Source organism: the organism of the source record quoted next, unplaced genomic scaffold (assembly GCF_019419815.1).
Source record: "Pyrus x bretschneideri cultivar Hongxiangsu unplaced genomic scaffold, Pyrus_bretschneideri_v1 Contig36, whole genome shotgun sequence".
In the NCBI taxonomy this organism is placed as follows: domain Eukaryota; kingdom Viridiplantae; phylum Streptophyta; class Magnoliopsida; order Rosales; family Rosaceae; genus Pyrus; species Pyrus x bretschneideri.
The window spans coordinates 3,613,931-3,758,109 of NW_025999679.1; the positions used below are offsets into that span (position 1 = coordinate 3,613,931).

Genomic DNA, 144,179 nt, shown 5'->3' on the forward strand with positions numbered 1-144,179 from the left:
AATTTTTTCTTTTATGATTGCATGTGAAGTCATACATTATAACCATAACCAAGCATATACCAAGAGTAAATCAAACTTTTCTCCATGTTTATAACTCTTTTTAACAGTCATGCAATTTAGAAACCAAATCCTTATCATAGTGTTGGAAGGTGACCTACGACACAAACACACAAAAACAACTTTAAATAAACTTTTTTTTTGGGTTTTTCAAGACAATTTTTCAAATTTTTATGGGATTTTCGAATTTTTAAGTCAAAACACACTAAAACAGTTTAAAAACATTTTTTTAAAACAGCAAGGAACAACACTTGAAGTTATGGGTGATAAAATTCAACGAATTTGCATCAACGAATTTGCATCAACATACTTAGTTACCCCCCCACACTTAAATCAAACATTGTCCTCAATGTTTTAAGAATAGATTCACACAAAGCATAAGTAAATACACAAAAAGCACTTAAACATACTAAACATGGAAGAATGTAATTAACAAAGAGAAGAGTTTAAGGACGCAAATCTGGTTATGGAGTGTAAATTCCCTCTTCTCCTTGGTGATTGCATTGAGGCTTTGATCTTTGTGATTCCACAGGCTTACTCTTGAACTGGTTTCCGCCCATCGATGATTTTCCTTTGTGCTACTCTTGAACTGGGCAGCAGGATTCAATTGGTCTTCCCCGAAGGTCTGAGCTTACTCCTTTGGTCTGTTTCTTTGTTCAATCTTTCCAATTCGTATTGAAAAGGGTTGGAGGATAACTCAGCCTGCGTTTGTCTCCACATGCTTCAATGTATCATTTTCACTTGCCTTGCTTGCTCCCCTTGCAGAAGTGTGTCAACCGTTGAAGATGACTACTCGAGAGCAACTCTAGGTAAGCAATCAGGAATGGATTCCAGGCAGTCGGTTCCAGAACAGAAGACTGACTCCAAGTGCCTCTGATTGCTTTCGTTTACTTTGCCATGCGAGTAATAACAAGGGCAAAGGAAAAGATAGGGAAAGAGCATGATATGAGATACTTTTGCTTTAGACCTTGATGATATGAGATACCTTTGCTTTTGAAGAAACGGCGAATGAAGCAGCACATGTATTTGTTGTGGTTGTCTCCACATGCTTCGATCGACCGTTTCCTTCTGCCTCATTTGTACTCCAGGTTTCTGGTATTTTCTTTGGGGGAGAAAAAATTGAGTATTTCAAGAGGCTTCGCTGGGAGTGCGCCCTCAGAGGTGAGAAAGAGTTGGGCATTTTCTTCAAGTTTGCCTTGCCATAAGAGACGAAGGTCGACATATATAGAGATAGTGGTGCCTCTTCGATTTCTGAACGACGCCCCTTCGATTTCTGAGCAGGCGCCCCTTCGATTTCTGAACGACGCCCCTTCGCTTTCTGAATGACACGTGGTAGTGCAGATGCGGCTCCTTTTGACAAAGCTGCACGCGTTTTCTGAAAAGCAGAGAAAGCGTCGCCGAACTTTGCGCTTGTCGGCTAAAGAGGTGTAGTTGCGATGATGGCCTCCACGTGCGTCTTCTGAAAAGCCGAGAAAGCAACGCCTAAATTACGCCGGAAATTCCGGCTTCTTGAATTGGTGGACGCGTCGCCTTGGCTTTTTATAGAGCTATCGATCACCACAACAAACACACTCTGAAGATTTCCCATTCTTGAAAATCGACTCCGACCCTTTGAAATTTAACTCCATCCCTTCTCTTTGAACACTTTTGAAAAATGGCAAACTCATCGAACCTTAGCTTGGAATTGAGCCTTAGCAGTGATACGGGCGCGCCGCGTCAAGGTAACGTATGGCGCCCTTCTTTCTTTTCTTCTAACGGTCCTCTCACAGGTGAAGACTCCGTGATGCAGGACGCCACAGCAGCTACAATAGTAGCTAGGAACCTCCTCACTCCAAAAGATAGTAGGCTGCTGTCAGGACGGTCCGATGAGTTGGCCGTTCAAGAATCCCTCGCACTTAGTGTTCAGTGTGCGAGTTCTGTGTCCAACATGGGCCAACGCCTGCTTGCCCGCTCCCGTCAGGTGGAATCATTGATGGCAGAGGTGGAAAGTCTCAAGCAAGAGATCAAGCAGCTGAAGTATGAGAATAGAAGTTTGCATGTGCTTGCAAACAACTATTCAATAGGCATGAAGAGGAAGCTTGATGAGCTGCAAGAATCCAATGTTCGAATGCAAAGTGACCGTCAAAGTGACCGTCAAAGGCTTTCGGCTTACTTCCAGCGGCACATTTTTCCTGGCTCGTCCAGCGTTTGGCCAAGTATTGGGGCCTGGAATGCTCCCGCTCCGATGCCTTCCGCTCCGATGCCTTCCGCTCCGATGCCTTCCGCTCCGAGAGTTTTGCCCAGTAGTGGGGCTTCAAGTAAACGCCCTTTGTGAAGGCTCCATCTTTCTTTGTTTAGCAGTGCCTATCAATAAACAAAACATTTTCTTAATGTTACAATCATAGACTCACACAATTAATAAACAAACAAACAATAACGACTAAACAACCTAACAAGGCAGAAACGAAATATCAACAAAGAGAAGAGTTTTTTAGGAATCTGGAATTGGAGTGCTTTCTAAGTCTTCCTTTGTTGAATGCATGGGTTGCCTCCCAAGTAGCGCTTTCTTTTACGTCTTGCAGCCGGACGGTACCTCCGTTTAAGCTTGACTAGGTTCCACGGCATGGAGGGGTACCTCCTCCACGACATGCTCCTCAAACGTCTCGTAATAGAGCTTCAATCGATGCCCATTCACTTTGAATTCTTGCTGCGTCCTTGAACTTTTGATTTGTACTGCACCATAAGGTAAAACGTTAGTAACAACAAACGGGCTAATCCATTTAGAACGCAACTTACCAGGAAACAAACGTAGGCGAGAGTTGAAAAGTAACACTTTCTGCCCAACTGTGAAGGTCTTGGTTCGAATCATGTTATCATGGAATGCTTTGGTCTTGGCTTTGTACACCCGGGCATTCTCATAGGCTTCATTCCGAATCTCCTCAAGTTCATTCAATTGGAGCTTCCTATGAACTCCCGCTGCATCTATGTCCATGTTGAAAGTCTTCACGGCCCAATGTGCCTTGTGCTCTAACTCTACGGGCAAATGACATGGCTTACCATAGACGAGCCGAAAAGGTGACATCCTAATGGGTGTTTTGTATGCCGTACGATATGCCCACAGTGCATCATCTAAACGTAAGCTCCAATCCCTCCTTGTTGGTCCAACGGTCTTCTCCAAAATTTGTTTGATTTCTCGGTTAGACACCTCGGCTTGGCCATTTGTTTGAGGATGGTAAGGTGTGGAGACCTTATGGTTGACATGGTACTTTCTTAGCAACGCCTCAATGGTCCGATTGCAAAAGTGAGACCCTCCATCACTTATGATTACTCTCGGCATTCCAAACCTAGCAAATATGTTAGTTTTCACGAAATCTGCAACCACCTTAGAATCGTTAGTACGGGTGGCTTTTGCTTCCACCCATTTAGAAACATAATCAACGGCTAGCAAGATATACGTGAAACCATAAGATGGAGGGAAAGGGCCCATGAAATCAATGCCCCAAACATCAAAAATTTCAACATTAAAGACAGGGGTTTGCGGCATTTGGTCCTTGGTACCTATGTTACCCATTCGTTGGCAACGATCACAAGACATATAAAAGGTTCTAGCATCCTTAAATATAGTCGGCCAATAAAAACCACACTCTAGAACCTTGAGGGCAGTGCGTTGTGTGCCAAAATGACCACCACATGCATATGTGTGACAAAAGCTTAGAATTGAGTGAAATTCAGAATCATGCACACATCTACGTACAATTTGATCTGAGCAATACTTCCACAAATAAGGGTCATCCCAAACATAGAAACGTGCATCATTTTTAAGCTTATCACGTTGGTGCTTGTTTAGTTCATTTGGAAATTGTTTAGCCACCAAGTAATTCACTAAATCTGCATACCATGGTTCACTTACCTCAATGGATAGCAGCTGCTCATCGGGGAAAGTTTCAGGGATAGGTACGGCATGTTCATGCTCCTCGTGGATCATTCGGCTTAAATGGTCAGCCACTACATTCTCGCTTCCTTTCTTATCCCGGATTTCAATATCAAATTCTTGAAGAAGAAGAATCCAACGGATAAGCCTCGGCTTTGCTTCCTTTTTCGTGAGCAAGTACCTTAAAGCTGCATGATCAGAATAAACGATTACTTTAGTACCAATTAAATATGAACGGAATTTATCTAAAGCAAAAACCACAGCTAGAAGTTCTTTTTCTGTCGTGGAGTAGTTCAATTGGGCATCATTGAGAGTCCGAGAGGCATAGTATATGACATGCGGCCGCTTGTCTCTTCTTTGTCCTAGAACAGCTCCTAATGCATAGTCGGATGCATCGCACATGAGCTCGAACGGAAGGCTCCAATCTGGAGGTACAATAATGGGGGCCGAGACTAGCTTCTCCTTGAGTTGGTTAAATGCCGAATTACACTCTTCATCAAACTTGAATGGCACATCTTTTTGAAGCAATCGGCAAAGAGGGTTGGACATCTTGGAGAAGTCCTTGATAAAACGCCTATAGAACCCTGCATGGCCAAGAAACGAACGTACCTCTCTAACCGAAGTAGGAGAGGGTAAGTGACGTACAAGGTCTATTTTCGATTTATCTACTTCAATTCCTTTTTCTGAAACAATATGTCCTAAAACTATACCTTGTTTCACCATAAAGTGACATTTCTCCCAATTCAAGACAAGGTTAGTTTCAACACATCGTTTCAAAATTAAGGTCAGATTATCCAAGCAATTATCAAATGAACTCCCAAATACACTGAAATCATCCATGAAAACCTCAATGATCTTTTCAACAAAATCGGAAAATATACTTACCATACACCTTTGGAAAGTGGCCGGTGCGTTGCATAAGCCAAATGGCATGCGACGATACGCAAATGTTCCAAAGGGACATGTGAATGTGGTCTTCTCTTGATCATCCGGGGCTATCACAATTTGGTTATATCCAGAGTATCCATCAAGAAAACAGTAAAAAGCATGACCGGCTAACCTTTCGAGCATCTGGTCGATGAATGGCAAAGGAAAGTGATCTTTCCTAGTCATGGCATTTAGCTTCCGGTAATCGATACATACTCGCCATCCAGTCTGAATGCGTGTAGGCACGAGCTCATTCTCATCATTCTTGATAACAGTTACTCCGGACTTCTTGGGAACGACTTGAACTGGAGAGACCCAACGGCTATCGGAGATAGGGTAGATCACTCCGCAATCCAAAAGCTTGATTATTTCCTTCTTCACCACTTCCATCATCGGAGGGTTGAGACGGCGTTGAGCCTCTCGGGATGGCTTAGTCCCCTCCTCAAGAAGTATACGGTGCATGCATGTGGTAGGGCTTATTCCTTTAATGTCGGCCAAAGTCCACCCTATGGCCGTTTTGTGCTCTAGCAGCACCCTCACAAGCTTCTCCTCCTCCATTGCCGTGAGACTTGATGAAATGATGACGGGCAATGTTTCGCCTTCTCCCAAAAACACATACTTCAAATGGTCCGGCAACGGCTTAAGTTCAAGCGATGGTGCCTGAACAACAGAAGGTAGCATCTTAGTGGAAACTGAATTTGAAAGTGAGAGTGGAACCTTACCATATTGTGGTGGCAATGACTCAAGGGCTGCCACAACCTCAATTATTTCTTCACTAGAACCTATTGCAAAGAATTCCTCCTCCTTGTCGTGGCCTTGCATTGGCCTTATTCTATTTATGCATCTATGGATTTGGGTGAATTAAAACAAGATGGTGTAATTATACAATTGGCCGATAGATCTAATGCCTATCCAAAGGGCGTATTGGAAGATGTCTTAGTGCAGGTGAATGATTTGATCTTCCCGGCGGATTTCTACGTCCTAAACATGGAGGATTCAGCCCATTCTACATCATGCTCCTATCACCAACGCTCTTAGCTAAGACCAAACCAGGTTCCTGCATTAAATGTATGCCAAACTCAGCAAGTCAGGCATTTAATGTTGACTTTCCCTTCCCAGCTTGCACAGACAACCAACGCACGAAAGCCGTGAGGCGTGCTACCAAAATTAGCACATGCGGAAGGCCGTCCTGGGTAAGGCGCATCTTGGGAAGAAGCAAACTGCAGGTCTCAACAGTGCAGCTATCTTACAGCAAAAGGGGAATAATATGAGGCCTAGGGAGAAAAAAGGGGAAAACCAAGCCATAAAGGGAGATTCCCTTTAAACATAGAGAAAAACCCTTCATTTACATAAAGATGAGAGGTAATACAAAATTGAGGAGGGGGTTAGGACATGCAGAAAAGAATATAGAGAGAGATAAGTGAGAACGCATAGGAGAGAACAATTCAAGAAATAAGCCCAGATAGTTCCATTTAGTCCAGAAGCATACTTCAAGCCTCAAGCATCACCATTCATGCAACCTTATTAATCCCCACAACCTTCCAGTAAAATCTTAGTCATTGTAAGCCTTGCTGCTACCTTAGGAAACCCAGATTATCTACCAGAAAACACCATGCAGCTATGCCAACTATTTCTTAATATGCTAAACTAATGAACTTCTAGCTTCACACCACGTTTCTCTGGATCAAGTCATTATTTGCCTAAATCATGCTATCTTCGAGCCGTTGATCCAATTAGGATATTTCCTAAGACAAGCTAACTCTTTCGAGATATTCCGGGACTTGGTATGAAAATAAACCAAGGGAGACAAGAAGATCTTCTCAAAGCCCAAGTCCATCTCGACCTTAAAGTCCCCCAACAGTGTCATTCAAATCTTCTTTATATATAGAGTGGGAAGGCCCTTTTGGGGTTATACGCTTCACCCAAACATCAAAAATGTCCCCCAAACAAAAAGTTCAAAAGCAGCCCAAAATAATGCATCAAATAATGCAGGGGTATTTTCATCATGTAAACAATATTTTTAAATGTTTAATTTTTTTCTGTGTAGTGCTTTTTTCTTTATAATTAGTACGCTAGCAATAATGTGATTCAATTAGTTGTTTATTAAATATTATGTCTCCATTTTTAAACACATTCAAAACATCTTAAGAGGGTGCTCGTATCATATCCCGGCCCAGGCCCCTACCATATCCCTGGCATGACTCCACCGTAGCACGATATTGTCCGATTTGGGCCCCTATCACACCCTCACGGTTTTGTTTCTGGGAACTCATATGAGAACTTCCTAGTGGGTCACCCATCCTGGGATTGCTCTTGCGCAAACAAGCTTAACTTCGGAGTTCCGATAGAACCAGAAGCCAGTGAGCTCCCAAAAGGCCTCGTGCTAGGTAGAGATGGGAATATACATATAAGGCTTATAGGATCCACTTTCTTGGGCGATGTGGGATGTTACAATCTGCCCCCCTTAGGGGCTCGACGTCCTCGTCGGCACACTTCCGGTCAGGGATTGGCTCTGATACCAAATTGTCACATCCCGGCTCGAGCCCCCACCATATCTCGGGTTCGACTCCATCGTAGCACGATATTATCTGCTTTGGGCCCCTACCACACCCTCACGGTTTTATTTCTGGGAGCTCACATGAGAAATTCCTAGTAGGTCACCCATCTTGGGATTGCTTTCGCGCAAACTCGCTTAACTTCGGAGTTCTGATGGAACCCGAAACCAGTGAGCTCCCAAAAGGCCTCATGCTAGGTAGAGATGGGAATATACATATAAGGCTTATAGGATCCATTCCCCTGGGCAATGTGGGATGTTACAGCTGATTATAAAAATGGTATTTTGCACGCGCATAATACTGTGATTCGATTAGTTGTCAAATGATTTTTTTTTTTTTTTTTTTTTTTTAACAAACGATATTATCTACACTAAAGGGGAAGGGGTGTGCTTAGCCTTACAATGCGCTAGCACTAATGTGATTCAATCAGATGTTTATTAAATATTATTTTCTATATTTTTAAACATGTTCAAAATATCTTAAGAGGCATGTAGTGCCGGTTATAAAAAATGTCTTTTGCACGCGCATAATAATGTGATTCAATTAGTTGTCAAATGATTTTTTTTTTTTTTTTTTTAACAAACGATATTATCTATACTAAGGGGGATGTGTGGGTTTAACCTCATAATGGGCTAGCAATAATGTGATTCAATTATGCTAGCTGGAACCATTGAAATATAATCTTATTGCGAGTTTACCAGACTTACTAAAAAAAAGAAAAAAAAAAGAAGAAGAAAGAATTCTATACAACTTTGAGTTGTGGGAACGTGAACGTTGAAACACTTTTAGCAGCTAAATTGGTGCACCTGGGGATAGTACGGTATCGTGATTGAGTTATGAGTTAGACAATTTAGGCATATTCGCACAAGAGGAACAAAATGATATTTGGGTATCCTCGAGAACTTCTCACTAGTTGTTGAGATGACGATAAGTTATTGGTGTTACGGGCTGCAGATTTAAATGTTAATGGTCTAATTGTTAGGTTCACTAAGCAAGTGGGCAAAACCGCTCATTTTCAAGAACATTTACTAGTCAGTTATGGTTCGGACTCATTAGCAGAATTCGTGACACGACAAATGTTTGGCGAGGTCCATTTTTGTATTGAGCTTTGATCTGTGTCGTGCAAATATTTTTCTTACTACATTGTTTTATTTATACAGGTATTACACTATTATATAGTAAGAATGGGTGAGCTTGGAGACATGAAAGATGAATAATTATATCCAATCGCGACGGAATGACATTTTTTTTATGCAGCTGTTATAACTCGATTTCTTCTTGCGTATGCATTTACATACATATTTTCTCCCTATTTTCGAGTATTTTTGTAGCAAGTTATTTTAAGTTTCAGGGACGAAATTTTCTTAAGGGGGTAGATTGTGACAACCCGTCCCTAATTTTACGTTTTTACTAATTTTAAAAGTGTGAATTTACGAAAATGCCCTAGAGGCAAGGACTTTGACTTCCGTTGACCAACGGTTTGAAAGAGGTGGGACTTATTGTTTTAGCTTATCCTTGTAGTACTCGTTGGTATGAACGCATAGGCAAAAGTCGTTTGTGAGTTCGGATTATAACGGTATAGTTACGAACGTTTGAAGTTGGTTATTTAAAGTTAGTTAATTGGTTAAGGAGGACCAATTAGATAAAAGGTTAAAGAAAAAAAAGGCAGAAGCCCAATCAGAAACCAGGAAAGAAGAAGAAGGAAAAAAAAAAAAAAAACAGGGAAGTAGCCTTCCCGTCGACCCACACCCACCGCGAGCTCCCATTTTCCAAGGCCGATTCTGGCCAACTCCGTTGGAGATTTTCAACGCCATCACCACCATCTTGAAGCTCTCATTCCACTCTACAAAACCCACCCAAGAACCACCTTGATAAACCACCACATGTGGTGGGGTGAAGCCACAAAATCTGATGCATCAAAACCACATCCAATCACTCTTTTCAAAATTTCGGCTAATCGGCAAAGCAACGGCCGATGCCACAACTTGGACTTTGCAGCCCATCATCCTAGGAGAAAATCCCAACCAACCTTGACCCCGTTGGACCACCGTAGACGACGAATCGATGCCGGGAAGCTTTAAGCACCCGCCGACTTTGTGGGAAATTAACCATCTTCTGTCCACTTTTGGACTTCATGGCAGGTATGAAAGTTGTTCATCTCTTTGAGATCTTTATTTCTGTGAAATTTGAGAATTTTTAGAAATAGTGGAATTTTGTGGCGAACCGTGGCGGCCGGCCACCGCGCGCAGCGGCGCGTGGGCGGAGTCTCCACCTGACCTTCCTAGGCTAATTTTGAAACCCTGATTTATTTAACATCCGTTTAGTGAAATTATAATGTTTAATATAGTTTCATAGTTGACCACCTAGTTGGCCATTAAGGGTCCTTGCATGAATTGACGATCCAACCATTGGATCGTCACCAAATTTTATTATGGTATGTAATATTTGAGGATATTAGAAACTTATGGATTGGAAATCTGACTTACGGATCTTCCCATATTGGATTTGTAAGTTCGTAAAATAAAACGTTGACCGCCACTTGAATCAACCATTGGTAGAGATCCAACCGTTGGATCATAATGAAACTTTAGCATTATGTTCTAGAAGTATAATGTGGATCTTTAAAAGTTTCGGATCGGAAATCCAAGATGCGGATCTTCCGGATTGAGTTATGTAGGGTCGTGGACCCTACCGTTGATCTTTGACCGAAGGTTGACTTTTGGTCAATGGATCTCAAATCATTCTAGAACGTCCTTGGGATGTGTTTTATGTAAATAACGGGTTCTATGGATAAGAGTTCTGAGATGTGACTGAATAATTGGTCTAGGTGAGGACCGTTCATGACGTCTCAATATTCATACTGGGGAGTTGTAGCGCGGACCTAAGGTGAGTGGGTCTTTTCCCTTTTATCATATATATATATATATATATATATATATATATGATTGACATCTCCACAAACATTTATAAATCGAATATTTTATATAATTTCTGTGAATGTTTAGAAGTACATGCGTGAATTACGAATGGCTTGATCCTTATTAAGGGTGCGTAGGTAGTCTAACGTGACGTTAGATGCAGCCATACAAGAAGTGAGATTAAATAATTGAGACAATAGCTTTGTTTGGGGAATTGAACAATGTGAGGGACATTGGTGTAAAATGTGAGATTTAACCTTATGTGTTGGTGGTTAAATGTTGGTTATAAATCAATGTGTGAAAAATCAAGAAATTAAAGTAAGGAAACGTAAGTAATGATAGTTAATTAAACTAGTGTCTAGTTGGGCTTGTCACCGATGATTATTCCCAAAAATAAATAGTTCAGGAGTAGGGCATTACAGCTTATGCATTTTATGCTATAATATATATATATATATATATATATATATATATATATATATATGTATGTATATAATTGAAAATGCTATGACATGGTTGAGTATTAGATTGCATTATGGTATATCCATATGTATATTACTTGCACATAATTATTGTGAATGCTTTGAAGTGCAAAGGTGAACGCAAGACACCCAGGTAAGTTCAGGTGAGTTTATGGCATTAGTTGAATCGATGGAGTTATGGTATGACTACATTTATGTGTTAGGCAACTTTGACATTGTCGTAATGGTTGCCCATGAGTTATACATGTTATATTGAGATGCATTGAGAGCTCATAAACATGCACCCCAGTGTTAGTGTTCCCGCCCGTGGCCAGGGCACAGTCATTCACGTGATGTTCACCTCCCACACCTTATGCTCACCTTGGACTCAATGTAGATGCACAGGCTTGTCGTACAAACCATTATAGGTGGTTCCGACTCGTAGGTAACTCGCGATTATTCGCACAGTCTTCACGTGATCATAGCACTTGAGCATACTTATTTACACCCAGTCCTGTCGTACAGACCACTAGAGGTGGTTCCGACTCGTGTGCAGGGATGTTTGATAAGTTATAGATTAAGTCGCACAAATCACTATAGGCGACTCCTGACTTGTATGCTAGCATTGATTGATGAGATATGGATAAGTCGTACAGGTCACTATAGGTGACTCTCGACTTATATGCTAGCAAGGATTGATGAGATATCGATAAGACGTACATGTCACTATAGGTGACTCCTGACTTATATCCTAGCATTGATTGATGAGATATGGATAAGTCGTACAGGTCATTATAGGTGACTCCCAACTTATATGCTAACATGTTGATGAGCTATTGATTCAGTCGTATAGGTCACGTGAGGTGACTCCGGCTAGCATGTTGATGAGTTATTAGTTTAGCCGTTCAGGCCACAATAGGTGGATCTGGCTAACATACCATTTCATATTGATTTATTTCACCTGGGTTACTTATTCTTGTTAAGATATTTGACACAGCATAACTGTGAGACGGTTATTTTGGTTAAACTTTAGAGTTATAGTCGTGCCTGTTATTTTCTGGGAAATTATACAGGTGTTATGGCGAGGGGTTATTGCCTTTGGTAATTGAAATTGGTTTGAAAAGTTTTGTTTCACTCACTCATATTTTCTATTTTTCCAACCCTCCAGGTTCTTGCAGTAGAGTTCCATATCGATAAGGATTCGTGGCACTTTTCAGTACAGATGTCTTCTTATGATGGTATAATCATTATTTTACCTTACTGTACTATACCTATGCTTTATATCACGCATGAAATGGGTCCAGACCCGCTCACCGCGCACTCGTGTACTTAGGCACTTTAGATTTTAATTTATTCACATTTTATACATTATCACACAGGTGTCGGCCAGCACGGCTCGATTCGGGATCCTAGTGGACATTCCGGGTTAGGGTGTGTCATTAAGAGACACGTATCGCTGGTGATAAAAAAAGCCTTTCACACGCACACGATAATGTGATTCAATCAGTTATTTATTAAATATTATTTTCTCTATTTTAAACACTTAAGAGGCATGTAGTGCCAGTTATAAAAAATGTCTTTTCGCACGCGCATAATAATGTGATTCATTTAGTTGTCAAATTATCATTTTTTTTTTAACAAATGATGTTATCTACACTAAAGGGAGGGGGTGGGCTTAGCTTCATAATGAACTAGCAATAATATGATTCAGTTAGTTGTTTATTAAAAATTATTTTATCTATTTTTAATGTAAATTCAATAGAATGTAGATGGAAATTAAAAGACCGATTTTATTATATAGATTCATTTGTTTTGATTGGTTTATGAGAAGTTTCTTCTATCATGGTCTAACATTATTCATTTAGTCCAAATATTTGACTTTCTTTTTGTCATAAAAAAAATATTGAATCAATTCACGCATATAAATACATTTAAAATGTGTAAGTAGCGTGTAGCATGCTGTGATTGAAAAAAAAGAAGCCTTTTGCATGCGCTCACGCGCGTGCATGAAGGCTAATACCATATTAATCCATAGTTAAGCCAATACACAATGTTATCAAACTAAACCTCATTTCTTCTTCTAGCAATTGTCATCGATTGATAATTTGCAAAATTCTTGAAATTTCAAAACCAACAATTGATAATTTGCTTCACATGTAAACAAAAACCCATCCACAACAAAGCAGCCCATCACAATTTTGGTGCCCAGATGGACCTCTGTGGCCAACACCATTTGAATGTCAGCCTCATTCTGAAAGAGATGACGCGATGCTGCGCGCGGTCGTAGCCATCGTAAAGCTGACCCATTGGTCGGTAGTAATTCAATTTTGGGATTTAGGCAGTGGGTGGGGCTAGTCAGTGTAAAGAGATTTGACGGCGAGGTTGTCAAGCAGGATGAGGCCGTGAACAGACTAAAGCATACAAGGGAAAAGCCTTAGTAGTTCGCTACATTTTGGAAGGCCTAGCTAAGACCCTCTAACGAGGTCTTTAGTTAGATGCGAATCCCATTTAATTCCACTAAAATTAGTCCATGTGATTGCCAAATACAGGACTACACTAATTTTTAGTGCAATTCAATCAAGTGAAGGCTAATGAGGTCAAACAAACACGCTTTTAATGCACTCACTGGTATTAGATTAAAGGTACAAAGCTAGCATGTGTACTATTTGATTGCTATTAGATTAAAGGTACAAAGCTAGCATGTGTACTATTTGATTGTGGCAAAGGGCAGACTAAAATGTCTTTAGCTTTTTCGAACGCACTGGGAATTAGTTCTATTCTTTGAAATGTCGGAAACCTAGGCTTCCCCCAAAAAAGAAGAAGCAAAATGGAAGCGGTGCAGTCATGCACATCAAAACACAAAAAGCAAATGTCATTTGGTTAAATCTTAATTGTTCACTCTTGAAAAATAATAATACGCAGCAGATAATTACCATGCAAAATGGTTGCATAAAGAGTGTGTGAACAAGTGTGTTTGAATCCAATTAGGGTGTCGAGATGGGCTCGATGAATAATACTTGCGTCTCATCCTTGGTATGGATTTTCTCTATACACATCACCTAATAAAAAAACTGTTCATCTCCTAAATCTTCATTTGAAATTGAAGATCCCCTTTATCGGAAAAAAAAATCAACCAAATAGAAATTAATTAGTCATTGAAGGAAAGATAAGAGAAAATCGGTTACGGTGGTTTGGACATGTGAAACGAAGGCCTACAGATGCTACCGTTAGAAGATGCGATTACGCGATAGAGGTTCAGGGGGATAGAGGAAGACTAAGGAAGACTTTGGAAGAAACTCTAAGAAAAGACTTGGAGTACTTGGATCTAACGGAAGACGTGGCAGAGAACCGAGCGCAATGACATTCTAGGATTTAGACAGTCGACCACACTTAGGGCTGGTTTGGTATTGCTGTGCTTTGAAAAAAAAGCTGCTTCTGCTGGGCTGTAAGAATAAGCAGCTGTGAAATAAAGCAGCCGAGTGTTTGGTAAACTTTTTTGTAAAAGTGCTTTTGAAAAAAAAAAAAAAAAAACAGTATTATAGTGTTTGGTAAACTTTTATGTAAAATAGATGTGAAAAAAAGCTGGTTTTTCAAAGCTGGGTTTTGCAACTTCTTGTTTTTGGCTTTTTTTTCACCCAAAACTGTGAAAAAAAGCTGAAGCTGAATGTTTACCAAACACAAAAATAGCTCCCAACTTTTTTTTATACCAGCTTTTTTCAGAATTACCACAGTACCAAACCAAGCCTAGTAAGAAAATGCTTTGTTGTTGTTGTATTGATATGTATAAACTAAATTGCTACCAAAACTGTTTATTCATTTGATGGATATGGATGAATAAACTACCACCAATTTCTTCTCTTACTCACTATTACACCATGAATTTCATCTGATGAATTAATTATACTAACCCCTTGCAGATTTGGTCCATCTTTCAAACTTAAGACCCCCACTCAAACACTTGGAGGAGGAGCAGCAGCAAACAACATTCCCCAAAAATTCAAAAATGGGACACTTTGGGTGTGGTCCCTGACTATCAATATTCTTTTACTGAAACCTTGTTAGTTTTCAATTTTTTATCGAAGTCCCTGAAATTAATGTGATAAATGTATTTCTATATAGGTTACTATATTTTTTAACTTAAAAATTGAAATTTATAGTTGTTTATATTAATGAGATTTTAAATAAATAAAACTATAATTTGTGGGATTAAAAATATTAAAATATAAATTATACTCTCCAATATATTTTGTGTGTGTATATATCTCCAATATGTATGTATATAAATATGCCTCATTCATCAAAATTAACAAAAAAATTATTGTACGAAAATATGGGTACATACTTCAAAATCACACAAAAAATAATAGATATTAGGTGACACACTCTGACCGAGATCAGGGCATGCTGGCCGTCACGTGGAAGTGACGTAACCATGTGCACAGTGCGGAAGCTAATAAATAATAATAAAAGTACGAATAAATAAAAACCCAGCTATACACAAAGTAATAACACACATGTGCAAGCGTAAGTGTGAAAAAAAAAGTTCAGAGCACGAAAGACCTAGTGCAGTCCGGAAGAAACAACACTAAATAAACACACCCAAGGGTGGTCCTACACTAGTGATAATCTGTCAGATAAGTCGGGAAAATCCTCTGGGGAGCCACCAAAAGCGCTAGCCAAACTAGAACCTGGAGGGGCGCAAAACAGAAAGCGTGAGTGGGCAAAAACAAAGCTTTTCAAAAACCATTTCATAAACAAAGTTCTAACCCCTCGCCGTAAAACCTGTATACTTCCCAGAAAAATAGAATATATACATATATATAATAACCATGCTCGGAAATATGCCATGCCAAATGCCTCAAATTAAAATGCATGTACTCAGGTAATGCCAATCCATGTCATATAATCTGTCAATCGGAGTCACCTAACATGACCTGTACGGCTGAAACTAGAGCTCAAATCTCCATCTCACTAACTATACCTGCACACGAGTCAGAACCACCTAAAGTGGTCTGTACGACAGGACTGGGTGTATAATAAGCACGCTCAAGTGCTACGATCACGTGAAGACTGGGCAAATAATCGCGGGTCACCTACGAGTCGGAACCACCTAAAGTGGTCTGTACGACAGGAATGTGCACCTAACTTGGATCCAAGATGAGCGTGTGGTGCGGGAGGTGAACATCACGTGAAGGACTGTGCCCAACTCTGGGCGGGAGCACTAACACCGGGGGTGCAGGTTATGAGCTCTCTATGCATCTCAAATCACTACTAAACATAAACATAAACCATAACTCACCTGGCACTTACCTATGCGTCCGCAGCACCAACACAAATATATATATATATATATATATATATATGCAACTAATAATGCATAATTAAATGGGTAAACATAATGCATGGCATATAAACGTATAAACGTTTCATTTCACTTTCTGGGAAAAACATAAGTATATAGGTATATACGAAAAACCAAAAGCCCACTCACTGGTATATAGAAGGGTCGTAACCCTCTTGCCTTGAGTGACCGCGCTCGTCCTCGGGATAGGTCTCACCTATACGTGAAACAACTATAAAAACGTAAATTTTAAAGCACATAACCAACAATACGAAATAACTTCTCATATAATGCTCAAATGGGGTGTATGAATACACTAACGTGATCTACTCAACCTCACGAACATCCCCATATTTTTAAAATAATTTTCCGACGCCGCACGCGCCCCCACGTGCCGGCCAAAGCACGGCCACACGCGCCGCCCATGCGCAGGCACGTGCCTGGCACACTGACGGCGTCAGTTAACGCCGTCAGGAATATTTCGTTAATTCTAACGGATTCTGTTAACGCCGTTAGGAATATTCCGTCCAAACTGACAGAATATTTTCAAAGCTTGATATCTTCTTCGTTTTATTTCATAAAATTGGTACCAAAATGAAGCTTACAACAAGAGGAACAAATCCATACCACTTTCAAGCACTAAAACCACCAGAATCTCACCGGAAAAACACCACCAACTCCGGCCAAACCTGCAACTCACGATCCCGACGTCCAAAACCTTCAAACGAACCACCCCGAGCCTCTTAAGAACCTCACCAAGCTTTGTACAAGCTTGAAATTCTCAAAAACACAAGAATTAATGTGTGCATGAACAGTGACCAAAATTGAGGATCTCGAGTTCGACTTGAAAATGAAGGTATCCTTACCTAAAATGGGTATGGTTGAACTCCTAAGGACCTCACGAGCACAAATATGTAGTTTGTTTCCTCGATCCGTGACGATTTCAAGGGTTTGTGGTGTTCTCCATACGAAAAGGATAGGAAAGGAAGAGAGAGAGTCTCGGGACAGGGCAGAGAGAGAGGAAATGAGTGTGGGTGTGTGTGTGGTCCAAAATCAACTAACCAAAGCCCAAAAATGACCACACAACAAAACAAACATACTAGGGGCAAAACCATCATTTCACCCCTACGGTACGAAAAGTCCGGGACGGGCTGTCACAACCTACCCACCTTAATAAAATTTCGTGAGTTATAGTGAATAGTTTAGTACAAATGACATTAGAGATTATTGTGGGAGAATGATCCCCTTTTATAGAAGAGAGTTTCTAGTTTTGTTCTGACATTAACACGTGTCGTGTTGTGATTGGCCTCTGATATCGACACGTGTCACGCTGTGATTGGCTTCTGATACCGACATGTGTCGTGTTGTGATTGGCCTCCCGGTTGGAGGAAAAGTCTTGTGGGTCCTTGACGGTATGTTGTTGACCGGTGCTTAGTAGTTTCGGGATTGGTCAAGTATGGTGCAAATAGTGCTCCCCTAAGTTCCCGAGTGAGGGAAGCTCCTTGGTTGGGGACTTGCAAGATCCAAGCCATTGAGTAATCACGAAACTTCCAAGTACCGAAGTGTGGTGTCGCCTTCACTTGCTTTCTCTGTCCTGTAAGTAGATCTGCCGAATGAGGTGACAGGCAAGGTAAGCAATCAGGGTTCCAAGCAATCAGTCTCAGATCGGTAAGTTGATCTTGGGTTCCGGTTGATTGTACTCATTTTCCCTGTCTCTCATTCAGCAACAAGGATAAAGAGAATAAACAGGGAGAAGAGATGATATGAGGTATTCTTGTTTTTGGAGAAGATGGATGAATTAGCATGTGTTTTGTTGTACTTGACTTTCCACAGGTGTATTCTTGAACTGGGCTAGAGGGTTTTCTGGTTTCCTCCAAAGGAACGAGCCGACTCCAGAATTTGAGGGTCAAAACAAGTCCGTCAAACCTGGAGTATGTTCGATCCTGATGATATGGGATATTTTTGCTGTTTGACAAAGTAGTAGATGTGGTATGGCGAAGCTTTGTTCTTTGACGACGGTGTTGGCAAATGGTTGTTGAGGCTTCTCGATCTCTTCAATTAGAGTAATGATGCTGAGCCTGGATTTTTTATTTTGTTGAAGTTTGCACGTTGAAACTTCGTGGGTGGACCCTGTAGGTTGAAGTAGTGCTCCCTTAATTTCTTGAGTGAGGAAAACTTCTTGGTTGGGGACTTGAAAAATCCAAGGCATTGAGTAGTCGCGAAATTTCTGAGTACCAAGGTATAATGGTATATGGTAGAAGTCCCCTAAGTCTCCGATCGAGAGAGTTGACGAGGGAGGTGTCTTGCTAGTAGGCAATTTTCCAAACAAAACTTCACCATTTTCCTTTCTAAGTGGTTGCCCAAAATTCCTCCTTCATATATATTTGGTATGAAAGTTGTTAGGCCCAAAGAAGGGGAGGCCCAGGCTCATTTTTTTTTTTTTTTTTTTTTTTTTTTTTTTTTTTTAATGGGTGAAGCTTTGTAGGTGAAGCTTTTGTGTTGAAGCTTTTGTGTTGAAGCTTTTGTATTGAAGCTTTGTGGGTGAAGATTTGGTGTTGAAGGTTTGGTGTTGAAAATTGTAGGTGAATCTTTGTAGGTGAAGCTTTTGTGTTGAGGCTTTGTTGGCGAAGCTTTTGTGTTGAGGCTTTGTTGGCGAAGCTTTTGTGTTGAGGCTTTGTTGGCGAAGCTTTTGTGTTGAGGCTTTGTAGGTGAAGCTTTTGTGTTGAAGCTTTGTAGGTGAAGCTTTTGTGTTGAAGCTTTTGTATTGAAGCTTTGTCGGGCACCATAACTTGATTTTGCTTCACACTATCTTGATCAAGAGTGTGTGAAGCTTTTGAGAATTGTAGTTGCTCTCCATTAATGAAGCTTTGTAGGTGAAGCTTTTATGTTGAGGCTTTGTAGGTGAAGCTTTTGTGTTGAAGCTTTTTAGGTGAAGCTTTTGTGTTGAAGCTTTTTAGGTGAAGCTCTTGTGTTGAAACTTTGTAGGTGAAGCTTTTGTGTTAAAGCTTTGTTGGGCACCATAAATTGATTTTGCTTCACACTATCTTGATCAAGAGTGTGTGAGGCTTTTGACATTTGTTGTTGCCCTCCATTTGTTGAAGCTCTTGTGGTGAAGCTTTTGTCTTGAATCATTGTAGGTGAAGCTCTTGTGTTGAAACTTTGTAGGTGAAGCTTTTGTGTTGACGCTTTGTTGGGCACCATAAATTGATTTTGCTTCACACTATCTTGATCAAGAGTGTGTGAAGCTTTTGAGAATTGTTGTTGCCCTTCACTTGTTGAAGCTTTTGTTGGCACCATAAATTGATTTTGCTTCACACTATCTTGATCAAGAGTGTGTGAAGCTTTTGAGAATTGTAGTTGCTCTCCATTGATGAAGCTTTGTTGTTAAAACTTTGTTTGATGTTGAAACTTTGTAGGTGAAGCTTTTGTGTTGAAGCTTTGTAGGTGAAGCTTTGAGGTTGAAGCTTTGTTGGGCACCATGAATTGATTTTGCTTCACATTATCTTGATCAAGAGTATGTGAAGCTTTTGAGAATTGTTGTTGCCCTTCACTTGTTGAAGCTTTTGTTGGCACCATAAATTGATTTTGCTTCACACTATCTTGATCAAGAGTGTGTGAAGCTTTTGAGAATTGTTGTTGCCCTTCACTTGTTGAAGCTTTTATTGGCACCATAAATTGATTTTGCTTCACACTATCTTGATCAAGAGTGTGTGAAGCTTTTGAGAACTGTTGTTGCCCTTCACTTGTTGAAGTTGTTGAATTTCCCAATTTCTTTTGTTTTTTTTTTTTTTTTTGGGGAAAATTAGAAATTTGAAAATGTGGAGAGACAACATATACAAATTTTGTGGAAGACAGATAACATATACAAATTTTGCTTCCGCACTGTTGGGTTAGAGATTGTGATGCAAGCCACACCTTGTAGTAGTCAGAGGTTTGGATGAACCATATAAATTGAATTTGCTTCGAACAGTCTTGATCAAGAGTGTGTGAAACTTTCTAGCTGTAGTGTTTGCATTGTTACAGAGGAGAAATGTCTGAAGCAGATGTAAGAGGGCTGAAGAGCTTGATCTTCGTATACCATGCACTGAAGCCGTTGTTGGCTTGCAATAAGACTTTGTTGGTGACTATAACTCTTGTTAGGCATAAGTGCTCCCCTAGTTGAGTTGTAAAGCTTGAGGGTTTTTTATTATTTATGAATGCTAGGAATTCACATGTACAAGTTGTACCACTCGTCTTCTGGTTGGTGGAAGGAATGGTGAGTTGCTTTCATCACTTGGTTAGTGGTACGAATGTGAGTTCCTTTATCACCTTTCATCATATTTCATCACCTGGTTGGTGGCACGAAGATGAGTTCTTTCTTCACCTGGTTGGTAGCATGAGTGGCAAGTTGCCAAATGATGTTAGAATACGGGTTGTACATTTCATCACCTGGTTGATGGCATGAAGATGAGTTCCTTCTTCACTTGGTTGGTGGCATGAGTGGCAAGTTGCCAAATGATGTTAGAGTACGGGTTGTACATTTCATCACCTGGTTGGTGGCACGAAGATGAGTTCCTTCTTCACTTGGTTGGTGGCATGAGTGGCAAGTTGCCAAATGATGTTAGAGTACGGGTTGTACATTTCAACACCTGGTTGGTGGCACGAAGATGAGTTCATTCTTCACTTGGTTGGTGGCATGAGTGGCAAGTTGCCGAATGATATTAGAGTACGGGTTGTACATTTTATCACCTGGTTGGTGGCATGAAGGAGAGTATAGGTTATACATTTTATCATCTCGTTGGTGGCATGAATATGAGTTCTTTCTTCACATTTCGTCACTTGGTTGGTGAGAATAAGGGCAAGGTGTCTAGGCACATTGTAGCAAGTGTCAAATGACACAAAGTATGTTGAACCCTTTCGAAGCACAGTTGGCTTATGTATGGATGTGTTGGAATGTATGATGTTTATGTATGAATGTGTTGGAATGTATGATGTTTATGTTGATTTATATGAGTGATGCTTATGAATGTTTTGCTATGCATAAAGGGATCCATGCTTTCGATATGTGAATGTTGGTTGTAACACTTAGTATCACATACTTTGTGTCAAAGTACGCATGTTGAAGCTCTGAGTTGGAATATAGGGGTAGGTCAGCGTAGACCAAGTGTTCTAGTGCTAGGAATGCAAAAGACTAAGAAGAAGTTGTCTGAATTCCCTCTTCTTTAAACATTTGCCGAATGGCTTGTGTGACAAAAGATCTCAAGTAGTTGAGAGTCAAAACATTTGTAATATGTATGCCTTCTTATAATAGCATTTCCTTCCGTACCCAGTCATCCACTTTGAAAAAGTGAGGCTTGGCCTCATAGTCACCCCTGCTTGTCTTGATATGAACTTTTATCCCTTTTGTTGTAATAGGCTTGCTGAGAGTAAAAATTCTTCATTTTACCAAAAGACAAATAGGTTTGGTGACTTAGCGAGTAACTAAATGAGGCAGGAGATGATGCAATGGGTGTCTGAATGGCCAAGATCTCCTCACTTGGTAGAACTTGACTTCCACTTCCCACTTGTTGATAAGGGTTAACCATATGGGGGTTCCCTTGGTATGTCCTTGCTTCAGCGGAGGCGTGGTTGTAAGCCTGTGCCATCACCTTAGAGTAAGTCTTCCAAGTGTTAGCATTGATCATGTACTTGAAGAAATAGTTGCGTAGGCCTGCCGTGAAGGTTTTAAGGATGGTCTTGTCATCTGCCTCAGCGCAGCGAGAATACTCATGGCTGAAGCGGCTAGCATACTTTCGTAGTGACTCGTCCGGCTTCTGGCGAATAGTGTACAAATCATCTGCGGAATGTAAGCGATCTGTCTAGAAGATGTGTTGAGAAACAAACAATTTCCTCAGTTCCTCAAATGAGTCTACTGTCTTAGGTGGAAGACGGCAATACCAATTCAGAGCTCCGCTAGAGAGGGTAGAGGGGAAAAAAAGACATTGTTCTTCGTCAGTGTGTATCCGGTATGCCATGGTGGACTCAAGGAGGTTAAGGTGTTCAATCGAGTCCTCCCTTCCAGTGTACAGTGGTAAGCCAAGCTTCTGCTTTGTCTTTGCTTGGAGGGGGTGTCAAGGATTCTCCTTATAAGAGGGCCAGGCCTAGGTTGGTTCCAGTCAGGTATTTCGGTCTGACGTTCGGCTTTCAACATGTTTACTTCCTCAATGAGTTGCAGGACAAGGGGGTCTTGAGTGGAGTCAAGTACTGTTGGATCATTCTTCCGTAAGTCTCCATCTCCTCTTAGAAGTAGAAAAGCTTGATCAAGGGCATGAGATTTTTCTTTGGACTCACCGTATTGACTCCCAGAGCGAGCCTATCGAAACGCGCCCGAGTCCCCCGTACCTTCATATTCCTCTAGGACATGTCGCTCATTCCCTAGATTGGTAGTTGGCTTAAGGCATGGGAGAAGACCGAATCTTTTAGAAACCCTTGGGTCATTGACCTTCGAGCTTATGTGGATGGGGTTCCCTCGACGTTGCCTCAGGAAGTCCCGACAATCACGATAAACGACTTTTGATCCTTCTACTTCTTCTGCAAGAATGTGCCTTTCTCTACTTCTCCTGTTTCGGGTCGAAGCAGCTGGGTCAAGAGAGGTCTCATGTTGATCAACACCTTGATGACTAATTCGCTTCCCATTAGGGATATCCATGTTGAAGGCAGGTGATCCCTCGTGTTGGGAGGCACCCAGGTGGTGGTTGACTTCCCCAGGGGCGATGAGTTCGTGTGTTTGAGTATGCCTAGCTTCATGGAGCATCCCAAAGAACTTCTCATACTGCTCTTGGAGGATCTCATTCTTTATTGCTATCTTGTTGTTCTGAGCCTCTAGCTCATCGACTTTAGCCTGAAGAGCAAACTTTTTTCGTTCATTCTTTCATTGCTTCGCACTAAGTGCGAGGAGGGTGTCGTTCTGCGTGCTGTGGCTCTCTTCACTCCCCATGTTGGAAATGGGTGCCTGGTAGAAAGAAAGTGTACGAATGGTGGAAACCAGCTTAATAAAGCTGGAGAGAGTAGGAATAAGTGTGATTCCCACAGATGGCGCCAAATGTTGATGCACAAAATCGGCGAGGACTTTGGTACAACAGAAAGTGTCAAGTTTGTGACATTCGCTAGGTTGCTCTAGTCATTAGTGTGGATAAGTATGTAAGTGAATAGAGACAGGGAAGCAAACAACACAAGATGTACGTGGTTCACCCAGATTGGCTACATCCACAGAGTAGAGTAGTTCTCATTAGTTGTGAAAGGTTTGCACAAATACATAGGTTCAAGCTCTCTTTTAGTGAGTTCTAGTGAATAGTTTAGTACAAATGACATTAGGGATTATTGTGGGAGAATGATCCCCTTTTATAGAAGAGAGTTTCTAGCTTTGTTCTGACATTGACACGTGTCGTGTTGTGATTGGCCTCTGATATCGACACATGTCGCGCTGTGTTTGGCTTCTGATACCGACATGTGTCGTGTTGTGATTGGCCTCCTGGTTGGAGGAAAAGTCTTATGGGTCATTGACGGTATGTTGTTAACCGGTGCTTAGTAGTTTCGGGATTGGTCAAGTATGGTACAAACACGGTCAATATACTCAGGAGGCATAAACCTTCTCCTGAACAGCTCTCTGAATACATCCCAATCAGTCCTCTCTTTTGGGGATAAATGACGAACCTCCTGCTCCCACCAGGATGCAGAATCCTTACCCAAAAAACACGATGTCGTCTCAACCCAACAGAGAGATTCCCCTGATTATGCAGAACACGAAAGGTCTTCTCAATATGTTCTAGCCACCGCTCCGCTCCCTCAAAGCCCTCGTGGCCCTCAAATTTATCCAACTTCAGATTGTACATAGTCTCCAGATGAGTCCTTTGGGGAGGGCGGAGCACCGACTGAATAGCTGTAGCGATAGTTTCCCCCAGCTGAGCTACATCGGGGAAACTAGGCTCAGCAGAGTGACGTGGTTCCCGACGAGGTGGCATAATTCTAACAGAAGACACCAAAACCATTAGAATACTCACAAAAGTACAAGACTGCCAAACCTAGGCTCTGATACCAAACTAACACACCCCAACCGAGATCAGGGCATGTTGGCCGTCACGTGAAAGTGACGTAACCATGTGCACAATGCGGAAGCTAATAAATAATAATAAAAGTACGAATAAATAAAAACCCAGCTATACACAAAGTAATAACATACATGTGCAAGCGTAAGTGTGAAAAACAAAGTTCAGAGCATGAAAGACCTAGTGCAGTCCGGGAGAAACAACACTAAATAAACACACCCAATGGTGGTCCTACACTGGTGATAATCTGTCAGATAAGCCGGGAAAATCCTCTGGGGAGCCACCAAAAGCGCTAGCCAAACTAGAACCTGGAGGGGCGCAAAACAGAAAGCGTGAGTGGGCAAAAACAAAGCTTTTCAAAAACCATTTCATAAACAAAGTTCTAATCCCTCGCCGTAAAACCTGTATACTTCCCAGAAAAATAGAATATATACATATATATAATAACCATGCTCAGAAATATGTCATGCCAAATGCTTCGAATTAAAATGCAAGTACTCAGGTAATGCCAATCCATGCCATATAATCTGTCAACTGGAGTCACCTAACATGACCTGTACGGCTGAAACTAGAACTCAAATCTCCATCTCACTAACTATACTTGCACATGAGTCGGAACCACCTAAAGTGGTCTGTACGACAGGACTGGGTGTATAATAAGTAGCTTAAGTGCTACGATCACGTGAAGATTGAGCGAATAATCGCGGGTCACCTACGAGTCGGAACCTGTTGAGTTAATTCCTTCCTAATGCTAGAATATGTTTAGTATAATGGCACAAGTAAGGGTGTCGAATCCACAGGGACTAATTGATCCTATATAATCACTTGTTTTGCAAGAACTATATGAAATGAATAAAACTAATCAAATTAGGCAGATTTGTTATTGTAACTTGAAAACACTAGAAAATGAAGTAAACACAATTAAATGAATCAACAACTAATAAAATGGGATAGCACCAATGGAGATGAAGCTAGGGATTCGGTTTCACCATTGCTTAAACCAAGTCCATGTTTGTTAAGTTAGTTTATACTCAGCTATCTACCTATTTCTTGAGTTTGCTTCACTTAGATATGATCAACCATATGATGTGTGGATTTGATCACATGTCCTTAATCATGAGCCTAGTTGTGATGTGCAACTTTGGTTCCTAATCAAGAAGGTGTTACGAACAAGAAACTTTCATAAAACCAAAGGTAACACTTGGCAGGTTGTTTGCAAAGTATTCCCTTCATCCATTCACATATCTACCAAGAATATGCATGATGTGTGCTCTAATCTTGGCTAAACAACCTGTGGTTAATTTAAATGGTGATCAAACATTAAAATCAACCCACAAAGTCACAATTAAATCAGAGAATGAAACAAGAAATAGATGGACAAACTGAGCATTCTAACTTAATTACATGGCAAACTTTGCAAGGCTACATCGAATCCCTAGAGGGAGATTAGTTACACTTCATGTTTACAAAAGGTATTGACATAAAAAATATAAAACATGAGTGAACATAGAATTAATAAGAAGAAACCCTTGAAGCAAAACTGATGTCGAAATCCCTTAAGAGTGCCTTCGTGGTGGTTCTCCAAGTGTGATGAAAATGAAGGTAGATTGGCTATGGTTGAATGGTTTTTGCACTTGGGAGAACAAATGGTCAGAGATGGAGTGAAATGGAGTGGTTATGCGTGTGAATCATGGAATGATCGAAAAACGCCTTGTTGTGTGAAATGTGCATGGTTTTATAGAAGGGAAATGTCACTGCCATCATTAAGAATTGAGCTGGAATTGCACATGTGAGATAGGAGTGCATAAATGAGCTGGAATGAATGGGTTTCTGAGGTGGTGGACGCACGGCATGGGCAATGTCCAAGCATGTGGCTATTTTAATTGAATCATGCATGTGTATTGGCTGCAAAGATGAATTGGACAACCTGGAATTGGTTGTACAAATCTGGAAAGGGGAAGAAATCACACGGCATGGACAAAAGGGGCGCTGGAATGGCATGGAATGATGGGATGAGTGGTTTTCTGGAATAATGGGTGCATGGCAAAAGGGAAATGTGCAAGCATGGGGTTTATTTAATTGAGATGCATGTGGATTTCTGCAAAGATGAAGTGGAGAAAGGTAATGGAATGCACGGTCAGATTGTGAATCATGCATGTGAATGCATGTTTTGGTATTAGAAGTGCATAATCTGACTTGGAATCACATGGGAGTGCACGGCCAGGTTGGGATCATGCATGTGACTGCATGTTTTGGTGTTGGAACCACATAATCTGACTTCAATGTTTTTGCCTTGTTTAGAATCACCCAATATGGCCGAATTGCACCACTTAACACTTCCACATCATTTCCTGAAATTCCAGCAGTCAAAAGTTTCCTAGGTTCTTCATTTGGACTTCAATTTAACTCCCTAGAATCCTCTCCACGCTTGGAATAATGCTCAGCTACCAAAAGGAATGGTTTTTACTTCATTTGCCTTCCCTTTGATCCAAATACACACTTGACTGCACACTAACACCAAATAATGTAAAATGCAACTAGTTCAATCAAAAACATCACAAAGACGCCAAATAAGGAATATATAAATGCATGCAAAATGAGACTTATCAGAACCACCTAAAGTGATCTGTACGACAGGACTGTGCACCTAACTTGGATCCAAGATGAGCGTGTGGTGCGGGAGGTGAACATCACGTGAAGGACTGTGCCCAACTTTGGGCGGGAGCACTAACACCGGGGGTGCAAGTTATGAGCTCTCTATGCATCTCAAATCACTACTGAACATAAACATAAACCATAACTCACTTGACATTTACCTGTGCGTCCGCAGCACCAACACACACACACAGATATATATATATATATATATATATATATATATATATATATATATATATACGTATATGCAACTAATAATGCATAATTAAATGGGTAAACATAATGCATGGCATATAAACGTATAAACGTTTCATTTCACTTTCTGGGAAAAACATAAGTATATAGGTATATACGGAAAACCAAAAGCCCACTCACTAGTATGTAGAAGGGTCGTAACCCCCTTGCCTCGAGTGACCGCGCTTGTCCTCGGGATAGGTATCACCTATATGCGAAACAACTATAAAAACATAAATTTTAAAGCACTAACCAACAATACGAAATAACTTCTCATACAATGCTCAAGTGGGGTGTATGAATACACCAACGTGATCTACTCAACCACACGAACATCCCCATATTTTTAAAATAATTTTCCGACGCCGCACGCGCCCCCACGCACCGGCCAAGGCACGGCCACACGCGCCGCCCACGCGCAAGCATGTGCCTGGCACACTGACGGCGTTAGTTAACGCCGTCAGGAATATTCCATTAACTCTGATGGATTCCGTTAACGTCGTTAGGAATATTCCGTCCAAACTGACGGAATATTCCGTCATCTTCTCCGGCCAAACTCCGGTGTCGTCGCCGGCACTGGAAAACCGGGAAATTTTCAAAGCTTGATATGTTCTTCGTTTTTCAACCAAATTTCAAAAAATTGGTACCAAAATGAAGCTTACAACAAGAGGAACAAATCCATAACACTTTCAAGCACTAAAACCACCGGAATCTCGCTAGGAAAACACCACCCACTCCGGCCAAACCTGCAACTCACGATCCCGATGTCCAAAACCTTCAAACGAACCACCCCGAGCCTCCTAACAACCTCACCAAGCTTCCTACAAACTTGAAATTCCCAAAAACACAAGGATTAACGTGTGCACGAACAGTGACCAAAATCCGGGATCTCGAGTTCGACGTGAAAACGAAGGTATCCTTACCTGAAATGGGTATGGTTGAACTTCTAAGGACCTCACGAGCACAAATATGTAGTTTGTTTCCTCGATCCGTGACGATTTCAAGGGTTTGTGGTGTTGTCGGTACGAAAAGGATAGGAAAGGGAGAGAGAGAGTCTTGGGACACGGCAGAGAGAGAGAGGAAATGAGTGTGGGTGTGTGTGTGGTCCAAAATCAACTAACCAATGCTCAAAAATGACCACACAACGAAACAAACATACTAGGGGCAAAACCGTCATTTCATCCCTACGGTACGAAAAGTCCGGAACGGGCTGTCACATTAGGCTTAATAACATTAGTAAATTTCTTCAATTAAACTTGACATGGATACATTCTCAAATCAAGAAAAAAAAATGTACCCATATAAGTTTAAAAATGGATTAGGAAAAAAATTGAATAGATTATATATATATATATATATATATATATATATAAATAAAATTTAAGAATGTGTACATTATAAGATTAAAAAATTGAAAACCTTTTTATAAAATTAAGGGGTACAAACTTATCTAATTTATTTTTTTTTTATCTTGGAAATGTTTTGAATTGAAAATTAGTTAGTAGTTTAATAAAGAAGTAAGTATTAAAGTCTTAAATCAATTATTAATTTTTATTTTAAAAATTACGTAACTTAAATGTAAATTTATTATTGCATTAAGAAACTTTGATGAAAAACTGAAAAATAATAACATTTTAACTAGGGACGGATACCAATTGTTTCTTCAAAAATTCCCCCAAACAATGATAATCTTCTCTCCAATCTTCCATACCAGACTAATTCGATGCTTTTGTTCTTCTTCTTGCCGAAGCAGTCTTACGGAACCCCTACCCCTTCAAACTCTACTCAAAAGCGGCTTCACTCCCACGCTCAAATCCATCGTCCAATTCCTTCTCTTCCTCTCTCGAACGCGCCGGTTCAACACCCTCCTCCACTTCTTCTCCCGAATGGAGTCCAATCAAATCAAAGGCAACTCCCAGGCGCACTCCATCGTGACCTGGGCTCTCCTAGATCTGCAGAAATATGAAGAAGCAGAGCATTTTATGAGGACACAGATGACCGAAGCTTCGAAGTTGCGGCGGAATCGGATGATTGACTCTCTGATTCAAGGCCTGTGTATCAACCGGAAAGACCCCGAGAAGGCTTTGTGACCCACGGTATTTTTCCTTCTTCTTTCACGTTTTGCTCGTTAATTCATTCGTTTAGCAATGAGGGAGATATGAGCAAGGCAATTGAGGTGCTGGAGTTGATGACTGATGAGAAAGTTAAGTACCCTTTTGATAATTTTGTTTCTAGTTCAGTGATTTCCGGGTTTTGTAAGATTGGGAAGCCGGAAATCGCAGTCAAATTTCTTTAGAATGCGGTGGATTCTGGAGCTTTGGAGCCTAATATTGTGACTTATACAGCACTAGTTGCTGCTCTTTGTAAAAGGGTGGAGTTAATGAGGTTTGTGATTTGGTTTGTAGGATTGAGAAGCAAGGTTTGGCATTGGATGTTGTTTTGTTTAGTTGTTGGATTTGTGGTTATATTTCGGACGGGGTTCTGATGGAGGTTTTCCTGAGTCTGCATGTGAAGTGTATTTGGTTATGAGGAGGAAAGGGTCAGTTATCACAAGCAAAACTTACTACACAATTTTAAAAGGTCTAATTGGTGGTGGGAAAGATTCACTAACTCAGTCTTTCTCGAACATCTCTCTGAAAGAATATGGCCTAGAAGAACCCAAGGTAAGCAGGATTCTGGCTTACGACATATGTCTGAAGGGCGTTGATGATGCTCTCCGATTTCTAGACAAAATGAAGGACAAGCCTGCAACCGTCACTTTGCCTGTTACTCTTTTTAACACACTTATAAAGAATGGTAGAGTTTTGGATGCATATAAACTTGTCATGGTGGCTGGAGATGGTCTATCTATTCTAGATGCATTTGATTATTCACTTATAGTTGATAGTCTTTGTAAAGTAGGATATATCAATGAGGCATTAGATCTGTGTAGTTTTGCTAAAAATAAATGGGTGACCCTTGATATCATCATTTATAATTCAGTTATAAATAGATTATGCCGCCAAGGCCACCTTGTTAAAGCATTTCGGCTATTTGATTCATTAGAGAGAATTAATTTGGTACCCACGGAAATCACTTATGCTACATCGATTGATGCCTTACGTATAGAGGGGTTTCTTCTGGATGCCAAGCAGTTTTTTGAGAGGATGGTTCTCAAGGGCTTTAAACCAAATATACATGCATACAACTCGATTATTGATGGTTATTGCAAAATTGGAGATATGAATGATGCCTTGAAGGTTCTTTATGATTTGGACTTAAAATCCCTCCAGCCTGATGAATTCACTGTTAGCATTGTAATCAATGGCTTTTGTCTAAAGGGTGATATGGAAGGGGCAATCAAATTCTTTGTCGAGCTTAAAGGAAAAGGTACATTACATGATTTTTTGGGTTTCTTGTATTTACTAAGAGGTCTATGCGCCAAGGGAAGGATGGAAGAAGCTCGAACCATCTTGAGAGAAATGCTTCACTCCCAATCTGTTGTTGAGCTAATAAACAGAGTTGATGTTGAGGTTGAGACAGATTCTTTAGAAGGTTTTCTTGTTTCTTTGTGTGAACAAGGCCGTATCGAAAAAGCACTTACTGTCCGTAATGAAATTGGGTGCATGTTTTTCCCTGTTAGAGATTCACCCCATACTCACCAACAATCTCATAAACTAGACAAGCCTTGTGACAGGGAGGCTTCTGGTACAGTTGTTTCAACTTCTGTAACCTACACTGATGCAGAGTTGGATAGTCAGCTTTCTGAAATGAAGAAAGTAGAGAAGGTGGCTGAAAATTATGATGGCATGGAGAGAAGGTCTCAGTTTAATGACTTTGACTATTGCTATAAACAAATTGCTATACTCTGTTCAAGTGGGGAGATACAAAAGGCTAGCCAGTTAGCAAAGGGGATGGTTCCCAATTTTGGCAGGGCCACTTGGTATAATTGAAAAATCTGGCTAAAATGGTGTTGTAACTTCCTTCCCCTTCAATAAGGGACCAATGAAAGCAGTTACAGGTATATCTTCTCATTCTTTGAAAGTTTTTCTACCCTTTCAAATTAGTAATTGTTAATTGCGTGTGTGGTATGTAAGTGTGCTCTCGTTATTTATTTGTTTGTGTTATGCCATTTGATTTTTAAGCTTGGAAAGACATATGTATTGTTTATCTGCAATCTTTGTGTGCATATATTCAATTGATGATATAAGTGATATGAGGTCGCGTTTGGTACGCGGGATGGGACGGAACAGAGTGGGACGAAGCATTCCGTCCCACGTTTGGTGCGCCTAAAATGAGTGGAACGCGTTGTTCCAGGGAACAAGTTTTGGATGATTTTTTGTTCCACCTCCCCCCCTGGAACGGGTTGTTCCACGTCCGTGGGACAGAAATTTCTATTATTTTAAGACAAAAATGCCCCTTGTCTTTTTCAAAATTTACAACATCAAAATCAAATAACAAACCCTAAAAACTATCTTCTCTTCTTCTCAGCCGTTCCTCTTCACCTCTGCATCCCTCTCCCCTTCGCAACCTTCCTGCTCATCTTCTTCTGTGTAGCCTCGCAACCTTCCTCCTCGTCCCCTTCGCAACCTTCCTCCTCGTCCTCTTCCGTGTAGCAGCTCTGCGAACTTGGTGGTCCTCAGGTCTCTCTCTCTCTCTCTCTCTCTCTCTCCTCTGTATTTTTGGGTAACTTGAATGTTTGAATTGGTGATCACAAAATCAAGATTTGTTTGTCAGTTACAATATTAATAAGTGCCTGATTTCATTTGTAAACTATTTCTGTTTACAATAAATCCAAGTTGTTTGATGGGAAATCTGGTAACAGGCTGAAAGTGATAGCCTTTCTGCTTTTAGCCAAGAGTACATGATTTCTTATGCCATTGTATTCATCGGATTAATCCGGAGAAGAGTACATGGCCTTCCTACACGCCGACACGGCTTGGACATGGGGCAGGGGCCTTTTGTAAAATATTTTGGGAGTAGTTTTGGAAATATTGAATGTAAAATATTTTGGGAGTAGTTTAAGTTATGCATATTTCATTTTCTTTGTTTAAGTTCTAAATGTTTAAACCCTAAAACGTTTACGATGCATGATCATTAAACTTATATATTTTTCAACATTTGTCATGTGCTCTTATGTGGTTTGCCTTGTTCCTGCAATGGGGAATATTTAGAGGGGTGTCTTTCTAAACAAGGCCAATTCTAATGTTTGTAGAACCTGAACTCCCTGAACAACAACCCACAATTGAAAGGACCAAAATTAGGGACTAAAAATTGAATTGGGGTGTGGGTTTTGCAATTTGCACAATAAAATTTGATGGGTTTGTGGTGAAAATTCAAATGGAGGTGTAGAAAACGGGAAAAATTACAAATTTTAAAGGGGTTTGCATGTGAAACACAACATATACCTATTAAAATTTGGACCAAGAAAAACAAATAATGGGTGTTCAAATTTGAACAACTTATAAAAAAAAAATAAAAAAAAAAATAAAAAAGTCTTGTCCCGTTCCGCCCATAAAATTGTACCAAACAACAGACGGAACATGGGTATTTTAGTCATTTTAATCTTTTGGTTCCGTTCCGTCCATGTGCTACCAAACGCAGGACGGAACAACAGTCTTGTTCCGTCCTGCGCGTACCAAACATAACACAGAACATCCGTCCCGTCCCGTCCCGTCCCGTCTGCGTACCAAACGCTACCTGAGTGACATTATTTATCCGCTTTTTCCTGATGGTATCTGAAGACTTTTGGACTTCCAGATAAGCTATCTTTGTCAACATATTGATGGAAAGTTTAAAATTTAACAACATATTCATGGTTCATTATCTTTGTTCTGACACTGTTATGATTTGCTGTTAATAATTGTTTTTTTGCTTATGTTAATCGCTGCATTTATGTGAACGCATATTTATATGTACTGACGTTCTTACATATATGTATACAGAGACTATGCCCTAAGTATAAGTTTTGGCTGCAACAGAATACTGTCAAACTAAACAGTATCAGCTGGTGGAACTTAAAACCGATGGTTGTTTTGAAAAGGTTTTGTGCCATATAAACTTTTTCGTTGCTTTGGCATCATGAAGATGAAAGGTAACCCTCTATATTGTTTCAATTCTTTCTTTGTTTATTTGTTTCTTTTGTCTATTAGTATTTATTGCTTAGTTACAGAAACCTGCTGCACAGTGTGGCGTTCAACCTTAAGTCGCCCTTGCTGCCGTCAAAGTATATGATGGAAAAACTGGATGGTTATTTGTGCCCCAGGTAATTCACCAGCTCAGATGCATGAGTAACAGGTTAAACTCTCACCGGTTTTTATTTTTTATTTTTAACGTGTGCTATTTTTTCATTGCCTCCCCAAATATTTGGGCTACCTAGTCTAGGATTGAGACTTTGTTGATGATACTCTGTCTTCAAAGTAAGTTTTAAATTTTATATGCATTTCCCTACTCGCTTCGTACTTAAAACTGGGGCGTGATGATTATTTTGCTTTGTTCGCCTCTTTTCTTTCTGTCTGTATCTGCAAAAGACCCATTTTCTTTTTCTTCTTTTTCTTTTCTCTTGAATTGTCATTGTTTTTTCTTGAACCTCTTGCAGATTCCTCTGCTATAAGTATTTTTCGTTTCCATAATTATAGAGGAGAGCTGCAGCGTGACACCAGATTATCAAACATTTCTCTCTTGTAAGCAAGCTTAACTGCAGAGTCCTAATAGATTATTGTGTATGATAACACCTAAATCATGTTCTTTCTTTTCTTTCGGTGCTTTAAATTCTCTTAATTTTACGGTATTGATTGATGAGCTAACAATTTCTCTTTAATCTTAGCCAAGGGACTTGCCACAACCCGGTGATACTAGTTCGATTTAGTATTATCCGAACTTGTATGAAATCCAGTGTTACTCAACAAATGAGGTCTGGTGAAACATGTTGTCAACCTGCTTTATAACAGAAGAGAAAGTTCCATTAAAGCAGCCTTAAGAAAACGGTGTTTGTAGAACGATGCACGTTGTCAATCAGGTTCAGGGATGCAGATATTGATTTGTTTCATCACCTCCGGATGATTTGGGCTTGGTTAACATTTGGTTTGAAAGAAGACACGCAAATTACGATTTCTTTGCTGCAAACGCAGAAATGTAGAGTTTCTTCATTTTCTTCACCTAATATCTCACAATCAAACAGTTAGTAGAACTTGTTCGACAGAAATAAGATGTTTCATCGGTGCTTCAAATTCCCAAAATGGTCCTTATCTGGTCTGGAGGATGCCTTGCCAGTGATTTGGGATCTGAGTAGCCATTTTTGGGATCCATAATTGCTTCATATGTAATGTCATATGCTTCGGCCAATGATTTAGCCACTTGGATACAAGCCACATCTTTTAAGGATCACATCGACTTCATTTTCTACAAGGGCTTGCATGTGTTTAGCTATCATCCCGAGGCACTTCACGTATTCCTCTGCAACCTCATGCCCAAGCAATGGTTGTTGTATGGCACACAAGCAATTGATGAGGAATATCTTCGAGGATGTTTCACTTGACTGCACCAATCCATTGAATAGGTATTAGGACGAAAGAAATGAAGAAGATTATGCATAAGAATCACACGAACATCTTCGAAACTAGCTTGAAATTTATAAGAATAAGGGGCACATCTTTGGACTTTTGCTGAACCAAACATTGGTGTTTGGCAGGGGTGGGAGAGGATCTTGTTTGTCTTTGGCAAAGATTGATTTGGGATTAATCATAATTTGGCACCAGGAATAGATGCACACAAGTTGATGAGAAGTACAACAAAATGTAACAGCAAGCCATGCCGCTGAAGATAATCTGAAATCAGACGCTCGGAAAGTAATGAGAAAAGAAACCTGAGATGACGGGGCAGAATTGCTGTTGGACAATAGTGCATCAACTGGTGATTTAAGAAATTGACCTAAGTCAGAACTCATCCTATTTTTTCTTGAAGAGTAGCCAACTCCCTTGGACTTGTGGGCCTCTGCAGCTTGCTCACATATTTGCAATGGTAGGAGTAAGGAATTTAAATTGCTTACAGGAGTGGTTCTACTAATATAGAGAGCATTTGTTTGTGGGATCACACGAACTCAAAGCAATAGGCACAAAAGCACTCAAGGTGAAGTTCTCCGTAAGTTTGTTCTTAATCAATGGGAATGCGACAGTTTTGAAGCTTCGAGCATGCCTGAAAAACTAATGTCAATGTTGCTTTGACCATCATGAAACCATATTATGTCCATCAATGCCATATATGTAATGGATGTCCAGCACAACGCACCTTAATAATTGGATCAAGTAAAGCAGATATGACTGGACCAAAAGAAGGATTTTTGCCTAAAGTTGGAAGCATCATGCTGTTATGGGTCTCAACTATTTCAAGCAAAAGTGAGACTTCTTCCCTTACTGCTGGTGGAGGGGAGAGTTCAACAGAAACAAGGGGAGGATACCTCAAAAGCTTTTCCCCTCGGGTTTTCAGAATATCAAAGAAAGTTTTCTGAGCAGCATCCTTTAGTGTCCACAGTGTATCAGATAATGCTGTTTCTCTCCCAATAAATTCCGATACCTGCAAGTAGACAGACAGCCATATATTAGGAGACAAAGAAAAGAACGCCAAACATGTGGGACAACTTATTCCATTGATGGATAGGAAAAGGGATCACTTACAGTGTGGCTGTAAAACTCCAGGGTATTACTTAGTTTGTACGAAATTATAAGGCTGTCTTTCGAGAATCACTCTCAGGGCTCTTGGAGAACTGGTTTCTAGTTGGACTAGCATCTCCCGCGGCATCTGGATAAAGCCTGCAACAGGAACAAGAAGAAGAAGGATGAATTATATTCACAAATGGAAGTGCAACACAACCAATAGGTCTTTGTTTTCACATCTGATGTAACCAACCTAGCATGTCCCCGAGAGTTAGTATCACCTTTTATGTTTCCATGATCCAGAAAATAAAAAATTCAGATGTGAGAGAGTAGAGAGTGCCTGATGCTGTGTTCTCAAGAGCAATTTACAATTGGCATGATGAATTTCTTGAACATGTGAAAGCGCCTTGAAGAAGTTGTCATTCAGTTCTTCATCCCTCAATGCACTTCTCACAAACCCAAATCAACAAATCAATCCACTGATTCGAATCTCAACACAAACCAACACCAAAAGCCCAAATCAAAAACTAAATCGATTGATTCGAACCTCAACCAGAAAACCCTAATCAATCAATTCATTGAAATCTCACAACTTATAAACGCATATGGTTTGATGGGTACCTCTTGATTAGAGAGCTGGTACTCGCGTAGGAAGCAAGAGACGATCTGCATGAGCCCTTCGGTGGTGGCGGTGCAGCTGCTGAGAGCGACAGCGATCTTGTCGCAGCTAGTGGCCAAGGCCTCTTGGGCAGCCAGGGAGGCCTTCAGGAACTTGAGGTTGGTGGCGAGGCCTCGCTTCTCGATGGTGGATCGGAGGTTCCGCCGCGACTGAGGGGTATTTTCGGAATAGAAAGATGAAAGGGTGTTGAGTGAGGCCAGCACATCGGGCGAGTCGGTGCGACACTCCAAGACCTTTTTCAGCTTCCGGGAAAGTCCCGGCGCCAGCTTCGCTCGTGTCAGATTAGCTAGTTGTTGAGACAATAGTTTATTAAGGTGATGATTCCGAGAGAATGATCATTCACATTGGGATTGAGACCAATACAAGAATTACATAACGTACCAACGTATTAACACATACCCAAATTAAAATTACACAATGTTTGATACATATGTGAGTCACTCGATGAAGGGTATGCTGTGGAACTTTTGCTGTTGAAAAAATTGATGCAAGTTGAAAGGTTGTAAACTTCAAATTAAAAATTAGTAAAAGAAAAGCTTAATCTATGGATACTTGATTTAAAATTTTGAAATTTGAAACCTCTATATCAGAATATGTTTTGAACTTAAAAATCTCTCACTTATTGCTAAAAATGCATATCACTAAACCGCAGTTCCAATTGCGTTATACTATTTACAACAGTATAGACTATACATTACACACTTGTTCAAAATACATGAGCTTAATATCAGATAATATCATAGGCATATATTATTGCATATTCTTTAGCTCCAAAAGCCTAGACCATCTCTTATCAACAGAAACAGTGCTTTTTCCACCAATATCTGCAAATCACAAATTGTGGGGAATTAATTACTTTCCTTGCTCAAAATAATAGCTAATTTTTTCTTGTCACACAACACTTACACTGCACAGTGGGATATGATTTCTCACACAGCTCTGAACAAGTATCCTGCAAAGTACAATTTCACCCCGTCGTTAATCAATCATTAAGGGTCTTCCTTTCGTGCTTTATGTCCGTATTATGATCGAAACTATTTCATTACTGGTTCATACTTTAATGGAGGTTGCAAGCCGTATCGTGTCCTGTATGAGTGAATCAAGTTCTGCTTCATTTCCAGGCTTCACGTAGATAACCTGTTGCAGCATGCAGCTGTGTGAACACACTATCATGGGGGGCTGAGAGAGAGAGAGAGAGAGAGAGAGAGAGAGAGAGAGAAGGAGAGCAAGAGATACAGAGAGTTTAGGGACTTAATGATGGATCGTCGCCACCGATTTCAGGAAGTTGAACCGTGTGTTCGTCCCTGCTTGATGACAGAACCCACACGTTGAATTGTGTGTCAATCTGTTTAGACACAACATAACCAGATGAGTGCTGCAAAATTTGCGTCTCGTTTATTTCCATAAAGTACGATGTTAATATGTTTACCAACGCATAATTTGCTGAATAAATTTAGGATCTCTAGCATTATTATTGTTGTGTTGTCTGGAATTTATATATGATTGAAGTAACGACTAAGATTTCATGCTTCTGCTAAGAAAATAAATACCTTTCTGCAGTAGGTAGAAGAGCAGTTGCTACATTTTCTGTTGAATGATGTTAATATCTTTCCATCAACAGAGAAGCCAAAGCTAGCATGCTGCAGGTAGTCATAAGCAGAAGGGAATTAACACTGGTGCTTAATCGAAAAAACTGTCTCGTTAAGGACGATTATCTAATTTGCTATTCGAAAAAAATGGGAGCGACCTTGTGGACGCAGAGATTAACCGAAATTTGGGCGTCATGTGTATTTTCATCTTCGATCAAATCATCCAAACGCAGGTCTTGGAGGGAGAGAATGTAATCACAGCTCCAATTCCCATGCCATTTCCCATCTGCTGTTGATAATCTGATCACGCTCCGTGGGCTACTACTCCTGCTCTTCTTTTTGTTACCCTGAAGCACAAGTGGCAGCTCAACTATATTTATAATGCTATGGAGTAGTTATGCCTAGAACAATGTTCGGTTTGATAGACTTACGTAATCAGACTATGAATCTATATTGCGTATGCATACAAAAAACCACACATCCATATAACAATTGATGTGATCGATGGTACGCGGACTTATAGTTCGACCCCTTAAGCATCTTACTATACACAACATAAATGAAGAAAGCAAAAAAGCATGAGAGAAATCTGTGTTGTTTGAGGTTGGTACCAGAGAGAGAGATTTCCTTTTAGAAGAAGCTCTGATTGTGAAAGCACGAGACACCGAATCGGAGAATTTGGGGTTTGCCGGAGTTACAGAGAGAAGCTTAATATGCCTTGCTGATACCAGATGACCAGCTTCTGCCATCTCTCTTGGACTATAGGTCTTGTCCGGAAGGAGGAGAAATGTCGGACATGAGTTCTTGTTCGGAACCTTATCATCATATAAAGCGGTGGTACTTGGAAGTTTGGGAGACACTCAAAACATGGGCTAAAATTACAATGCTGCCCTCTTATGAAACGTTGTTTTGTTTAGGAAGCAAATTGTATCAATAGTCCAACAATTTAAATTAATTAGAGTAATGGTCCATCAACTAAAATTTTATGATTATTGATTCTTTAAGTCATCAAAACATATAGTTATGATTAGGGGTGGTCAAATAGGTTCTGTACCCACAGATCAGTGCGGGAAGGGGCGGGTACAAAATTTCAAAACACAAAACAGAACGGGACGGGACGGGACATGTAACCAAAATTAGTGGGGCGGGGCAGGTTCAAAAATAGGAAGGAACGGGCCCCTGACCCGGCCTGTTTCTAGCTTTCTAGCTTTAGAAAATGGAAGTGGGTTTAATGTATGTCAAATCCCTCCACCTTTTATTGCCATATTTTCATCTCACAGACTGACTCAGTTTCCCGTTCTCCATTCATTCACGACTCAAGCTCGAGTTGAGTCCTCGACAGTAGCCGTCCTTCAACAACCACCATCAGACTCCATAGCCCTCGACAACCACTATCAGAGTCCTTGACAGTAGCCATCTTAGACTCCACAACCCTCGATTCCGTCTTCATCTCCCTTTTTCTGGCAAAATGTCAGTGGCGGTAACCTTCAACAACCACCACCATCATCATCTCTCCGAATTGAGACCACCATCGTCATCTCATCTCCTTTCAAATTAAGGTAATATAATTTCTAAACTCTTAATTTTAACTCTCTGGTTAATTTTCTGGATTTAGGGATTTATGGTTATTTGCAATCTTTGATTCTCTCTGATCAATTTTTATATTTGAGAGTTAGGGTTTTCTACAATCTCTCAGTCTGTTAAGCAGTTCTTCATACCCTAAACACAATCCATAAATTTTCCTTCATGGAAATTAAGAATTAGGAAGTTAGGGATTTAGGGTTCAAATGTTCATTACTGTACCTACCGGGTATTCCATAATGTTTGAAATTTGAATTGGGAATTAATGTATTGTTCAAACTTGCAGGCTTGTTGTATAGCATTGAATGGGAATTTATTTATTGTCCAAATCTACAAATGTACAACAGCTTGACATATTTGACATGTCTCACTTCTTAATTCTTTAATCTTTGGGGGTTTTGTGTTGCTAAGGAAATTTCTGATGCTATTTCAATTTTGACATCATTGCTAAGGAAAATACTTTTGTGCTGTAAATTTATTTGAGGATAATTTGATGATTGTTCTTTTCGTGATGATAGTTCTGTACTAGTCTCCCTAAATACAACTCCTCAGTATGTCAGAGGAATCTAAAGAACTATTGTCAGGTAATGCAAAGTTGAGTGCTGCTCTTTGTTGCGTGTATTTTCTTTGATGGATTGCTTTATTTGAATCTTGATATAATCAGGCATTTCATAGTAGTCCAGCATTTGAACTTACCAGCTCCGATGACTTTGTTTGGTTTTTTTTAACTCCCTTTCGAGCAGCCCTACATTGAATTGGCGCACTGCTATGTCAACGAAAAAATTGTGCATTTGGAGGCAATGGTTGATAGACACAAGAAAAAGTATGACAATGTGAGTTCTTATTATGTGTTCATCCTGTTGTTTTTCCTTTATTCGTATGTCGTATCCATGGTGTCAAAGGAAAAGTGGATGCAACATGATTTCTCTGTAACCTACGATTCTCTGACTTGAATTCTTCAACCTTCTTAATTTGGCTTTGGAATTTTGTTTTTCTCCAGGACAACAATCTTGTTGGACAGTTGGACTGGTGAGACAGATATTATCTTCCCAGTATAATCGAAACATTCAGAGACTGACTTAGACATACTCGACTCTTTCCCTTCAAGATTTTCAGCAACCTGGCCCTCTTCATTTAATTTATAATATATATATATATAACAAAAAAAAAAAAAAAAAAACCAAGGACCCATGGACTCGGCCCGAATCGGCCCGTTTCAACCGGGTTCGGTAAAGTTCGATTCCTATATAAGAATCTGCTATCCCCGGCCCGCACCGGCCCGTACCCACCCCTAGTTGTGGTCATTTTCGTTAAGTCTGTTAGAACTTTCATCAAATGAGTCACGTGGGCTGAATCAAATGGTAAGTATGAAAAATCAAATGAAAAAAATTATAGCAATGATTACTTAATTTTAACCCAAATGAAGAATTGGTCTCGAAACTTTAACCCAATTGTAACAATTATTCCACTCTAACCCATTTTGACAAAATTGTAATGGAATTGATGAAGCGGAATGGCTGCACTTTTTTTGAGTTAGAACACCGAATGCCCATCTTCATTTGCCTCGATAACATTGGGGCTTCGAAACCCTGGAACAGGTGGAATCATCTGGTTAGAACCCTAAGGTACACACACTCTCTCTCTCTGCCTTAAACCCTAATATTTTGCGTACTCCCAAAAGTTCGAAGATCTCGTTTGTCGACCACATCGGCAGGGCAGGCGGGACTAATCTCTTAACTAGGCTTTGCTACAAAATTTTATGAATGTTTTTCTTAATGATACAATTCTTGTTTATTTTATTTTCTGGTGCTTGAATCCTATCATGGTTTGAGGGCTCTCATTCAATTAATACTAATTTTTTTGAGATTCAGAAGTTATTATTCCGAATTGAAGTTTCCTTCGAAAATCGAGAATTACTTTAAATTTTGATTTAAGTTTTTATCAATTGAAGAATGCCACAAAGATGGGGTTTTCGGAATTGTGTTGATCAATTTGGCTGACTTAATTTCTGTAAGACTGTTTGTGTTCCCATCGTTTTCGGGTTCATCTTAGAAAGTTTTTCTAGTCGGCAGCAATTCGGGTTTTCTGTATTTAGTAGTAAAACAGCTCAGTACTTACTAAAGTGGTCATGCGTATTTATAAATGCTTCTGACCATTCGTACGAGTTTTCCTGAAATTTGTAATGTGCAGGTTGTAGTTAGCACAAGGCTGTTTTAATGCCCGTTAATTAGTCGATTCATACTTAAGGTACCGTTTGGTACGTGGGACGGATGTAACAGAGTGGGACAAGGCGTTCCGTCCCACGTTTGGTGCACCTTGTTCCACAGGACGAGTTTTGGGTGAATTTTCGTTTCACCTCATCCCCCTGGAACGACTCGTTCCACATCCGTGGAACACAAAATTATAACCTCTCCGTCTCCTTCTTCTTCCTCCTTGTTTCCATCCGAGGGCATCTTTGCTCCCGCTCCGTTCCGTTCCATCCTGTCCCGTCCCGTCCCATTCCGTTCCGTCCCGTCCCGTCTGCATACCAAACGATACCTGTGTTCCCTTTTTTTTTTCTCGACAGAAAATGATAGGGTCCATTTTGCCCTTACCAGCTCCTCCTTCTGATGGAGACCTTGGGCCTCGTCCGGAATCCCAAGTGACTGAACTCAATCAGGATGAGAAGCAATTGGACGAGGAGTTGAGCAAAGCCAACTCTACATCAGTTGCGACGCATACCAAGGCTATTGGTATCATACATCCTCCTTCAGACATTAGAAACATTGTTGACAAAACTGCCCAATTTGTGGCAAATAATGGACCGGAATTTGGGAAAAGGATTATGGCTAATAATACTGGAAATGCAAAGTTCAGTTTCTTGATTTCGACAGATCCCTACCATGCATACTATCAGCATCGGTTGTCTGAATTCCGTGCCCAGAATTAGTCTTCTGGACAGCAACCATATACACAGCCTGCGGATTCTGCTTCACCTGAGTCTGCTCCACCAGGTCCAGCTGTAGATGGTGAAGCAGGAGCCCCAAAGCCTGATTTCTCAGCCCAGTTTAGACCGGTCCGCAAAGTGCTTGAACCACCACAAGCTTAGGAGTTTACTGTTCGTCTTCCTGAAGGTATTACTGGGGAAGAGTTGGATATTATTAAGCTCACAGCCCAGTTTGCAGCTCGAAACGGGAAAACATTTTTGCAAGGATTGACAAGCAGGGAAATGAAAACCACCAGTTCCATTTTCTGAAGCCTATGCATAGTATGTTCACGTTTTTCACTTCTCTGGCTGATGCGTATTCTAAGGTGATGATGCCTCCGGAGAATTGGCCAGATAAGCTTAAGAAAAGTGTTGCTGACATGACAACTGTGCTCGAGAGGTGTGTCCATCGATTAGGGTGGGAGCGTTCACAAGAGCAAGCAAGACAGAAGGCTGAAGATGAGATTGGGCAGGAAAGGATACAAATGGCTATGATTGATTGGCATGATTTTGTTGTGGTTGAAACAATAGACTTTGCAGATGATGAGGATGAGGATTTACCTCCTCCGATGACCCTTGAGGAGGTTATAAGGAGAAGCAAGAACGCAGATATGGAAGAAGACGTTGAGCCTGGTAAGGTGGTGGAAATGGAAATGGATGAAGAAGAGATGCAGCTTGTTGAAGAGGGCTTGAGGACATCTAGACTTGAAGAGAATGATGATGAAAAGAAGAATGAGAATGTGGTGATAGAGGACCCAGAACCACTAATAAGAATTGTGAAGAACTGGAAGAGACCCGAGGACAGGATCCCTGCCGAAAGAGACCCAACAAAGTATGTCATTTCCCCAATCACTGGAGAGCTTATCCCGATCAACGAGATGTCTGAACACATGAGGATTTCTCTCATTGATCCAAAATACAAAGAGCAAAAGGAAAGGATGTTTGCTAAGATTCGGGAGACTACTCTTGCTCAAGATGATGAAATCTCAAGAAACATTGTGGGCCTTGCACGAACCTGTCCTGATATTTTTGGTACCACAGAGGAAGAAGTTTCTAATGCAGTCAAGGCTGAGATTGAGAAAAAGAAAGATGAGCAACCAAAGCAGGTCATTTGGGATGGTCACACTGGAAGTATTGGCCGTACAGCAAATCAAGCAATGTCGCAGAATATCAATGGAGAGGACCAAAATGATGGTCTCAACAATGATGCTAGGAACCTTCCTGGTCCTGCAGCTCCTCCTCCAAGACCTGGTGTGCCTTCAATTCGTCCTCTTCCTCCACCACCTGGTCTTGCCTTGAATACCTCGTCCTCCAAACACAGTCCAGTATTCTGCTCCACCTAGCGGCAGTCTCCCTGCTCCTCCACCAAGGCCCCCAGTTGTCCAATATCAATCAATTCGACCTCCTGGACCTCCAATGCCCATGAGTTCTGGACAGCAGTCCCCTATGCTCAATTGACCACGTCCTATGCCTCCATCCATGTCTATGAATGCACCTGGTAGTTCTGTACCACCTCCACCTGGTTCTCAGTTTACACCAATGCAAGTTTCCCGACCGTATATGCCTCTTCCCGTTCCTCCACCTACAATGCAAATGATGCCAGCCCCACCTTTGCCTCAGGGAGTGTCTCCACCACCACCTGAAGAAGCTCCTCCACCGCTTCCAGAAGAACCTGAGCCAAAGTGGCAGAAGCTTGACGATTCTATGCTTATTTCAGAAGATCAGTTTCTGGCACAGCATCCGGTATGGATTTTTTCGATATCCTTGTCTTTCTACCATAAATTCTTTAGTAAGTGCAATGCTATTGTATAATGGATTGTTGGTAGCCTGACAGAAACTATTCTTTTCTTTTCTTTTTTATCTTTTTGGTTACAGGGACCTGTTCGCATCACAGTATCTGTGCCCAATGTGGATGAAGGTAATCTAAGGGGACAACTTTTGGAGATCATGGTGCAGTCTTTGTCAGAAACTGTTGGCAGTTCGAAAGAGAAAATTTCTGGGGAGATCCAGCTTCCAGCAAACAAACAGAAGTTGAGTGGAAAACCTGGTTTTTTCAAGGACAACATGTCACTTGCATTTTACAATGTTGGAGCAGGAGAAATGCTTACTCTTTCATTAAGGGAGCGTGGTGGAGGAAAGAGATGAACATATTATGTGACCCAGGCGATTAAGGTTCTTGTTGGAATTTTCTTGTTACCATGAGAATCTGCAAGTTATCATGTGGGGCACTTTTATTCTACTTTCTTTGATGTTATATGGGAGATTATATGTTCGTCATGTGTTGATAGGATGATTTTGCCTAACATATTGTTGTTGTCTTTAAAGTTTAAACTGATTGCTAATGTTGTTTCTACTACAAATTTGGTGCTTTGGCGAGTGTCTCTCAAGGACAATGGGAAGTCGATCAGCTTCTTTCCTTAACCAGAGCAAGTTATTTAATAAAATATCTAATTACTGCTCCTTTTTGCAATTCAGTTTTTTCCCTGGAAAATATGTGCTCATTGTCTTATTATGGTTTCGAGTCTTTGATATCTTTAGAAGCATGCTTGGTGTTAGAAGACCTTTGTTTATCTTGAGTTATTTTCAGTGTTCACTTTTTCAATTATTTTGATGAAAGATTTTGCTGTTGGTGAATGTTGGTATTTCGGGTCTTGTTATCTAGTATGTAGTATCATTTTGTTGGTTTAAACTATACTGTGCATTTAACAAAGGGCGTATAAACTTTTGTTATTTTACGTTCTGCAATCCTTGAACAGCCAATAGCAAGCAGCGGCTGGTAGAGTTGGTGTTGTCTGATGATGGTTGTTAACTAAAGGAGAGAGGCTTAGAGGTACGTGTTGGGCATAAATCTCTTGTGCAAATCGTTCTCTTATAGCTCATAGCTCCCAGTATAAATTTAATTGGAGTGTAACTGTACAACGCATGAGAATGTGATAATCCCTACTTGTTATGTTGTTAGTGTGGAATGCGGATGCAAGATGGTATCATGGTGAGTGAGTTTGACCACTGGCGGATTTGGTTTTATTTTGGCAACGAAGAGATGATTACAAGTTTATTACAAATGTACAACGTGCTATAAAAAGGAAGAGCATGTGTAAATTACAACAATTGAGATACAAACTTATCACGTTTGAATCACCTCTTTGATAAGGGAAATGATTTATACTATATGGCACGTATTGCATGTGATGCTGTACTCGTATCATTTAAATTGTTTTCTTAATAGAGATAGGGTTTACCTATACAAGTAGGTTGCGCCTCTATTAGAAAGGTGGTGTGCAGAATATGATTAGAGTAGCATTTTTGTATGGTATAAGAGGATGATTACAATCAAAAGGAAAAAAGTTCGGAATCGATCTTAAGAAGATGCAACTGGTAGATAGGCCTTTGTTTTCATCTCATTACTTTATGGATTCAAACTCTCTCCCTTTCTTTTAGTGTAGATCTATAAACCATGAATACGGGAGTTCCATAGAGATTTGGCAACGTAAAAATTCTCAATGAATCCCGATTTGTGAGTCGCATGGATTCACTAATTAAATAAATATTAAAAATATATTACATTTAAGTAGTGAATAGGCCATTTGTTGGGGGACTTTTAGGTCGAGGTGGACTTGGGCTTTGAGAATGTCCTCGTCTTCCTTGCACTGGCTTGTAATGCCTATGGCTAGACGCTTTCTTTCCATAGGTGCATTATGGCCGTAGAATCACCAAAGTGTCTTACTGCCATTGATGGGTCCTTCACTACTGAGGATCGTCTTCGACGAGGCAGGCCGTCGCCTCCTCTTGGTTCTTAGAGCAAGGCCTTCAAGGATGAAGAACCCTCCTTAGATTCAATGCCTCCTATTGATCCTAGACATATTTCTTGATGTTGCATCGAAAATGGGTTGCTTCTCGTCGTGTCGATCCACTTCGAGTTTTCCTGTGGTGAGGCTATTGGCTGGGTGGATTGGGTAAAGACTGAGCTCAGCTTTGCAAAGCAGTGCGCGACCTTGACAAGGGCCAAGGTTTTGGACACTGTCTTCATGACCAAGAAACAAGTTGCTCGCCTCAAGCTTGAGTTTCTTCGCCACATGGTTAGGCGGTGGAGTACAGAGACCCACACCCTTGTTTGTGCTTGGGGAGAATTCAACCCTACTCTAGAGGATGTCGCTAATATTATGCATCTTCCAATTGTGGCTAACGTGGAACCCTTCCGTTACGTCATTCCTTCGGCAAGCACTGACATTTTTGATGTTTTGAAGAAAGGTGCTCCTACATCTCCGCGCAAGGCTTTTTGCTTCAACGGATGGATCAAACACTTTTGGCATAATAAACAAGAGTCGAACTGCAGGTTCAAAGCCATGTTGTGCTTATGGCTAGGTCGCTTCATCTTCTATGATAGCAAAGATACCTTTAGTCGCCAAGTGATTCCTTGGGCCATAGCAATCGTACGTGGCCAAGTGGTTCTGTTGGCTTCGTGTTCCTCAGGCTCCTCTACCACGAATTGGACCAGCTTCACACCTTGGAGGAGCAGTCACAGGTAGTGCCCTATTGAAAAGTTTTGTATGTGCTACCTTTCTTCAAATTTTTTTTGTGGGAGTGTATTAAGGGTTTGAAGATAACTTTTTACCCCTCTAGCGCAATGAAAAGCCGTTACATTATTGACTCTGCCTCTTATTTACCTAAGAAGCTCCCACTGGCTTGTCAATGGTTTGGGAAGATTCTTGCAAAGAAGTAGGACTTCCTAGAGCTTTTGGATGATGTGAACAATTTTATTTTTTGTTCAGATGTGTCAGTCCTCGAAGGTTTTTCCTCCGTGATGTTCTTTCATCGATGTTGCATGTGAAGATGATCAAAGTGTGACGTCAATTCCTCTTTCCGATAATCTAGATTTTCCTTCGCTCATCGAAAAATCATTAACTGTGTTAGCTCCCTCAGTCCCTTTCAAAGGGGAAGATAATGAGGAAATGAGTGCAGTTTACTCTCTCTTCAGGGTGCGACGACAATTGGGTTTTGATTAAGGTATGCCAATAACTTTCCCTATTGAAGCTAAGACCTCTTTCAACAATCTGTTTTAAAGTTCTGTGTGTGAGCCTTCGCCATATTTTCGTCCTTTCTAGTACATTACCAATCGAACCTGAGTAAGTGGCATCTCTAAAGGCTATGCTGCTTACTGGTTGAAGAGTTTCTCTGCCATTGCCTGATGTGAAAATTATCTTGACACACAAATTAAACCCTATTTGTGACAATTGTAGTATATATGCAAGTAGGGATCGTTCTAACCGGGGATTAACTAGGATGCTAATCTACTTTAAGTTGACTTAAAAACACTTAACTAGACCTATATGATTCAAAACAAATTAAAAAGACTCAAAACAACACAAAACAAGCAAATAGACTCAAACTAGACTCCAAAGGGTGATTTGGACGAAATTTAACTAACTTAGACTCAAAACACTAATTTGGACAGATTCAAACACTTTTCTAACTAATCTAACACACTTAATAAAAGGGGGAATTGACTTGGACGAAATTAATTAAATTGGACAGATTGTAAACTAAACAGATTAGGCACTAAATTAGGTGAATTGAATGGGAAAAAGGCTAGTTAGAGGGTCTTTCTCCACACATGCACATATGTAACACAAATTGATTTCCAGATTTTATCCCTTTAAACCATGAATGACAATGCCCCAAATTAATTGTGAAAAACACTAATTAACTTTCAGATTTTCCTAGTTTCATTGAATTGGATGGAATACGCATCGACAATCAAATTATTCTTATCAAATTCCCTACATGAACTGCATAATAGAGATAAAATCAAAGATCATTAAGCTTTTTGAAAACCCTAAGCATTGACTAGGCATTCGTAACTATGAATTGCATAATACTCTTGCCTAGAAATTACTTAATACAATCATGACTAGTGATTTTTACTATTTGTGAATATAAGTTCATAACGATTAGGTGAAATTCCCTTATATCCTAGCATCAAATTCATGCATGAAAACTAAGTATGCATCCTTAATCAACACACAAGAACAAGTTCTCAATAAATCAATTAAGTAAATCACATTCACAATTCAAGAAACAAAATCTGGAGGAAATCAATTCATCTAAAACATATGTCCATGGCTTTGAATTCACCTCTAACTAAGAAAAACTTAGTTACACATGTTCATAACAATTGAAAAGCAAATTAAAATAAACATGGAAACGAAACGAGGGAAGAAAAAACTCCCAAAGTCTCCAATGGATGCAGATTCCTTGCGGCACAAGGGTCTCCTTCTCCTATGGAAGCCATGACACACCTTCTTCTCCCTAGGATTTGCGGCACAAGGTTGTATTTTCTGAATGGATGGTGTGTGTGTGAATGAATGAACGAATTGAATGATGAATGGCTGCCTAGGGTGTGTATGGGGGTGCGGCAACTTAAGGTCCCTTTATATAGTACTCGGCCAAAACCCTAGCAATCAGAATTTAGGGTTAAACCTAGCAGAAATAAGTGATTAGGGCCCCTAGGGTTGCGGCAAAGGTTGGGAACTTAAGTCCTAGCCCAATTGGTTTCAGATATGGACTAATACAATCCAAATCCAAGAGGAAAATGGGTAAATTAAGTCAAAATCCAATCAGAAAAAGGTTTAGGAATTTCGTCCAAAATTGGGCCTTCTAGAAACTAAGTGTTTTGTGGCTGATTTTGGGTGTACTAGAAGGCATAAAAGGGGGAAAGGTGTGGCACCCTTTTAGGGTCAGATAAGGCTTCTAGAAATTAGGTTTTTAGGTCCACTTGTAGCTAGGATTAAGGTGGAACAAGATTAGGTTAGGATAAGATAGGATAAGGTTTGGATAAGATAAGGTTGTTAGGATAAGTTTCCATATTTCTTGCTCTTTCCTTATCTTCTTTGTCTTGAACTTTCCTTTTCTGATTTGTAGCATGTTTCTAACCTCTTTTGACTCCAAATTCATCCATCCACCTTGCTCCATATACAAGCTATCCATAATAAGCCCAAAACTGCTCTAAAAGGCTCAAAATTGCCTTTTGTTGCCAACTTTGTCATTAGGACCTACAAACAAACGAAAATAGCTTAAAACACTATAATAAGTAGTAATTAGCTCACTAAATGTAAGGAAATAACATAACTAAGTAGCATAAATATGCTCCTATCATTGCCAAGTTTCATGGTGACAAACAATCGCGGTTGTCTCCCAATGTTGTCAACCATCCCTGACTAGTGCTAGAGCCCACATCGGCTGCTTCCGGTTTGAAGCGTTGGTACCACAATTGAGGAAAGCAATGCTTTCGGTGATTCTTCCCAGAGCACGAAGAAGAGTAGAGCTGTCTAGTGTCGATGAAGGGAAATCTACAAGTGGAGGGAATAAGGCGGCTTCAGGTATATTTTCTTAGCTTGACTTATCTTGTTAACTTTCCTCTTGCATGCTTTTCCTAAGTGCTTCACATGTTGTGCCTAAGTGATAGGAGCATATTTATGCGACTCAGTTAGCTTGTTTTCTTACATTTATGTTGTTAGTTCCTAGTTATTTTAGTATTTTAAGCTATTTTCGTGTGTTTGTAGGTTCAATTGGCTAAAGTGGCAAGAAAGTGCAATTTGGAGCAATTTGGAGCAATTTTGGGCTTGGAATGGTTAGCACATGCCTGAAGTAAGGTGGATGGATGAAATTGAAGACCAAAGGAGGCTAGGAATCTGCTAAAGAGATGTAAGAAATTAATTCAAGATTTGGAAGAAAAGGAATCAGCTACAAAGAAGGAAACATGAGTCAAACTTCCTTATTTTGACTTAGTCAATCCTAATCTTTTCCTACTTATGTTCCAGCTATCAAAGGGGTTCCTAATCAATTTATGACACTCAAATATATGTTCTAGAAGCCTAAATCCCATTCTCAAACTCAATGCCGCATCTCCCTTTCCTTTCCCTTTCCTTGCCGTGCAAGGGAGCACCTTTCCCTTTCCTATTTCCTATTTTCTGTCCTTGCCACACCCTTCTTCCCTTTTCTCTTGGGATTCTGACTTTAATTACCCTTTTTCCTTGAGGATTTGGGGTCTAAATCTTTCCTAAAACATTTAATTAAAGCCATGATCCTTTCCCTAAAATATTCACATTCTGCCGCACCCATTCACACATCATCACATACACAATTCTAAAGCAATCATCCACTCTCTCCACACACACAGCCGCACCAACCATTCAACCATCCTACATGCACAATTCCGCACCTTACCATTGATCCATTCTTGACCATAATACACCATAACCCAAATTCAGCCATTCCACACCTTTGTGCCGCAGCCTAGCAAGGAAGAAAGAGAGGAGGAGCAGTCTTGGACGTTTTTGCCATTCAAGTTGGATTGTTGGAATGTTTTTAGGTGTAATATATCATTTGTTTTCAATGTTTAATTTAAATTCTCTTTGTTTTGCTGTGAACATGAGAGGCTAAACTTGTTTTAGCTAGAGGAGACTTCGAAACCATGATTATATTTGCAATATGAATTGATTAATTCCAGTTATGATTTCATAAATTATGAATGCAATTTACTTAACTATTTGATTAAGAACTTATTCTTGTATGTTGATTAAGGAGGCCTACTTAGTTTGCATGCATGAATTTGGTGCTAGAATATAAGGGAGTTTCACATAATCGTTACAAACTTATATTCACAAGTAGTGAAGGTTATTGGTCACAATCGTGTTAAGTTAAATTCTTGGCATGAGTATCATGATGTCATAGTTACGAATGCCTTGTCAATGCTTATGATTTTCACAAAGCTTAATGATCTTTGCTTGTGTCTCTATTATGCAGTTCATGAAGGGAACTTGGGAAGAATAATTTGGTTGCCGATGCGTTGTCCGTCTAATTCAATAACTTAAGGAAAATCTAAGGGTTAATTAGTGATGTCACGGTTAATCTGAGGTGTTGAGATTCATGGTTTATTGAAAAAGCAACTGGATATCAATTTGTATGCAAGTGTGTTATGTGTGGAAAAGGACCCTCTAGCTAGCTTATCACCCATCCATTCACCCAATTTCGAGCCAAACTTTGTTTAAGTCTTTAAGTTACTTGTTTTTACTTTAAATTCGTCAAAAACCCAATCCCCTTACTTTGTTGTGTCAAATTAGTTAGAATCTGTCCTAATTTGTGTTTTTAAGTGTTTGAGTCAAAGTTAAGTTAAAATTCATCCAAATGACCCTTTAGAGTCTAGTTTGAGTCTATTTGATTGTTTTGTGCTATTCCAAGTCTTTTTAGTTTGTTTTGAGTTTTTTGAGTCTAGTTAAGTGTTTTTAAGCCTAGTTTAGTGTTTTTAAGTCAGTTTCAAGTAGATTAGCAATCCCTCATAATCCCCGGCCTAGAACGATCCCTACTTACATCTTTACTACAATTGTCAATAAGAGGGTTTAATTTGAGTGCAATCTTTTATCACATCACTCAGATGACGCAGTGAAACACTTCAAGCCTCAGGTGGTGAAGGACGGTCCACCTAGTAGCAAGCTTGACTCTTCCCCTGCTCTGAAGAAATCGAAGAGTGAAGGTTTCGCAGCGAAGCCAAAGACTGGTAAAAGACCTTGTTCCCTTGCTTCTTGCTCATCTTGCTTTGTGGCTTGATGCTAATTATAAGTTTTTTACAACAAAGGCTCTTACCAAAGAAGTAGTTCCTACTGGCCCTACTTGTAGGACTAAGAGTGCCAAAGTGCCTGCTTCTTTTGGCACTCCCAAGCCTCATGAGTTCTTCGATATCACTGAAGCAAGTGAGGAAAAACGGAGTGCTGGGGAAGCTGACGACGATGAGGCAGCTGGAGGAGGCTTGGCCATTGAGGAAAGTATCAATACAAGTGCCAAGTCTGACCTTGGAAGCGGAGAACATCTTCAGGCTTCCCTAGGGAAGGACACAGAAGGTGAAGAGATTGGCAAGGAGCCAAACGGCAAGGATGATAGTAAAGTAACAAAGGATGTTGATCTTGATGAAGTTGATGGATTTTTGAATGATGACGTTTAAGCGGAAATAGAAGGTATAGAGGTACATTTCTTCGTTGATGCTTGCCCTTGCGTGAATTTACTACTGTTTACCTTCTCCTTGAGTATTTGAATCTTGTTTAGACTTGCATGTGCATGTAAGAAGTAGCTAATTTCGCCTAGCATATTTTCTTCGTGTTTTTTCATGTGTATGTATAAGCATGTTGGTTTGTTGGAATTCCATATTAGATAGCTTCCGTGGGCTGTGCTACTTTGTGCCTCTACTTGTTGATCCGTTTCCTTACTTGTGCATATTTTCTCGTTTTCCCTCGTAGGTGAATACTGATGTTGTAGGGCCTAGAGTAGGTGTTGAAGCCCTCGGGAAGCTCAAGCATAATATCGCTAATGAAGATAGGGTATTAAATTTGATCGAGGAACTGATTCCTTCGAGCGAAGCTTTCTCTTCCTGGGTTGACTTCAGGGGAGTAAAGCTCTGTTCCATACTAGCTGAGGTGTTGGGCAAGTTCTTTGAGCGTGCCGGTGATGAAGATGTGAGCCTGATAGGTTTATCTTCATGCGTGGAATGATTTTTGAGGAACTGGGGACCTTGCTTTATGGCATGAAACATACTTCCCCATTGGAAATCATAGAGCACATGCTGCTATGTTGGCAAGACATGATTAGCGATGTGGTAGCTTTGGGTGTGCCAGTGGGTTCCTTAGTCGAGAAACTGGGAGAGTTGCGTGATACCATGTTTGGGCTTTGGCTTGAGAAGGATAAAGGCGTTCTGGGTTAATTTGTTAAAGTTAGCAAATTGACGTGTGCTCTTGAATTACAGCATAAGGAATTAGAGGTTGAGAAGCTCAAGTTGAAGAAGTTAGTATGCGGGAGCTCTATGGAAATAGTAACTTGTTTTCAACTTGCGGTAGATTAATTGCATGCTGATACCTCTAGCAGTTCCTCAGAAAGGTGGCGTTATGAGCTTAATTCCTCACCTTCCCACAAATGTGCACTTTGCACGACTGTTTGCATTTTTCTAACCATCGGCTTCTTTTCTTGGCAGAGCATGAACCTTGAGATGTTGAAGTAGCAGACCATGAAGAAAGTTGTTTTCCTCACTCCACTTTCACTTTTAGTTGTACTTTCCATTTGGACAGCTAGCTTATTGTTTTTCAAACAATGGCAATAAGACTGCTTTGCTTTGCGTTTTGGTTATTTGCCTTTGACTTTGGCTGTTGACATTGAATTTAGCATGATGCTTGTGATGTATTTAATTTTGTAATGACATTGGCTTTCTTTTACTTTGAGTGCATGAGAATTTGTCGGATAAAATTCTATTTAGAGTTTCTAAGACATAGGTTTGAGCTTTTGCCCACTTTCCTAAGGGCAATAGGTAATCCTGCCACTTGGCCTTTTATCAACGAGCTTCCCCGAGGAAGATGAAAAAATGTTGCAGCCTCTATAAGGAAGTAGAGCAAGTTAGGAAAGTTTGGCTTGCTTAACATTGATAGGCTTAGCATTGATTAGCATTGATTTGCATCGGTACGCTTAGCATTGACTTGCATCAGTAGGCTTAGCATAACATTGATTTGCATTGATAGGCTTCGCATAACATTGATTTGCATTGATAGGCTTTGGCATATTGCATAAGTATAGCTTTTGGACAAGCTTTAGTTGCGTGACTCAAGGGTTTTGCATGGCGTGTTGGCTTGGCATGTTGCATGATCATTGAACATTGAGCAACTTGCATGGCATTGATAGGCTTGGCATGTTGCATAAGTATAACTTTAGCATGATTTTCCCTTTAGGGCAACTTGCTTGGCATGGGCTTTCCTTATAACCTTGGCATGATTATGTTATAACTTATTCAGAAGAAACCCTTCTAGTTACCCTTGCCAATGTAAAGAAACGAATGTACCAAAGATTTTGATAAAGTGCTCATTCATTTCATTAAAATTTGGGGTACATTAATCGCTGCATAGCTTGACTGTGCATGGCTTGACTGTACGGTTGTAGGCTTTGGTAACTTGTTGGTGGTATAGGGTTACTTTCCTAATTGCTTTTGCCCTATTTTCCTCAAGTAACTCAAGGTCTTTCCATCACCAGCTTATGTATGCTGCAGCATCCCATTCCACGTCATTGAATGCTAAAACCCTTGCCATGGGCATCATCATTTCCACAGGGGAAATAGCTTCGGACCCATACACCAAGAAGTAAGGAGAAAAGCCCGTAGCGTTCCTTGCAGATGTGCGATGAGCCTATAGGACATCTGGAAGATGAGTGCCCCAGCCTCCAGTGTAATTGTGTACCATCTTGCTTAGGATTCTTAGCAGTGTCTTGTTTATGGCTTCAACTTGACTATTTCCCTGAGGATAGTATGACTTAGAGTAGCGGTGCTTGATCCCGTAAGCATAAAGTGTGGCACTTACTTGTTAGTTCACAAAAGGTGTGCTGTTGTCGCTCACTATCTTGTAAGGTATCCCAAATCAGCAAACAATGCATTCCCTGATGAAATTGGATACTGTTGCTCCTGTTGCTTTCCTGAGAGGGATTGCTTCTACGCACTTCGTGACTCAGTGGCTACTAGGATCCATATGTGGCCTTCGGAAGCTGGATTGATTGTTCTTATCAAATCAAGCCCCCAAGTATGGAATAGCCATGAAGTGCGCATGTCTTGCAGGAACGTTGGAGGCTTATGGGTTAAGTTTCCATGAACTTGGCATGCATGGCATCACTTGAGCATGTTGTGCATGTCTTCCCTCATATCCTAGGCTTAGTAGCTGCTTGTGCAATTTCTTTCGTCCTTGGTGCTCACCGCATTCTCCAGCATGTACTTCTTGCATGACTTATGAGGACTCGGATAGCCCAAGGCATCTCAATGGTTCCCCATTGAATCCATTCCAGTATAGAGTTGCCACATCCATGAAATACGTCTTTGTTGTCCCTTTCAACTTGCGTGCATCCCTGACATTGTTTGGCAGTGTTCCATCAATAAAAAAGATCAGGTATGGGGACCTCCAATAATCAGTGATGGAAATTGCAAATGCCTCTTCTGGGGAAAGTGTTCTATTGCATTTTGGATAGTCGGCTTGGATGCATGTAGCTTGTTGCTTAATCTCTGGCTAGTAGTACCTCTTTCTTTGTAGTCAGCGGTAGAGACTCACAACTTCATTGACTTCACATGTAGTCTCATGGGTCTCCTGCAACTGTTGTTGTGCTTCTTTTTGTCTGAGGGATCGGGTTAGCTGATAGGAGCATATTTATGCTAGCTAGTTATGTTGTTTCCTTGCATTTAGTTAGTTAATTACTACTTATTATAGTCTTTTAAGCTATTTTCGTATGTTTGTAGGTCCTAATGGCAAAAGGAGCAAGAAATTGCATTTTGGAGCCATTTGGAGCAGTTTTGGGCATGGATTGGATAGCTTAACTATGGAGCAAAATGGATGGACGAAATTGAAGACAAGAGAGGCTAGGAAATGCTACAAATCTGGAGAAAGAAGTTCAAATACAAAGAAGATAAGGAAAGAGCAAGAAATAAGGAACATTATCCAACCTTATTTATTCTATCCTAACCAACCTTATCCTATCCTATCTTATCTTATCCAAATCAGTTTGTGCCTTAATTCTAGCTATTTAGAAGGGATTAGATATACAATTAAACACATAACTCAGATTCTAGAAGCCTAATCCTTTATGTGCCGCATGTATGCCATTCCTTGAAGGTTTAGGAGTTGTAATCCCTCTCCTACAAAGTGTCGCACCCCTTAGCCTAAGTTCTTCTAGAAATCTGCCCTTTATCCCTTCTAGAAGTCTAATTTCTGCCACAAAATACCTAGTTTCTAGAAGCCCTAAGTTCTGGCAAAAATTCCCTATCCCTTTCCCATTTGGTTTTAAATTCGTCAAAAACAATCCCCCTTTCATTTAGTCTTGTTATTTGAGTCAAAATTTGTTTTCTTTTAGTCTTTAGAGTCAAGTTAAGTTTTATTTTCACCAAAATCACTTGTGTTGGTCTAGAATTGAGTCTTTTTGAGTGTTTGTTGCTATTTTAAATGTTTTAAGTTAGTTTTGAGTCTATAGAGTCTAGTTTAGTGTTTTTGACTCTTAATTGTGTTGATTAGCATCCTTAGTTAATCCCTGGTCTAGAATGATCCCTACTTGCATATATACTACAATTGTCATAAATAGGGTTTAATTTGTGTGTCAAGTTAATTTTCACATCATTAGCATTCTTTCAGATAGGCGCTTGTACAATGTCTTAATAACATTGATGTACTTTTTAAGGCATTTGACGCTGGGTTCTCCGCTTGGCTTGGAAAATTCCCTTCTAACAGTTTCCCTCCAGGTCGTCACCTTCTAAAGGTTCTTCTGGGAATGGTGCGTTAATGGCTGGGGCCTTTCTTCTAATTACAGCAATGTTGGGTTACTCTTCGACTAAGGTAAGCTTGAAGCTTGTCATGAGTTTCTCAGCTATAGTGTGGTATAATGACAAGGTTACTTCCTTCACCTCGAAGCTTCCTTGGACCTGGCTCAGGACCAAATTCGAGTCCCCTACGATTCTTATCTTCCTTGCGACCATTTCCATGGCTGTGGAAAGGCCTATGATGAAAGCCTCACTCAGCTACGTTGTTTGTGCATGGAAAGCTTAGCTTAAAGGCTAGGGCGGTAGCATGGCCTTATAGATTAATGAGTACAATGCCAGTTTCTCATCCCATGGTTGTGGAATAACCATCGAAATGCATGACCCATGGCTTATCTTCCACAGTGGCGACAACTATCTCTGGCAGCACACCTGGGACTTCCTTGGAAATGGTGGCCTCTTATTCTTCGGGGAATAATGCTATCATGTTTATCACAGCTTGGCCTTTGATAGCCTAAGGCATTACATATATAATATCAAATTCAGAGAGTTGGAGCAATCAATGAGTGAAACGGCTAGACAACATAGGTATAGTGAGCAAGTACCTTACCGGGTCAGACTTTACCATAAGGTGCAATTTGTGGGCTAGGAAATAATGGTATAGTTATTGTGATGTGTAGACATGAGCTAGGTAGAGGCGTTCCATCTTCTTATAGCGGGTTTTGGTGCCTTTTTGTTGTCTGCGGACCAATCTACTTCTTCCCTAGTTAAACTGCCTTGGGCAAGTAGGGCTCCTACTACAGTGCTTGTTGTGGCTAGGTAGAGCTTGAGCGGAATGTCTGGGATTGGTGCCTTCATGGTAGCAAGGATGGTAACTAGCTGATGGACTGGTTGATAAGCTTCACTTCATTCCTTAGTCCACATGAATTCCTTCCCTTTCCTAAGCATTTGGGCGAAGGCTCCTGTTACTACTGCTAATCTTAGGATGAAGCACCGAATGTAGGACAGCTTCCCCTTCAAGCTTTTAAACTCCTTTGCATTTGTTGAGGGGCATGAGAGTTTCGATGGTGCACACCTTGTCCAGATCTACATTGATGCCGCGTTGATGCAGTAGGAAGCTCAGGAACTTGCCTGAGGAAACACCGAAGGTGCATTTTTTGGGGTTCATCTTCAACCCATATATTTGGCATCTTCCCAGCACTTTCCTTAGCACTTCATAGTGTTCTTCCCTAGTCTTGGATTTCACGACAAGATCATCCCCATAGTCTTCCACTTAATTCCTCATCATGTCATGAAAGACTGCCGTCATTGCTCGTTGATAGGTGGCACCAGCGTTGTTGAGTCCAAATGGCATGACGGTGTAGTAAAAGTTTCCAAACGATGCGCTGAAAGTCGTCTTCTTAAGAGATCACTTCCGGTGCTGTTCACTTTTAATGAAAAACCACATTTATACATTTCCCTGGTACTATTCATTATACCTTTAAAAAAGGCTTTTCATTAAAAGGGGAGTTTTTTTTGGATTTTTCGTTAGTTTTCCTAAAAATTAACCCTTAATTTCAAAAATGTCAATTTTTATAAAAACTTTCAAATACATCCAAATTTTCACTTAAATAGACATAAATACCTCAAATTAAAAATTAAATAAATTAAAGGTTTTTTAGCTACCATCGCCTCAAGCTTCGATCCAACTCACCTTTGCTTCTACACTCCACCACCACAACCCTATCCCCTTCGACCCCCTCATCATCGACATTGAGCGCTGTCATGGTTATCACAAGTTGGAGTAGCAGAATTTCAATTATGCCTACTAATATCATTTTTAGTTTTAAATATAAGAATAGTTTTTAAAGTTAATCCACATGTCGTTATATGATTGTATTTGTGAGACCCACGTGGCGCCACATTATCACATTAATAGAGCAATTGACATATTTTTCATGAAAAAACTATAATGATCACGATGGACAAATTCAAAGAAAGACCAAACTGATTCACGATAGACAAATTCAAGAACACTATTATTGATTATCATTAATTATTAAGGACCAAATTAAGAAGTTATGTCAATATCACGAATCATTTTGGCTAAAAAACCTTTAATTTATTTGATTGTTAAATTTGAGAGTATTTGTTTGTATTTAGCTGAAATTTTGGATATATTTGAAAGATTTTATAAAAAATGACATTTTTAAAATTAAAGGTTAATTTTTTGCAATATTTAATAAATACTCCCCCGAGGGTTTAACCTCCCCATCCACCCACCCACAAAAACCCAAAAACGATGACTTGGCTTCACACAATCCCTTCACTTGGCAGCCTTGAGACGTGTTGCCCGTCATCTAGGAGAAATTTTTAATTGTGACGGAAATATAAATGGTATACCACCACATGTTTTTATGTAAATGATGAGAAATTTTATTTTTTAAGTTTAACATTAATATCTCACCGTTTAAACAGTGAGACATGATCAACACTGGAAAAATCTCTCGTCATCCGGGTAGCCCCAAACAAAACCTCGACGATATACGGAGTGGCGGGAACGATCAGATTGCTTACAGGTAAGTCAATTGCTTGCTTTTACTCGCTTTGGAGTATTTCGAAACGAAAATGTGTAACTTTTTTCCGTTGTATTGTATAAATCTGTGGATTGAATGGCTATATTTCCAGGGAATGGTGTTTGTTTGCTGAATTGATGTGTTTGGTGCAGGAAATTATGCTCTTGTAATAACTTCGCGGACGGAAGTTGGGACTTATCTCAGCTTCCCTGTTTATCGAGTGACCTCGATGAGGTTTCTGTCCTGCAACGATGGTATGAAGAATTCAACTGCTCAGGAGGTAAGGGTTTTGATTCTTTTCATTCGTTAGCGAGTTTGAGAGTGACTTGGGATGTTTTAATTTTGTGATGTGTTTGTGCAGAAAAAGGATGAGACGTACTTCATGGCTCTGTTGAAAACAGTCCAATCAAATCCGGGGCTGTACTTCTCGTACAAGACTGATATAACACTAAAGTAAATTCTTATGTCTATTTATGTATCTATTCGGTAAAGTGTTGTATTTGTTTATTTAATCATATATAATTGATCATTTCTACCAGCTTTCAAAGAAGATGTAAGTTAGTGGAAGGATGGATGGCCAAAACCAATATGGAAGCAGGTTAGTTGGAAATTTGGAATATTGGGTTTATCGGGACCTGATTAGTTCTTAAAAGTGATTCATGTTATATACATCAGGTGCATATAAGCATATATATTGTCCACGCGTTTAGTTTACTAGGCATCCTCAACTCTTTCCAATTCAGAGGGTTAATGGGGAAAGAAAGGAAAACCGCCCTAAGGATTTGCCAACTTCTGTGTTTTTGTGCACTATACTTATCTTTTGTTCTCAAGGTGAAAGTTTCAGCTCAATAAAGATGCCTTCTCAGTTCATATCCTTGAAAACATGCCATCCTTTGTGCAATTTTTTGGTTGTCAAGAGATTCTCCCTTCCCCTTTATCCAAAGAATTTTTTTGTCAGCACTAGAAGATGAGAAAGCATGAGTATCGAGTCAACTGACACACCATATCATATGGATGTTTATCAGTTTTTTCTCTTAATGCCATTTTAGCTCCTATCAAATGTTTACTTTACACATTATGATCTATGACTAGTAATTGCTTGGTAGTTTTTAACATTATTTGTGTTTTCAGGCTGACCCTCGATTTGTTTGGAACAGAAATCATTTGTGTTTTCAGGCTGATCCTCGATTTGTTTGGAACAGAAATCTTTTGGACGAACTTATCAAGTATAAGGTTAGACTTTCCATCTTTGAGGTCATAATTAGTTAAACAATTTAAAGTATTTTCTCGCTTACCGCCACTTAATGTATATCTTTAAGGAAGAACAGCATTTCCAAAAGTCGTCAGTTCTTCGCGCACAAATTTTATTGCTAATGCTCATTAATTTTCTCATGGCAGCTTGATGGGTTCATTATTCCTCTAGTACAAGGAAATATCCTGAATTTACTGATTTCTTATGTGTATGTCCCTCTCTCTCTCTCTCCCTCTCTCTCTAAGATTGAGACTCAGAGTTAGGTGAGTAATATGTTATGGTGTTCCGTGACCTACATTTAAGCTTCCAGACTGCACAGCTAAAGCTAAAGGCTTATCTGCCACACTTACGATGGTCTCAAAGAGGTGTACCCGGCGTCTTGGCACAATCTTATAGAGATGATTGATTCTTGTAGTCACTTTTGTGTCCGTATCTGCATGTTTTGAAGGACTTAAACATGAAACACTGTAATGTGGTCGTAGGGACAAGAATGTGGAGAAGAGGAGCCAACCTTGATGGAGATGTTGCTAATTTTTTTGAAACTGAGCAGTTGGTGGAGATTGAAGGTTTCCAGCCCTCATTATTGCAGGTAATTCTCATATGAAGGTTCAGAAAAGAAATGTGTGCTAAGGTATTATTGTATCGGAGTATTTTTAGTTACTATTATATTTCTTTGCCTAAATAGGACATTAGCTTATATCATGGTGTCATTGTACATGTGATCAACTAAGTTGGCCGAGGATTAAACATTTGAGAAAAGTATATTCTGTTGAGAATGAATCCCATATTGATGGGAGGAGGGACCTTGCATGAGCTTATAAGTAAATTGGGCTAATCCCCATATTGCAAATTGGTTTTATGGTGGAACCTCAACTTTCTTCACATTCTGCGCTCCTTGTTGATATGAGAAATATCATAATTGTAGAACTTTGTCATTCTTTTCTGAGGTTTATGGACTGCCCCTCACATAGATGAAACTTTTGTACAGTTTAGCAAGGATAGATTGGTTTTTGCCAACTTTTATACATTTAGAGAACTTTTTCAATACTATACTTTCTAAATATGCAGGCGCTGTTTCACTATTAACCCTTAAGACTGATAATAGATTGGAAGTTTTGTCATAAATTAATTCAAGAAGATTTATTTATCTATTCCTTTTTTCTGTATAAAAACCTTCCATAATACTTTTGATATGTTTTTCAGATTCGAGGTTCAATTCTGCTTCTTTGGTAGCAAATTGTTGACTTGAGCTATAAACCACAACTTAGGATTATTACTCATGAGCAGAGAGTAATTTGTCGCCAGAGATGCAAATCCATCCCTTTTTACTCTTTTCTGGCTTCATGGTACAGTTCTTGTTAGAGTAGTTTCTGAATTTTCCCAATCTACTTACAGTCAAATGTTGTGGAGCACCATTTTTTTGATCTTTCCCAAAGATATGGAGAGACAATGGCAATAGACCTAACTGATAAAGTAAGGGTTTCTTCTCTTTTTAACGTTTTACTTTGAATTTAACAATCCTTGAACACTGGTTCACCTTTACGTTAAGCTGAAAATTTTGCAATTTTTTTCCTTCAAATTGTGTTTGTACGACATGCTCACCTTTTTGTGGCTCTGGGATTCACTAAATAAGCAATGGTGTGTATAACTCGTCCCAGCTGATTGCTTGTGCTACACAAGTTTTACTTTTTTTTTAATTGTATGCAAAGTATATGTTGTTTCATATATTTCCAGTTGTTATAAGCTTTCCATTTATTGTTATTTGTAGCATGGTGATGAAGGTCAACTAAGCACGGCATTTTCTGCTGAAATGCAAAATCTACCAAACATGAGGTGACAATTTGCTTACTTATGTATGCAACTATGTTGGCTCCCAACTGAATCATTTTCCCACTTCAAGTGGATTCCTTTTTTGTTTTCGAGGTTGCTTAAAATGAAGTCAGTTCTATTGGTTGGCATTGGGAACAATGTCAGAAATGAGATTTTGTTCTCAACTTACTAGTGTTTTTGTAGCAGATACGTTTCATTTGACTTTCAACATGTATGTGGTAACTCAAACTTTGAAAACCTAAAGGTTCTATACGAGCGGATCTCAGAGCCATTTGAAAAGCAAGTGTAATGAAAGCGTAATATCTGATTGAATTAAGTATGCCAAAATCCAGGTATGCTGGCAATATGTAATACTGTTTTTAATCAAAACTGTTCCAGCTGAGCAGATACTTCCTTGTAGATGCGAAGGGCAATATACTTGAGGAGCAGGACTGCATTGATTGCCATTGCAGGAGTAAACTGAGATTTGACATTCAATTGTTTACTGGTTCTTTATTTTGTAGAGTTGCTTGGCCCAGAAGTCTCTAGATGCACAGTTGCAGAGGACTGGAGTGCTGGATTCTTCTGAAAGCATTTCTATGTTTGCTGAAGACTACCAAACATTTAGAGCATGTATGGAATTATTCATGTCATGTATCCTATCTTTCATAAATGATCAAACGATGTCTATAATAAGTTGTTATACTTATTCTCAATTCCGGGTCTTTGGTGTGGGCGGAGCAAGGTGACGAGATAAGCCTCGACTACGCAGGGACATATGCCCTTAAAGGGGACCTGGTTAGGTAAATTCAACTGTATAGTATGACTTGAATCATGGACTATACACACACACACACACACACACACACACATATAATGTAATTATGTATATATGTCCTTTTTTTTCGAATCATATTCTGGATCCATATTACCGCAGATAAGGGAAGCAGACATTTGGAGGAATAATTAAAGATGGGATGAGTGCTCTTTCAAGATATTTTTTGAATAACTTTCAGGATGGCATTCGGCAGGTAAACTGCCTCTCTTTGGCAAATAGAGTATTCCTCATCTGCATGAAAGCAAGTGACTTCCATGTATATATACTTGCTTGAAATAAGTTTCAAATTTGTTCAGGATGCTATGGATCTTATCAGTGGCCGCTGTACAGTTAGAAGGGATATTTCACCATCGCGGGCTGAATCTTTTTCTGTACAATGAATGTTTCAAAGAAATTGAAGTGCCTGAAGTCCTTGTCTGGTTTCATATATCCCTTTGTTATCAGTTGTACAGATCCTGGGTAGGATAATAAAATCTTGGTCCATCTTCTCGGAACCTTGATATTTTAGTTTATGATCGTTTGGGGAGTACCCTTATGGTTCAATTGCATCTCATGAAAGTAAATTTAGTAAGAAATCATGCCTACTTTAGCAAATACGAGCGATATTTAATGGATATGCCTTTAGTAACGAAAGGAGAAGTAAAATTCAATTCTAGCAAACTTGATGTTTGATTGGCCAGCTTGGCATGTAATCATCATTAGTTGGCCGCGAATGTAGGTAACTTGTGCCGCTTTTAAAATGCCTTCACTGAATCTATGGTCAAGTTTTAAGTGAGAACAAACATTGCAGTATCTACCAGTGGCATCAAAAAAGGTATTACTATTATTTGGTTTTGCCTGAAATCTTAGCACATGGAACTTTGTTCTCAGGTGCGAGTTCTATTCAATATTCACTAAGACCTGAGAAATTTCGAATCCAACTTGCAGCGGGTCGAAATGCCCAACAGTATATGTCTTCTGTTCTTTGTGCTGGAGTGACTGCTGGAGTAGCGGCAGCGGTTAAAGCTAACGGAAGGTAATTCTGTTTGAGACCTCGCTTGTGCAGACTAGTGTAACATTATTCTGAACTCGTTCATTCAAACCGTAGAGTTACTGTGTTGCAAGCCTTGTAATTTCGTAGCTAATATTTACAAGCGACTTGTGGTTAAAATGGTAAACTTGTTTTACTGTTTCCGGTTGCAGCCGACAAATTACTTGGTACATTTGGCCACGAGTTCAAATGGCAGTGCAATCGGACATGGTACACTACTTTAGAGATTGTGTGAGATCGCTAATTCAGGGGGCCACGTTGTTTTGATAATCTTTGCAATCCAAATAAAAAGAAATCGCTCTGAATTACTTGGGTGTGTTTTGATAATCTTTGCTTTGAATTTACTCCAAATATTCTAAACATGATTTCAACCGGACGAAACACTTACAATGCCCTTTTGCTGGAATGGGATTGATTACAAACATACATAGACATCCCTCTTATAGAGATTTCACAAAGACTAACACAAAACATAGGTGTTCAAAAGTCTTACCACAAAATATAAAACACAAAACATAGGTGTTCAAAAGTCTCTGCACATCCGCACTTTCACACATATTTTTAGACTTTTGTATACACACACATAGCTTTCGGCCATTACAGAAGGCTGTCACTCTCTGCTTTCGGCCAGTACAGAAACATTGACAGCTATCAAAGTAAAAGATAAGTATAGCTTTTGAAAAACAAGGCAGCTATAGACAAAACATGCTAGCTGAAAAGTGGTCGTGTAGCCAACTATTCCACCAATTTCGGCCACTTTAGTTTGATTTGAACTTCCAACAGTTCCAACAGATTCCTTAATTTCTGTTGACTAACTACTAAGTTGGTCTATCTTAATTTCTGTGGCCATCCAATCTCAAGTGTATTTTCTTACATGTGATAGGATTTCTTCTCTTTTGTGCTTCTGTGCAAATTAAACTTTGGTTTTCTGGTTTTCCATTTGTCTTTGAACAATGATGGAGCATTCACGTACTATTCGTAATTTGGTTTTGTTGAAATTCCTGCATGGCTTCTTTCTCTTAGTCTTATGCATGATGAGCACATGTCCGGAATCTACAGCATTTCCCAGCTCTACCTTGCTTGGAAACGAATCTGATCGCTTGGCTTTGCTAGACTTCAAGAAAAGAGTAACTGAAGATCCCCTCAGTGTCATGAGCTCGTGGAATCATTCCATCCACTTCTGCAGCTGGGTAGGCATTACATGCCACCGTGCCACCCAAAGAGTCTTGATTCTGGACCTGCAAGATAAACAATTGGTAGGCTCCATTCCACCTTCCATTGGGAATCTTACTCGTCTAATTGAAATAAGCTTGGGAATCAACAAGTTTCATGGTGAAATTCCTCAAGAATTGGGTCGACTGCGGACCTTGGAAAGTCTCAACCTGTCTTTCAATTCTTTAGGCGGGAAACTTCCGACTAATATGTCCCACTGTACACAACTCAGATTTTTGGATCTTTTATCCAATAAGATTATTGGGTCAATTCCACGCCAACTCAGTTCATGGTTGAGTTTGACTGTTCTACAACTTGGAAAAAATAATCTCAGTGGAACCATCCCAGGTTGGATAGGAAATTTTTCTTCTTTGAGGAGTCTTAGACTTGGCGGCAACAATTTTCAAGGAAGCATACCAAATGAGCTCGGGCATATAACAACCTTGGAATTATTCATAGTTGGGCACAATAATTTGTCTGGTATGCTCCCTTCTTCAATTTATAATATTTCTTCCATATACCTAGTCAGTGTTTTTATGAACCATTTCCATGGAGAGCTACCACCAAATCTCGGCATCTTGCTTCCTAATCTCGTAGAAATTTACTGTGATGGAAACAATTTCACAGGAAATATTCCTGTATCATTGTCAAATGCTTCTAGACTTCAATTGATTGATTTTTCTTGTAATGACTTCACGGGGACAATCCCTGGAGAAAGTCTCGGAAGCTTGCGAAGCTTACTTGTGCTAAACCTTAATCAACTGGGAAATGGAAAACTTGGTGATATGAGTTTTCTCCATTTCTTGACTAATTGTACTAGTCTTCGATATCTGAGTCTTAGCTTTAATCGTTTTGGGGGAGAAATCCCGAGATCCATAGCCAACCTTTCGACCCAACTACAAACTCTTTATCTAGGGGGTAATTTGTTACATGGAAGCCTCCCAAACGGCATTGGAAATCTTATAAACCTTGCCGATCTAGCTATGACTAATAACTATTTGGCGGGTGTTGTCCCCGAAGAAATTGGGAAGCTCAAGAAGATGCAGAGAATAGTTTTGAGTGCTAACAAATTTTCCGGGCCAATTCCATCTTCCCTGGGTAATATGACTTCATTGATAGAGCTCCACATGGACGGAAACAGTTTTGAGGGAAGTATACCTCCAAGTCTTGGAAACTGCCAAAAGCTGTTAAAACTTTTACTTAATAATAACAATCTAACGGGCAGCATACCTAAAAAGCTTATGGAGCTTTCAACCCTTTCAGGTCGTTTAGACCTGTCTGGAAATTATTTGACTGGTTCATTGCCAAGTGAAGTGGGTGATTTGGTGCATCTCACAGTGCTAAATGTATCAAACAACAAGTTATCAGGGGAAATCCCCAGCACCATCGGCCGTTGTAGCAGTTTGGGGGGCTTGTACTTGGACGACAACAAATTTGAAGGAACAATTCCTCAGTCTCTTAAAGATTTAAAGGGCTTGGAAGAACTTGACATTTCAAGTAATAACTTATCTGGGCAGATTCCTGAATTCATAGGCAAGCTTGGAGCACTTCAGTATCTCAATCTTTCGCATAATGATTTTGAAGGCGAGTTGCCCAAAGAAGGAATTTTTTCAAATGTCAACGGTGTCTCAGTTCTTGGAAATCATAGGCTCTGTGGTGGTATCCCAGAATTACATCAACCTACATGCCCCAAAAATAAACACCATTCATCTCGAGGACTACTTTCCCCAAAAGTAGTCATCCCTATATCTTGTGCACTTGCATTCATAATTGCTCTATCATGCTTCTTTGGTGCTCGTTCAATGCTGAAAAGGTCAAGAGATGGACTTGTAACTTCACATTCTTATAAGGATTGGAAATTAGGTGTTTCCTTCTCACAACTTGTTGAATCGACTAACGGTTTCTCTGTGGATAATTTGATTGGTTCCGGAAGTTTTGCTTCTATTTATAAAGGGGTAATTCCTAGCGATGGAACGGTAGTTGCTGTTAAGGTATTAAACCTTCAACAACAAGGAGCGTCTAAGAGTTTCAATGATGAATGCAAAGCTTTAAGAAGTGTCAGGCACCGAAATCTTGTCAAGATCATAACTGCATGCTCAAGCATTGATAATCATGGTAGAGACTTCAAAAGTCTAGTCTTCAAGTTCATGTCAAATGGAAGTCTTGACTCGTGGTTGCATCCTAGAGATGAGGAGCAATCTCCAAGTAAGAGATTGAATTTTATGCAAAGATTGAACATAGCCATTGATGTTGCTTCTGTGTTAGATTATCTCCACAACCATTGTGAAACGTCCATTGTTCATTGTGATCTAAAGCCGAGCAATGTACTTCTTGATGAAGACATGGTAGCCCATGTTGGGGACTTTGGTTTAGCAAGGTTCCTCTTGGAAGCATCAACTGATCATTCCCTCAGTCAAACAATGTCATCACAACTAAAGGGTTCTGTAGGTTACATTCCTCCAGGTATGAGATTCCATCATTCTAATTTCATTTTTCAATTCTTATTAACTTATTACTAAAAACCAACTAATTAAATCCTATTTATTAAAGATATACTATTGACTCTTTTTCCTGGAAACAAGTAACATTAATCTGAAATAAGATATCAATTTTAATAGTCAATTGCATGTGACATCTTATTGTCTATATGTATGTCACTGCAGAGTACGGCATGGGAGGCCAAGTTTCCATACTGGGAGATGTTTATAGCTACGGGATACTCTTGCTAGAAATGTTCACAGGAAAAACACCTACTGATGACATGTTCATTGAAGGTCTAAGCATTTACAAATTTGCAGCCATGGCTTTGCCTGACCATGTCATGGACGTTGTTGACCCTTCATTGCTCCTCGACCTCGAAGCTGATGGTAGTGTTAACGATGATAGATACGAAAGGACTGCGCTGCCCAAACGTAACAATCGTAGAGTGGTGAAAGCAAAAAAGGTAGAGGAATGCTTGTTTGCTGTGATGCAGATAGGACTGTCCTGCTGTGCAGTATCACCAAGAGAGCGTATGCTTTTGAATATGGTTGTCGGAAAAATGAGTGCAATTAGAGACTCGTACCTCAAAGTTCAAGAAGGCTAAAAAAGGACAAAGATATGCTGCTTGTGGTTTTTCTTTTCTTGTTTTTCTTTACTTTTCCTGCCGTCGCTTTGAACCTTGCCTCTTTTATGTCAACTGTTGTTTTAAACAAACAAAGTTTTCATTTGTATGACTTGAAGCTTTCAAATTCTTATTTGTGTGGAGCTATTTGTGGAAGAACTTTGCAGTCAATCGACTGGGAAATGGAAAACTTGGTGATTTGAGTTTTCTCAATTTCTTGACTAGTTGTACTAGTCTTCAATGTCTGGGTCTTAGCTATAATCGTTTTGGAGGAGAAATCCCAAGATCCATAGCCAACCTTTCGACCCAACTACAAATTCTTACTTTAGGGGGAAATATGTTACATGGAAGCTTCCCAAACGACATCGGAAATCTGATAAACCTCATTGCTCTAGAGATGGCTCGGAACTATTTGGCGGGTGTTGTCCCTGAAGAAATTGGGAAGCTCGAGAAGATAGGGAAACTGTATTTGTATGATAACAAATTTCTGGCCCAATTCCATCTTCCCTGGGTAATATGACTTCATTGATAGAGCTCTACATGCATAGAAACAATTTTGAGGGAAGTATACCTCCAAGTCTCGGAGACTGTCCAAACCTGCTACTACTTACACTTTATACTAACAATTTAACGGGCAGCATTCCTCAAAAGCTTATGGAGCTTTCAACCCTTTCAATTGGTTTGGACCTGTCTGAAAATTATTTGACTGGTTCACTGCCAAGTAATGTGGGTGATCTGGTGCATCTCACACTGCTAAATGTATCAAAAAACAAGTTATCAGGTGAAATCCCCAACATCATCGGCATGTGTGCTAGTTTGGGGGGCTTGTACTTGGACGACAACAAATTTGAAGGAACACTTCCTCAGTCTCTTAAAGATTTAAAGGGCTTGGAAGAATTTGACATTTCAAGCAATAACTTATCGGGGCATATTCGTAAATTCTTAGGCAAGCTTGGAGCACTTAAGTATCTCAATCTTTCTTATAATGATTTTGAAGGCGAGTTGCCTAAAGAAGGAATTTTTTCAAATGTTAGTGGTGTCTCAATTCTTGGAAATCATAGGCTCTGTGGTGGCATCCCACAATTACATCTACCTGCATGCCCCAAAAACAAACACCATACATCTCGAGGACTACTTTCCCCAAAAGTAGTCATCCCTATATCTTGTGCACTTGCATTCATAATTGCTCTATCATGCTTCTTCGGTGCTCGTTCAATGCTGAAAAAGTCAAGAGATGGACTTGTAACTTCACATTCTTATAAGGATTGGAAATTAGGTGTTTCCTTCTCACAACTTGTTGAATCGACTAACGGTTTCTCTATGGATAATTTGATTGGTTCCAGAAGTTTTGCTTCTATTTATAAAGGGGTAATTCCTAGCGATGGAAGGGTAGTTGCTGTTAAGTTATTAAACCTTCAACAACAAGGAGCGTCTAAGAGTTTCAATGATGAATGCAAAGCTTTAAGAAGTGTCAGGCACCGAAATCTTGTCAAGATCATAACTGCATGCTCGAGCATTGATAATCATGGTAGAGACTTCAAAAGTCTAGTCTTCAAGTTCATGCCAAATGGAAGTCTTGACTCGTGGTTGCATCTTAGAGATGAGGAGCAATCTCCAAGTAAGAGATTGAATTTTATGCAAAGATTGAACATAGCCATTGATGTTGCTTTTGCATTAGATTATCTCCATAACCATTGTGAAACGTCCATTGTTCATTGTGATCTAAAGCCGAGCAATGTACTTCTTGATGAAGACATGGTAGCCCATGTTGGGGACTTTGGTTTAGCAAGGTTCCTCTTGTAAGCATCAAATGATCCTTGTTTCAGTCAAACAATGTCATTGCAACTCAAGGGTTATGTAGGTTACATACCTCCAGGTATGAGTTTCCATCATTCTAATTTATATTTTCGGTTCTTAATTATTAACTTACTACTAAAAACCAATTAATTAAATTCTATTTATTAAAGATATACTATTGACTCTTTTTCCTGGAAACAAGTAACATTAATTTGAAATAAGATATCAATTTTAATAGTCAATTGCATGTGACATCTTATTGTCTATATGTATGTCATGGCAGAGTACGTCATGGGAGGCCAAGTTTCCATACAGGGAGATGTTTACAGCTACGGGATACTTTTGCTAGAAATGTTCACAGGCAAAACACCTACTGATGACATGTTCATCGAAGGTTTAAGCATTTACAAATTCGTAGCCATGGCTTTGCCTGACCATGTCATGGACGTTGTTGACCCTTCATTGCTCCTCGACTTTGAAGCTGATGGTAGTGTTAACGATGACAGATACGAAAGGACTACGCTGCCCAGACGTAACAATCGCGGAATGGTGAAAGCAAAAAAGGTAGAGGAATGCTTGTTTGCTGTGATGCAGATAGGACTTTCCTGCTGTGTAGTATCACCAAGGAAGCGGATGCTTCTGAATATGGTTGTTGGAAAAATGAGTGCAATTAGAGACTCGTACCTCAAAGTTCAAGAAGGCTAAAGAATGGCAAAGATATCTGCTTGTGGTTTTTCTTTTCTTATTTTTCTGTACCTTTCCTACCATCGTTTTGAACCTTGCCTCTTTTATGTTAGCGGTTGTTTTATAGGGACGAAGTTTTCATTTGTATGACTTGAAGCTTTCAAATTCTTATTTGTGTGGAGCTATTTGTAATTGTCTTGGTTATGTCTATCCTGTTTAGAATAAACTCAATGCTGAAGCAGTTTATAACATTTTAGTCTCATATTTCTTCCCAGATGGTTGCATGTGCTACACAAGTTTTGTTGGATTTTTTTTTGTTTTGGTAGCATGTGGGTTATGGTTGTGACGAAGGATGAAAGATTGTTTTAAGGCACGTATAAATATGTTGCCATTCATAATTTATTTGCCCCGACATACAATGTGCAAAAGGGATATGCAAATAAGCCTTGTGGATACAGTTAAGCCCGACGTTATGCCTATTGTTTATCCAAGTTTTGCACACTTCTAAAACAAAGTCCAAACACTCAAGGAGATAGATCAGAATAGTCAAGATTTAACTAGAAATTGATACTGCATATTTAGTTTTTAGGCTTTCATTATGTCAAATAATAGAATATAAAGATAATTCTCACTTTTTTTTTTCTTCTCTCTAGCCTTGATATCGCTTACATTAATTTCTATATTGTGTCGTGTTCTTTCTAAAACATTTGATTGAGTTGATTTATAGGCAAATAAATAAGATAGCATGCCTCAAAATATGTTTTCCGCAGATAAATTTATTTTATTATAACAGGTCGTCCCCCTTTACAACATAAAATTGGTAAATAAGAAAAACAAATTTTGTTATATGAATTTTTTTAAACAAATAATATTATCAATAGAGAAGTGGATCAAGTATTTAACGATAATGTGGTTGAAATTCGTTTTTATCGTGAGTCAAAACCTCTCCCAATCACTCCGATCCCCTGTTACAGTAGCATCCCTTCATCCGAGTCCTCTCCAGCTATCTTCAGTAAGCTTTGCTCTTTTCGCATATGTAGAAAACTACTGCTGTATTTTGATTATTTCCATCTAAAATTCAAATTTCTAGCCGAATGCGCATTGATTACTTGTTTTAGGGTTCCTGTTTTGTTCAATTTATTAGTTGTTTCATCAATTTACACAGCATGTGTAATTCCCACAATTTGTTTTCTGAGATGGGAATTAGGCAAACATCGGAAGCACCCAGAAGTTGACAGAGTAATAGAAATTAAAAAATTTGGATTTTTTAGGTTTTTTTTTGGTATTGGAGTTATGGGGCAATGAACTGCTTTGCATTGATGAATTGGTGTGACAAAAGTAAACCACTTTTATTACTTTTGTGCATAGTTGCAAAAACAGATCATGTTTCGCTTAGCTTCTGGAAATCATTTTGTTTTGTTCGTCATCGAGACTTAGCCAATATTCTAATCAGGTAATTTTCTTAGGAAACTTGCTTGTTGCTGCTTGTATGTTTGACTGTTGTACTTTCTCGTTCGATACGTTTCCAACCTACTCTCATTCCGTGGCTAGTCTAGTTAAGGAATTAATGACTTCCATAATTCTCACTCGTAATCTCTGTATGTGGCATGCATCTATGGATGTTTGAACTCCTCGGTGTTCTTGGAGCTTTGTTATCCAATTTCATATCTGATTTAAGATTCAGTAGATGAACTTGGCATTTCCTTTTTATCTTCTACTGAAGAGGACTCCATGCTAAAGATTGCTCAGTAAGTCGACGCTATACTCTTAGAAATCTTTCAAAATCTCAATTGAGTACGCCCCGCTTAATGATTTTGGCTACATAGTGTGTCCTACCCTTTACTCTCAAGTCCGATCCCTTCCCCCGAGATTAGGGTAGTCAAAAGAAAGGACCCCATTACTATGCGATGCAAAACTTATGGTCTACAAAATGAACACCTTTGTTAGATGATCGAGCCATTCAGATTTCGATCAAGCTCTATGGAATGTGAAGAGTCTTATAAGTGTGAATTTACAAAAATATTATTCACATCTCTTCTTAAGAACATAGATCATTTGCGTGAGCGAGATTATTGGAAAACATATATTTCAATATGTACGTATGTGTATAATACGTTTTTAGTACATTAGAGTTGTTAAATGTATATTTCAACGAATCATTCTGACGTGTACAACAAACAAAAGCACACAAATTTACGAACGAGAATAAATAATTAACAAATAGTTTTATTGTCGGTCATCGCACAATTTCAAACCTCATTGGATTTCCCACTTCATGCATAAAAGAATTGAGACTTGTTGAGTTATATACATCCCTCTCTCTCTCTCTTTCATGGCGTCGAACTGCACACGCGTCTCCGTCTGAGCCTCACCTTCTCTGTTTTCCCCTCTCTCTCTCTGAAAAAAAACAAAATGCATGAAGCTTGCTGTCGAAGTATCCTCACTCATTAGCATTACTTGCCCACAAAGCAAATCAAAAACCAAAATCCCAAAAGAAATCCCCCACCTTTCGAATCCCACCTCCTATTTAATCCCACCCATCTCTCTGTTTTTCGTCGCCATTAAAACCCCAGAAAGCTTTACTGTTTTTGTTTTGGTTATGACAAACGGTTCTCAAAGTGGCAATGCGTCAAACACATTCGAGGCATTCTACGAGGGCTGGCTGGTCCGGCAAGGACACTTCCTCGATGAGCTCTTACTGAGATTGCTTCAAATTAGGTATACTTCCTACGAAAGGAGCCTGCTTTGGATCGCCGGGTACAAACAGAGTATCGTATTTCAGCTTGTGACCGAGTCGGTGTCCGATTTGAGCGACCAGCTGCAGGTCAGGATGGCCCGGCTAAGGGAGGCGACCCGAGTCGAGGAGCGCGCGCTCAACGACAAGCGCGCCAAGATTCACGAGAGCGTGGCGGCACCGCCGTTCATGGATGCGGTGAGGCAGTACAGGAGGGCCGGCCACGGGGAGATCGTGGAGGACGACGTGGTGATCAAGTCGCTTAAGTCGGCATTGGAGAGCGTGGTGGAGAATGCCAACTTGCTGAGGATGATGATGGCGACGAAGCTGGTGGATTTGCTGAGCTCGGGGCAGGCAGTGAAATTTTGGCTAATAATTTTGATTATGGATGGTAATGGTAATTTTGAGATGTGCATTATGTTATATTTAATATGATTGCACTTTGCAATGGAGCTTGGATGATGAAAATGTTTTTTAATATAATTGATATAAAGGAAAGTTTTGAACTTGGGACACAGTAAATTTAAATTTGGAACGCAATGAATAGGAAATGATTATGTAATTTGCTTTAGTTACAGAGAAAAATGACACTTTATAAGTTTCGATTAGACACCAAAAATATTACTAAAAGGTATGATTTTTGGAATGTATGGTCAACAGAACGAGACACGGCAGAACTAAGAAAGGTATGATGTTTAGAATGTATGGTCAACACAATGAGACTTGACCAAACTTCTACTTGTACTTTTCTCCTGCTTGGAGTCCAATTAGATCAAATTTTAATCGCTTAAGGAAAGGTTACCAGATGATCAAGAGAACGAAACTTGCTTAGACACTTTTAGTCAAACGTTTCTCCCACTCGGAGGCCAATTAGACCAACTCCAAGCACTTAAGAGCAACTTTTTATCTCATGGACGACAGTTGTTGATTAAAAATGTCTTCGAAACTCATGGGAGTCTGCTAGGTTCCTACACTAAAGGAGTCGATAGCAAACGTTACCTAACCCTTTACCGACAACGGTAGGACAGAGGAATAGGTATACAAGTTAATAAGACACAGCAAATTTAAAATCAATCCTATCATTGCCTTCAAGTCCTAGCTTGAAAATTGCACCCATTTAGTATTTTGAATGTATAAGCAATAGGATAACTAAATGCATCAGGATGTCATTTTTTTCTACCTTCCCCATGCGAGCATGACCAGGAGTCATTTTACCCGCCTTATACAGCTTGCAGAGGCGCCAACCTATAAGAACCATAGCTTGAACATTACCAAGCATACGGACAAGTTTCTCTTGGTTGATCTGGAAAGCTGCAAGAGGGGCTCCAAATTGTTTCCTCTCCTTCAGATACCTTTCAAATCCTTATAATTTAGACTTAATACAGAGGAACTTGAATTATGGTAAATGGAAGATGAGAGAGAGAGAGAGAGAGAGAGAGAGAGAGAGAGCGCTGCTTAGGCATGTTTTTATACCTGTGACATATATCATAGACCCCCATACATAAACCAATAGGTTGCCAGGCGACCATGACACGCGAAACAGCAAGAACCTGTATTCAGTAGTTTAAAGCAACATCAAATCAATAAATACTCATGAAGACAGCATTATACGTGTCACTCTCACATGTGTGAGAAATGAGAGACCATAGCACATCTGTTTTATATTAGGGCAACATAATGAAAAACTTTTGCTCCATGCTCCGTAGAAAGAAGATTCAGAGTTATAACTTTGGGATAATGTCGTTATAACTTTGGGATAACGTCATCACAGTATCAAGCCTTATCTCTCAAAAGGGGAATAAAGAGCTATTACAAAGACCAATATGAATCTCTAGTCAAGCTTAAACATGTCTTGTTTATTAAACATAAGCTCGAATAAGAAGTAGAATTTATGTCTAAATTACTCTAAAGGGAGAAGATTAAACAAATTGCAATAATGCAGCTCTGCAGCTTACCTTGTTAGTATCCTAAAAAAGAATTAACACCAGGTAGCCTTTCCTCATCTGGAACAAATACTTTATTTAAGAGAATATCTCCATTTTGAACAATGCGTAAACCAATTTTATTTTCTATTTTTGTAGCTGTCAGTCCAGGGGCATTCTTCTTTACTATAAATCTGAAATAGAAGGAGAAAAAAAGCATTCAACATGAGAGTGCTGCTACGATAAACCATCATGCTAAATTTTGGATGCATCTAGGCATCTAAACACCAAAGCAATTTGGAGTCAAGGAGAAGCATAATCAGAAAGAAATAATCGTAAATTCTGCATAACTTTGAAGCTTGACAAACAAGTTCCGAACACATATTGAGAGGTTGTTCGCATGTTTATGTTTTTACATACCCATTAATCTGATTTGTTGTTGTATTCCTAGCAAAAATAATCAAGACATTGGCAAATGTACTATTTCCTATCCATCCCTTTTGGCCTTCAAGTACCCAACCTCCTTCCACCTGACGATCCCAACAACACAAGAATACATGATATAGCATGATCGGAGCCATGACACCCAAAAACCAAAAGAGCATGATAATACCATTTAACAGAAATAAAGAAGCAAATGAGAAGGTTGAAATCCTTGACCTTTGTTGCTGTCGCTCTCAAGGCACTTGCATCACTTCCATAGTCAGGCTCAGTCAAACCCTTTAACATGCAGATAAACAGATCTGAGTATCTTGACATTAGCATAAAAAGATATTAGATACGAATATCATAAAAGAGCATCTTACCCAGCAGGCGACAGTCTTAAATTCAGCCAAAGAAAGTAGATATTTCTGCTTTTGAGCCTCCGACCCACATAATGCTATTCTTCACAGTCCAGAAATGTTAGACTAGTTATAAGCCTTGACGTGTCAACAACATCATTTTTCAGTGAAGGTTTGGTTATTTATAAAACAAAAGGTCAAAAATAAAATTATCCAAATTCTAACCAATAGTAAGCATTGCTGCTGAGGAATGAACCAAGAAGAAAGTAGAACAGCTTGCATCAACTCTTGCAATTTCAGCTGTAGCAAAAGCATTTGCCGTAAGAGAAAGACCAGGACACCCATAACCCTGATAGAAAGAAGGCCACAAGCGAAATTACCAACCCATCCAACAAATTATCGAATGCAAGACTTAAAAATAACTTATTAAGTTATGTATTAAGCACCTTGATTGTCCCACCAGCAATGCGCAATGCACCAAGCTTTGGAATAATTTGAAATGGAAACTCTGCCTTCTCACAATACTGAAAAACCAAGTTCGCAGATCAATCTCATTGTTTACGAATGTATATTAAATAATTAAATATTGACTGTTTTAGCCTTAATATGAAATGCAGAAATGGTTAGAGTAAAAAGGATACCTCTGCCATAATTGGAGCCACGTCTTTCTCCATACACTCTCTTACTCTCAACCTAATAGCCTGCTCCTCAGGTGTCAATAGATCATCAATCTGGTAGTAATTCGAAGCTGTAAATTTTTAAGGCCAAGAGATAAGAATATGAAAGTTAATTACTGAAGTTGCCCGTTTCTTCAAATTACAAATCAAAATCACAACAACTAAAGAGGTGCACGAGCAATGTACTAAATATTCACAAGGAAACAAAGTAAACAAACCAGAATGCAAAAAGTGAGACAAGATGAATACGCAAATCCGAAAATTTCGACTCAATAGTCTGGATTCACATAAGTTACATAACAAGAGGAAATCCTGAACTGTTTTACAAAAGACAATTTCTCCATAGACACACATACAAGTTTATCTATACGATATCTATTATATAATGATGGTCAATGTTCTTACTGCAGGGAGGAAAAGTAGAAGCCGGCGTTGCTTGCGGAAAAGCAACTGAAACATCCAATGCAGGGGAATTGAAGTAATTCGTCATCTCATTATTCTTAACATTTTTGCCAGACATCTTGATTTGATTGTATTCGCTGAAGCCATCCATAAACATGCCTTGCCCTGAGGTTGAATCGATCATGATGTCCATGTTGGGCAATGGGAACTCATCTTTTGGGCATGTTGCATTAAGATCTCGGTAGTCGATGTATATCTAGATTTGGACAATGTTTTTCTTCTTTACTAGGACGATATTGGCTAGCCAAATGGGGTGTTTGATATGCTTGATAATTTTTGCAGCAATGAGTTTCTCTACCTCGACTTTAATTTTAGCCTATATTTATGGGTGGAAATTCCTCTTTTACTACACAACAGGCTTGATCTCAGGCTACGTATTTAGCGTGTTGCATACTAAATTTGGATCAAGGCCTGGCATCTCTTCATAGCTCTAGGCAAAGTCGTCCTTTAACTCTTTTAGCAGGTTGACTAGTTTTTTCTTTTCCTTAACAGTTAAGTAAACACTAATAGAAATCAATTTTTTCACAGAGGGATCATCGCTTCAAGTTTTTTACCATAGACACTAATAGAAATCAATTTTTTTCACAGAGGGATCATCACTTCAAGTTTCTTACCTCTTCAAGTTTTTCCGCTACTGCAGTAGATCCATCATGCATGCATTTTGGCGCATGCATGATTTTCTGTAGGGATTCATCCTTAGCAACAGGTGCATGCTTGTCTTTAGTTTCTTTGGGAATTTCACTTGTTTGGTGTGCAACACCTCCATACTTGGGGCTTTACCACACAATGTGGTCAGGCCCCCTAACCCGTCATAAGCGGTAGACGATGCGGCTGTCGAGAATCATGACCTTGGAGCATTGAGGTGGAGTGTTGGCAAGAACATTGGCTTCTGGTTGTATATGTTTTCCTTTGCTATGAATTCTTGGTCACTAAGATCTCTAACTTCTTCCCAAAGAGGTAAAGGTATCCCTGAGGCATGTGATATGCCACTTCCGATACTTGAGAAATCATTTTAGAACTCGACATCAAAATAGTGAACTTCATTTAGGTTGAATGACATCTGGTTTCTTGGGATGCGAATAGGCCTTAGACCAATCCTTCCTTTGACACACTGGTGGTAGGTGGAGACTGCGAGTTTATGCTAGTTTATCCATGGCCTTTCGAGTAAAGGGTGGTAAGCCACGTTGATGTCCATCACATAAAACTTAGTAAATGACCTGATAGGGCCGATCTTCAAGTCGATCTTGATATATCCAATAGTTTCCTCGCTGCTATTCCTAAACCAATTGATAGAGATTTGAGACCTTACCACCTTTGATGTTGGGATGCCTACTTCAGTGAGCACTGCCAAGGGCAGACTGTTGACGGAGGAACCAATGTCAACCAAAGCTTGCCTAATGAAGACGTCATTGATTTGTCCTTCTAGGTACAATGGCCTTCGATGGTTAGGGAAAGCTACTTCTATGTCTTCATCAGTGAAGATGATGGCATTGTTGTTCTCAAGGAAGGCCTTTTGTGGTTAAGCAGTATAACATTAAGGGCCATAGTCCTCGGAAACATGCATGTCAGCTTCAGCAGCAGCAGTCTTTTCTTCCAAGCCGTATTCAAGCTGGTCGAAGAGGGATTTGAACTTTAGGTTTTCCTGGAGGACTTGCGCTGCAGTAGGCCCTTGCCTTTGGGAAAGGTAACGCTTAACCGCGTCAGCTTCCATGTCGGGAAGGCTATACAAAGTCAAAACCATCATTTCCTGTTTGAACACTTGCCCTTTTAAGGCTTCCTTATTGTATTCTTCTAGCATATTCATAGTGAAGACTTCATCACTTAGGCTTGGGGCAAAATCCATGAGATTTGCATCTTTATCTCCCCATGCTTCAGCTTGAGGCCGCGGATTATCATAGCTCTGTGGCTAGGAGTATTTGCACCAGTAAACCTTCTCCATGTTCCCATAAGGTTCCCAAATGGCTTTAGATGGCTTGGGGTCGTTGATCCACTGGCGATAATCATTATCATCTTTGGAGCATGTGATGATAACTGCCATCTCTTTCCCTCTGCGCTTCGGCAGAGGGTTAGTGTCTATGGCTTACATCTTGCATGATAGCTCTAGTGTTCCTTCATGGACTTTTGCATGGAGAATTTTTCGCAAAGTTTGGCATACAATAGATGGATGTCCCACATCCTGATGGTAGCGACAGTATATGGGATTATTTCTATCTTCCCTGGAAGGGGTTTTGTACAGCCGAGCAACTTGATGGCCCCATTTACGAGCATAGTATTAATAATGGCATGGAATTCTTCATCGTTGCATGCTAGTGGATGATAGGTTTTCCTATGGCTTTTATTTCCTTCATTTTTTGTGGGTTGTAGTTAGATCTGTCATCCACGGTTAGGGCATGATGAGCTTCTTTCTTGTTAGTTTTCTAGGATCTCCCCGAGGAAGGCTTAACTGACAAGCTGGTTTTCTTTACTGCTTCTAGGAGCCTCGAGAACTGGCTAATACTGATGTTCTCCAAATACGCCCTGTAGTTAGCTACAATGTTGCCGATACAGATTTCCACAAGAGCTTTCTCATCCTTCTCGTCATAGCAGTCAAAGGCGAGGTTTCGGAAACGTTAGACAAAAGTCATTAAATCTTCCCCGTGCCTTTGGCACTTATTGTTGAGCTGAGTTATTATGACCCTTTCCTCATGCTAGAAGTACTTTTTACAAAACTTGCCTGCCAGCTCTTCCAAGGTCCGGATGGAACCTGGTACGAGGGTGGTGTACCAAGTATAGGCACAATTAGTTAGGATTTTCGAGAACTCCTTGAGATGTAGGTTGTAGTTGCCTGCATGAGGACCCAAAACGTCAATGAAACGACTTATATGTTCCTTAGGGTTACCCTTCCTCCTGTCAAAGCGAACAAGGATGGGGGTCTTACATCCGTTAGGATATGGCATATGGAGAACGCTGGTTGGATATGGTTGCTCAGGAACATATTTCCAGTTCTTTGAGCTCCTGTGCATCTCATTTTCGAGCATGGCTACGATGTCTTCCTAAGTGACAAAAGATGGTGTTTTCTCAGGGCCCTTGCCAATAGTAACATCTGACTCTTCCTGAGAAGCCTTTTCCTTAGGCGTGCAGTCCTTGTCACTGACATTTTCACTTGGCTTTGGGATTGAGTTTTTCAACTCTTTCACGGACGCAACAATTTCTTTTTGGGCTTCACCCAAGTCATGAATGGCCACGATGATGTCTGACATGTTATATTCGTCCATGTTTTCTTAGCTTTCCTGGCATTGGCCTTCACGTTGAGACTTGTCAAGTAGAGAAGCAGCTTCGCTTGCGTATGAAGCGTTGTCACTCATGGCAGTGTTCCTTCTAGATCTTGGAGCCATTGAATGAAGACTGCGACTTGTTTTCAGCAGAGTCGCTAATTTATGTTAGGGGACTTTTAGGTCGGGGTGGACTTAGGCTTTGAGAATGTCCTATTGTCTCTCTTGGCGTAGGTTCCTAACAAGTCATGGGATATCTCGAAAGAAATACGTTGTCTTAGGAAATACCCTGGTAACATCAACGGCTTAGAGATAGCATGAAAGATCAACATAATGACTTGTTCAAGTGAAGAGTTGTGTGGAAGCTAGAAAATTATCAGTTTACCTGAGAGAGAAGGTTTGCATGGTTGCATGGCATTCTTAGCTGCATGATTTGGGCTTTTCTAGGGTGATAGTAAGGCTGTTAATGGTTGAGATGTTTGATGGAAGGCTGTAAGAATTACTAATGTTGCATGGAAGGTGATGCTTGAGGCTTGGAGTATACTTCTGGACTAAATGGAACTTTATGGGCTTTTTTCTGGGTGGTTCTTTCTCATCACTTTTTCTCTATCTCTCCATCTGTGTTTTTCCCCTGAATCCCTCTAATGGCTTCTCCCCCTCCTTATGTAAGTGAAGAGTTCTTCTTTAAGCTTCAAGGGAACATCTCTTTGTGGCTTGGTCTTCTCTTCCTTTCTCCCTAACTTTCCTACTATTCCCATTTTGTTGTAAACTAGCTGCATTGTTGAGACATGTAGATCGCTTCTTCCCGAGACGCAGTTTCCCCAGGGCGGTCTTCTGCAGGTGCTAATTCTGGTAGTGCGCCGCGTGGCTTTTGCATGTTGACTGTCTGTGCAGGTTGGGAAGGGAAAGTCAGCATTAAATGCTTGACTTGTCGGGCTTAACATGCATTTAATGCAAGAATCTAGTTTGATCCTAACTAAGGAAAGGGATAAACTGGGCTAGTTCTCTCTCATTGTTGCCCACGTGAAATGAAAAGGGTATGGGCTTGGATCTTTAAGCTCCTAAGCAGCCCAAAGTCTTCCATGACCCCGATTTCACATAGGCCCGATAACCTTCCATAACCATTCACACGACAATCCACTTGGCAAACCCCGAATATGTGACTTAGGCTTAGCATGAACTGTGGCAAAGGAAGCATGGCGTGATGAATAGGCTTGAGCATGACGTGAATATTCGGCTTAATCATCATGACATGGCATGTTTGTAAATATATTCCTCGTCCATCCCATGCCTTGGCATGTGCTTGGGCTTGAATGTAGGCTTTGCATAACAATTGGGCCTTGAGACTTGGTTGGATTGGTGTGTGACATTTTTGGGCCCCACCATTCAACCGCTCACCGTTGATAATCCTTACGCATTTAAAAATTAAGAAAGTTCACATAGGCCTGCCTAGACTCGTGCATAGCCCGCCTATGCACCCGTCTACATTGCGACACTTGCTTAGACAAAAAATAGAAAACTTCCATTTATTTTGTTCAATAAACAGTACGAGACTTGTTGGATACTTCATTATATGCTTATTCCCCATGTTTTCAATATTTTCTACTAATTTATAATTTATATATCATTTTATTTTGCAATTTAAGTATTCCAATTATGTTTTTTTTTAGGATAAGTAGACATTATATGTTACATAATAAATTTAGTGAAAACTGAAAAAAAAAAAAAAAAAAAAAAAACTATCTAGGCTAGGCTTTGCTTGCTGCCCGACTAGACGCCTAGCACAGACATATCTTACATTACTTTTGGGGCTAATGTCAAGTGATTTGGTTCTCTTTCAAATTATACATATATAATATTAGATTTTGGGCTTGTTTAGTTGGATCACATAATGAAACCCATATGCACAAGCTGCAATAATATAGCATTAGAGAGACTAATCAATCTTCACCTACATCTCATATTTATAACAAACACATCATGACATATCAATGTAACTGTTAATTACTTTCTTTGTTTTCCTGATTATTATTAGATCATGCACAATGAACCCCAATTAATCATCAAGAAGTTGACAATAAATCCTCTGGAAATAAACCTGGCTTGCAGCAAGATCATAGGCAACATTGTAATGCTGTTGCGCCATAATTCCAACAACGTTCAAGTCACTTCCCTTAGGAGACACTTGCGCACTACCATGCAAAACTCACCCTCCCCATAATCTGGAAAAGTGCTCTATATGTCTAACCCACTTGCAAAGTTCAACACAACATCTGGAATTCTTGTAGCACAAACCTGAAGGAACACTGAGCTCTTCCACCTTTTCCAATCTTCCATCAAACAACTTTTGCACTTCATCTCTAAGGACATTGTATGCACTTGTGGCTAAGAAGCTTACTGTTGTTCCAGGATCGATGACTGTTCCACCCGAGCCTGATTCTGTTCTCTTGAAGATTTTCGGATCGATTTCAAGCCGCTTTTCGTTGATGCTGACGCTCTCTCGGGTTAGATAGTAAAGATTATTGTAGACTTCAAGTGGAGTTGAAGTGCCTTCTATCTTTGCACCATCGCCTAAGACTAATTGGTTATGAGGGTAGTTAGGATCCCTTATCTACCGATGCAATAAGAGAATTTTGACCCCATGTGGTTTGCCAAAGATATGTTTGAAGGACCTAGACCAAGTATTCCATGTTAGAATTCCCTCCTCATGACATTACATGCCCATCTTTAATGCGTAGCTGTCTAAGAAGCAAAATCCTTGGACAAAGAAAGGTCTTTCTAGTTTCAAGAACTGAGTAAGTGTAAAGCAGCCCAATATTGATTGCTATGGCTATCCCCTTGCATAGTTTTTTAGAAGGGAGTTGAATATGAATATTTATATGTTTTTAGCCTGTAGCACACTCAACATTCCACTAGGCTGCCCGTTGTAACCATCACTGTCATGGGCACAACCAAAAACAACATTTAAACGGTGCTAATGCTTTCATCGGACGTCTCAAGGGTGAAAGTAGGGTCCCAATAAGTTCAGCTACTTTGGTTCTATCAAGGTATGCGTAAGAGAGTTTGCAATTGTTTAAGGGGTCACATTTGTCACTAGGGGAAATTGTGCAATATGGGGATGAGCACGATAATGTGTGTATGTTGCGGACTTAGAAGGGTAAAAAATCGGACTTGTTTGTTCAAAGCACTTGGTGCAAGGAAGGCATTGAACCCACAAGAGGTTGCACCCTGTGTCTATGGTTAAGAGCTATGGAACTGGTGGCTCACCGATTGAGAAATTCGCCATAAATTGTGCTCCGCTGTCTTCTGCAACAAGACCAGCACGGATGTCATTGTCACTGAAAAAACCAGCCTTTGCTCCCAAGCATGCTAAGTGTGCCCTGAAGCGTTTCAATGTTCTTATATCATTGTCTTTGATGGTTGCATTAGGATTGTAGTACAGAGAGAAAGCCGAATCATGGTGAATGAGTTATGTGGCAAAACCCCTTGGTGTTTGGACGGGATAGAATTACAGTTAAAATCTGAAGACAAAAAAGATGAAACTTCCTCCGAATCTTTAAATGCATCATCCCAACAAATAGTAAAGCCTAACAATCAAAGCATCAGATGGGCCGACTACCAGGATCCACAAGACCCAATTGCATAAAGCCATGTGAATCAACAAGTCAAGCCATGTAAACGCAGTCAGTCACTATGTCAGTCACCAGGAGAAGAATTTAGTCATCATTTCAAGACACCATGTGAAGCATTCAAACATTATTCACATTCAGACATTATCCACACAGGAAAAGTAAGAAATCAATCAGTCAGCAGGAATCACTTAGCACTTTCTACAATAAAAGTAACAATTATTCTGACAAGTTTACTATTCATGAACAATAAAAGCAAGTCATCTTCCATTATGTGCTTCAACAGTAAAGAACTCAATAATTCAAGTCTCATTTTCCAAGTATATAAGAGGAAGACTCCGAAGACAAAGAAAGCAAGTTAATTTTCACACCTTTCCTTAGTTCAAATTTTCTTTAAAGTTCACATTGTATTCAAAGAAATCAAATATTGTGAACACTTTTAGAAAGAGAAGAAGGATGCATATGAGCGCCATCATCCAATTCTTTCAGTAAAGTTTATCAGTCAATTGTAAGTTTTCAAAAGTCAACAATAAATGATATTTTCAGTAATTATATTGCATCTTTAATTTAAATTCATTATTTTCATCATAAGATACAGCTTTACTTAGCAATCTCAGTCATTCTAGAATTGAAGTATTTCTTTCTTATCTTATTCACAAAACAAAAACTGAGTCGGATTTCTATACATTTATGTTATCAATCTATTCTAGTTAATCTTATCTCATCCCTCATCTAATAAACAAATCCATTATCAGATCAATTGTCATCTGGTATTTCCGCGTCATTTGGTATCAGAGCCAAGTAATTAGTACTTGATTAAGTCATTTATAGTTAATCCATTGCCAGATCAATTATAATTCTTGGTAATTGAGTAAGTATTTCCGCATCATTTTCAGTCAAGATTTGATTGAAGTCAATTCAACAAAAAAAATACTTCTTTTAATTTTTATGGCCAAATATAAAGTTCCATGGATTTTAAAATGGGGGTTCGAAGTAGACAATGAAGAAGTTCAGAGTCAAATCGGTCAAATGGTGGGATAAATTCAACCAGCAAGGAATCATTAAACAGGTTCTCAGTGAATTTCCCATTGAACCATAGCCAGTTATCGAAGCATAGTCATTATCAGATATCTCTCCATTCTCCTCACTCAAAGAAAAGTCAAAGTCTTCGAAGTCATCAAAATCAAAGCACAAAGTTGCAGAAATTGAAGACCTTGGACAAAAACTTCTCGCTTAAGCAGAACAGTCACAGTCACATGTAGTCTAGTTACAATTACAATTAAAATCTGAAGATGAAGAAGATGAAAAGTTCTCCGAATCATCAGATGCATCATCACAGTAACCAGTAAAAACAAATAGTCAAAGTACCAGGTGGGCTGACTACTAGGATACACAAGACCCATATGCATAATGTCATGTGAATCAACATGTCAAGCCATGTGAGCATGGTCAGTCACCATGTAAAGCATGTGAAGCATTCATACATTATTTGCATTCAGACAATATTCACACAGTAAAAGCAAGGAATCAATCAGTCAACAGGAATCACTCAGCATGTTCTACAGTAAAAGCAATAATTATTTTGACAAGTTCACTATTTATCAATAGTAAAAGCAAGTCATCTTCCATCCTGTGCTTCAACAATAAAGAACTCAATCATTCAAGTCTCATTTTCCAAGTCTATAAGAGGAAGACTCCGAAGACAAAGAAAACAAGTTAATTTTCACACTTTTTCTGAGTTCAAATTTTCTTTGATTTCACATTGTATTCAAAGGAACCAGATATTGTAAACATTTTTAGAAAGTGAAGAAGGATACCTATGAGCACCATCATCTAGTTCTTTCAGTAAATTTTATATGTCAATTGTAAGTTTTCAAAAGTCAATTATAAATTCTATTTTTAGTAATTATATTGTATCATTAATTTAAATTCATTATGTTCATCATAATGTATGATCCAGTTTTACTTAGCAATCTCAGTCATTTTAGAATTGAAGTATTTATTTCTTATATTATTTACAAAATAGAAACTAAGTTAGAAATCTATTCAGAAAATAGAAACTGAGTCAGATTTCTATACATTCATGTTATCAATCTATTCTAGTCAATCTTATCTCATTCGTCATCTAGTAAACAAATCCATTACCATATCAATTGTCATCTAGTATTTCCGCATCATTTGGTATCGGAGCCAAGTGATTGTAATTGAGTAAGTCATTTATAGTTAATTCATTCTACCCAATTTTGGTCTTTGCAATTCAATATTTTATCTATTCATTGGTTTCTCAAATGTTTAAGTTTCTAATCTCAAACCAAACCAGCAGAGCTTGAGTCCAAACAATAAGTCTTGATGATGTGACATGAGTAGAGCAGGAAGAGCAGAGAGAGAGAGAGAGAGAGAGAGAGAGAGAGAGAGAGAGAAAACCCAATAAGTAGATAATTTATTTCATAACTGTAAACCCAGAAACTAGATAAAATGAGTCGTCTATTTAGGAAAAACTCATCTACCAGTACTAACTCTAGATCCAATTTAAATAGGATCCCAGACGTAGTAAATGAAGAACAAAAGTTAGAATTTTAGTCAGACGAAAATGTCGACTTTGGAGATTGAATATCCCGTATCCAGTAAAGAAATTTATAAGAAAAAATGGTCACTTTCTTTGTTTAAAAGTGAACACCATGTAAGAATAGTCGAGTAAGCTTATGCTCTTAGTAAAGAACATGAAACCTGTCAACTATTCACACAGAATAAATAAGAGATCATAGAAAAGACGGTCATAATTACATTCACATTGGTCTTGTACAAATCGCAGTAAAACCATTAACAAGAAGAGGTCTCAACACCGTTACCATGTTATGTCTCTGAGATGCAAGATTCACTAACATTAGTGATAGCATTCTTGGAATGATTGTGTCAAGCCTTTACAATGGACCAATCCATTTTGATTGTTTCCTAGACCTCACAATAAACCTAACAGACCCACACATGATAAAAGCACTCACATTAAACATAAAAACCTTTGGTTATCAAGTCTTGAAAGGTGTCTAACCACTAGCTCTAATTTTCAGAGTTTATTACAAGTGCATGGGTAACAACATGAACTTCCAAGTCATAGCCAAGAGTCCCAGAGAACACACTTTGTTAATCCAAAGTAATCAAGAAAATACCAATATCAAAATATCTAGAACCATCAAATGGTCAGACATTAGTTTACCATCAGATTGGTTTCTAATTAATGAAAGTAAACTAGTTGATACTCAAAACAACTTAGTCAATCTAGACAACATAGAACAATACTATGATGGTACAGTTACAATCAATTTCAACCCTTTTGCTAGGAAGTCGAGCGTCCAACTTCAATATTTAAGTCAATCAATTAGGTTCAAATAACCATGTAAACACAAAAATTCTGTAACGAATGAAACGAGAACACATGCACAAAGTAGATTTGTATTGATGAATTTGTAGGCTACAATCTTTGTTTACAATGTTCTTCTCACTTAGTCTTCAAATTTGATAAGATGTGTACGTTGTTAATCCAAGGGTCACGACGAGTTGATCTCGAACGAATGATTGAACGATTGCTTCAAGTTTTGAGCTTGAAACAATGCATGGATGATCTTCACCTCAAAGCAGCTGCGGCAAAGGGTGATGTTGATGCAGGATTTCGTTGATTCAAGGGTCTTGGCGACTTAATCTTGAAATGAACGTCATTACAAGTTTTAAGCTTGCAACAGAGTCTTGAAGGAGTCGGCACGAGTGCTTGTTGATTCTTCAAGGGGAATGCTTCGGCTTTAGTCGAAACAAAACTTTGGCCCTTATGCTTGTGGGAGGACCTTATATTTATAGGCTTCTCAAGGCTTGCCTTTGGGTGGATTTGGCTTTGATTTGTGTCTTGATTCTTCCATGGGAGGATTTAGGCACATTTTGTGTCTTAATTTCAGCCACCTTTACTCCCTTGGCTGAAATTAAGAGGCTTTATTGCCTATTTTGTAAACAATCTTCAATTCTTGTTTGTTTTTGAAGATGCCTTAGCTTTCTTTCCGATTTTAGGATCACTTTAGACCTTTTTGCCGAGTTTAAGGGAGTTTTCTCCTTTGTGCCAAATTTTGGGAATGTTTTATACTTCCCTTGCTTGATTTATGCCACATGTCATTGATGACTTGTCCATTTGTGATGAGTCATATGCCACGTGGAGCTTTGTGATGCATCATTTGTATACAACAAAATTTACATGTCTACAAATGCCCCCATTTCAAGGCGCGTTGTAGGCATGTGCTTGTCACATGTAAGAAATGTGTTTTGAAGTCCTGCAATGTGAATGTTCTAAATCAAGGGTCGTTGAGACTTGATCTTGAATTAGTTTGCTTCTTCAAGGGCCGTAAAGGTGTATTTCTTGAATTGATATGATGAATTTTGTCAAGGGCCGTTGAGGCATATTTCTTGAACGAAACATTTCTTCAAGGGCCGTTGAGGCTTGGTCTTGAATTGAAGTGGTGTATTTCGTCAAGGGCCGTTGAGGCTTGGTATTGAGTTGAAATTAAAGTTTTCTTTAAGGGCCACAGAGGCTTGATCTTGAATGAAGTGATGAATTTCGACAAGGGCCGTAGAGGCTTGGTCTTGAACAAAACATCTCTTCAAGGGCCGTTGAGGCTTGATCTTGAATGAAATGAAACTTTTTCTTCAAGGGCCATAGAGGCTTGATCTTGAAAGAAATGAAAATTTCTTTTTCAAGGGCCGTAGAGGCTTGATCTTGAAAGAAATTTTGAAAATGGATAAATCGGCACATACTTATTGTGCGTATTTGATTTTCCATAATCTTTGACAAAATACATTTGGTGGATTTTGGGACTTGATTTTCTTTTCCTTGTGGGTGTAGGAAACAAGTGTTTTTCCTTGTCGTCGTATGAAACAAATGTTTTTCCTTTGGTAGGAATCCTCTTCAATTTTGGTAACGATGATGACTTCCTTCAAAGTGTTGGAAAGCTTTTGTGCCTTCCTTCAAGGTTTTGGAAAGCTTAAATGCTTGTCCTTGGGTAAGTCGGATAAGCAATTTTTTCACCTTCCTTTTTTTGTTCTTTTTTTTTTTTTTTTCCCACGGCAAGGAGGTGTCTTTTTCTTTCCACTTTCGATTTCCTGCAGCAAGGAGGGTGTTTTGTTCTTTCCCCTTTCGATTCCCCACGGCCAGGAGGTATTTTTCCTTTCCCATTTTTTGTTTTGGAAAATATGTCATCTGACTTGAACGCCCAGTTTGAGGTTGATTTCTCTTTTGGAAAATTCTGTAAAAATATTAAAAACGTAGCTTTATCCCTTATCTTTTCAGACATATATTGCATGCCACTAGGAAAAATCAGGAAAGCCTTCAACTTTGCATTTTCCTACAGCTGCGCAATCCTGACGGGAAAACAACTTCTGCGGGAATAACTTTGAAAACGGGAACGTTTGGCTTTAAGGAAAATTATGAAATTTGGACTCAATGATCCTCATCCACTCAGCTTCCATCTCCAATTGTCCTTTCATCAAAACTCCTTCGGAAAGTTGAATTATCACAAAAACGTCCTGCTTGCGCAGATTGGCTGAAACTTGTCATTTTTTTTTTGGAATTTGCTTCCTTGTTTTGATTTTTCTTTTGCTATTTGGGTATGTATTTCCCTTATAGCATTAGGAAGCAATTGACCCCCATTTATAGGACAATTTAGTGTGCATTTTTTTCACAACATAAATTCTTGTTGTGGCTTGCTTGTTGTTGCTACTTGGAGCTTGTTGTAGTGCATCATTGGTGCTGTGCAAAAGACTGCAGCGTGTTTATGTTGTGTAGTGCCTTTTGGTCACAATATTCCCTTGGTAGTGACGTTGTCATGCGCATCTGTTGCTGTTGCTGTTGTGCCCTATAGTTGTTGCTGCCGTGCCCTTTTTGCTGGTGCTTGGTGAGAGTTGTAGCTGCTTGAAGCTTGTTGCAGTGCTTTACTTTACCATGTGGGGTTGCGTAGTGCGATTACGTGGTGTTTTAGTTTTCCTTGTGATTATAGCGTGCTTTGAAGGACCATCTTGTAGCTACCCTCTTCGCCATGCAGTGCAAGAAACTGCTTGCGTAATCGCTGCGGGGTTGCGTAGTGCGATTATGATGTGTTTTGGTTTTCTTTACTAATGTAGCGTGCCTTGAAGGACTATCTTGTAGCTGCCTTCTTTGCCGTGCTGATCAAGCATCGTGGCTGATTTCTTCTTGTCGTTGTGACATTGTCATCGTCATTCTTCAACATTCATGAGGTTTGGCTCGCATGTCTTTTGCTTTAGGGAAACGATTTTTCCTTTCTTTGCCATCCCACTTTTGTGCTTATGTTGCTTTGTTTATTTTGTTGCAGCCATGGTATTTTTCAAGTGCTTTAAGAGCAATACCATCACCATTCTTGCAAAGGAAGGTGATTAGCAAGATAGAGGAACGACATTGAAGCTTTCCGTTCCGTTGACTGGCCCTAAGGTGCTTGTTCTTCCTTCAAAAGACAACTCGGTACATATCAAATCATGGTCCTTTAACGCATCTTGGGAGGTGACAGATTTTGGTCGACCAAATACAAAAAAGAAGGCATGTACATCGAGGATTCTTATTTTGAATCCTTCGCACCATGTTCGTGACAATCCACCGGCTTCGCTTGAGCTTATTGGTGATCGCATCCGCAGCGGAGCTATGACTGAGAATAACACCTTGTCGACTATTGGAGTAGGCATATTTTTTTTTTTTTTTTTTCACTTTGTAATAAGGCTTTGTAGTTGAATTCTTTCTTTAAAGAAATAAAGTACTCACATTTTGAATTTGCTCTTTATTCTTCAAAGTGTTTGATTTTGTTGATGATGTGACTGTACTTGAAGTTTTTTGAAGTTTCAAGTTGCCTACGTAGTACGTACCCTCAATTAAGGAGGGATTAAGTCATGACGTAGTTCAAGTGAGTGAGGGTTTTGGCAATTTTGATGGTGATCTTGTTGGTGATTTTTTTTTATTTTGTTTTCTCGTACACAGTTTATGCTCATGTGGGCCAAGAGCGTTGAGTGTCTCCTTTTAAGCTCGTGCGAACAAGGAACATTATGCCATGTGTAGGTTAGGCTCCTGCAGGTGAAGAACATTGTTGCCGTGTGCAGTTTAGGCTCATGCAGGCGAGGAGCATTGGATGTCACATTGTAAGTTCATGTGAACAAGGAGCATTGAGTGTCACTGTTTAGGCTCGTGCAAACAAGGAACATTGTTCCCGTGTGTAGTTTAGGCTCGTACATGCAAGGAGCATTGTTTGTTTGTTTTAGGGGTAGTAACGCTTAAAGAATCTGCCATTGATGGGGCCAATCTTTAAGCCGTCTTCCTCCATGAGTAAGTATGCGCCATTGGTGTAGACCTCTTGTATTACGTAAGGTCCATCCTACTTTGATGGGAACTTGCTTTTGTTTTGTGAGTTGTGATGATAGGCCTTCATAATGCCAAGACAAGATCTCCAGTTTGGAAAGCCCTTGGGCGGACCTTCTTGTTGAATGCCTTGGATAGCTATGCTTAGTAGCATTCCAAATGTTGTTGAGCTTTAAGCCTCATTTCGTCGAGTGCTTCCAACTCTTGAAGTCGTATCTTTGCATTTTCCTCTTCAGTCAAGCCTTCTTGTATAGTTATCCTTATTGAGGAGATTTGACTTTCAAGCAACAGAACAACTTCCACGCCATATATGAGAGAATAAGGCGTAGCTTGGGTAAGAGTTCTATGTGTCGTCATATATGCCTAAAGTGCTTCGCTTATTCTTTTGTGCCAGTCTCTCTTCGTTCGGCCGATTACTTTCTTCAGGAGGTTGCACAACATTTTGTTGAATGTTTCTGCAAGACCGTTGGCTGGAGCATGATACATATAAGACTTTTGCTATTTGAAGTTGTATTTCTCGCAAAGTTTGTCCATGAGTTGGTTGGAGATGAAGTGTTTGATGAAGGCTAGCCGCCTCTGTGGACTTTTCAGCTCATGTATGTTCCTTGGTTCGGGCATGCTTAGAATGGCCTTGCTCTTTGATTGTCCACTTCAATGCCACGATGCTTGACAATGAAGCCAAGGAACTTCCAAGAAGTAACGCGAAAAGCACACTTAAATGGGTTCATTTTGAGGCTGTAGTGTCGTAGTTTGTTAAACACCATTCATAAATCCTTCAAGTGATCGGATCTCTTCTTGGTCTTGACAACCATGTCGTCTACGTAACATTCTACATTTTTATGTAGCATGTCATTGAAGATTTTCTGCATTGCGCATTGATATGTAGCTCCAGTATTCTTCAGAGCAAAGGGCATTACCTTGTAGCAGTAGATACCTTTTGGAATGTGGAAGGCTATTAATTCTTTGTCTTCGGAAGCCATGCGAATTTGATTGTATCCAGAGGAGCCATCCATGAATGACAATGCCTCGTGGCTAGTGGTTGCGTCCACCATGAATTCAATGATTGGCAAGGGAAAGTCATCCTTTAGGAAAACATCATTAAGGTCTCAGAAGTCTAAGCAAACACGTATTTGTCCAGATTTTTTAAGGACAATGACGATGTTGGAGATCCACTTAGGGTATTGCACTTCTTGGATGAAGCTTGCTTTGATTAGCTTGTCAATCTCAATTTGAGGGATGAGCTCGGATCGATAACGTCTTTGAGTTTAATTCTCAGTTACTACAAAATCTATAACCCAAATTGTTTACCAAAAACATAAGGTAAATTTTTAAATTAATCACCCAATTCTTTTTCTTAGACAAATTTTCAACAAAAGATTACTTTTAAGGTTGCATCTAACTCCCGTTAGACTGCCTACGTACCCTTGAACAGGATCAAGGCTTTCGTAGTTCACATTCATTGGAAATTCTCGTCAGATTATCAAATCATCGGAAATTCCGACCAAAATCATTGGAATTTTCAAATCACAATTCCTCACCATCATTGGCAAAACAACAATTTCATCACCTTTTTCTTTTATCCCAATAAGTGACTAATAGACTGGAAATGATTGTAGTATACCTTGCAAATATACCTTTGCACACATACTTACCACATTCATAATTCATTCTCGTAGCCCTCACATGGAGCTTTCTCTCGAAAACATTGGGCTTTTGTGCTCGTTCAACCATTTCTCCACATTCTATGGGTCATTTCATCCAATCCCACATCCATGGACTTTTTCTGTCCAAATCAACATCCATGGGCCTTTTCGCCCAATCCAACATCCACAGGCCCTTTTCGCCCAATCCAACATCCACATGCCTTTTTTGCCCAATTCAACATTCTTAATTGCACAGGTATAATATGACGCTTCCATCTACTTGTCACAATTTCACAATCATCTTAACGTTCGAAATTTTCATAAGGCAAAACACAATATCAACCCAATTCAAGATTAATCCGAGACTTTAATCAAGTGCTCATCTTTGAGGCTATACCATGAAATATGACATCTTAAAAAAATTTCTACTCCCATTCAATTCAATTCATTGTGATTCACAATATATATATATATATATATACTTCCCACATAAATTACTCATTATCCATAAATCTTATGAAATAATGCAATGTCCATGAAATTCATAATTCACATCCACAACTCAATAATTTCTCACATTGTAAGGTAGGATCATTTGCTTTGATACCATTTTGTAATGCTCTGACCCGAAAAATTTATTTCGGAAGATAATTACTATGATAGGCCCAAATTAAACTCTTGTTTGTGTTCTACCATTTATCACAATTCTTTTATTTAATTCTTAGTTACTCACAAAATCTATAACCCAAACGGAGTTATAACGAAAGAGATATAAATGAACAAAGATAGGGACAAAATGGTCATTTAATTGTTAATCTAAAAAGCTCCAGATTGGTGGACCAATTATCTGTGATGCCACATGTATGGTTGAGATGAAAAGAAAAGGAGAGAAAAGGATGGGGCGGATGAATCAGAGGGGAGAGGGAGGAGTGAACTAATAGGAGAGGGAAGAAAGGAGGGAAATGAGGGAAGAGAGAATGAAAGGGAAAAAACCGAACCCTTCTTTGACCTGCGACCCGGCCAGATGAGTTTCATACTTTTTGACGCTTTTCAGGTGGTTTTTTTTGGCAAATCATATCAAACAACCACCTGGGAAACATTCCACAACCTTTCCTCTATCTATTCCACCCTAGATTTGATGAAAATTGACCTTGAATTGGTGAAACCTGCACTGGTGGGTGTGGTGTTACCTTAACGAGATCCACCAAGCCTGAAACGTTCTCTTCCAATTACCACCACCATTAGACTCCCCTTAAGGCTTGGAACAAAGTGCAAACAATTGTAAGGGTGGTGGAGCACCAGAGGTGACAAATCTAAGCCACCCGTTTCCAAGGTTTCCGGTAGGTTTGAGGGAAATTGGAGCTTTTCCCGACCAAATTAGCTTTGGTCATAGGTATGAAATTTGCTTTACTCATTAAGATCTACAGTTATATGGAATTTGGTAATTTTCAGAGTTAGTCGGAAAATTTGGGTTTCCGTTCATCGAAACCCACCACGTGCGTCGGTGCGTGGCCATTGGGCAGATGCTATCTTTTCATGCAAAATTTTGATATTTTCAATCCGTAATTTGTACCCATTTGATGTGATTTGATTATGAAAGCTAATGTTGAATATTTTCGTTACTAGATTTTTTCGGAAATGGATAAAAGAATGAATATGAACTATGAAAAGGCTTGATCCTGTTGAAGGGTATGTAGGCAGTCTAACGGGAGTTAGATACAGCCTTAAATATAACCGAGATTAATATTTTGTTGAAAATTTGTCTAAGAAAAGGAATTGGGTGATTAATTTAAAAATTTACCTTATGTTTTTGGTAAACAATTTGGGTTATAGATTTTGTGAGTAACTAAGAATTAAATAAAAGAATTGTGATAAATGGTAGAAAATAAACAAGAGTTTAATTTGGGCCTATCATAGTAATTATCTTCCAAAATAAATTTTTTGGGTTGGAGCATTACAACGATTGTAGGGTTAAGGCCGGGCATTTCCTTATAGGTCCAAGCAAATACGTCTTTGTACTCCAAGAGCAGTTGTTAGTACTCTTCAACCTTGGCTGTACTTAGCAATGCACTTACGAAGATAGGCTTTGGTTCTTCTCTTGTGCCTAAGTTAAGCTCCTTGAGATCATCAACCGTGGCTTGCCCCCCGTCCTCGAGTTAAGGTGGCGCAGTAGTGACATCTTCCTCAGGTCTTCGTCTTCTTTGTCCTCTTGGATTGTGATGTGGAAGACGTCTTGGACCTCCTCTTTAGTGTTGTCCCCCTGGGCTTGTTGGCGTGAAGATTGACCGATGTGGATGATGGTGAGCCTCCTTACCTTTAGTGGTCCTTTTGTGCCCACCTCTAGGGTTGATTGGCGTTTCATCCTTGAAGGAATCGAGCTTCGAACATTGTTTTTTTTTGCTAGACTTTTGAGTTTTTCTTCCTCTTTCTAGAAGGCTTATTGGTTTCTTTAAGTCTTTCCAAGGCCGACCGTCATGGAGGAAAGCTAGCCATGTTGCTTTGTTTCTTAGGTTTTGACAACATTTCAAAAACAGAGCTTTGGGGTGTTGGCGTATTAAGCCACTTGAAGATGGAAGTTCGGTCTTGACCACCAATGCGATCAAGTGCCGAAATTCTGGGTTTTGAACGATTCAGCCTATCAAAGACCGACGTTCGAAGGGTGGGTTTAGGCTCCTCTTGATTTTGTTCAACGTTTATGCTAATGTGTTGAGTGCTAACTTTTTTCGCTTTGCTTGAAATCTTCACGGGTGCATTTGGTGTGAAGCCAAGTCCAGCTTTATTATTGTCAACTATGTAACCATACTCCTTCAACTTCTTTTGAGTCTCGGTGAGGTCATGTTCTTTGTCGTTGACGATGTTTCCATTCTTTTTTCCAAGATTTGAAGAGGAGACGAAATCTTACCCAGCCTTTTACATGAGTTTGTAGGCGTTTAAGTCAAAACCTTCTTCGGTCCTCTTGGTTGCAAAAGAGCTTAGTTCCACCCCTTTTGGTAGAGGTTTCATGAAACCTTGTGGTGGTTTTGAAACTTTAGCATCGCCTAGCTGTGTCAGAGGTAACACTATATTTGTCTTGAGCAGCTTTAAATCATCTTTGTGCAGCTGTGTGTAGGCTTTGCTTGCTCTAGTTTTGAATAGGGATTGCACACTTTTTTTTTCTTGACATCGGGATGTATTGGAAGATGGGTTCGTTTGACCCTTTTGAAGGCATCACAATCCCTTTGGTTGTTGCCGGCTTAGTAGGCTCATCGTTGTCTTTACTTGAAAATGGCATGATTTCCCCTTGTTGCTCTTTGGGCACGGCTTGCCATTCCTTCTTTTTAGGTGCAGCTTTGCCTGTGGACTTGATCTCTTTTGAAAGAGCTTCAGGCACCATTTCCCTCATCCATGTAGACCTTGGCGTTTGCAAAGTATGATTCAACTTCAGTGAATGGCTTGGTGTCGCCTTGTAACACCTTCACCCATTCTCGATAAAACTTTAGGCATTGGTGAAGGGTGGACGGCACCACTCCATTGTCATGGATCCAAGGCCTTCCCAAGAGCAAGTTGTAGTAAGTTCTCATGTTAATCACGTGGAATAGCATGCTTGCCTTGAGTTTGCCAATATTTATTTCAACTCGGACCATGTTCATCACTTTTTGTCCTTCTTGGTTAAACATTGGATTAAAAGACGGCTTCAAGATAGTTCATCTACCTTGATGCCAATTGTAGTCATTGTTGACTTTGCCATGATGTTTATGGCCGATCCACCATCCACAAGCATGAGTTGACTTTGTGCTCCCTTATGTATCCAGAGACGAAGAGAGAACAATTATGAGACTTTGATCCTAGCAGCGAGTCTTCGTTAGTGAAGTTGATTGCATCGTGGGTGGCAGAGCATGTGGCATATTCATTTGGCCGAAGCTTTAAGCTTTCACCCTTGCTTTCTTGTGCTTCGTGGACATCAGGGCTTGCCAAGACTGTTACTAGTGCTTTTCGCATCTCCTTGGGAAATTGCAGTGCCTCCTCGATGCTAAAGTATGACACTAGCCTTTCTTTAGGTGGTGGAGTTTTCTTTTACTCGATGGCGATAGCTTTGCTTTTTTAGGGCTCTTCTATCTCCACTTCAACCATATGATAGGCAACGGTAGTGCACTGTTGGAAGAAGTCATTTAGGAAGTACTCGTGCAAGGAAATGGGAAAGCATGGCTCTTACTCCATAGGTCCCTAGCGTACGTCAGCTTAGCAGCTCTTACATTTCTCTTAGGCTTCCTATTGTTGCAGCGGCGGTGCTTTCTCCTTTGTTCCACCTTGTGCTTTTAAGTTTCTTTTAGGCTTCCTATTGTCGTGCAGCTTGAGCATGAACGATAGTGTTCATGCGTTACTTGAAGAGGCACGGGATCGAAGGATTCAAACATAAAATGCAGCAGTGTGTGTTGGGGCTGTGTTTTCAAGGTCGAGTTCAATTTGTCTTTGTTATGCTAGCTTCATGATGAGCTCCTTAAAGATGAAGCATTTGCCAACAAGATTGCTTACAATATGATGGTATTTACAGTACTTAGGATTGTTAATACGATTCATCTCTTCAGGGCGCTTGCATTCAGGTAGCTCGATCACTTTCTTCTCTAGCAAGTCGTCTAGCATTGCGGCCACATTAGAGTCTGGAAAAGGGTAAGTCTTCAGTTACAGTGTCCTCAAGGTGTTTTTGTACCTATCTTCAGTGCGAGAAGGCTCACCACTCTTTATCTCATTCACTTTGTTCTTAGAGAAGATTTTGATGGACGCATGAGAGGTTTTGATGGGGGTAGTGTTGACCGTAAAAGCTTCATTGACAGGCTTCTTCCTAGTCTTGTCTACCTTCGGAGCAATCACCTTGTCCTTCTTGAAGTCAGTGATTAGCTTATTCTTCCCATGATTGGCAATACTCAGCTCCATGTCATGGGAATGTGTTGCCAGTTCCTTAAATGTTCTCGACTTTATACCTTGGCGGATGTAATGTAGCCCCCAGTGCATGCGTTGAACACACATCTCAACGGCGAAGGTTTCAAAAAGCCGATCTTTGCAATCCAGACTTAATGAACTCCATCTGTTAATGTAGTCGACGACATGTTCATCCTTCCATTGCTTCGTACTCGTTAACTCCAGCATGCTTATAGTGCGGCGAGTGTTATAGAAGCGGTTAAGGAAATCTTTTTCAAGCTGATCCCAGTTGTTGATGGACTCAAGCTCGAGTCGGTGTACCAATGAAAGGCATTACCTTTCAACGAGCACATGAACTGCTTGAGGAGGTAGTCTCCCTCTGTCACAGCGTTGTTGCAAGTTTTGATGAAATGGGCAATATGTTGTTTAGGATTGCCCTTTCCATCAAATTGCATGAACTTTGGTGGCTAATAACCCATTGGCATCCTTAAGGAGTTAATCTTCTTAGAGTAGGGTTTTGAGTATAGCATCGAGTCATGTGAGCTTCCTTGGTACTGTGCCTTGATGGTGAAGGAAATATTTGTGAAAACTAGTTCATTTGAGCAACATCCATGCATGATATTGACAATTAAAAGGCGAAATCATGCTTGTATGCACTCAAAAAACAAACCTTTACCCATGAAATTCAAGGCCTAGTAGTTGTGGTGAACCAAGACTCAAATCAAAACAAAGTGAGTTGAGAAACTTTATACCTTTGAAGCACGTCTTTGCTTAGCAAAGGTTAATCACCCATGTGATGGCCTTCTTCCTTTGTCACCTGGCTCCTTGGCTCCATGGATTTGGATGGAGGAACTTTGCTTCTTGGCTCCATGTTTTCTTGGATATGGATGGAAGAATTGGGTTCTCCAAAAGTCACCAAAGTTGGAGACCTCTAAGTTTCGACATCAATGATGGTTGAGGAAGAAAATGAGTGACCATGGAAAAATTAGATGATAGTAAATTTTCCCATGGTGGCCGGCAGTTCTAGAGAGAAAAGAGAGAGAGTTGTTCTCTTTTCTTCCCTTAGAAAACCCTAATGATGAAAACATTATAAAGTCCTTTATATAGTCCCTTCAATTAAGTGACTAAAAGAACCACAAACCCTTTCCTTCTCTATATGGCTGATGTGGTAGAAAATAACACACAAATTAAACCTTATAAATTATGCAATCATAGTATAAGTAATTAGGGATCGTTCTATTACAGGGATTAGAAGGGATGCTAATCAACACAAATTAAACTTATAAAACTGAAAGCTAAGTTAAACTAACAACAAAACAATGACTGGGGGGATTTTGGACGAATTTAATAAAAACAAAAGTAAATGGTAGCAAGTAAATTAAGTTGTGAATGAAATATGGATGAAAGGATAGCCAAAGGATTCTTATCCACACATGAATCATATGCATACAAATCGATTTCCAGTTATTCTTCCTATAAACCATGAATGACAATGCCCCAAATTAACTGTGTACAACACTAATTAACTCTCAGATTTTCCTAAGTTCATTGAATTGGACTCAGTGACACAACCAAATTATTCTTCTCAAGTTCCCGAATTATGAAAAGCATGATAGAGATACATCTCGAATATCATTAAGTTCTGTGAAAATCATAAGCATTGACAAAGCATTCATAACTATGAAAAACATGATACTCCTGCCAAGGATTTACTTAACTCAATCATGACTAGTGACTTTTACTACTTGCAAATATAAGTTCATAATGATTAGGTGAAATTCCCTTATATTCTAGCATCAAATCCCTGCATGCAAACTAAGTATGCATCATTAATAAACATACAAGAATAAGTTTTCTATAAAGCAGATAAGTAAATCACATTCATGTTTTATGAAACAACAGCTGGATGTAATCAATTTATATAAAACATATGATCATGGCTTCGAATTCACCTTTATCTAAAAAGAAACTTACCTACACATGTTCATCATAACTGAAAAGCAATCTAAAATAAACATTGAAACTTAAAACAAAGAGAGAAAGAACTCTGAAAATTCTAGCAACTTCAATGGATGAATGGTAGGCGTGGCACACTTCTCAACGTTGCAGAACACTTCATATATATATAGGGCACAACTAGGGTTTTCTTTAGAGTGAATGAAAAGAGAGGGAAAAATAGGTAATCAGAATTAGGTAATTCACCTAGAATAAAAAGGGCATGTAAAAGTGGCAAAAGGCAAGTTTTTCTGGGGTAAAAGAGGCTGCAAGATATTCTGGGGTAAAAGAGGCTGCAAGATATTCCAAAGTGATCCCAGCAACTTAGCCTTTATTTTTCACATTGTTGCCTTATTTGGCACCTCCAAATCAGGCTAGATATCCCAATTCCTTTCCTATTCTATTCCTGGTCTTCTAACAAGCCAGATTCATCTTTGATTCTTTATTTGGTCTTCTCTCTAACTAGGATTCCTTTTTCTTGTGTAATTCCTTGCCTTCGAAGCCTCAACTTTAATTTCTCCAGATTTTAGCACATGTTTAACGCCTTTTAAACACCAAAACGTCCAGCCCATATGCTATCCACGCCTGCTATCCAATCTAAGTCCAAAACTACGCCAAATTGCTCCATTTGACTATTTATTGTCCTCTTTACCAATTGGACCTACAATATGTTGGAAATGTGCCCAAAAGCCAATCATATGATGATACTTTACGGTCATTTCACATGTTAAACTAATCTAGTTTAATATAAAGGGCTAAGATTATTGTTTAAAGTCGTCTCATATAAATGTTATATGCTTAAACGATAAGTCCAAGGAATATGTAATTAGGAGAATGTGATCTAAAGAAGTTAGATTCATGGGACCATTCTCTTTCGTATACATATCCTAAAAATTCCTGATCAGAGGATTGCCAATTGGGCATTGACAGTCCGTTAAGATCAGTATGTGCTATGTCTTCTCTTAGGGAGAGTGATTGGTCTCAAGTAGACCTGGCAATTTATTACACGACACGTTAACACGACACGTAAACGACACGAAAATAACGGGTTTCGGGTCAACACGATAACTAATCGGGTCATTATCGGGTCACACGATAATAACCCGTTAATAACGGGTCCTTAACAGGTTTACACGAGAGTGACACGCGGGTAACCTATTTCGACACGATAAGAAAAATGTTATTTTGATGATTTTAATTTTTTAAACTACTAAAAAAAACTTACTATAAAATGAAATAGATATAATGAATATGTATATATTGTTTATTAATTATTATTCTATTATTATTCTATATAAATTTTAAAATTTAAGTTTTATTTATTTATTTATTTTTATAGTATATTATAGGCAAAGATTGAGATTAAAAATCATAAAACACATTAAAAATAAAAATATCAAGTAATTTAAAAATACCAAAAACATAAAAAAATTATAATAATTAATTTCCCGCCTAATATATCAAGAGTTTCATCCATTTCCCACCTAATGTTTGGGAAATTTTGCAACCTATATCCATCCATTTCCCGCCTAATGTTTAACCCAAAGAAAAAAAATAACCAGCTTTTTTTTTATTTTTTATCTCTTATAACATTTTAACTTGAATAAAAATAAAATACGTAATAAAAAACATAAATGTAATTTTATTATTAAATATCATCACATACTAATTGAAACATAGTCTAATTAACACTTAAAATATATAAATAATTAATATATTTATTCCAAGCCATCAAAACGATAAGATTCACTAACGCTTAAAGTTTATTTATACTTTAATTAAGTATAACATTAATGCGTATCCCATCAAAATGATGAAAGTATGAATAAACTCTTACGTATTAGTGAATTTATCGTTTTCACAGAATACGTATCCTACAAAACTAATTTCAACAATCCAACCGTCAAATTTGTTTATACATGCTTCGAGATCGCATACTCCAAAAATTGCAAAAAACAAACATTCAGAGATGAAGTAATGAGACAAAACTTTTCAACGGTTATAAACGAAAAATCATTATTTAACGGTTATTTTAGCTCCGATTTTGATGACTTTTTACAGCTACACTCCTTGACCTTATATGAATACAATGAATGAATTCGATCTTTAATTTAAAATATTTACACTAGTGGATACCACAAATCTTATGTTATCCTTAATGAAAGTATAAATAAACTCTTAGTGTTAGTTAATGTATCGTTTTGATGGGATATGCATCCTATCAAAACTAATTTCAATAATCCAACCGTCAAATTTGTTTATACATGCTTCGAGATCGCATACACCAAAAATTGCAAAAAACAAACATTCAGAGATCAAGTAACGAGACAAAACTTTTCGACGGTTATAAACGAAAAATCACGATTTAACGGTTATTTTAACTTTGATTTTGATGATTTTTTTACAGCTACACTCCTTGACCTTATATAAATACAATGAATGAATTCGATCTTTAATTTAAAATATTTACACTAGTGGATACCACAAAATCTTATGTTATACTTGATGAAAGTATAAATAAACTCTTAAGTGTTAGTGAATCTATTGTTTTGATGGGATACGCATCTTAGAAACTAATTTCAACGATCCAACCGTCAAACTTGTTTATATATGCTTCAAGATCGCATACGCCAAAAATTGCAAAAAACAAACATTCAGAGATCAAGTAATAAGACAAAACTTTTCGACGGTTATAAACAAAAAATCACGATTTAACGGTTATTTTAACTCCGATTTTGATGATTTTTTACAGCTACACTCCTTGACCTTATATAAATACAATGAATGAATTCGATCTTCAATTTAAAATATTTACACTAGTGGATACCACAAAATCTTATGTTATACTTGATGAAAGTATAATTAAACTCTTAAGTGTTAGTGAATCTATTGTTTTGATGTGATACGCATCCTACGAAACTAATTTCAACGATCCAACCGTCAAACTTGTTTATATATGCTTCGAGATCGCATACGCCAAAAATTGTAAAAAACAAACATTCAGAGATAAAGTAATGAGACAAAACTTTTCGACGGTTATGAATGAAAAATCACGATTTAACGGTTATTGTAACTCCGATTTTGATGATTTTTTACAGCTACACTCCTTGACCCTAAATGAATACAATGAATGAATTCGATCTTTAATTTAAAATATTTACACTAGTGGATACCACAAAATCTTATGTTATACTTGATGAAAGTATAAATAAACTCTTAAGTGTTAGTGAATCTATCGTTTTGATGTGATACACATCCTATGAAACTAATTTCAACGATCCAACCGTCAAACTTGTTTATATATGCTTCGAGATCGCATACGCCAAAAATTGCAAAAAACAAACATTCAGAGATAAAGTAATGAAACAAAACTTTTCGATGGTTATAAACGAAAAATCACGATTTAACGGTTATTGTAACTCCGATTTTGATGATTTTTTACAGCTACACTCCTTGACCCTAAATGAATACAATGAATGAATTCGATCTTCAATTTAAAATATTTACACAAGTGGATACCACAAAATCTTATGTTATACTTGATGAAAGTATAAATAAACTCTTAAGTGTTAGTGAATCTATCGTTTTGATGTGATACACATCCTACGAAACTAATTTCAACGATCCAACCGTCAAACTTGTTTATATATGCTTCGAGATCGCATATGCCAAAAATTGCAAAAAAAAAACATTCAGAGATCAAATAATGAGACAAAACTTTTCGACGGTTATAAACGAAAAATTACGATTTAACGGTTATTTTAACTCCGATTTTGATGATTTTTTACAGCTACACTCCTTGACCCTAAAAAAATACAATGAATGAATTCGATCTTCAATTTAAAATATTTACACTAGTGGATACCACAAAATCTTATGTTATACTTGATGAATGTATGAATAAACTTTTTAATTGTTAGTGAATCTATCGTTTTGATGTGATACGCATCCTACGAAACTAATTTCAACGATCCAACCGTCAAACTTGTTTATATATGTTTCGAGATCGCATACGCCAAAAATTGCAAAAAACAAACATTCAGAGATAAAGTAATGAGACAAAACTTTTCGATGGTTATAAACGAAAAATCATGATTTAACGGTTATTGTAACTCTGATTTTGATGATTTTTTACAGTTACACTCTTTGACCCTAAATGAATACAATGAATGAATTCGATCTTCAATTTAAAATATTTACACTAGTGGATACCACAAAATCTTATGTTATACTTGATGAAAGTATAAATAAACTCTTAAGTGTTATTGAATCTATCGTTTTGATGTGATACGCATCCTACAAAACTAATTTCAACGATCCAACCGTCAAACTTGTTTATATATGCTTCGAGATCGCATATGCCAAAAATTGCAAAAAAAAAAAACATTCAGAGATCAAGTAATGAGACAAAACTTTTCGACGGTTATAAACGAAAATTTACGATTTAACGGTTATTTTAACTCTGATTTTGATGATTTTTTACAGCTACACTCATTGACCCTATATGAATACAATGAATGAATTCGATCTTCAATTTAAAATATTTACACTAGTGGATACCATAAAATCTTTTGTTATACTTGATGAAAGTATAAATAAGGGTAGATTTTTTAAAAATCTCATGAACAATGTTATTTGTTTGAGTGAAAATTAATAATAATAAGTGTGAAAAATGTAATCACACGTAATGAAAAGCTTTACAACTTTCATTAAGGGGTCAACTCCGAAATTTAGTATGTATATACTAATTTAATATTATGTTTTACATTTTTTTGGGTCAAATTATGTTTTTCTTTTCAGTTTTATTGTTTTAAAATATAATTTTCTTAACGGGTAACGGGTCGGGTCATATTACCTGATAATATTAACGGGTTGATTTCGGGTCGGGTCATATTACCCGTTTACTTTAACAGGTATTACACGACACGACCCGTTAAGCTATCGGGTATGACACGAAAACGACACGAACACGAGAAACACGACACGAATGCCAGGTCTAGTCTCAAGTCATTGGTGTGACTGACATCAAGACAAGCATGTAGGTGTTCAATGAAGAATGAGTCCACTGAACACGATCAACAAGGAGTTCTCATACTTATGTTATATGAGAACTCATGGTTGGGATAATGCAAAGTAGTCCTTTGCCTGAGGCATCATAGTTGTCTTGTGGTTAGGTTCTTGATCTTTGACTATATCAAAGTCACTCCGTTAGAGGGTGTCCAAGACATAGTTGGGGTTAAGCCACTTAACCATGGAGGCAAGTAAATGTGCAACAAGGGATCTCTAACCTTCAAACCATTTGAGGGAGAATACTCTATGATATGATTAAGAATCTCTGGCTATAGTATGAATGAGATTTAGGAAGTCGGTCCAAAACACATTCAAGGTAATCATATAAGTAAGAGAATCACATTAGATAGTAAACATGAATAAACTATCAAACCAAACAATGTGGTCAAGAGTATTGTATTAGAGAAAGACCCTATTACATTGTAATCCTAAACTAAATAGGTTCTCTACTTCTTCTGATTAGCCTGGGTAGTCATGACATACTGCTAGGTGTCAGTCATGGTTTGTGGAAGCCCTAAAGGATAATTAAATGATTTAATTATTTATGGCTAGGATTAATTAATATGTTAATTAATCGAACAAATAAGTTCGTTATAGACCTTGGGGGCCCAATGGGATTTGAATGTCAAGCCCATTAACTCAAGTTGTATGACAACTTGAAACACAAAGGGTCTCAAAGCCCAAAGAATCCAATATGGCCGGCCATAAGAGTGAGGGGTCGTAAACTTGGCTTAATTGCAAGTTTACCACTCCATTGTGAGGTGGTATGAAGGGAACTTTATAGCCATTTCATCCTTAGGGTTTCTTTTGGAGAAAAATATGAGAACACAAGCTCTCATTTTCTCTCTAGGAGGCCGGTTGCCTTGGAGGAATTACTAGCATCTATTTCATCCAAGGTCACTCATCTCTTCATCAATACTCTCCTTGGTGTAGAGACTTAGAGGTTCTCTATTTTGGGAACTTGGAGAATCCATTCTCCTCCAAGAAATCTATGGAGCTAAAAAGAAATGAATGAAGTTCCTCTCTCTTGGGTGATTAGCCTTTGCTTATGCAAAGAGGAATCAACAAGGATATAAGATTTTTCAACTCACTTTGTTTTGAGTTGAGTCTTGGTTCACCATAAATACTAGGCTTTGAATTTCATGGGTTAGGTTTTGTTTTTGAGTGCATACAAGCATGATTCCACCTTTTATTTGTTAATAGCATGCATAGATGTTGCTCAAATGAACTTGTTTTTCACAAATATTTCCTTCACAATAATATGAAAATAACTTAAATTACTATAATAAATGGAAATTAACTAAGTAAACGCAAAGAAATAAGATAACAAAGTCGCATAAATATGCTTCTATCAATGACCGGCCTCCTTAAGGCTATGGGTTGTTTGGTCCCTTTTGGGTCTTTAGTTAATAAGTTGTCATACAATTTATGTTAATGGGCTTGACATTCAAATCCTATTGGGCCTTGTGGCCCAAAACTAACCTAAGGTCTATAACGAACTTATTCGTTTGATTAATTAACATATTAATTAATCATAGCCATAAATAATTAAACCATTTAATTATCCTTACTCATCTCCATTAAATCCTTCAAACATTACCTTACACGGTGTGCGATCCATTAGGTTCCTTTTAGCGAGGCAGTGGGTGACTAGAACTCTTCAAATTGATTGTGAATTGAAACTTACTTTCAATTCTCCCTTTAACAATTATACACCTTTAGGGCTTCCATAAACCATGAGTGAAACCTAGCAGTATGTCAAGGCTACCTAAGCTAATTAGAAGAGGTGGATAACTTATTCAATTTGGGATTACAATGCAATACGGTCTTTCTCTAATATAATACTCTTGACGACATTGTTTAGTTTGATAGTTTATTCATGTCTACTATCTAATGTGATTCTTTTACTTATATGATTACCTTGAATGTGATTTGGAACAACTTCCTAAATCTCATTCATACTCTTGCCAGAGATTCTTAATCATATCATAGAGTATTCTCCCTGAAACGGTTTGAAGGTTATAGATCCCTTGTTGCACATTTACTTGCCTCCATGGCCAAGTGGCTTAACCCCAACTATGCCGTGGACACCCTATGACTAGACCTGGCATTCGTGTCGTGTTTCTCGTGTTCGTGTCGTTTTCGTGTCATACCCGATAGCTTAACGGGTCGAGTCGTGTAATACCCGTTAAAGTAAACGGGTAATATGACCCGACCCGTTACCCGTTAAGAAAAATATATTTTAAATCAATAAAAATGAAAATGAAAAACATAATTTGACCCAAAAAAATGTAAAACATAATACTAAATCAGTATATGCATACTAAATTTCGGAGTTGACCCCTTAATGAAAGTTGTAAAGCTTTTTATTACGAGTGATTACATTTTTCACACTTCTACAATAATTATTATTAATTTTATTAATTTTTCACTAAAATAAATAACATTGTTCATGAGATTTGGAGGGTTTTAAAAATCTAAACGACCATGTAACCTTGCCAATGGAACTCAAAGCTTACATGTTATTCCTTTTACAAAATCCTCAATTTTCATAGATCATCATGACATAAGATTTTGTGGTATATATCCACTTCTGTAAATATTTTAAATTGACGATCAAATTAGTTCATTGTATTCATATAGGATCAAGGAGTGTAGCTGTAAAAAATCATCAAAATCAGAGTTAAAATAACCATTAAATCGTGATTTTTCGTTTATAACCGTCGAAACATTTTGTCTCGTTACTTGATCTCTGAATGTTTATTTTTTGCAATTTCTGGCGTATGCGATCTCGAAGCATATATAAACACGTTTGATGGTTGGATCATTGAAATTAGTTTCATATGATGCGTATCCCATCAAAACGATACATTAACTAACACTTAGAGTTTATTTATATTTTCATTAAGTATAATATAAGATTTTGTGGTATCCACTAATGTAAATATTTTAAATTGAAGATCGAATTCATTCATTGTATTCATATATGGTCAAGGAGTGTAGCTATAAAAAATCATCAAAATCGGAGTTAAAATAACCGTTAAATCGTGATTTTTCATTTATAACCGTCGAAAAGTTTTGTCTCATTACTTGATCTCTGAATGTATGTTTTTTGCAATTTTTGGCGTATGCGATCTCGAAGCATATATAAACAAGTTTGACGGTTGGATCGTTGAAATTAGTTTTTTAGGATGCATATGCGTATCCCATCAAAACGATAAATTCACTAACATTTAAGAGTTTATTTATACTTTCATCAAGTATAACATAAGATTTTGTGGTATCCACTAGTGTAAATATTTCAAATTGAAGATCGAATTCATTCATTGTATTCATATAGGGTCAAGAAGTGTAGCTGTAAAAAATCATCAAAATCGAAGTTAAAATAACCGTTAAATCGTGATTTTTCGTTTATAACCGTTGAAAAGTTTTGTCTCTTTACTTGATCTCTGAATGTTTGTTTTTTGCAATTTTTGGCGTATGCGATCTCGAAGCATATATAAACAAGTTTGATGGTTGGATCGTTGAAATTAGTTTCGTTGGATGCGTATCCCATCAAAACAATAGATTCACTAACACTTAAGAGTTTATTTATACTTTCATCAAGTATAACATAAGATTTTGTGGTATCCACTAGTGTAAATATTTTAAATTGAAGATCGAATTCATTCATTGTATTCATATAGGGTCAAGGATTGTAGCTATAAAAAATCATCAAAATCGGAGTTAAAATAACCGTTAAATCGTGATTTTTCATTTATAACCGTCGAAAAGTTTTGTCTCATTACTTGATCTCTGAATGTTTGTTTTTTTCAATTTTTGGTGTATGCGATCTTGAAGCATATATAAACAAGTTTGACGGTTGGATCGTTGACACTAGTTTCGTAGGAAGCGTATCCCATCAAAACGATAGATTCACTAACACTTGAGAGTTTATTTATATTTTCATCAAGTATAACATAAGATTTTGTGGTATCCACTAGTGTAAATATTTTAAATTGAAGATCGAATTCATTCATTGTATTCATATAGGGTCAAGGAGTGTAGCTGTAAAAAATCATCAAAATTAGAGTTAAAATAACCGTTAAATCATGATTTTTCGTTTATAACCGTTGAAAAGTTTTGTCTCGTTACTTGATCTCTAAATGTTTGTTTTTTGCACTTTTTGGCGTATGCGATCTCGAAGCATATATAAACAAGTTTGACGGTTAGATCATTGAAATTAGTTTCGTAGGATGCGTATCCCATCAAAACGATAGATTCACTAACACTTAAGAGTTTATTTATACCTTCATTAAGTATAACATAAGATTTTGTGGTGTCCACTAGTATAAATATTTTAAATTGAAGATCGAATTCATTCATTGTATTCATACAGGGTCAAGGAGTGTAGCTGTAAAAAATCATCAAAATCGGAGTTAAAATAACCGTTAAATCGTGATTTTTCATTTATAACCGTCAAATTTTTTTGTCTCGTTACTTGATCTCTGAATGTTTGTTTTTTGCAATTTTTGGTGTATGCGATATCGAAGCATATATAAACAAGTTTGACGGTTGGATCGTTGAAATTAGTTTTGTAAGATGCGTATCCCATCAAAATGATAAATTCACTAACACTTGAGAGTTTATTTATACTTTTATCAAGTATAACATAAGATTTTGTGGTATCCACCAATGTAAATATTTTAAATTGAAGATCGAATTCATTCATTATATTCATATAGGGTCAAAGAGTATAGCTGTAAAAAATCATCAAAATCAGAGTTAAAACAACCGTTAAATCGTGATTTTTCGTTTATAACCGTTGAAAAGTTTTGTCTCGTTTCTTGATCTCTGAATATTTTTTTTTTGCAAATTTTGGCGTATGCGATCTCGAAGCATATATAAACAAGTTTGACGGTTGGATCATTGAAATTTGTTTCATATGATGCGTATCCCATCAAAACGATACATTAACTAACACTTAGAGTTTCTTTGGGTTAAATATTAGGCGGGAAATGGATGGATATAGGCTGCAAAATTTCCCAAACATTAGGCGGGAAATGGATGAAACTCTTGAAATATTAGGCGGGAAATTAATTATTATAATTTTTTTATGTGTTTGGTATTTTTATATTACTTGATATTTTTACTTTTAATGTGTTTTATGATTTTTAATCTCAATCTTTGCCTATAATATACTATAAAAATAAATAAATAAATAAAACTTAAAATTTAAAGTTTATATAGAATAATAATTAATAAACAATATATACATATTCATTATATCTATTGCATTTTATAGTAAGTTTTTTTTAGTAGTTTAAAAAATTAAAATCATCAAAATAGCATTTTTCTTATCGTGTCGAAACAGGTTACCCGCGTGTCACTCTCGTGTAAACCTGTTAAGGACCCGTTATTAACGGGTATTATCGTGTGACCCGATAATGACCCGATTAGTTATCGTGTTGACCCGAAACCCGTTATTTTCGTGTCGTTTACGTGTCGTGTTAACGGGTCGTGTAAGAAATTGCCAGGTCTACCTATGACTGAGTGACTTTGACATAGTCAAATATTAAGGACTTAACCACAAGATAACTATGATGCCTTAGGTCAAAATGATTACTTTGCATTATCCCAACCATGAGTTCTTATGTGACATGAGTATGAGAACTCCTCATTGATCGCGTTTAGTGGACTCATTCTGTATTGAGCACCTACATACTTGTCTTGGTGTCAGTTACACCAACGACTCAAGGCTAGTCATTCTCTGTAAGAGAAGACATAGCACATATTGATCTTAATGGACTGTCAATGCCCAATTGTCAATCCTATGATCAGGAACGTTTAGAGGCCATCAAAGAGAGATGGGAGAACCTTTGGCATCACAATGAAAGATTATCCAAGGCTAATTCTTATCTTTGAAGTATAAATTTTGTTCTAGCTAAGAACAAGTAAGAACATTTGAACACATAAGCAAACTAATAACACTTTAAAGAAAGCATGCATTCAAAAACAATTCTAAAACCCATGACTTTCAAAGCCTAGTGAATGGTGAACCACAATACTCTTTAACTACATTAAAGAGAAGAAAGGATTTTGAGATTCATTACCCTTGAAGCTCATCCTTGTTTCCACAAGGGATTCACCCAAGTGGAGGGCCTTCAAGTCACCTCCTTGCTCCTTAGATCTTCCTTGTGATTTTCTTCCTTTTGATACTCCTTTGCTCCTTGAGGATGTGAGGAAAGTATCTCCAAGAACACCAAAAGTTTGGTGTCTCTAAGTCTCCACACCAAATATGAGGTGTGAAGATGAAATGGATGACTTAGAGGAAGAAAAAATTGCTAGCTATTTTTCCCCTAAGTGGCTAGCCTCTATAAAGAAAAGGGAGAAAAAGTTTCTCTTCTTTTAACTCAAAGAAAACCCTAGTGAGAGAATGTCTATAAAGTTGCCTTTAGACCACCTCACATATGAGTGGCAAACTTGCAATTAAGTCAAGTCCATTACCACTTACCCCATGGCCGGCCATCCTATAGTTATTGTGCTAATTGCCTGTTTTGTTTTAGTTGTCATACAACTTAAACATATTGGGCCTTGTGGACCAAAACCCTTTTGGGCCCCAAGACCCAAAACTAACTTGAAAGCCCAATATGAACCTTTCGTAAAATTAATTAACTAATTAATTAATGTTGACCATTCCCAATTAAACCATTTAATTGCTTATCCATTTCATTTATATTTCTTCACTATCATCCTTAGTTAATGTATGATCCATTAGGTTCCAATTAGCGAGACAGTGGGCGATTGTTACTCTTAACGATCGATTGTGAATTGAAACTACATTTCAATACTCCCTATGATGAAGATTTGTGTTTGCTAATCTTTAGGGCTTCCGCAAACCATGAGTGACACCTAGCAATATGTCATGGCTACCCAAGCTAAGTAGAAGTCGTTAGAGAATCTATCCAGTTACAATTACAATGCAATACAGTCCTTCTCTAATACAATACTCTTAATCACATTGTTTGAGTGATAGTTTGTTTCATGTCTACTATCCAATGTGATACTTCTCTATATGATTCAGTTGAATATGATTTGGAGAAAACTTTCTTAGTCATATTTGTATTCTTTGGCCAAAGACTCCTGAATCATATCTTGAAGTATTCTCCCTCTATCATGGAAGGTTAGAGATCCCTTGTTGTGCATTCATATGCCTACATGACTAGATAGCTTGACCCCAACAATGTCGTGGACACTCTCAATGGAATGCCTTTGACATGATCAAAGATTAAGGACCTAACCATTAGACATCTATGATGCCTTAGGTCAAAGGACTACTTTGCCTATTGCAACTTTGAGTTCTTACATGACATGTATGTTTGAACTCTTTTTTTATCGTAGTTCAGTGTACTCAATTACCTTTTGAGCACCTATGTGTTTGTCTCAATGTCCAACACTAAATGACTTGAGACTAGTCATACTCACACTTAAGTTAACATAACACATACTAACCTTAGCGGATTGTTAATGCCCAATTGGTAATCCTATGGCTAGGAACGTTTTAGGAATGAACATAAGAGAAAGGTCTCGTTAATCTAAACTGTTTGACAAGTAGGGCAAGATCATTTTTTGAGGTTTGTCCACAAAAGCCGACACTAAGCAATGCCGAAGTCGAACCACACTTCGCGGACGCTAACTTCTACATAGATGAAGTTATGGTGCCCGAAGCTCTTCCAAAAGAGATCAAATCCACTAGCAAAGCCTCACCCAAAAAGAAGTAGCAAGTCGTGCCCAAGAAGCAAGAAGGGGAAACTGTGCCATCTTCAAGCAAAGATGATGATAAGCCTGCTAAGCCTACAACAATCAAGGGGAGTATGACACCCTTAAAAGGATTAAACACACCCGTCTTCAAATACATCCCAATGTCGAGAAGAAAAAATGGGCAGTCCTTGTTCAAAATCGGAACAAGCAAAACTGACACACAGCTACACAAGGATCATGTAAAGCTGCTCTCAAGACAAATACAATTTTACCTTAGACATAGCTAGGCAACGCTAAAGTTTCAAAAATAGCACAAGGTTTCATAAAACCCTTGCCAAAGGGGGCAGAACCAAGATCTCTTCCAACCAAGATGATCGAAGAAGGTTTTGACCCAAACGACTACAAACTCATGTCAAAGGCTGGGTACAATTTTGCCTCCTCTTCAAATCTTGGAAAGAAGAATGCAAACACCGTCAACGACAAAGAACGTGACCTCACTGAGACTCAAAAGATGTTGAAGGAGCATGGTTACGAAGTTGACAACAACAAAGCTAGGCTTGGCTTCAACCAAATACACCTGTGAAGATTTCAAGCAAAGCAGAAAATGCTAGCTCTCAACATATCAGCGTGAGTGTTGAACAAGATCAAGATAAGCCTAAACCCGCCCCTCGAATGTCAGTCTTTGATAAGCTAAATCGTTCAAAACTCAGAATTTCGGCACTTGTTCACATTGGTAGTCAAGACTAAACTCTCGTCTTCAAATGACTTAGCACGCCAACACCCTAAAGCTCTGTTTTCGAAAGGTTGTCAAAACCTAAGAAACAAAGCAACACATCTAGTTCTCTTCCATGACGGTCGGCCTTGGAAAAACTTGAAGAAACCAAAAAGCCATCTAGAAAGAGGAAGACAACGCCAAAGGAAGAAAAGCTTGACGGTCTAGTAGAAAAAGACGATGTTTGAAGCTTGATTCCCTAAAGGATGAAGCGCCAACAAACCTTGGAAGTTGACACAAAAGGACAACTGAAGGTAAAGAGGTGCACCCTCATCCACACTGGCCAATCTTCACGCTAACAGCGCAAGAGGACGACACTGAAGATGAGGTCCAAGAAGTCTTCATTGATGATCTCAATGAGCTCAACTTAGGCACAAACGAGGAACTGAAGCCTATCTTTGTAAGTACACTACTAAGTGCAGATAAGATCGAGGAATACTACTAACTGCTATTGGAGTACAAATATGTCTTTGCTTGGACCTACAAGGAAATGCTCGGCCTTGACCCTACCATTGTCATGCATCGTCTTGCAGTCAAGCCTGGAGCGCGACTGATAAAGCAAACTCAACGACGCTATTGATCCGAACTCATCCCATAAATTAAGGTCGAGATTGACAAGCTAATCGAAGCAGGCTTCATTTGAGAGGTACAATACCCTAAATGGATCTCCAACATTGTTATTGTCCTTAACAAATTTGGATAAATACATGTTTGCGTAGATTTCCGCAACCTTAATGATGCTTGCCCAAAGGATGACTTTCCTTTGCCAATCATTGAAATCATGGTGGACTCAACCACTGGTCACGGGGCGCTATCATTCATGAACTGCTTCTTTGGGTACATTCAAATCCATATGGCCCTAAAGACGAAGAACTAACAGCCTTTCGCACTCCAAAAGGTATTTACTGCTACAAGGTAATGCCCTTTGGCTCGAAGAACGTTGGGCCTACATATCAACGTGCAATGCAGAAGACCTTCAACGACATGCTACAGAAAAACATAGAATTTTACATAGATGATGTAGTTGTCATGACCAAGAAAAGATCCGATCACTTGAAGGATTTACAAATGGTGGTCGACAAACTATGACACTACAACCTCAAGATGAACCCGTTGAAGTGTGCATTTGGTGTCACCTCTGGAAAGTTCCTTAGCTTCATTGTTAAGCACTGTGGCATTGAAGTGGACCAATTAAAGATTAAAGCCATTCAAAGCTTGCCCAGGCTAAAGAATATACGCGACCTGAAAAGTCTACAAGGACGGCTAGCCTTAATTAGGCACTTCATCTCTAACCTTGTTAGACGCTGTCAACCCTTTAGTCGACTCATGAAAAATGACGCTCTATTCATATGGGATGACTTTTGCTGCAATGCCTTCAAGAGTATAAAATGGTACCTGGCAAGCCCACCTATCTTTGGAGCACTCGTACCTGGAAAACTGCTCATCCAATACATTGCTGCACAAGAGGGTTCCATTGGAGCACTCTTGGCACAAGAAAATGAAGACTAAAAGGAAAGATCATTCTACTACCGAAGTAGAACTCTCACTAGTGCTGTGCTTAACTACTTGCCAATCAAGAAAATATGCGTTGTTGTAGTCTTTGCCGTCCAAAAGCTTAGACATTATATGCATGCTTACACCATCCACTTAGTTGCAAAATTTGACCTAATCAAGTACATTATATCATAGCTAGGTTTGACAGGGCAACTAGCTAAATGGGCGTTACTCTTCAACCCACACGAGATCATCTACGTCTTAACCAAAGCTGTAAAGGGACAAGCCCTAGCAGACTTCCTTGCTGATCACCTAATCCTAGCCAATTGTAAAATCTCAGATGACTGCCTGACGAGGCTAGAAGTGTGTGGTGACTCCAAGATTATAATCAATCAACTATTGACTGAATATGAAGTGAGGAAAGATGATCTCGTCCCATACTTTTGGCTAGCAACTCAACTGCTACAAATGTTCGAGGTCGTGATGTTAGAACATGTGCCAAGGAAAAAAAACCAAGTGGCGGACGCTTTCGCTAACTTAGCCTCAAGTATGGCGCTAGGAGAAGACGAAGCTGTAGACGTGCCAGTTTGCCAAAGATGGGTGATCTCACTTATCACTAAAATGCTACTAAATGACACAAACGTCATCTCAGTACTTCCAGTCGACACTAAAAAGTGGAGGCAGCGGATGATCGACTACTTAGAGCATGGAAAGCTTCCAGACGATCCTAGATACCGCTTTAAAATACATCAACGAACACCTAGCTTCCTCTACTACAAAACAACACTTTACCGATGATTTTTTCGAGGTGTACTTCTAAGATGCCTAGGTGAGGAATAGGCCAATGAAGCTATAGAAGAAGCACACTCAAGCGCATGTGGAGCGCATCTGTTTGGACCAAAGCTACATTTCTAGCTCAAAAGAATGGGTTACTACTGGCCGAGCATGGTAAAGGATTGCCTGGAATATGCTAAAAGGTGCCAAGCCTTCCAATTTCGTGCCAACATCATACATCAACCACCTTAGCCCTTACACCTTACAATTACCTCATGGACGTTTGATGCATTGGGATTAGGCGTCGTAGGACCAATCACACCAAAGTCATTTGTACGAGAAGCTTACATCTTAGCTATAATAGATCACTTCTCTAATTGGGCTGAAGCCATACCCCTAAGGGAAGTCAAGAAGAAAACTGTCGTTCATTTCATCAAGGAGCATATCATCCACCGATATGGTGTGCCTCGCTACATCATCACCGACAACGGAAAATAGTTCTCCAACTAACTCATGGATGAGCTTTACGAAAAATACAAATTCAAGCAGCACAAATGTTGTCCAACCTTCTAAATAAGGTGATCGGCCGAACAAAGAGAGACTAGCACGAAAGAATAAGCAAAGCACTTTGGGCATATAGGAAGACACATAGGACTCCTACCCAAGCAAGTTCACATCAAAGTGGGATGGACCTTACGTAATACAAGAAGTCTGCACAAATGGCACCAAATCCACATAATGCTCTTTGCCTGCACGAGCCTAAACTGCACATGGCACAAAATTCCTCGCCATGAGCCTAAACTGGACACGACACAATGCTCATCACCTGCACAAGCCTAAACTAAACATGGCACAATGCTTTTCGCCTGCACGAGCCTAAACTACAAACAACACAATGTTCCTCACCTGCACGAGCCTAAACTGCACACGACAACATTGCTCTTTGTTCGCATGAGCTTAAAAGGCAATACCTAACGCTCTTTGTTTGCACGAGCTTAAAAGGCAACACCCAATGCTCCTTGTTCACACGAGCTTAAAAGGCTACACCCAATGCTCCTTGCCTGCACAAGCCTAAACTGCACATGGCACAATGCTCCTTGTTTGCACAAGCTTAAAAGGCGACTCCCAATGCTCCTTGTTCACACGAGCTTAAAAGGCTACACCTAATGCTCCTCCCCTGCATGAGCCTAAACTTCACATGGCACAATGCTCCTTGTTCGCACGAGTTTAAGAGGCAACACTCAACGCTCCTTGTTTGCACGAGTTTAAAAGGCGACACTCAACGCTCCTAGCCCGCAAAAGCATAAACTGTGTACAAAAAAACAAACAAAACCAAAATCACCATCAAAACTGCCAAAACCATAATTGGTGCTGTGCAAAAGACTGCAGCGTGTTTATGTTGTGTAGTGCCTTTTGGTCACAATATTCCCTTGGTAGTGACGTTGTCATGCACATCTGTTGCTGTTGCTGTTGTGCCCTATAGTTGTTGCTGCCGTGCCCTTTTTGCTGGTGCTTGGTGAGAGTTGTAGCTGCTTGAAGCTTGTTGCAGTGCTTCACTTTACCGTGTGGGGTTGCGTAGTGCGATTACGTGGTGTTTTAGTTTTCCTTGTGATTATAGCGTGCTTTGAAGGACCATTGTAGCTGCCCTTTTCGCCATGCAGTGCAAGAAACTGCTTGCGTAATCGCTGCGGGGTTGCGTAGTGCGATTATGATGTGTTTTGGTTTTCTTTACTAATGTAGCGTGCCTTGAAGGACTATCTTGTAGCTGCCTTCTTTGCCGTGCTGATCAAGCATCGTGGCTGATTTCTTCTTGTCGTTGTGACATTGTCATCGTCATTCTTCAACATTCATGAGGTTTGGCTCGCATGTCTTTTGCTTTAGGGAAACGATTTTTCCTTTCTTTGCCATCCCACTTTTATGCTTATGTTGCTTTGTTTATTTTGTTGCAGCCATGGTATTTTTCAAGTGCTTTAAGAGCAATACCATCACCATTCTTGCAAAGGAAGGTGATTAGCAAGATAGAGGAACGACATTGAAGCTTTCCGTGCCGTTGACTGGCCCTAAGGTGCTTGTTCTTCCTTCAAAAGACAACTCGGTACATATCAAATCATGGTCCTCTAACGCATCTTGGGAGGTGACAGATTTTGGTCGACCAAATACAAAAAAGAAGGCATGTACATCGAGGATTCTTATTTTGAATCCTTCGCACCATGTTCGTGACAATCCACCGGCTTCGCTTGAGCTTATTGGTGATCGCATCCGCAACGGAGCTATGACTGAGAATAACACCTTGTCGACTATTGGAGTAGGCATATTTTTTTTTTTTTTTTTTTCACTTTGTAATAAGGCTTTGTAGCTGAATTCTTTCTTTAAAGAAATAAAGTACTCACATTTTGAATTTGCTATTTATTCTTCAAAGTGTTTGTGATTTTGTTGATGATGTGACTGTACTTGAAGTTTTTTGAACTTTCAAGTTGCCTACGTAGTACGTACCCTCAGTTAAGGAGGGATTAAGTCATGACGTAGTTCAAGTGAGTGAGGGTTTTGGCAATTTTGATGGTGATCTTGTTGGTGATTTTTTTTTTATTTTGTTTTCTCGTACACAGTTTATGCTCATGTGGGCCAAGAGCGTTGAGTGTCTCATTTTAAGCTCGTGCGAACAAGGAACATTATGCCATGTGTAGGTTAGGCTCCTGCAGGTGAAGAACATTGTTGCCGTGTGCAGTTTAGGCTCATGCAGGCGAGGAGCATTGGATGTCACATTGTAAGTTCATGTGAACAAGGAGCATTGAGTGTCACTGTTTAGGCTCGTGCAAACAAGGAACATTGTTCCCGTGTGTAGTTTAGGCTCGTACATGCAAGGAGCATTGTTTGTTTGTTTTAGGGGTAGTAACGCTTAAAGAATCTGCCATTGATGGGGCCAATCTTTAAGCCGTCTTCCTCCATGAGTAAGTATGCGCCATTGGTGTAGACCTCTTGTATTACGTAAGGTCCATCCCACTTTGATGGGAACTTGCTTTTGTTTTGTGAGTTGTGATGATGGGCCTTCATAATGCCAAGACAAGATCTCCAGTTTGGAAAGCCCTTGGGCGGACCTTCTTGTTGAATGCCTTGGATAGCTATGCTTAGTAACATTCCAAATGTTGTTGAGCTTTAAGCCTCATTTCGTCGAGTGCTTCCAACTCTTGAAGTCGTATCTTTGCATTTTCCTCTTCAGTCAAGCCTTCTTGTATAGTTATCCTTATTGAGGAGATTTGACTTTCAAGCAACAGAACAACTTCCACGCCATATATGAGAGAATAAGGCGTAGCTTGGGTAAGAGTTCTATGTGTCGTCATATATGCCTAAAGTGCTTCGCTTATTCTTTTGTGCCAGTCTCTCTTCGTTCGGCCGATTACTTTCTTCAGGAGGTTGCACAACATTTTGTTGAATGTTTCTGCAAGACCGTTGGCTGGAGCATGATACATATAAGACTTTTGCTATTTGAAGTTGTATTTCTCGCAAAGTTTGTCCATGAGTTGGTTGGAGATGAAGTGTTTGATGAAGGCTAGCCGCCTCTGTGGACTTTTCAGCTCATGTATGTTCCTTGGTTCGGGCATGCTTTGAATGGCCTTGCTCTTTGATTGTTCACTTCAATGCCACGATGCTTGACAATGAAGCCAAGGAACTTCCCAGAAGTAACGCGAAAAGCACACTTAAATGGGTTCATTTTGTGGCTGTAGTGTCGTAGTTTGTTAAACACCATCAAAACTGCCAAAACCATAAATAAAAAAAAAAAAATCGATCGCTCATTTGAACTATGTCATGACTTGATCCCTCCTCAACTGAGGGTATGTAGGCAACTTGAAACTTCAAAACTTCAAGTACAGTCACATCATCAACAAAAACACAAACACTTTGAGGAATAAAGAGCAAACTCAAGAATGTGAATACTTTATTTCTTTAAAGGAAGAATTCGGCTACAAAGCCGTATTACAAAATGAGCAAAAAAACAAAGACGACTTCTCCAGTAGTCGACAAGGTGTTATTTCGAGTCATAGCTCTGCTATGGATGCGATCACCAAGAAGCTCAAATGAAGCTGGCAAATTGTCATGAACATGGTGTGAAGGATTCAAGATAAGAATCATCGACGTACATCCCTTCTTCTTCATAGTTGGGTGACCAAAATCTATCCCCTCCCAAGATACTTTAGAAGACCACGACTTGATATGCATTGAGTTGTCTTTTGCAGGAAGAACAAGCGCCTTAGGACCAGTCAACGGTGCACAAAGTTTTGACGTCATTCCCCTATCTTCCAAATCGCCATCCTTTGCAAGAATAGTGATGGTTTTGCTCTTAATGCACTTTAAAAATACCATGGCTACAATGAAAAAAAAAAAAAAGAAAACATAAGCACAAGGTGGGACGGCAAGAAAAAAAAAAAAAGAAGAACAAAAAAATTTTGCTTCACTAAAGTAAAAGATATGCGAGACAAACGTCGTAAGCGTTGAAGAATGATGATGGCAAAGTCACAACAATGAAAAGAAATCAGCCACAAAGCTTGGGCAAGCATGGCAAAGAGAGCAGCTACAAGACGGTCCTTCAAAGCATGCTACAGTAGCAAAGAAAACCAAAATGCCATGCAATTGCACTACGCAAACTCACAGTGATTACGCAAGTAGTTTCTTGCACTGCACGACAACATCACCACTAAGGGAAAACTATGAACAAAATGCCCTACATAGTGCAAACCAGCTCCAATCTTTTGCATAGCGCCACACTATAAAAAGTGACTCACTGCAATAAGCTTCAAGCAAGCAGCCCACGGGAAGCACAGCAGCAAAAACCCACGGCAAAGCGCAGCAGCAAGCACATGGCAAGGATGTGAATTGTGAAAAAAGTACACACCCAATTGTCTTATAAATGGGGTCAATTGCTTCCTAATACTATAAGGGAAATACCTACCCAAATAGCAAAGGCAAAATCAAAACAAGGAAGCATATTCCAACCAAAAGAAGGAAGCAAATTCCAAGCAAAAAATAGCAAGTTTCAGCTAATCTGTGCAAGCAGGACGTTTTTGGTGATAATTTAACTTCCCGGAGGAATTTTGGTGCAAGGCCAATTGGAGAAGGAAGCTAAGAGGCTGATGATCGTTGTGTCCAAATTTCATAATTTTCCCTAAAGCCAAACGTTCCAGTTTTCAAAGTTAATCCCGCAGAAGTTGTTTTCCCATCAGCACTGCGCAGCGGTGGGAAAATGACGAGTTCAAGGATTTCCTCATTTTTCCTAATGGTGTGTGATAGATGCCTGAAATGATAAGAGATAAAGCTATGTTGCCCATATTTTTACAGAATTTTCCAGAAGAGAAATCGACCTCAAACTGGGCATGCAATTCGGATGACGTGTTTCCCAAACCAACAAGGGAAATACATGCTGTTTTTGCCAAAAAAAAAAAAAAAAAAAAAAACCTAGCAAAGAAAAGAAACGAAAAAAAAAAAAAAATTAAGGAAAGGGCATCAAGGGAAAGTACCCTTCCTTGCCAAAATACAAAAGGGAATCCCTCCAAAGCAAGGACAAGTCTTTAAGTTTACTAAACCAAAAGGGAAAATACCCTCTTTGCCGTGGAAAAGAAAAAGGAAAGGAAAAAAAAAAAAAAATGCAAATCGTACTTACCCAAGGACAAGCATTAAATCTTTCCAAAACCTTGAAGGAAATCACCAAAGCTTTCCAACACTTTGAAGGAAATCACCCTCATTACCAACACTTTGAAGAAGGTTCCTACCTAAGAAAGGAAAAACATTTTTCCCGCAACCACAAGGAAAAAATCCAAGTCTCAAAATACACCAAATGTATTTTGTCAAAAATTATGGAAAATCAATACACACAATAAGTATGTGCCGATTTATCCATTTCCAAAATTTCTTTCAAGATCAAGCCTCTACGACCCTTGAAGAAAAGTTTCATTTCTTCCAAGATCAAGCCTCTACGGCCCTTGAAGAAAAGTTTCATTTCATCCAAGATCAGGGTTTCATTTCATCCAAGATCAAGCCTCTACGGCCCTTGAAGAAAAGTTTCATTTCATTCAAGATCAAGCCTCTAAAACGAACTTATTCGTTTGATTAATTAACATATTAATTAATCCTAGCCATAAATAATTAAACCATTTCATTATCCTTACTCATCTCCATTGTTTCTTCAATCTCTACCTTACATGATGTATGATCCATTAGGTTCCTTTTAGCGAGGCAATGAGCGATTAGAACTCTTCAAATTGATTGTGAATTGAAGCTTACTTTTCAATTCTCCCTTTAGTGATTATACACCTTTAGGGCTTCCACAAACCATGAGTAACACCTAGCAGTATGTCATGGCTACCTAAGCAAATCAGAAGAGGTAGAGAACCTATTCAGTTTGGGATTACAATGCAATACGGTCTTTCTCTAATACAATACTCTTGACCACATTGTTTGATTTGATAGTTTATTCATGTCTACTATCCAATGTGATTCTCTTACTTATATGATTACCTTGAATGTGATTTGGAACGAATTCCTAAATCTCATACTCTGGCCAAAGATTCTTATTCATATCATAGAGTGTTCTCCCTCAAACGGTTTGAAGGTTAGAGATCCTTTGTTGTGCATTCACTTGCCTCCATGGTTAAGTGGCTTAACCCCAACTATGTCGTGGACACACTTTGATGTAGTGACTTTGACATAGTCAAAGATCAAGGACCTAACCATAACACAACTCTGATGCCTTAAGTCAAAAGACTACTTTGCATTATCCCAACCATGAGTTTTCATGTGACATGATTATGAGAACTCCTTGTTGATCGCCTTGAATGGACTCACTCTCTATTGAGCACCTACATGCTTATTTTGGTGTCAGTCACACTAATGACTCGAGACTAGTCACTTTCTTTAAAAGAAGACATAGCACTAACTTTTTGAATCTTCATTAAGAATAAAGAAATGAATCAACCGTTTTGGAAGGTAGAAACAGCATAACAAACTGGATAATACTCAGCTTGCAAGGTCTTGTTCATCAAGCTACTTGAGACTTTGAACTTATTTGGAGAACCCTAAAGGGGTTCAGGAGGTGATGGAGATTTCCCTTGCTTGTGTAGGTCATGTCATTGACCTATCAAGATACTCGTCGCACCAAACATCTTTTGTCAGCTTCTCAAGGTATTTCTTCCACTTCTGGCAGTCATTGGTAGTATGGCCTGGTTCTTGATGGAATGTGCAATACTTTGTCTAATCTAGCCTGGTAAGATCACCCTTCATGGGTGGTGGCAGTTCGAACCAAGAAGTAAGGAATGAAGGCCCTATCTCTTAGGTGATTAGCCTTTGCTTATGCAAAGAGGATTCAACAAAGGTATAATATTTCTCAACTCACTTTGTTCTTGAGTTGAGTCTTGGTTCACCACACTCACTAGGCTTTGAATTTCATGGGTAAAGTATTGTTTTTTGAGTGCATATAAGCATGATTCCACCTTTTAATTGACATGTATAGATGTTACTTAAATGAACTAGTTTTCACAAATATATCCTTCAGCTTTTCCCTATGCTCGACTCTTCTATGTCATGGTCGCGGTGCATATGGCACATTCCTGGCAAGCTAGCGGGGTTGTTCGTAGGCTGCCGGTTGAACTTGAGCCTGATTGAGTGAGTTTTTCTCCGTCCGCCTTGCTGCCTATTCTGATGTGAGGTGGATAATGCTCTTTACGAGCCTAGTTGTGAATGAACATTTTGCCTGGAAAGTTGTCCATGTTGATAATCAGAGTGTGGCCTCAACCGTGAACGTATGCTCGTCTATGGGCTTAATCGGGAGTGCATGCTCCTCCATGCGCTAAGACAAGAGTATACGTTATCCCGAGGACCTAGGCGGGAGTGTAAATTGCTAGAATGCTCAAATCTTGGCTGGTTGAAGGGCTGCTTGCCGGGACACTGCTTGAGAGATTCTTCGTCTGCCCTTGTCCTACTTCAGGACACCTCATCTGGGGCACGCTGCATCTCGGCATGCTGCAAGAGCTGATTCACCAAGTGATAGGAGCATATTTAGGCGACTTACTTTGCTTGTTCTCGTGCATTTACGTTGTGTTTCTTTAGTTATTTTAGTCCTTTATGCTTCTTTTGTGTGTTTTCAGGATAATAAGACGTGTTTGACGAAATGATGCATTGTGGAGTGTTTTGGAGCACTATTGGGCTAAGGATGGATAGCTTATACTTGGAGCCCAAGTGTTGGATGAAATTGAAGGCCTTGTATGCACTTGAAGACACAAAACAATGGCCCTAACCCAATCACATAACACCTTGCCATGGGCTTAACACAAACACCATTCCTTGCCATGCAAGGATGAGCAATTTGGGTCCATTTCATGTACTTAAACTCTAGCCCAATCCACAATCACTTCAAAGCCATGCAAAACCTTTCAACACCCTTTAATCATCCCCCTTTAAGTTATGATTTTATTTCCTAACCCTACATGCATTATTTATTAGCATCTTCACATGCATTCACAAACACTTTACACATTCAAACACTAGCCAAAACCGTGAGCTCCCATTCCCTTATGCCATTTTCAGATTTCCACCCACTAACCTAGTCATCAACACATGCATTCCCTTCACATTCACCCACAAGCACTCCCACTCTTTAATCATATGCACTCCCATCATAAATCCATCCCATTTTCAGCCATTACACTTCATCATTGCAGCCACATTTCCAACCCACATGCACATTCAATCATTCACACTTGCACCCTTTATTCTTCATCATTTCAGCCATGTATAAGTAGTCTTGCATTTGCAGAAAATCCACTTCCTTTACACATGCATTCATCATCATCACTCTAGTTTTAATTCACATGCAAAACCATCAACACATGCACCCATCACCAAAACACTTATCTTTGCCGTGAGTTCCCTTGAAATTCCAGCTTTCCCATTCATCATTTCACCAACAATTCAGCCACATTCCACATGCATAACCAACCTAGTGTCACTCCCATTCATTCCCTTTAATCATTCAGCCACCATCATACATTTATTCTCTTCCCAAACACATACACAACCTGCCATCATTCCAGAAAACACACTCAATGTCGTGGGCTTTCAATGCAATTCCAGCTTTCACATGCTTTCCTAGCTGTTTGTTCATCATTAATTAGCCACTTCCATGCTTAAACAAACAGCCATTTACACCTTCATTCTCCTATAAAAGCCCTTGCATTCACTCCCCATTCGATCTCATTTTCCATTGTACATACCACAACACAAACACACACCATCTTCACATCCTGAAATTCCCTTCCTTGCCGTGGGTTTCTTTCCATTTTCTATCTTTCCTCATCCATTTCCATAATTCCCCAATCCATTCAACACACCAACAACATCCCTTAGACCTTGTGCCATAATAAAGAGGAAGAGAAGAGGGCCTAAACGTTCATACAATTCAAGTTTGAGTTGTTGGATTGTTTGGGTGTTTCTTTGATTTCAATGTTTAAATTCAATTCTCTTTGTTTTGTACGTATGAGGAATGGAAGAGAAGAGTGCCTAAACGTTCATACAATTCAAGTTTGAGTTGTTGGAATGTTTAGGTGTTTCTTTGATTTCAAAGTTATGAGGAACTAATCCCCCTTTAGCTAGGGGGTGATTCGAAACTATGTTTATATTTGCAATATGAATTGATTAACTTTCGTTGGAATTTCATAAGTTGTTGATTCAATTTGTTTAACCGTTTGATTGATAACTTATTTATGTATGTTTATTAAGAATGCGCGCTTAATTTTCATGCATGAATATGACGCTAGAATATAAGTGAGTTTCACCTAATCGTTATGAACTTATATTCACAAGTAGTGGAGGTTGCTTATAAACAATCGCGTTAAATGAATTCTTGGCATAAGTTTCATGCGTATTCCATAGTAACGAATGCCTCGTCAACACTTATAATTTTCATAATGCTTAATGATCTTTGATTGTATCTTTATTGTGTTGTTCACGTAAAGGACTTTTGGAGAATGTAGTGAATTGCGTTGCGCAAACCCATCCAATTCATTAACTTAAGGAAAACTTGACGGTTAATTTAAGCGGACCTAATTGACCCGGGGCGTTGAGTTTCATAATTTATCGAAAGACCAACTGAGAATCAATCTTGTATGCAAGTGTAACATGTGTGGAGAAGAACCCCTTGGCTATTCCATCATCCATATTTTATTCACATTCCTATTTACGTTTTGCCTTTAATTACAATTTGTGCATTTTAGTTAATTTTCGTCAAATCAAACCCCCCCCTTTACTTTCTTGTTCTTTAATGCTTAGAATTTGTTTAGTTTATGTTTTAAAGTATTTTTGAATTCTTTGAGTCTAGTATAGTGTTTTAGATTGTGTTTTTACGTTTTTGAGTCAAATCCAAGTGATTAACAATCCCTCCTAATCCCCGGTCCAGAACGATCCCTACTTACATCATTACTACAATTGTCAAAAAGAGGGTTTAATTTGTGTGCGTATAATTCTCGCATCACCAAGATAATCTGCTGCACAAGGGTGCTTGTCAACTCTATGACTTGTAAAGACAAGTGCTATTCACCGTTTGGGTTGGAATAGCTTGGACGGAATGCGTCTTCTTAGGTAGTGGAAGTGTGGTAAGCTCTAGGTGCAAGATTTGAATTGGGAAATTTCAAATCTGCGGAGAAATGTGGTGAATATGCCCCCGGTTCAATTGTGGGCCTAAAAATCTAAAGTCGGGATGGTTGAACCAGTCTTGGACCGGTGGGATATGCTTGAAGGTCTACGAGAGTGGGCTACTCAGTGTGTGGCGCATGTGCGTGCTGGGCTTGGGTTGCTCGAGCTGGCTCTTTTTGGGCTTGGGCCCGTGTGAGCTTGAATGGCACTGCTTAGGCTGTGGTCTTGGCACCATGGGCTTTACTGAAGGTGGTTGTTATGGACGCCACCACCGTAGTTAGGACGGTGGCGCCCCGTAGGGGTGGTACGCTCCACTCATCATCGTGTTGAGCCTTGTGGATCACCGTGGTCCTAATTGTTGAACGTTGGAATTTCCATTTGTTGAGGTTCTAAATCTCTTGCCATTGTATTTTTCTTATATGTTTTATCGAAGAATTTTTATAAATAAAAATTCCAAGAATAAGAACGTACAAAAAATCTACAAATGAACAAGAAAACGAAAAACCTTGAATGCGAGAGTCTTCTATAAGTGTGTGACTCAAACTCTCAATGAAAACACCAATTTATGGATGCAAATTTCCGCCTTCTTCTTTTTGGACGAAAATGCACCTACAAAACAATTAACACCTTAGGTGAAGGGCAAGAGCCTCACGTGCCCACGATGAATGCGGGGGTTTGGCCGAAGAACCTCAGATGCCAAAGTTAGAATTTGAGGGAAAAGTGTTCGGAGAAATTTGGAGAATTTAGCAAGAGAGTTGGAATTAGATTTTTCAAGAAATGAGGTGATATTATGTCAAAATAATGTCTTGCTGACACACCCCGACCCGGAATGTCCACTAAGACCCCAAATCGAGCTGTGTTGCCTGACACCTGGAAGGTGACGAAGCCATAAAGTGTGATAGTGTATAAAATGTGAATAAATTTGAATTTAAAAGTGTCTAAATACCAGAGTGCGCTACAAGTGGGAGCGAACCCATTTCACACGCGATGCCAGAGCATAAGTAAAGTACAGTAGTGTGGGTAAGAATCATACCCCTAAAAGTAGCCACCAATACTAAGATTAGCCATATATCCTCGTCGATACAAACTCAGCAGTTAAAACCTGAAGGGGGTACAAAACAGAAAGTGTGAGTAAGCAGTAAAACAAAAGCTTCCCAAAACTATTACCTTTCTAATAGTAATAACCCCTCACTCTAATTCCCTTATCGTTTTCTATAGGACAATACTACACACACACACACACACACACACACACATATATATATATATATATATATTTATATATCCACCCATGCTAAAAAATGGCCAAAACCACGGGTATGCCGTGTCCATAGACTCTACAATGCATTAACAAGTAGGCCAAATGAACTTAATCAATATAAAATGATACATCAGTCGGAATCACCAAACGTGACCCATACGACTGTACTCATATCTCATCAATCAATGCAAGCATATAAGTCGGGAGTCATCTCTAGTGACCTGTACGACTTATCCATATCTCATCAAGCATTCCTGCACATAAGTCGAAACCACCTCTAGTGGTCTGTACGACAGGACTGGGTGTATATAAGTGCGCTCAAGTGCTACGGCCACGTGAAGACTAGGCAAATAATCGCGGGTCACCTACGAGTCGGAACCACCTATAGTGGTATGTGCCTGTGCACCTACCTTGAGTCCAAGGTGAGCGTAAGGTGCGGGAGGTGAACATCACATGAAGGACTGTGCCCTGGCCACGGGCGGGAGCACTAACACCGGAGTGCAGGTACCCATATCTCATCAATCAATACTAGCATACAAGTCGGGAGTCACCTATAGTGACCTGTACGACTTAATCTATAGCTCATCAAACATCCCTACACACGAGTTGGAACCACCTCTAGTGGTCTATATGACAGGACTGGGTGTAAATAAGTACGCTTAAGTGCTACGATCACGTGAAGACTGGGCAAATAATCGCGGGTCACCTACGAGTCGGAACCACCTATAGTGGTCCATACGACAAGCCTATGCACCTACCTTGAGTCTAAGGTGAGCGTAAGGTGCGAGAGGTGAACATCACGTGAAAGACTGTGCCCTGGCCACGGGCAGGAGCACTAACACCGGGGTGCAGGTTTATGAGCTCTCAATGCATCTCAATATAACATGTACAACTTATGGCAACCATTACGACAGTATCGGAGTTGCCTAACATATAAATGTAGTCATGCTATAACTCCATCGATTCAATTAATACCATAAACTCACCTGAACTTACCTGGGTGTCCTGCGTTCACCTTTGCACTTGAAAGCATTCCCAATAATTATGTGCAAGTAATATACATATGGATATACCATGATGCAATCTAATACTCAACCATGTCATAGCATTTTCAATTATATACAATACGGTGTGAAACGTACAACCAATAACGCCCTACTCCCGAACTACTTATTTTCAGGGATAATTATCCATGACAACCCAATTAACACTAATTTAACTAACTAATTCACAAAACTAAAACTTGCCTTTACCAATTTCCTTCGCATTACTAGTTTCCCAAATAAGGCTTTTGTCTCAAATATATTATGGCTGCATCTAACGTCTCGTTAGACTGCCTACGTACCCTAAATAAGGATCAAGCCATTCGTAGTTCATATTAGTACTTCAAGCATTCACAATAATTATATGAAGGTAATATACCTAATCAATTTAAAAGTGTCGATGGAACTATCAATAATATGTACGATAAAAGGAAAAGGTCCACTCACCTGGAGTCTACGCTATGATTCTCTAGCGCACACATCGAGGCATCCTGAATGATTAGTGCCTGTGACCAATTATCGAATCACATCTCAAAATTCTTATCAGTAGAATATGTAATTCACATAAAACACAACCTCAAGGGCATTCTAAAATAGTTTGAGACCCATTGACCACAAGTCAACAATCGATCAAAGATCGACGGTAGGGTCACAACCCTGTATAACTCGAACTGGAAGATCCGCATATCAGATTTCCAATCTGCAACTCCCAACGATCCACAATATGTTTCTAGAATAACATATTAAAATTTCATTACGATCCAACGGTCGGATCTCCACCAATTGCCCAAAACCAAGTGGCGGTTAACATTTATTTTACTAACTTACAAATCCAATTCAGGAAGATCCGTACGTTGGATTCCTGATCCATAAATTCCTATGATCTTTAAATATTACGCATTATAATGTATCAAAGTTTGGTGACGATACCATGGTTGGATCGTATCGTAACGAATTTAGGTTCCAACGATCAACCTACGTCATTCAAATAACAAAACTAAATTTAAGAAATTCGACATAGCCTAAAAATAGCATTGGTGGCCCATTGGCCATGCGCCATAGCACGCGCCGCAGCGGGTGGCAGTCGGCCACCCCGACTCGCCGGAAAATCCAACTATTTCCAAAAATTCTCAAACTTCACATAAATGAAGATCTCATTGAGTGGAGCAACTTTCATACCTACCATGAAGTCCAAAAGTGGATGGAAAATGGTCAATTTTTCCCACAAAGCCAACGGGTGCCTAAAACTTCCCGACGTCGATTCGTCGCCTACGGTGGCCTCAAACCGCCAACTTTCGTGGCCTCAAACCGCCACATACCGTGTTTAATCAAGGTGGTTCCTGGGTGGGTTTGGTAGAGGGGAATGTGAGCTTTAAGATGGTGGTGGTGGCGTCGAAAAAATCCATCGGAGTTGGCCGGAATAGGCCTTGGAAAATGGGTGGTTGCGAGGGGAAAAATGCACAGGAAAGCTGGGAGCTTTCTTCTTTTTTTTTTTTTTTTTTTTTTTCTCTTTTTTTTCTTCTTCTTTCTTTCTGATTGGCTGAAGGCTTTCCTCCTCTCCTCTAATTGGTTCCTTGTCCCTTTAATTTAATTGGTCCACTATTCCCACAAGGTGGGAATTTAAATAATTTATAACTAAACTTTAAATAACCATTTTCAAACGTCCATAACTATAATGTTATAATCCGGACTCGCAAACAGCTTTCACCTATGCGTTCACACCAACGAGTACTACGAGAATATGTTAAAAGAATAAGTCATACATCTCTCTAGACGATGGTCAACATAAGTCAAAATCTTTGCCTCTATGGCATTTTCGTAAATTCACGCTTTTAAAATAAAATAAAAACGTAAGGTGTCACACTTGCAATCAATTAGGAAATTAATTAGTCCTATTTTGAATGAATAATTGAAGGTTACCTTGTGGGAAGGATTTGATGAGGATGGAAGAACTAGGTTTTGAATAAATACCTATTTTGATCACTTTTGACCTTGATTGAGTTGTGATTGTCCACTGCTTACGCGTAGGAGTTCTTGTGTGCCTCGAGGGTAATTTTTTCTTTTTAACCGAAGAATCCACGTGTCGCCTCGATTATTTTTGGCTCCACACCTTGTATCACCTTCACTTATTCTCTGTAGAATTTTAAGCATTGGTGAAGGGTGGATGGCACCACTCCATTCTCATGGAACCAAGGCCTTCCTTAGAGCAAGCGATAGAAAGTTCTTTCGTCAATCACATGGAATAGTGTGCTTGACTTGAGTTCGCCAATGGTCATCTCGACTTGGAATGTACCCATTGCTCTTTGTCCTTCTTGGTTAAAACCTTGAATTAGAAGGCGGCTTTGGGATAATTCATCCACCTTGATGTCGATTATGGTCATTGTTGACTTTGGCATGATGTTTATGGTCGATCCACCATCCACAAGCCTACGGTTGATTTTGTTCTCTCTTACGTAACTAGAGACAAAGAGAGGACGATTGTGAGGCTTTGACCCTAGTAGCAAGTCTTTGTCAGTGAAGTTGATTGCGTCATGGGTGGCACAACATGTGGCATATTCATGTGGCCAAAGCTTCAAGCCTTTATCCTTGCTTTCTTGCACCTCATGGTCGTCGGGACTTACCAAGACTAGTACTAGTGCTTTTCACATCTCCTTGGGCAATCGTACTGCCTCCTCGATGCTAAAGTGTGCCAGCAGGCTTCCTTTAGGCATGGGAGTTTTCTTTTGCTCTATGACCATAGCTTTGCCTTTCGAGGGTTTTTTTATCTTTATTTCAACCATGTGGCAGGCAACGGTAATGCACTGTCGGAAGAAGTCCTTCGGGAAGTACTTATGCAAGTAGACGGGAATGCATGGATATTACTCCATAGGTTCCCCAGCGTACGTTGGTTTAGCAGCTTTTACGTTTCTTTTGGGTTTCCTATTTTTGCGACGGTGGTGCTTTCTCCCTTGTTCCACCTTTGGCCGTGTGACTTGTGCTCTTGGCTTTCTTGTCTTTTTGTAGGTCACCAATGTCTACCTTTCTTCATTGTTGGTAGGTACATCTTGGTCGTTTGCCCCTAGCGATGGTTGTGCAGAAAGTGTCGTGCAGCTTGAGCATGGACGGGAGTGGGCATGCGTCACTTGGAAAGGCACATAATCGAAGGATCCAAACACAATCGTAGTAGTGTGAGTTGCGACCATGTCTTCAAGGTTAATCTCAATTTGCCCTTATTATGCCAGCTTCATGATGAGCGACTTGAGGACGAAGCATTTGCCAACCAGATCACTCACGATACGATGGTATTTACGGTACCTAGGATTGTTAATGCGATTCATCTCTTCGGGGCGCTTGCATTTAGGTAACTCAATCACCTGCATTTCCAGCAAGTCATCTAGCATTGCAGCCACTTTAGAATCAGGAAAATGGTACGTCTTCCACTCTAGTTCCCTTAAGGTGTTTTTGTACCTGTCTTAGGTATGAGAAGGCTCACCTCTCTTTGTCTCATTCCTTCTTTTTTCGGAGGAGATCTTAAAGGGTGCGGATGAGGGCTTGATGGGGGTAGTGTTGACGGTAAAAACTTCCTTGGCGGGCTTCTTCCCAGTCTTGTAGACCTTCAGACTAAACACCTTGTCTTTCTTGAACTTGATGAATGGCTATTTTTCCCATGATTAGCAATACTTAGCTCATTTCAAAAAGCTGATATTTGCAATCCAGACTTAATAAACGCCATCTGTGGATGTAATCGATGACAAGTTTGTCCTTCCACTACTTCGTATTTGTCAGCTCCAGCATGCTTACAATGCGGTGATTATTGTAGAAGTGGTTAAGGAATTCCCTTTCAAGCTAATCCCAGTTATTGATAGATTCGGGCTCGAGGTCGGCATACCAATCAAAGGCCTTAACTTTCAGTGAACGCATGAATTATTTGATGAGGTAGTCTCCCTTTGTCCCATCGTTGTTGCAAGTTTCGATGAAATGGGCAATATGTTGTTTGGGATTGCCTTTTCCATCAAATTGCATGAATTTTGGCGGCTGATAACCCCTTAGCATCCTCAAGGCATCAATCTTCTTAAAATAAGGCTTTGAATACAACATAGAGTCATGTGAGCTCCCTTCATACTATGTCTTGATGGTACTAGTGATCATCTCCTGCAGCTGCTGGATAGAAAAAGATCCCATGAGCGTCGTTGCTTGGTCCAGCTTCTCCTCGACTTTTTTTATAGGAGGCTCCTCATCTTCATCAATTTCCTTCTTTTGTAGGTCAACCTTTGGGTCGTGGTCAGCTTTTTCGTCGTGCTGTGCCTCTAGTCGGTTGACGAGTATGGCAATTTGCAAGTCATTTTCCTCCACGGTCTGTGTTAGCCTTGCAATTGCTTCATTCATTTGAGCTAGCTACTCCTTGATGGAAGTTGCACTAGTAATCATAACTTGCATGGCTACAGGATACGAGATGTTACTTGAGTCGGCATCAGAAGTCAATGACTCAAAGTACCTCCTTGGGCTTTCTTGTTGGAAGTATGCCCACAAAGCCATTCATTTGATGTAATAACTTTTGGAATACTTATTATGTTAAACTATTATATGTTCAATGAAGGGCAAAGCTTATTATTAATCACTTTTTATTGTATTATGTGTTTAAGCAATAAGGGAATCCAAGGAATGTATTTAATCTAAGAGAGAAGTGATTTAAGTAAGTTAGATTAACGAGACCTTTCTTTTATGTTCATTCCTAAAATGTTCCTAGCCATAGGATTGCCAATTGGGCATTGACAATCCACTAAGGTTAGTATGTGTTATGTTAACTCAAGCCCGAGTATGACTAGTCTCAAGTCATTTAGTGTTGGACACTGAGACAAACACATAGGTGCTCAAAAGGTAATTCAGTACACTAAACAACGATAAAAAAGAAGTTCGAACATACATGTCATGTAAGAACTCATAAGTTGCAATATGCAAAGTAGTCATTTGACTTGAGGCATCATAGATGACTAATGGTTAGGTCCTTAATCTTTGATCATGTCAAAAGCATTCCATCGAAAGTGTCCACGACATTGTTGGGGTCAAGCTATCTAGTCATGTAGGTATATGAATGCACAACAAGGGATCTCTAACCTTCCATGGTGGAGGAAGAAGACTCTAAGATATGATTCAAGAGTCTTTTGCCAAAGCATACGAATATGACTTAGGAAGTTTGTTCCAAATCATATTCAATTGAATCATACAGAGAAGTATCATATTGGATAGTAGACATGAAACAAACTTTCACTCAAACAATGTGATTAAGAGTATTGTATTAGACAATGACCATATTGCGTTGTAATTGTAACTAGATAGGTTCTCCAACCACTTTTACTTAGCTTGGGTAGCCATGACATACTGCTAGGTGTCACTCATAGTTTGTGGAATCCTTGAGGATTAGTAAACACTAGTCTTTATCAAAGGGAGAATTGAAATGTAGTTTCAATTCACAATCAATTGTTAAGAGTTACAATCGCCCACTGCCTCACTAATTGGAACCTAATGGATCGTATACCGAGTAAGGATGAAAGTGAAGAAATATAAATGAGATGGATAAGCAATTAAATAGTTTAATTGAGAATGGTCAAGAATATTAATTAGTTAATTAATCTTACAAAATGTTCGTATTGGGCTTTTAAGTTGGTTTGGGGTTTCGGGGCCCAAAAAGGTTTTTGGTCCTCAAGGCCCATTGAGTTTAGGTTGTGTGACAACTAAATGGAAATTAGCCCAATAACTAAGTCAAAAACCGGCCATAGGGTGAGTGGATGCAAACTTGGCTTAATTGCAAGTTTGCCACTTAGATGTGAGGTGGTATTAAGGCAACTTTGTAGCCATTCTCTCACTAGGGTTTTCTTGGGTCAAAGAAGAGAAGCCTTTTCTCTCTTTTTCTTTATAGAGGCAGGCCACTTAGGGGTGGGATAGCTACCAATCTTTCTTCCTCTAAGTCAACTATTTCATCTTTACACCTCATCTTTGGTGTGGAGACTTAGAGACACCAAACCTTTGGTGTTCTTGGAGATACTTTCCTCACATCCTTAAGGAGCAAAGGAGAATCAAAAGGAAGAAAATCACAAGAAAGATCTAAGGAGCTAGGAGGTGACTTGAAGGCCCTCCACTTGGGTGAATCCCTTGTGTAAAGAAGGATGAGCTTTAAGGGTAATGAATCTCAAAATTCTTCCTTCTCTTTAATATTGTTACAGAGTCTTGTGGTTCACCATTCACTAGGCTTTAAAAGTCATGGGTTTTAGAATTGTTTTTTAATGTGTGCCTACTTTAAACTGTTATTAGTTTGCTTATGTGTTCAAATGTTCTTACATGTTCTTAGCTAGGAAAAAAATTTTCCTTCATTTCTTCCCTTGGCGCACTTAGCGAGGCTAGGGTGACCACGAGCTCGTGCCTCGGGTGCTCTTAGTCCTTCGGCAGAGTTGATGTAGAGGTGGAAGGCATAGTAGAGAGAGCTAATGCTTTGCTTCGAGTTGCAATGCCTAAAATGCCACCACTTGTGGCAATGATGTTCTTGTTCTTTGCGTTGGTTGCGGGAATAGCTTGATGCTATGTATGTTTCTTAGTTGCGAGCTCGTGCCTCAGGTGCTCTTAGTCCTTCGGCAGAGTTAATGTAGAGGTGGAAGGCACGGTAGAGAGAGCTATAGCCTTGCTTCGAGTTGCGACACCCAAATTGCCACCACTTGCGGCAAGGATGTTCTTGTTCTTTGCGTTGGTTGTGGGAATAACTTGATCCTTTCTTTATGCCATGTATGATTCTTGTGGATTTGAAGACAGAGATGAGAGGCAGAGAGATCTCGCTAGGCATGCCAAATTTGTAAACACGAAAATTCTGTAACGAATGAAACGATCTCTGTTTATAATTTTCCTTTAATTCAGTCTTCAAATTATATGAAGATGCGTAGATTGTTGATCCAAGGGTCGCGATGACTTGATCTCAGATGAACTATTGAACGATTGTTTCAAGTTTTAAGTTTGAAACAATACGTTGATAGTCTTCACCTCAAAGCTACAACAAAAGTAGTGTTGATGTAGGATTTCGTTGATTCAAGACTCTTGGCGACTTGATCTTGAATCGAACGTTGTTACAAGTTTTGAGTTTGCAACAAAGTCTTGAAGGAATCGGCACAGGTGCTTGTTGATTCTTCAGGGGAGTGCTTTGCTTTTGTCGAAAGAAAGCTTCAGCTTTGGTTATGCATTCTTTAAAGAGAGCTTTGGCAACAGATTAGTCTTCAAAGATTTGGTAGAGGTTCTCCTTTTGTGAGAATTTCGGCCTTGAATGTAGAAATTGTCAACCTTGAATGTAGAAATTGTCGACCTTATACTTGTCCGTGGACCTTGTATTTATAGACTTCTCAAAGCTTGCCTTTGGATGGATTTGGCTTTGATTTGTGTCTTGATTCGTCCATGGGAGAATTTAGGCATGTTTTGTGTCTTAATTTCAGCCAATTTCCTTGCTTGGTCGAATTATAGGGCTTTCTTGCCTATTTTGTGAGCAATCTTCAATTCTTTCTTGTTTTGTGAAGATAGTTTAGCTTTCATTCTGGTTTTGAGAGATTTTGGATTCCATGCTGATTTTAAGAGATATTTTCTCCCTATTGCCGAAATTTGGGAAGTTTTATTCTTCCTTTGCTTGATTTGTGTCACATGTCATTGAAGACTTGTCTATTTGTGATGATTCATATTCCACATGGAGCTTTGTGAAGCATCATTCGCATGCAACGAAATTTACATGTCTACAATTGGATTTATAGAAATGTTACATTCCTGTGGGAAAAACAGCTCACTAAATAATCAATAAATGCAATAAAACATGCAATAAAAAGGAATGAAGACAGAACCCCTATATTCGATGAAAAAGTCGGTAAGGGAGTCCTAGACACAATCAACACATTACTCTTCACAATACTTGAACACTTCATAGAAACACCAAGTAACGTAACCTCCAAAATACATGATCAACTAAGTAATCTAAGATATCCCACCTTAAGCGACTTTAGGTGGTACAAAGACATTTTCATGTCCAGAGTAATGCTTAGAGAAGGCAGTAAAGAGTCATTTTGGAAAGATAAATTCAAAAATTGAATTACCAAACTTATTTTCACACAAAATCAGACAAGTTTTAGTCAACGAAGAAGGTACCATACCATATAATACCCTTACTTATGGAAATATTATTAATATTTTCTAGAAGGAAGGATTAAAAATGTGTATTGATATGAAAATAACAAAACAAGTCAACAAAGATAAATCAATAGCCAAATATGAGTTATGAATGTTTTATGAACAATACGTTTTACCCCTTATTGCCCCTTCTAGTAAAAAGAAAAGCATAGAAAGATATCCCAATAAATACCAAAATAAAAGATATCACAAATATGACAAGTACAACAAAAAGAATTTTAACACCAATAAATTCTATGAAAAAATTAAACCTAACAAAAATTGGAAAAAAAAATCATTTAATAAAATTTATTCCAAAGATCAAAACAAAGGTAATTTGGCCACCATGCAAACAAATGTACAGTAAAAAAGATAATTAATTAGTTAAAATATATGAGGAACAGAAAACTAAATTAATCCAAGTGCTAGAGTTAAAAGACACAGACCAAAGTGAAAATGAACAAGAGTTCGATTATAACTCCTCAGAGTCAAACCATTCAAACAACTATGACTCCCTAGACATAAATATGGGATACAGAGATAGTTGTCGTAAAACAATTTCAGTCTTAAATAAACAAGAAGAACAAGAAGGTTTATTAATTGAATTAATTAGTAAAATCGATGATCCAGAATTAAAATCTCATTACTTGAAAAAAATTAAAGAAATTAGATACTCAAGAAGAAGCTAGCACCAGTCAACAGCCAACTTGTCACATCCCGGCCTGGGGCGAATCATTTCCCGGGCCCGCTCCACCACCGTAGCATGATATTGCTCACTTTGGGCCCCGACCACACCCTCATGATTTTGTTTCTGGGAACTCACATGAGAACTTCCCAATGGGTCACCCATCCTGAGAGTGTTCTCGCGTGCTATTCGTTTAACTTCGGAGTTCCCATGGAACCCGAAGCCAGTAAGCTCCCAAAAGGCCTCATGCTAGGTAGGGATGAGAATATACATTTAAGGATCACTCCTCTGGGCGATGTGGGATTTCACAATCCACCCCCCTTAGGGGCCCAACGTCCTCGTCGGCACACACGCGACCAGGGTTAGGCTCTGATACCAAATTGTCATATCCCGGCCCGGGGGGGAACCACTTCCCGGGCCCGCTCCACCACCGTAGCATGATATTGTCCGTTTTGGGCCACGACCACGCCTTCACGGTTTTGTTTTTGGGAACTCACAAGAGAACTTCCCAATGGGTCACCCATCCTGGGAATGCTCTCACGCGCTACTCGCTTAACTTCGAAATTCCCATAGAACTCGAAGCCAGTGAGCTCCCAAAAGGCCTTGTGTTAGGTAGGGATGGGAATATACATTTAAGGATCACTCCCCTGGGCGTTGTGGGATGTCACAATCCACCCCCCTTAGGGGCCCGACGTCCTCGTATGCACACACGCGACCAAGGTTAGGCTCTGATACCAAATTGTCACATCCCGGCGCGGGGCAGATCATTTCTCGGGCCCGCTCCACCACCGTAGCACGATATTGTCCGCTTTGGGCCTTGACCACGCCCTCACGATTTTGTTTCTGGGAACTCACACGAGAACTTCCGAATGGGTCACCCATCTTGGGAGTGCTCTTGCGCGCTACTCGCTTAACTTCGGAGTTCCTATGGAACCCGAAGCCAGTGAGCAAAAGGCCTTATGCTAGGTAGGGATGGGAATATACATTTAAGGATCACTCCCCTGGGCAATGTGGGATGTCACAGCCCGCCGAGGAAGTGATCCGCCCCGGGCCGGGATGTGACAATTTGGTATCAGAGCCTAACCCTGGTCGCGTGTGTGCCGACGAGGATGTCGGGCCCCTAAAGGGGGTGGATTGTGACATAGGGGAGTGATCCTTAAATGTATATTCCCATCCCTACCTAGCATGAGGCCTTTTGGGAGCTCACTGGCTTCGGGTTCCATGGGAATTCCGAAGTTAAGCAAGTAGCGCGCGAGAGCACTCCTAGGATAGGTGACCCATTCGGAAGTTCTCGTGTGAGTTCCCAGAAACAAAACAGTGAGGGCATGGTCGGGGCCCAAAGCGGACAATATCGTGCTACGGTGGTGGAGCGGGCTCGGAAAGTGGTCCCCCCCGGGCTGGGATGTGACAATTTGGTATCAGAGCCTAACCCTAGTCGCGTGTGTGTCGACGAGGACGTCGGGCCCCTAAGGGGGGTGGATTGTGACATCCCACATCGCCCAGGGGAGTGATCCTTAAATGTATATTCCCATCCCTACCAAGCATGAGGCCTTTTGGGAGCTCACTGGATTCGGGTTCCATGGGAACTCCGAAGTTAAGCGAGTAGCGTGCGAGAGCACTCCCAGGATGGGTGACCCATTGGGAAGTTCTCGTGTGAGTTCTCAGAAGGCCTCATGATAGGTAGGGATGGGAATATACATTTAAGGATCACTTCCCTGGACGATGTGGGATGTCACACAACTCCACAAAGTAAAATCTGTCTTGGTACAACCTTGGAAAGATTTAATGAACCAAAAAAAGAAATTATGGTTACAGATTTATAATATGAAGTAAACAAAATTAAGGAAGAAATAAAAATCCTTAAAACAGACAATCAATAAATTAGATCACATCTTAGCTTCATTCAAACACAAAAATTAATTGAGAAAGAATCTAAGCAAAACAATAAACAGACTTCTTCCTCATCCGAGAAAGAACCAAGAGAAAACAACCATGAAGAAAATGATAAAGGTTCAACCAAAAGTTTAATTTTAAGCTCATTTAACAAAATGGCTTTTTAGCCAAAATGGTCTCTGAGATTTGCATAACCCCTCAATTTACCACCAATCAATACAAGTGGTCATTGATATCATCCACCACCAATCATTTTAGTCCTTCTGTGAATAGTTATGTTAAATAAAGATTAAAATGATGAAACTACCCTCAATTTAATAAACAATAAGTCAAAATGATTTGACAAAAATTGAGGGTATTTTTATAAATTTATCCTTAATTAATGGAGAATTTTCACGGAATGACCAAAATGATTGATGGTGGACAAACTTAGGGACCAATTCTATCAACTTCAAATCTCAGGGACCAAAATGAGGAGTTATACAAATCTCAGGGATCATTTTGGATAAAAGGCCTAACAAAATTAGAATTAGAAAATGGTATTTAAATGTCAAACTAATAAATGAAGATTTCTAAAGAGAAACAATTGCCCTAATCAATTCAGAAGCAAATTTGAATTGTATTCATAAGGGAATAATTTCAACCAAATACTTTCACAAATCAACTAAAATCCTTAGTACATCCAACCATTTCCCAATGCAATTAAATTACGAAATACCAAAAGCACACATTTGTCAAGACAATGTTTGTTTTCAAACACCATTTGTCCTTGTAAAAAAAAAAACATATCAGACCATATCATTTAGGACTTCCTTTCATAGCCCTTATGTATCCTTTTACAGTACACTATGATGAATTTCTACCATTGCTATGGGCCAAGAAGTAAAATTTAAGTTCTCTTCTAAAACAGAGCTCAACGGGATAAATTAGTTAAAGAAAATAATATTTCAAAAACAATCAACATAATTGAAAGAAAAATGCAACACATGAGTTATTTAAAAGAAGAAATAAATTACGAAAGAATTGAAGATCAGTTAAACAGCAAACCCTTACAACAAAGAATTAATTCTTTTCAACAAAACTTGTTGAAGAAATATGTTTAGATAATCCTAATGCCTTTTCGTGTAGGAAACAACATACAGTCAAACTTCCTTACATTAAAGAATTCGATGAAAGGAAAATACCCACAAAAGCTAGGTCAATCCAAATGAGTCATGAAACTATGAAATTTTGTAAACATGAAATCACATAATTACTCAACAAAGGAATAATCAGAAAAAGTAACTCACATTGGTCATGCCCTGCTTTCTATATCCCTAAAAATACTGAATTTCTCCAAGATTAATCATTAATTATAAACCATTAAATGAAGCCTTAGAATGGATAAGATATCCAGTCCCCAATAAAAGAGATTTAACAAAAAGATTAAGTGAAGCAGTAATCTTTTCAAAATTTGACATGAAATTGGACTTCTCGCAAATTCAAATTCATGAGGATGACAAATACAAAATAGCATTTGTCACTCTCTTGGCCATTATGAATGTAATGTAATGCCATTTGGCATGAAAAATGCACCCAGTGAATTCCAAAACATAATTAATGAAATATTCAATCAATACAATCACTTTTCCCTTGTTTACCTAGATGATGTCCTCATTTATTCAAAGTTAATTGATGAACATTGGAAACATTTAAACATGTTCATAAAAATAATTAAGTCAAATAGATTAGTTATTTCAGCTACAAAAATAAAATTGTTTCAAACCAGTATAAGACTTTTAGGATACAATATCCATCATTCAACAATCCAACCCATAGACAGAGTCATCCAGTTTGGAGATAAATTCCCAAATGAAATCACTGACAAAAGTTAGGCCTTGTGTCTTACTTAGCCAGCAGTTCAGTAAATCGTTTTACAACCTTAAGTTCTACCGTAGGGAATTTTCGACCAAATTATCAGTCAACCTTAGTCAAACCTTATGATCATTACAAAACCTCAGTAAAACCACCACAACCAATGATGAATTACAATCAACCCTCTCTTTACATTCCAAAATCATCCAGTGAATATTTGTTCAGTTACCCTCCAAATCTTATTCCAAACCCAACACCAGCAAAGTTGGCCAAATTCTGGTTTCCGCCAAATTTCCACTATCAACCGGAAGAATTAGACAAAACCTATGAACTTTACAAAAGCATTCTCTTTGAAACCGAGTTAATAACCATTAAACCCATCACCAGTCACACAAATGAAAGATCATGACAAAAAAAGAATAGGGAATCCCTATTTACAATACAAGTCCCTTCACACTCAACCACCCAATATTCAGTACAATTATTATGATTACATCAATGCATGCACCAACATTTTCCTCTATCAGAAAGAAGTCATTCTTGGTTTATCAACTTCGACAAAAAATTTCAACCAATATTGCTAGCTTGGTTCTCCAAGTGGTAGTCAGTTCATGGCCCTATAGTTAGTCTCATCCCATAATCACTCATGCAAATAATCAACTATTTTCGGTCAAGATTCAACAGAAGTCAGTTCAACAAAAAAATACCTCTTCTTTTAATTTTCGTGGCCAAATATAGAGTTCTAGTGATTTTAAAATGGGAGTACGAAGTAGACAATGAAGAAGTTCATAAAGTTAGACTAGTCAAATGGTAGGACAAATTCAGCCAACAAAGAATCATTGAACAGGTTCTTACTGAATTTCCCATTGAACCACATCCAGTTATCGAAACACAGTCATTATCAGATATCTCTTCATCTTCCTCACTTAAAGAAAAGTCAAAGTCTTCCAAATCATCATCAAAGCATAAAATTGTAGAAATTAAAGACCTTGTACAAAAACTTCTTGCTCAAGTGGCATAATTATAGTCACAGGCAGCCCAATTACAATTACAGTTAAAATCTAAAGATGAAGAAGATGAAACTTCCTCTTAATCATTAGATGCATCATCACAGCAACTAGTAAAGCCAAACAGTCAAAGCACTAGGTGGGCTGACTACCAGGATGCATAATACCCATTTGCATAAAGCCATGTGAACGCAGTTAGTCACCATGTCAACCACCATGTGAAGAATTCAATCATCATTTTTGTGAAGTCTAAACTTTTAGGTTTGGCTTTCCTTGTCAACATTGTAATTGTACCACATGCTCAATCTAGCTTTTCTCTATTTAGGGGCTGTGTTTACTGGGAAGAAATGTTCAAAGATGTGGCACATGTCACTTCAACAGGTTTGTTCATGCATGTGCATTTCATGTCTACATTCCTATTACTTTATGACTAGCTTAGTTGACTAGTTAGTTGTGCGCACAGATTTCCAGCAAGTTAGGCACGTAATTTGTGACCTACCCACATGGGCTAACTGACAGTTTTTTGGCGAATGTCTGTTTTTCAGATTGCTTTGAACCTTGACACGTGTCATGAGGGTTGAAAAATGAACCAAAACTTTGAAGGTTAAGATCCCTAGTCGGTTCCTTAGTTCATTTGGGGTTTCAGATCTTATTTCCTAGAGAGAGAAAGAAAGAAAACAACATTAAGGTTTTACCTTCCTCTTTGTTCTTCATTTATGAAACCTTAATTGCAAAACCTTTTTTCATGCATTAAACACCCAATCATTAAAGAATATGGTTGCATTGTCTTTGTGCTTTTACATTAATTTTGTGGTGAAGTGTTTCTAATTTCAAATCTGTAAACTGACCCATTTTTGGATTCTCTTCAATTTCTTCCTTCAATTGTTTGACTAGAGAAACTGAGTAAATATTTGAATCTAGATATGCATATCATTGTCATATCATCATATGCATAGTTTATGTATTGGTCTCTGTGCCACAAGGTGAAAAGCTTAGGAGGACTGCCACTTCGTTAAGATTGAATGAATCCATCTTGTATAAGGCAAGGTTGCTTCATAGACTAGGTCTAGGAATTGAGCTTTGCATGGTACTTTGTACGAATCCTGATTATACTAGTGGATTGGACTCAGTGGAGAGCCTCTATTTTTTTTAACCTAGAGGTGGGTTTTTCAAGAAAAAAGTATCTTGTGTCCAAAGTTATTTATATTG

General features: G+C 39.1%; 5 protein-coding genes and 5 pseudogenes across 8 annotated transcripts; 6 read left to right on the forward strand and 4 right to left on the reverse strand.

Annotated features, from left to right (window-relative positions):
• The first annotated feature begins 28,806 nt into the window (after positions 1–28,806).
• LOC125480810 lies at positions 28,807–29,638 on the forward strand (annotated as a pseudogene).
• LOC125480819 (pentatricopeptide repeat-containing protein At5g57250, mitochondrial-like) lies at positions 29,080–34,194 on the forward strand. Its single transcript, XM_048591967.1, has 6 exons — positions 29,080–29,220; positions 29,530–31,124; positions 33,049–33,197; positions 33,276–33,368; positions 33,702–33,786; positions 33,930–34,194. The coding sequence occupies exon 2, from the start codon at positions 29,650–29,652 to the stop codon at positions 31,054–31,056; it is 1,407 nt and encodes a 468-aa protein (XP_048447924.1). The 5' UTR covers positions 29,080–29,220; positions 29,530–29,649; the 3' UTR covers positions 31,057–31,124; positions 33,049–33,197; positions 33,276–33,368; positions 33,702–33,786; positions 33,930–34,194.
• On the reverse strand, positions 34,183–36,863 carry LOC125480811 (conserved oligomeric Golgi complex subunit 6-like). Its single transcript, XM_048591937.1, has 5 exons — positions 36,833–36,863; positions 36,376–36,719; positions 35,776–35,835; positions 35,390–35,674; positions 34,183–34,640 (listed from the first exon to the last, which is right to left on the reverse strand). Exons 1-5 carry the CDS (start codon positions 36,861–36,863, stop codon positions 34,452–34,454), a joined length of 909 nt encoding a protein of 302 aa, XP_048447894.1. The 3' UTR covers positions 34,183–34,451.
• Positions 36,864–37,158: 295 nt separating this feature from the next.
• LOC103938151 (large ribosomal RNA subunit accumulation protein YCED homolog 2, chloroplastic) lies at positions 37,159–38,839 on the reverse strand. Of its 2 annotated transcripts, XM_009348147.3 has the most exons (7): positions 38,634–38,836; positions 38,181–38,369; positions 37,984–38,073; positions 37,689–37,778; positions 37,490–37,570; positions 37,340–37,385; positions 37,159–37,257 (listed from the first exon to the last, which is right to left on the reverse strand). In XM_009348147.3, the coding sequence occupies exons 1-7, from the start codon at positions 38,769–38,771 to the stop codon at positions 37,184–37,186; spliced, it is 708 nt and encodes a 235-aa protein (XP_009346422.2). In that variant the 5' UTR covers positions 38,772–38,836; the 3' UTR covers positions 37,159–37,183. The 2 variants fall into 2 exon arrangements, with proteins under 2 accessions (XP_009346422.2, XP_009346424.2); XM_009348149.3 differs by lacking the exon at positions 37,689–37,778 and having other exon boundaries at positions 38,634–38,839.
• Positions 38,840–39,269: 430 nt separating this feature from the next.
• LOC108866495 lies at positions 39,270–45,757 on the forward strand (annotated as a pseudogene).
• Positions 45,758–49,847: 4,090 nt separating this feature from the next.
• LOC108865812 lies at positions 49,848–64,497 on the forward strand (annotated as a pseudogene).
• LOC103930539 (probable LRR receptor-like serine/threonine-protein kinase At3g47570) lies at positions 64,258–71,430 on the forward strand. 3 transcript variants are annotated; one of them, XM_048591914.1, is made up of 4 exons: positions 64,258–64,345; positions 64,513–64,570; positions 65,420–68,035; positions 68,236–68,888. In XM_048591914.1, exons 3-4 carry the CDS (start codon positions 65,512–65,514, stop codon positions 68,655–68,657), a joined length of 2,946 nt encoding a protein of 981 aa, XP_048447871.1. In that variant the 5' UTR covers positions 64,258–64,345; positions 64,513–64,570; positions 65,420–65,511; the 3' UTR covers positions 68,658–68,888. The 3 variants fall into 3 exon arrangements, with proteins under 3 accessions (XP_048447871.1, XP_048447870.1, XP_009338161.2); XM_048591913.1 differs by lacking the exons at positions 64,258–64,345; positions 64,513–64,570; positions 68,236–68,888 and adding an exon at positions 70,756–71,430 and having other exon boundaries at positions 65,039–68,035; XM_009339886.3 differs by lacking the exons at positions 64,258–64,345; positions 64,513–64,570 and having other exon boundaries at positions 65,040–68,035.
• Positions 71,431–72,984: 1,554 nt separating this feature from the next.
• On the forward strand, positions 72,985–74,396 carry LOC103930551 (protein RESPONSE TO ABA AND SALT 1-like). Its single transcript, XM_009339899.2, has one exon. The coding sequence runs from the start codon at positions 73,573–73,575 to the stop codon at positions 74,323–74,325; it is 753 nt and encodes a 250-aa protein (XP_009338174.2). The 5' UTR covers positions 72,985–73,572; the 3' UTR covers positions 74,326–74,396.
• A 557-nt stretch (positions 74,397–74,953) lies between these two features.
• LOC103940211 lies at positions 74,954–77,773 on the reverse strand (annotated as a pseudogene).
• A 5,267-nt stretch (positions 77,774–83,040) lies between these two features.
• LOC125480820 lies at positions 83,041–84,270 on the reverse strand (annotated as a pseudogene).
• Between the last annotated feature and the right edge of the window lie 59,909 nt (positions 84,271–144,179).

Bases quoted from the DNA above. Each gene is read 5' to 3' on its own strand.
- LOC125480819 (XM_048591967.1), top strand. From the start codon at position 29,650: ATGAGGAGGAAAGGGTCAGTTATCACAAGCAAAACTTACTACACAATT.
- LOC125480811 (XM_048591937.1), bottom strand. From the start codon at position 36,863: ATGTATCAAACATTGTGTAATTTTAATTTGG. The intron at 36,720-36,832 runs GTATGTGTTAAT...CTCAACAACTAG, and splicing joins ATTGTGTAATTTTAATTTGG to CTAATCTGACACGAGCGAAG. The intron at 34,641-35,389 runs GTGCGTTGTGCT...GGATTGGTGCAG, and splicing joins TACTTGATCCAATTATTAAG to TCAAGTGAAACATCCTCGAA.
- LOC103938151 (XM_009348147.3), bottom strand. From the start codon at position 38,771: ATGGCAGAAGCTGGTCATCTGGTATCAGCAAGGCATATTAAGCTTCTC. The intron at 38,370-38,633 runs GTACCAACCTCA...CTTGTGCTTCAG, and splicing joins AAAGGAAATCTCTCTCTCTG to GGTAACAAAAAGAAGAGCAG. The intron at 37,386-37,489 runs GTATGAACCAGT...TGTACTTTGCAG, and splicing joins GGCTTGCAACCTCCATTAAA to GATACTTGTTCAGAGCTGTG.
- LOC103930539 (XM_048591913.1), top strand. From the start codon at position 65,314: ATGATGGAGCATTCACGTACTATTCGTAATTTGGTTTTGTTGAAATTC. The intron at 68,036-70,755 runs GTATGAGATTCC...ATGTCATGGCAG, and splicing joins TGTAGGTTACATTCCTCCAG to AGTACGTCATGGGAGGCCAA.
- LOC103930551 (XM_009339899.2), top strand. From the start codon at position 73,573: ATGAAGCTTGCTGTCGAAGTATCCTCACTCATTAGCATTACTTGCCCA.